This window comes from Sus scrofa, chromosome 12 (assembly GCF_054392235.1).
Source record: "Sus scrofa isolate SSC_HxYL_T2T_F1_AM1 chromosome 12, Sscrofa_HxYL_maternal_Yorkshire_Landrace_v2.0, whole genome shotgun sequence".
NCBI lineage: Eukaryota > Metazoa > Chordata > Mammalia > Artiodactyla > Suidae > Sus > Sus scrofa.
Window position 1 is genome coordinate 21,388,433 of NC_139394.1, and position 136,804 is coordinate 21,525,236.

Below are 136,804 nucleotides of genomic sequence, written 5' to 3' on the forward strand. Positions count from 1 at the left end.
CAATGGGTTAAGGATCCAGTGTTGCTGAGAGCTGTGGGGCAGGTCGAAGATGCAGCTCGGATTCTGAGTTGCTGCGGCTGTGGTGTAGGCTGGCAGTTGTAGCTCCGATTCAACCCCTAGCCAGGGCACTTCCATATGCTGTGGGTGCAGCCCTAAAAAGCAAAAAAGAAGAAGAGAAAAAAAAAAAAGAATACTCTTTCCACCGGGCTGCTGTGAGGATCCAATGAGATCTGAAAATGTTCTGTAAACTGCAGGTCCTACCCTGCAGTGACTTATTCTTATGGCCCTGGGGTAGGGGGCTGGGTCTCTAAAGTCTTTGGAGGTTTAGGGAGCTCACAACCCCTCAGTCTTTGGAGAACTGTTGGTCCAGTTCTTTGTTTCCTAATGCAAAGTCCCTTCCTAAACCCAGCAGAGATTCCAGCTGGGGCTCCATGGAGCAGCTATCAGGCTAATCTCCCTCTTCCCCCACCAGGAGCAGGCCTCATCCTCAGGCCAAACAGTGACTCATGTCAGACCAACCCTGGCGGCTACAACCTTTACGAAGGGCCAGCCACACCCTGCTTTCCAGGCCAGCCTCGAGTCTTCTACCCTTTTAGAGCCACAGGGCTCACTTGCAGGTCTGATTCACTAGTTCAAACAGCCTTTGGCTGCTCTTCGTAGTGGTTCAGGGCTGCTCCTGGTGGGGCGTGTGTGGTGGGGGTGGGGGGCCCCTGTCCTGTTCCTGGATAAACTGGTAGCCAGAAAATAGTTTATTAGGGACTGGTTTCAGAGGCTGCAGGCAAGTCTTCATCTAGTCACAGGTGATCCAAGCAATAAAAGGCAGAGAGCAGGGCTGAGGTTTCTTGGGGGAAATTTGAATTATTTCAGAATAACTGGCCCATCTCCCTAACACCCGGCAACAGGGCATTGGGCCTCTGTCCTGAGAGTGGGTGGCTGCTTTGTCCTAAGGACAGGAAGAAACTGGGGACAATTCTGAGGAGGGGTGAGGGCCCTGGGCACAGGAACAGGGATGAGGTTGCTTCAAGGGCCCAGCAGTGTCTGGCAGGGGGGCATCCAAGGCCATCAAAAAGGTGGGTGGGAGTTCCCGTCGTGGCTCAGTGGAAACGAATCTGATTAGCATCCATGAGGTTGCAGGTTTGATATCTGGCCTTGCTCAGTGGGTTAAGGATCCAGCGTTGCCATGAGCTGTGGTGTAGGTTGCAGACATGGCTCGGATCTGGCGTTGTGCGGCTCTGGAAGCTCCAGCTCCAATTCGACCCCTAGCCTGGGAACCTCCATATGCTTGGGTTTAGCCCTAAAAAGACCAAAAAAAAAAAAAAAAAAAAAAAAAAAGTGGTGGAATCGTTGAGCTGGATGAAGAGCAGAGGCTGGGGGCTGCGTGTGGAGAGGAGGGACGCCCTCCTCTCTTAATAGGACTCCTCACATTGTGGGTGGGCCCCCTCCCTAGCAATCCACTCACTCAGCCTGTGCCAGGACAGGACTGTTAGGCGCAGGAGGATTCAGCTTTGCCACCCTCCTTCGAGATGCCACAATTTAGGGGGGCTTCATCCTGTCTTGGGGGGGGTAGGTGTTAAAAGTCTCATGGGTGGTTGAATTACCCGCCTCTCTTAGGTTCAGATGCCTCATTCTGGCACCGTTAAAGCCCTTCAGTAAGTCAGTGTTGAACACATGCTCTGGGGTTGGAGCGTAGAGAGAGGGTGGTCCTGGTGGGGGGTGGGGGTGGGGACAGTCACTGGGAGGCGGAGTCAGCCCCCAGGTGGGGATCAGGCTTGAGCTCAGGGTTCTGAAGGTGCCTTTCTTACAGCCCAGCTGCAGAACCCCTCCCAGCCGCTGTTCCCAGGAGCCTATTGTCCCTTGGGGCTTTGTGGCTTTGTCAGGCCAGAGCAGGGTGGGGGTGGCTTTGTCCTCAGAGGCCTGGGAGCTTGCAGCTCTGAGCACCTCATCTGGGGGCTAGGTGGAAGTCAGGGTGATCCCCAAGGGGCAGGTTCTTTTTTTAGGGACGCACATGAAGCATATGGAGGTTTCCAGGCTAGGGGTGGAATCGGAGCTGTAACCCTTGGCCTTTGCCACAGCAACGCCACATCCGAGCCTCCTCTGCCGATCTGCGCCACAGTTCACAGCAACCCCGGATACTTAACCCACTGAGGGAGGCCAGGGACTGAACCTGCGTCCTTATGGACACTACACGGATTCCTTTCTGCTGAGCCACCAACGTGAACTCCCCCGGGCAGGTTCTGAGAGGTTGTAATTTCCAGTGGGGCAGTTATCAAGTGAATGTACTTTGCGGGGGGGTTGATTTTGATCACCAGGAAGGGGCTCAAAATTTAATTGGAGGGGACGCTGCGTGAATGATGGCTGGGGGTGCAGGAATAAGCTCTCCAGAAGGACTGTAATTCCTGGGGGGGGGACATTAAACTCGGGGTGGTCTTAATGGGGGAGGGCCAACAGGTGAATTGCGGGGGTGTCTGTGTGTGCGGTGGGGGTGAAGATCGCAATGGGTGTGCTAGCAGGGTGTGTGGCTGGGGCCTGGCGTGGGCTGGGGTGGAGCAGCTCTCGCGAAGGCAGGAGCCTCTGGCCCCTGGGAGGGGAGAGTTGGAAGCAGAGCTACCAGGAACTGACCAATGGGGAGAGCGCCCCTGTGCGCACTCGGGCGCCTGCACATTCCTGGGCGCTCAGATATCCGCCCGCCACCGTCCCTCCTCCCCCTCCCCCCGCCCGCCGGGACATAAAAGGCCGCAGGTGAGGGCCTCGCCATTCCTCCAGCCGCCCCGCAGCACCTCCGACCGGTGTCGCCCGCGTCTGCCTTCGCCATGACTTCCTACAGCTATCGCCAGTCGTCGGCCACCTCGTCCTTCGGGGGTCTGGGCGGCGGCTCCGTGCGCTTCAGCGCGGGAGGCGCCTTCCGCGCCCCCAGCATCCACGGGGGCTCCGGCGGCCGCGGCGTGTCGGTGTCGTCCGCCCGCTTCGTGTCCTCGTCCTCCTCCGGGGGCTACGGCGGGGGCTACGGCGGCGGCTATGCCGGCGCTCTGGCCGGTTCCGACGGGCTGCTGGCGGGCAACGAGAAGCTCACCATGCAGAACCTCAACGACCGCCTGGCCTCCTACCTGGAGAAGGTGCGCGCCTTGGAGCAGGCCAACGGTGACCTGGAGGTGAAGATCCGCGACTGGTACCAGAAGCAGGGGCCCGGGCCTGCCCGCGACTACAGCCACTACTTCAAGACCATCGAGGACCTGCGGGACAAGGTGGGCGGCGGCCTCCCGGCCGCGGGGAGTGCACCTGCCGCGGATACCCTGCCCAGCGGGCCGAGCGAGGCCAGAGGCGGGGGCGGTGGCCGCCGGATCCACCTCCGGGGCCCAGCGGGAGCGAGCCCGTTAGGACGTGGGAGGGCCCGTAGGGTGGGGCAGGAGCCGGCAGGTGAGGCGGGGCAGGACAATGGGGCGGAAGTGGAGGCCTGGGGGGACGGAGGTGGAGTGAGTGTAGGGGGTTGGAGGGCGAGAGGAAGAAGGCGCACGGGTCTACTACGAAAGGACGGGAGCGGAAGGAGTGCGAGGAGGTGGGGTACGCTGGGAGCTGCCCTGAGGTCCAGGCCGGAGTCGCTGTGGCACCAGGGAAATGCAAGCGTTTGGCCGGACAGGAATCTGGTCCACTCCGGGCCAGACCTGCCCGCTGCTGCCCCCGGTGTGGGGCCCTCTGCATTCCTTTTCTCTGGCGGGGCAGGTCTGGTTTCCGTCACGCTCAGGCGGGGAGGACCCTCGGGACTTGAGGAGCGCTAGGAAGAATGGGAGAGGCCAACGTGGCCCCTGGACCACAAGGGGGGACAGATGTTGAGCTTGTCAAGACCTCCGTGGGGAGCAGCAGCAATATCTATGGGTGGACACCAGCGTCTGAGCTCCGGGGTCTTGCTGGGGGCGGGGCCTCAGGGTCCCTCGGGATGGGTGGGGCTCAGTCTCCATCCACAGGGAGGAGCGGGGAGCTCAGTCCAGGACAAATGTTTTCAGAAGCCAGTGGGACATTTAACAGACTCACCTCCAAACACACACAACACACCCCAGTCCCCACTGTGTGTCTGGTGTGGAGCTGGGCCCCGCGGGCATAGACCGGACCCACAGATGAGGAAGAGCTAGAGATTTAAACAACTAGGATAGCGCTTTCACACTTTAAAAATCGTGACCTACAATAGGAAAATACATGTGGCCTGAAAGATGAGGTGCAAGGTGCAGGCACATACTAGATGCTCAACAAAAGGAATTCCCTTCTCTGAAGGCAGAATGTGCTTTGAGTCCGGGGACAGACAAGGGGGTAACCCCTGTGCTCCCTGCATGTGGTTTGCAGATCACCAGCGGCTGCCTCCCTAAGACCATTTATGACTGGGAGAGTCCCCCCCACCCTATCCCCGCCCTGGCTCAGCCTTCCTGGCAGTAGTTCCTCCTCCAGCTCCTGGCCCTGGACTGATTCCAAGGCCTCCCAGAGAGCAGACTGATGGGCAGCCTGGGGGCTGGGACTTTGTCTCCAGGGGACGGGAACATATGTGCCTCTTTGCTCCTCTCCCTCCTCGGGGAAGAAAGTGGGTGGATAGTGCCCTGGACGCTGAACCAGTGCCATCCTCTTGCCTTCTGCCTTCCAGATTCTCGGTGCCACCATTGAGAACTCCAAGATAGTCCTGCAGATCGACAATGCCCGTCTGGCTGCAGATGACTTCCGAACCAAGTGAGCGGCTCATGAGCAGCCCAAGTGGGGGCTTGCAGAAGCCAGAGCGGTGGGGGCAGTCGCAGTGCCCTGGGGGGGAATGGTCTTTGCCCTCACCCTCTCCAGCGGGTCTGAGGCATGCCCCATGCCCCCCCATGGACTCCCGAGCCCTGGGGAGGAGAGGTGGGGAAATCTTCAGAGATACACGGAGGAAATGCTGGCCTGACTGCAGCTGTTTCCTCTGGAAGGTTCGAGACAGAGCAGGCCCTGCGCCTGAGCGTGGAGGCCGACATCAACGGCCTGCGCAGGGTGCTGGACGAGCTGACCCTGGCCAGGACTGACCTGGAGCTGCAGATCGAAGGCCTGAAGGAAGAGCTGGCCTACCTGAAGAAGAACCACGAGGAGGTGGGTTTCGAGCTGGGCTTCCCTTCCACCCCAGCCCAGCTTTCCGGAACTGAGAACCCTTTATCCTTCTGTACCCCCTGACTCTGGTCATAAGTGCTGCACCCTCGGCGCGGCCCTGGGTTTGGAGAGTAGCTCCTAAAGGTTCCCGACCCTGTCTGTCCTCCAGCGTTGGCTCCTAGGTCTGCATCTGAGAACCAGCCGCCTGTGGCTCTGGGCCCCGGCATGCCCATCTCTGCTGTATCTTTCCAGGAAATCAGTGCCCTGAAGGGCCAGGTGGGCGGCCAGGTCAGTGTGGAGGTTGATTCGGCTCCGGGCATCGACCTAGCCAAGATCCTGAGCGACATGAGAAGCCAGTATGAGGTCATGGCTGAGCAGAACCGGAAGGATGCTGAGGCCTGGTTCACCAGCCGGGTATGGAGGGGTGCCCTCTGGGGAGGTGGCAGGGAGAGTGGGCTCAGTGCTCGCAGGCAAGGGTTACACCCTCCGCCTCCTCTCACTGCAGACTGAGGAGCTGAACCGGGAGGTCGCTGGCCACACGGAGCAGCTGCAGATCAGCAAGACGGAGGTCACCGATCTGCGGCGCACCCTCCAGGGTCTGGAGATCGAGCTGCAGTCTCAGCTCAGCATGGTACGTGCCCTCTTCGCCCCTGTGGGATGCCCGCTCATGTCCTCGTGGCCTTGGGCAGCCTGGGTGGTGGCTGTGCCCCTGCCCTCTCTGGGCGCCAGGCTCTGCTGAGTCTCCTCGCCTTTCTCCTGGCCCTCAGAAAGCCGCCCTGGAAGGCACGCTGGCGGAAACGGAGGCTCGCTTCGGAGCCCAGCTGGCACAGATCCAGGCGCTGATCAGTGGGATCGAAGCCCAGCTGAGCGACGTGCGAGCCGACACCGAGCGGCAGAACCAGGAGTACCAGCATCTCATGGACATCAAGACGCGGCTGGAGCAGGAGATCGCCACCTACCGCAACCTGCTGGAGGGCCAGGACGCCAACTACAACAACCTGACCATCATCAAGGCCCTCTGAGTCCACAGCATCCTGGGCTTCCTGCCCTGCTGCTGAGGAAGTCCCCTGGGCAGGGGTGGGGGGGGGACCTTTACCCCAGGCTCTCCCCTTGACCTGCCAATAAAACGTTTATGGCCCGAGGGAGGAAGAACATAGGCTTTGTTTATTTTAGCGGGGCCCTGTTGAGGTTTTATCGTCTGTTCCACTTGGACCAGAGTCCACCCTGGCCCAGGAAAGGGAAGAGAGGGTGTTGCCAAACTCTTGTGAAGGTCATTCCTGTTGGCGAGACCTTCATTTATCTCACTTGTTCCCTAAAACCAGCTTGTGGCATAAGCATTGCTCCCATTGTACAGAGGGATAAACTGAGGCTTGGAGAGGTGAGGTGGTTTGTCCTAGCTATACAACTCTTCTAACACATGGCAGAGGTGGGCTTGGAAACTGTAGTTTTTGCTTCCAGATTTGGTTTTCTCTCCCTTGTACTCCCTGCAAGGGTTGGTGTGTGTGTGTGTGTAGCCGTCATTCATGTCTAGTGAGCATCTACTAACTGCCATTTAATCAAACAACCCTAAACGGTAGTACGAGTTACAGCCTAGAGAGCAGGAAATAAGATCAGAGAGGTTAAGCAACCTGACTAAGGCCACACAATGACTACATGGCAGAACCAGGCCCAGAACCCACATTTCCTGATTCTTAACCCATAGTGCCACCCCTATACCCTTGCTTCCTAGGTGACACTGCACCATTTCCTCAGTACATTCCAGTGGTGCTATGTGTGAATGCCTAGAAGCGGGATCCCCTGAGGCAGTTCCTCCTGATGCAACTGGGGCTTTGGGTCAGAGGCTGAGGAACAGGGGCAGGCGTCAGCTCAGAGCCAGGCTGGTGAGGATGCCTCTTTCCGGGTGTGTGTTGTGTGTGTGTGTGTGTGCGCGCGCGCGCGTGCGCATGCATACCCTGGCACCTCCATCCATTCCTGGCAGCCCTGCATAAGCCCCTTCACGCCCACCAGCCCATACCTGCGCCCGGAGCCTGGACTAGGACCCAGCTGTTACCCAGACCTCCCACACGGACCCCTAGACCGGCTTGCCCAAGGCAGGTCCCGGGCCCGCAAAGGAACGCAAGTCCCAGCTTCCTGGTACAACTCTGCCCTTGGGTGGGTATGGTCCTGCCCCCGTGGTTTACAGCTCAGCTGCCAAGAAGAGCAGAGGCCAATTAAAGGTAAAAAGTCCCACTTCCCTGGCGGTTCAGGCCCCATGGATTTGTCTGTGACAGCAGGCTGACCCTGTGAGGGAGGGGGCCAAGTGAGGGATACTGTACCCCCCTTCCCCCAGGTCTCCTCTAGGGGGACAGATTGAAGCTGGCCTGTGCCCAGCACCAGGCTAAGGAGGCCCAGAAGGCTGCCACACCCCGTGCCAATCCTGAGGGTGGCACTCTTTCTGCCATTTTCCCCCTGGGCCTTGGGGAGGTTCATGAGCTTCCTTCAGGTCGCGGGCTGGTGGCCCCAGAGCCCAGCTCTTTGCTCGTCCCCTACTGCAGCCCTGGGGAGCCCCTTCCGTCACCTCCCAGCTACTCTGTTGTGGCCACCGGCACCTAGAGTCCTTCCACTCCCGCTTCACTTAGGAGGCCTTGGAGCTGAGGCCAGAGGCCTGGCTTGCACCCTCAGGCTGCGCCTGCCTGGAGACATTTGTCCCCTGTTCCTGAAAGCCTCTGTTGTTGTTGCAGCTGAAACTCTCCCTTATGTCCTGGAGGCCCCTGGAATGTGGCTGTGGGGTGGTGTCTGGGTCCCCACAGGTGGGGCTGGTGGCTGGGTTGCAGGTCTGGGTGTCAGAAATAAAGCCTTTCTTTGTGTGTGTGTGTGTGTGTGCGCACGCGCGCGCGTGCACGCGCGCGTCGGGGGGTGGGAGCACTTCTCCGTCTCAGTCTGGGAGCCGAAACTAGGAGCAGCGTGTTGACAGGAGCAGCTGGGAGAGAGGAGAGGGAGGGAGAGAGGGGGGAGGGGACTGGGATAGGGTCTTTCCAGTCCTGCTGGTCATTGTGACCCCTTCCGTGGGCAGGCATTTCTGGGCCATCCTCTCGCTCCATCCTGGTGAGTCGGACGGGGCCAGAGTTATTTCCGTTTTCCTGATTGGCAGACTGAGGCTGAGAGAGGAAGTCACTTACCCAAAGCCACCTCCAGGCCCCAGGGTGTGGACTCCTTCTGCCCCTGGGAGCAGAGGAGGTGAGGGAGGCTCCTAACCTCTGTGGCGACCCCTGCTCTCCCTGTGCCATCGGACACTCACTGTGGCCCTGTAGCTGGGCCGGTGTTAGTGGGGACAGCGGTTTTTCTTTTTTCTCTTTATTGTGGTAAAATACACCCAGCATAAAATTTATCACCTTAACCATCTCTACAAGTGCAGTTCTGCAGCACTAAGTATATTCACGCTGTTGGGCAAACTGTCGCCACCTCGTAAAATTGAAACTTTAAACCTATTAAATACTAATTCCCCGTGCTCCTTTGCCAGCTCTGGCAGCATTACACTTTCTGTCTTTATGATTTTGACTGGGTTCGGTCCCTCATGTAAGTGGGGAAATGGCTCAATTTGAAGTTGGGCCCCTGGCTTGGAGAGGTTGAGTCACACCCAGAGGTGGGGTCCAGCCCAGGCTTTGTGTTGGGCTGTGTCTTCCCATCCCAAGGAGGGAAGGCGGGGGTGGGGTGGGGGGTGGGAGTGGCAGGGACAGATGTTTACCTGGGGCAAAGGACAGAAACTGGCACAGCATCCTGGGCGGGCTGCCTGGGGCAGGGCCCGGGGCTGCAGGCTGGGCTGGGGCCAAATGGAGCTCGATCTTCTGCCCTGGCCCAGCCGTGCCCTCCTGGTGCTAATGAATAGGCCCTGGTTGCCCAGACCTTGAACTCCTAGGAGCTGTTTGTACCCGAAACCAGGGATTTGTGACTGGGGCAGCTGCTGCCCAGCCTGGGCCTGAGAGTGGAGGGAAAGTTACCGCGATGGGCTGCTGGAGGGGAGGCAGGGTGCAGAGAGAGGCTGGCTGGGGTCCAGGCCTTTCTCATCCCAGGGTGACGGCGCCTAATTGTTCCTGTGGTAATTGCTGGGGCTGTAATGTCTGCAGAGGCTTTAATGAGCTGTGGCTGATCTGAGTTGGATTGTTTTTCTTTCGGAGGGACAGACAATCCCTTCCCATCCAGGAGACAATACAGCACTGTCCGGGCGCGGCCCTCGGGGACCTGGCTCCCTGCTGGGCCACGTGAGAAAGAAGCCCACACCACGCACCAGGACATCCCTTTTCTGCCACCCCAGCTCAGGTGCAGGAACCTGGGGTCTGTAGGGGGAGATACTCTCTTCCTGCCTCCAGTTTGGGGGGGGGTTGTCAAAGGACCCACTGAATGCTGGTAAGACCCTCTTACTAGCTGTGCTGCCTCCTGCAGATCACTTCCCTTCTCTGAGTCCCAATTTCATTTCTTCTGAGATAGGGGCAGGGACCATCTTCTGAGACGGGAGGACTGGAGGAGGCATGGAATCCAAAGTGCTTTGTAGACCATGAAGTGCGCAGGGGAAGGAAGAGCTTACTGTTATGAGAGTGAAATTAACAATGACCTGCCTTGTCCAATAGATGTTGGTTATGGAAGAATGTTCAAGAGTGTGGTGTGGAGTTTCCGTCGTGGCGCAGTGGTTAACGAATCCGACTAGGAACCATGAGGTTGCGGGTTTGATCCCTGCCCTTGCTCAGTGGGTTAAGGATCCGGCGTTGCCATGAGCTGTGGTGTAGGTCGCAGACTCGGATCAGATCCCGTGTTGCTGTGGCTCTGGCGTAGGCCGGTGGCTACAGCTCCGATTTGACCCCTAGCCTGGGAATCTCCATATGCCACGGGTGTGGTCCTAGAAAAGGCAAAAAGAAAAAAAAAAAAAAAGAGTGCGATGTTCATTCACAGGGCAGATCTGATGTCCAAGGTCAAAAAATCCCCACCCCCCGCTGGTGAGGGTCCTGGGGAGTCCTAAGTACTGGACATGAACCCTACTACCCGGGCCCTTAGAAGATGGGGAGCCAGGAGGAGGCAGAATGGGGGCTCTTGGGCTTCAGGGCTTCCCTGTAAGTTGTCACAAGGAAGCTGAGACTTGAAATATATCACGTCCGGAGTTCCTGTCATGGCTCAGTAGTTAATGAATCCGACTAGGAATCATGAGGTTGCGGGTTCGATCCCTTGCCTCGATCAGTGGGTTAAGGATCCAGTTAAGGATCCAGTGTTGCCGTGAGCTGTGGTATAGGTCACAGACGAGGCTCGGATCTGGCGTTGCTGTGGTTCTGGCATAGGCCGGCAGCTACAGCTCCAATTAGACCCCTAGCCTGGGAACCTCCATATGCTGCAACGGCCCTAGAAAAGACAAAAAAAAAAAAAAAAAAAAAAAAAAATTCTCGGAATGTATCACGTCCAAGGCTTTACAAACAGTAATGAATAGAGCCAGACTTGAACCCAAGTCAAGGGGCTCCAGAGCTCTATCTATTTTACTGTGCTGCAGCCCTGGGCCGGGAACCTTCCTCCGACCCAGTCTTGCTCACTTCTCCACCCCTGGCTCTCTAGACCCTGGAGCCAAGGCCAGAGGGCCAGGCCACGCCTCCAGCGGCGCGGCCCACAGGTATCCCCGAGCAGAGCAAAGGGCTCTCCTAAGTGCTGGCTCCGCTCTTGGGCCTTAGCACCCTGCTGTCTGAAGTGGTGCCTTGCCTTCCACACCTCCGAGGTGTCTTCCAGTCTGCCTGCCGGGCCTCCCTCTCCCCTCCCACCTCCCGGTGCTCAAGCACGTACAGCCCTCTGGTTCGGGTCCCTCCCCAGCCCCTCGGCGGTGCTTGATGGGGACAAATGGCGCTAATCTGGCCCCGCTGTGCAGGGACATGCCTCTCCCTGGAAAAGGCAGGGGCTTTCTGGAACTTATCTGCAGAAGTTTGCCCCAACTCGTCCCAGGAGCAAGCAAAGATTCAGTGACAGGCAGTTGGCAGGTGGTGGGATTATCAATCAGCCCCTTGTCAGCCCAGAGCCTGCTGGCTCTTGTGAGCCTGCCAGGGCAAAGGGGCTGGGGCTGGGCGGGGAGCGGGAGAAGCAGGAGGGGGGCTCTGGGTGGGGGCAGGGAAGAGAGGGGTGGAGGAGAAGAGTCCATTTGCAGCATTAGGGAAGTGACAGTGGCCGGTCCCTATGGCACTTCAGCTGGATCGCTTTCCTGTCCTCAGCTTGTCCCCGTGGGCCCTGCACTCCTCCGTGGGTTCTGCCCACGAATCCCCAGAGCCCTGCAGGCTCATACCCGGGAGGGTGGGTGTGAGGGACCACTTGGGGCTGAGATGGGAGGTGGCCTTCCAAACTGAAACTGGGGAGCCAGCTGCCTTGGGGCGAGGGTCCCCGGCTGGAGGTGGCAGAGAAGTCCAGCCGAGGGCGGAGCTGGCCTGAGCCTCTTACAGGGCAGGCGGAGGAGGCCTGGCAGCCGTGGTGCGAGTTTTCTCCTGCAGTGTAGAGGTGAACCTGTAATCCAAGTGTTAAAGTCATGGCCGGAGGCAAAACATCATACATTCTGAATCATCTCCTTTGTTGCATTAAAAAAAAAAGAAAGAAAAGAAAAATCCCACACCAGCCACACGGAGGTGTGCGGGCAGCTGTGTTTGTCAGGAACGCAGAGGAGTTGGCTTCCCTTTGGGGGAGGAGACGCGGTGCCATAACACCATCTCAGGGGTATATAAGGAGCCCAGGGCTGGGGGTGACAGGCACGGCACCCTGGTTTCAGCCCAGACGGCGCCCCCTGCCAGCTTCTCTCGTGCTGCTGAGAGCAGGCTGCCTGGCCATGAGCACCACATTTCTGCAGACTTCTTCCTCTACCTTTGGGGGTGGCTCTACCCGGGGGGGTTCCCTCCTGGCTGGGGTAGGAGGCTTTGGTGGGGGGAGTCTCTACGGGGGAGGTGGGAGCCGCAGTATCTCAGTGTCTTCCGCGAGGTTTGTCTCCTCGGGGTCAGGAGGCGGCTTTGGTGGAGGGGCTGGTAGTGGTTTGGGTGGAGGCTTTGGAGGTGGCCTGGGAGGTGGTCTTGGGGGTGGCTTTGGAGGTGGCTTTGCTGGAAGCTTTGGTGGTGGCTTTGGTGACTTTGGAGGTGGCAATGGCGGCCTCCTTGCTGGCAACGAGAAGATCACCATGCAGAACCTCAACGACCGCCTGGCCTCCTACCTGGACAAGGTGCGAGCCCTGGAGGAGGCCAACGCCGACCTGGAGGTGAAGATCCATGACTGGTACCAGAAGCAGAGCCCCAGCAGCCCGGAGCGCGACTACAGCCCCTACTTCAAGACCATCGAGGAGCTCCGGGACAAGGTGCGTCCTCGGCTGCCAGCGGAAGGCGGGAAGGTGGCTGGCGCCTGCACACAGCTTAGCATCTGCGTTCCGGCTGCCTGGGGGCAATGCTCTCCTGCCCAGGCAATGATGGGTAACGGCGGCTAACTTGCAGTGCAGGGGACATATCTGCTCACCTAGGCAGTGCCGCAGATCCCGGGAATCTGGTCTGGACCAGTAGGGGCCGCAGTGGGGTAGCGCGCACACCCTGAAGGGCTCTCCCTGGAGGGTTCCTTTGCTTCTTTTGCCAGAACTGAACACCAGGACTGCCTGCCTCACCCTTTGACTGTCTTTGGTGGCAAAAGAACTATGGGGACTTAGGAGACCTGGGACTGCTTACGGGCTCTGCCAGCCACTCGCTCACCCCTCCCTCACCTGGATGGGTTTCCCCCGCTGCCCTCCGGGTTCCCACTGACTGGAACATTCTGTGGATGCGTGGCTGTGTCAGGGTGTGCAGGAGGCCAGTGATCAAGAGCTGTGCACAGGGGAGGTTGGTGGGGTGGCGGGGTAACTCCAAGAGGGCACCTCACTCCTGGGCAGGCAGATCCCACAGAGGATTCCCTGAGACAATGGCTCATGTCCTGGAGACGAAGAGGGCGGCAGGGGGTGGGCTATGCAGCGGGCACTCAAGGTGAGCCTGGACTCTGCCCTGGACCCTATAGGCATCCATTGCTGGTGTCAGAGGGGAGATGATCGGCGAGGGGTCTGACCTGGGATGCAGCGGGGGCGGAGAGCAGAATGGATGGGGGAGGGGTCCTCTAGACACCGATTCCCGGTCTCCTGCAGATCCGGGCGGCTGCCATCGATAACTCCCGGGTCATCCTGGAGATCGACAATGCCAGGCTGGCTGCGGACGACTTCAGACTCAAGTAGGCTCTCTCCCCTCCCTTTCCCAACTCGAGCAGCCTGGACCCCTCGCCCTGCCTCACCAGGGATCCCTCTTTCTCCCCAGGTATGAGAACGAGCTGGCGCTGCGCCAGGGCGTGGAGGCCGACATCAACGGCCTGCGCAGGGTGCTGGACGAGCTGACCTTGACCAAGACTGACCTGGAGATGCAGATTGAGAGCCTGAACGAGGAGCTGGCCTACCTGAAGAAGAACCATGAGGAGGTGCGATCGGGGGCTGGGCCAGGACTGGTGGGCAGCCGAATGGGGCCGCTAAGGACCCCTTTTCTTCTCTGATCCATAGCCAGGCCAGGTGGCCAGTGGGATCTGCTCTCCTGATTTGCTTCGTGAACTCATGCAAGGGCTCTCCTGTCTTGAGGTCCCCCCTTGGCCGGGCCTGGAGGGGAGGAGAGACCCTCAGAGCTGAAGGGCCCTTGCGATCAAACTTCTCTATGTGCAATGGGGAGCAGAGGGGCCAGGGTGGGTACAGGGCCAGGGTCAGGTGAGTTAGGGCTGGAGCCAGGATCGGCACATGGGACCCCAGCCTCGGCTCTCCCTTCCGCCCTCTGTCTCTGAATGGGCCCCACCCACCCTGCAGGAGATGAAGGAGTTCAGCAACCAGCTGGCAGGCCAGGTCAACGTGGAGATGGACGCGGCACCGGGCGTGGACCTGACCCGCGTGCTGGCAGAGATGAGGGAGCAGTATGAGGCCATAGCCGAGAAGAACCGCCGGGATGCCGAAGCCTGGTTTTTCAGCAAGGTGAGCCTGAACTGCCGGCCGCACCCCAGCTCCCCGAGCTCCCGGGAGGCTCAACGGGGAGGTCACTTCTCTTGTGTGTGACCCACAGACGGAGGAGCTGAATAAGGAGGTGGCCTCTAACACAGAGATGATCCAGACCAGCAAGACAGAGATCACAGACCTGAGACGCACTGTACAGGGGCTGGAGATCGAGCTGCAATCCCAGCTCAGCATGGTAGGGGTCCCCTTCCCCTGCCCCCCGCCAAGCCTAGCCTCTCCCACCTTCCGCAGCAGCTTAAGCCTTGGAGTTCCCAAGCTCCCTTTGGGGGGATGCTCCTGGCAATCAGCCTCTCTCCCCGTGCCCTCGGTGGTGGCTCCCTGTCTAGCCTGATGTGGTGTCTGTTGGTCTGCTGCCCCACCAGAAAGCGGGGCTGGAGAGCTCGCTGGCCGAGACGGAGTGCCGCTATGCCACGCAGCTGCAGCAGATCCAGGGCCTCATCGGCGGCCTGGAGACCCAGCTGAGCGAGCTCCGCAGCGAGATGGAGTGCCAGAACCAGGAGTACAAGATGCTTCTGGACATCAAGACGCGGCTGGAGCAGGAGATCGCCACCTACCGCAGCCTGCTGGAGGGCCAGGACGCCAGGCAGGGGAGCTGGTTCGCGGGGTGGGGGTAGGGGAAGGGAGGGCCAGTTGTGGTTGGGTGGAGAGTCATCCTGAGGGTAGGGCAGCGTGTACCGTGAAAAGAGAACGGAATAAGCAGTGAGAGGTTCTGGACTCTGCGCTCTGGTCTTTGGCTGTTACCTGGGGTAGGTCATGTCACCTCTTTGGGCCTCCATGCCTTCTGTAAGTGATAGCAACTGGGCTAGTGGTCTTGGAATTAATGCTGGTTCCATTACCTGCATGAAATAGATGAGGTTTTATCATAGACTGGGCTCTCTCTGTTTGGGGGTGGCAGGTCTGGAGGGGATCTCAGGATGTCCTTGCCTTTAGGGAAGTCAGGTATGGGGGTGGGAGTGGGTGGGGGCTGGAGAGGACTGCTTAGCTCTCTACCGGGCCTCCCTTAGGGAGACCTGAGCTTCTGTCCTTTGCTTTTTTTTTTTTGAAACAACAATCCTACAATTTTTTTTTTTTTTTTGGTCTTTTGAGGGCTGCACCCGTGGCATATGGAGATTCCCAGGCTAGGGGTCCAATCGGAGCTGTTGCCACCAGCTTACGCCACAGCTCACAGCAACGCCAGATCCTTAACCCATGGAGCAAAGCCAGGGATGGAACCCACAACTTCAGGGTTGCGCCACGACGGGAACTCCTGATTTTATCCTTTTAGTCCAAGAAAAAAAATGGAAGTCACGTCAGACACACTCATTCCACCAAATGAGGAAGACCACTCATCATCCTAAAGAGTTTTTTTTTTTTAATTTTTATTTATTTATTTTTTTGTCTCTTTGCTATTTCTTTGGGCCACTCCTGCGGCATGTGGAGGTTCCCAGGCTAGGGGTCGAATCGGAGCTGTAGCTGCCAGCCTACGCCAGAGCCACAGCAATGCAGGATCCGAGCCGCGTCTGCAACCTACACCACAGCTCACGGCAACACCAGATCGTTAACCCACCGAGCGAGGGCAGGGATCGAACCCGCAACCTCATGGTTCCTAGTTGGATTCGTTAACCACTGCGCCACGACGGGAACTCCCTAAAGAGTTTTAAATAATTTGATGATAGTTAAAAAAACCCCTTAAGCCGATACAATATAGCATTCATTTTTTATCTTTGGTAACAGCCAAAGACCAGAGCGCAGAGTCCAGAACCTCTCACTGCTTATTCCATACTCACCAGGAGTAGCCTGGTGAGTATGCTAAATGTCGAACGTTTTAGTCAACGGAACCACGTAAAACAAAACGACATCTTCCCCACCAGCATCTACACTTAACACAAAAAACACATTCACATCATTCGCCCTCAAGGCGTAAAAGCCCAAGGACATTAAAGAACATGAAGGTGGAGGCGTTCCTGTTGTGGCTCAGCGGGTTATGAACCCGATTAGTATCCATGAGGTTGTGGGTTCGATCCCTGGCCTCCCTCAGTGGATTAAGGACCTGGTGTTGCTGTGAGCTGTGGTGTAGGTCGCAGAGGAGGCTCGGAACCTGCATGGCGTAGGCCGGCAGCTGCAGCCCCGGTTGGACCCCTACCCTGGGAACCTCCGTATGCCGCAGGTGCGGCCCTAAAATAAATAAATACATAAATGTACACCTATATGAACGTGGAGGCTGCCAGGCGTTTATAGTTGGTAAAAGGGAGATCAACGGGTACATACCCAGACAATTTTTCAAATTCGGTTGAATTTAAAACGTTGTTTTCAGTGACTACATTATTTTTCTCAAGCAAACAGATGCTCAATAGGCAAAGCACAACGCTGAACTAGCCATGGTACATGTCTGTTGCTTAGATCTGCCTCCCGCTCTCTTTCAGGATGGCCGGCATTGGCACCAGAGAAGGTAAGAAGGCTTCCCTCTTCCTGAGTTGAGGTGGGAGGGAAGCTGTTGAAGCCACGGTTCTCCTTGGAAGGGGAAAGAAGGAGAGAGAAGCCAGGCATCCTCGGGAGGGTGGGGACACGTCCATTCCAAGGGATCCCTCTTCCTTAGCGGATCCTCTACCAGCCCCAGGTATGGTTGGGGGCTGGTTTATTGAGAACGTCTCCAGGGCATGGCTCCCCCAAGGTCCCACCTTCCTGCGCTTAGGGTAAGATGCCCATGATTACTTCCTGTTTATGTGCAGCTTAAAAACCCTGACGTTCTTGCTCACTGCAGGGCACACCTGCTGTGGCCACTGCCCATCTCTTTGAAGAGTGATTCAGCACCAGTCCTGGAAGGACTGGCCAGCGGCCATTCTCAGGGGTGCCATCCAGTTCTTCCGGAGCACAGCCAAGGCTCCCCCCACCCGCCGCCACCCCGGAAGGGAGGACAGGGAGGGTCTCCCACTCTAATGCCTGCCCTTTCTTTCTACAGCCTCCCTGGGAGGTGGCGGCGGCAAAGTCCGCATCAACGTCGAGGAGTCAGTGGATGGGAAGGTGGTTTCTTCCCGAAAGAGAGAAATCTAAACGCCCAGCGCAGGAGAGATGCCCCCCACCCTCCCCCGGCCGAGTGGACGGCTGGCTGGAGGGCCCGGAAGAGCTGACGCCAGGCCCTGCCTTCGGACGGTCCAGCTCAAGGGGTCCCTCGTCTCCTAGTTGGGCGCTTTGCCTGCTGTCCCCCATCACCCCCTCCAGCTTTCTCGTCTCCTTTGGAGCAGGGAGGTGAAAGAAACAGCTGTTTTGTATAACGAGCTCATTCGTACCCTGTCTACCCATGCAATAAAGAATTGCTTTTCCTTTTGCAAATATCTCTAGGTAGCAGGTCAAGTTTTTCTTGTTGTGGCCTCTGGGGAGGCCCAGGGTCCACGTGCTGTCATTTTCCCCGACTTCGAGCCCCTTCCCTGCACAGTCACTCTTTGGGGTTTCTGGGGCGGCTCTGGTGACTTGCTATCGGACGTACCCCATTTAGTGATCACGGAAGCAGGAGGCGGGGTTCCTGAGAGCCATCGGGTGTGCCTAGCACAGAGCCGGACTCTCATTAGTTGCCTGTGGCTGACTGTGTGGGTTGGCTCTGGTTCATCACTGTATGGTTGGCACTGTGCTAGGCACACCAAACCCCGAGTCTCATTTCATACAACTGCCAGTGGTCAGGATTTACGATTCCATCTTAGAGATGAGGGAACTTAAAGATGAGATGAGAAACTTGATGGGTGAAGATGTCATCCATCAAACTAAAGACGGATGAGGATGTCAGGCTGGTGACTTGCCTCGAGGCCTTGTGGGTAGGCAGCAAGCAGCAGGGCTGGGGCTGGGCCCCACACCTGTGTGACTTTATGACCGGGGCTGGCTCTGGGACCCCAGGCTCTGATCCTTGACATTTCATTGCCAGGACCCTCCTCTTTGCTTCCAGCCCTTACCACATGTGCCCCCTGAAAGTCCCCTCTTTTTTTTTTTTTTTTTTTTTTTTTTAGCCGGCATGCCTGACCTCCAGAGTGGCTGAGCCCAGTCCAATCTTTGTGCCCCTGCAGAGCTGGGCTCCATCTTCCCCGAAGCTGCCACCTCCCTGCAAGGCACTGAAAGTGCCCAGAGAAGAAGACACCAACTCCAGGAAGACCTCCCTGATTTCCCCAAGATTAAGTCCAAAGCAACACTAACCCCTATTGCCCTTCGCTGTCCAAATCCTTTTCCTGGTCCCCTGACCTCCATCTCCACTTTAGGGCTCACTAGAGCAGTGGCACCCACACACCTGATTTGTTGCCTCTGGTCTGGGGCTGGTTCCTCTGGGATTCACAGCCCCTGCTAGAGGCAAGGAATGAGGAAGTGGAGAACTCTGGGTGCCGAGGCTGAGGATGCGGGGAGAGGGAGAACCGGTTTCTTAGTCTTGCTGGGAAGAGCAGGTAGGAGGCGACTGTTTTTCTGAGAATCAGATCATTGTGGGGGGAGAGCCAAGCCCTGTGAGGGGGACCCCGTGAGTCTCAGTGGGGGAAGGTCCTTGCCCAGCAGCCCTGCTGGAGAGAAGGTGGCATCTGTGCTTTCTGAGGGAGATTTAATCTGGTCTCCTGAGTACACACTTCGTGCCCAGACTTCCCTGGGGCTGGAGGAAAGAAAGGGAATTTATTTATTTATTTTTTGCTTTTTTTTTTTGGATAGGCAAGAAATAGATTAAGATAGGATGCTGTGAGAGATGCAAGGGGGCAGGCAAGGATCTGGTGGGCTACAGTTTTATCATCCAAGGGAAGGGCTTTTTTTTTCTTTTTTCTTTTTAAGGCTGCACCCTTGGCACATGGAAATTCCCAGGCTAGGGGTTGAATCTGCAGCTTCCGGTCTGCACCACAGCCACAGCAACGCCAGATCCGAGCTGCATCTGTGACCTACACCACAGCTCACGGCAACGCCGGATCCTTAACCCACTGAGTGAGGCCAGGGATCAAACTTGCATCCTCACAGATACCAGTCGGGTTTGTAACCTGCTGAGCTACCATGAGAACTCTGGAAAGGGAGTTTATTAAGGGTCTGTCCCCTGCCGGGCTCTGGGCAGGGCATTCCATGGATGGTGCCTCATTCGCTCTCCTGAGAGCTTTTGAAGTTGGGGACAGACGTCAGACGTCAATTTTCAGAAGCGGAAATGGAGGTCCAGGGAAATCAAGTCACTTGAATGAAGCCTCGAACTAGGAAATAGTGACACTGCGTCTGGGATGGTCTCTCTGACTCCAGCCCTTTGCTTTTTCCTTCATGCCATGTGGGTGACAGCTGGCAACATTTTCTTTAGAGGGTGTGCTGGTTGGAAACCTGTTTCTTAACCTCTGGGTGTGTGTGTGTCCAGGGTGGGGGAGTCTGTTCCAGGGTCACAGAGCCATTACGGTCACAAGGATGGGCCTTACATGGAACCCTGGTCTCTCACGCTGTGGTTTGAGCCCAGAGCACTGGGTGCCACCCCCCCCCCCCCCCCCCCCGCATCCTGGGGTCAGCAGGCTCCTTTGGGAGACCCGCCGATCCCACTGTCGGAGCTGGTGGCCTGGCTGCTTGCTGCTCCTCCTTCGCCGATATCTGGGCCTTTGTCTGGAAAGTCTCAGACCTTTGAAACAGCCACCCAAGAGTTTCCTTCCTTCCTTCCTTTTCTTTTTTTTTTTTTTTTCTAAGGGCTGCACCCACAGCATACCGAAGTTTCTGGGCTAGGGGTCAAATCGGACCTGCAACTGCCAGCCTGCACCACAGCCACAGCAACGCAGGATCCCAGCCACGTCTGTGACCTACACCACAGCTCAGGGCAAGGCCAGATTCCCTGACCCACTGAGCAAGGCCAGGGATTGAACCTGCATTCTCATGGATACCAGTCAGGTTCTTAACCTTCGGAGCCACAACAGAACTCCCCAGAGTTTTCTTTGTTTGCAGAAATAACCACCTCTGCAAAGGTTTGGGGAGGCAGGGGGCGGTGGAGAGCTCGGTCTTCCTCCAGTGAGCTTTCTCGGGGCCATACCCTGAGCCGGGGGAGAGGGGAGGCTGCTTCTGTCTCCCTGGAGTGTCCGTTCCTGCTCTGCTGGGGTTCAGGGACGGGCTGTCAGGGAGGCGGTTGGAATTTGCCAAGTCCTGTCCCCTGCCTGACCCTGGAGTGAGCGGCCTACGCCCTGGGAGAGCACGTCCTGGCTGAGCCCTTAAATAGTCTCTGGGCAGAGATGGCCCTGCCTCCTGCCTGCCCCCCGGGCTCACGTGGGGTGGGTTTCCAGCCAATCCAGGAGGCGGGCAGTGGGCCTCCCTCCTCCCCACAGAGAGGGCAGTTTTGGGACTAAGAATTAGGGCAGAGATTCAGATGTTCAGGCTGGGCTCTCCAGAGCATGTGTGGGGCCTGCTTACCTCTCTGTTTCTGAGGACTTTGACGGCTCCCTGTCCCCCTCTGTGCCTCAGTTTCCCCATTTTAATTCATTAATTTAAAAAATTTAATTAATGAATTAAATTAATTAATTTAGGTCATGCCCACAGCATGTGGAAATTCCTGGGCCAGAGATGGAACCTGAGGTCATGGCGGCAATACTGCTTGCTCCCTTACCCACTGAGCCACCAGGGAACTCCCCCCTATCTTTAAATGGAACAGTCTAATTGGATGAGATGATCTTGAGGTCCTCTAGGAGCCAATATGCATCCTGGGAAGTGGGCCCAGCAGGGGCTGTGTCTACTCCACGCACGGCTGAGTCCTCAGATGGGGAACTAAATATATATTTGTGGCTCAAATACATGCTCTTTCTTCTCTTTTGTTCTTTCCTGCCTTAGACGTGGCTCTGGAATTCACTTGTGTGTTGGGCCTGTGCCTGCCTTTCCCTATGAGATCTGGAGCCGGGGTGACTCCAACAACTACCATCTCTGCTTGCTGTTCCTGCTCACATGAAGCCAGCAGGCAACGTGTCCCCGAAACAGCTTCTCTGGCAGTTAGCCAGAGCCCCCCCTCTGCCGGGAGCAATGTTCGGAGGTATATTTCACAAAGTCCCTCTTCAGGGGACATACGATTGAGTTGGGGAGATAAGGCAGGAATGTCCCCAACCGTCAGCCTGTGGGTGCCGTGCTGGCTGCAAGAACCAGAGAGGGAGGAAAGCCGTGAGCTGCCATAGAGGGAGCCCCAGAAGGATTTTCTGACGGATCATCTAACAACGATAAGCTCTAAGCTCATATTTCCTCATTTGCAACAGGGAGGGGCTAGGAACCTTCCTCCTGCTGGGAGCTCCAGGGTGTCAGGTGCTTCTCAGATACCGACTCATCTAACGCTGGTTTTTCAGTTGTGGCCACTGGGGCCCTGAAAAGTTGAGTAATTTTCCCAAGGTTGCACGGCTAGTCAACGGCAGATGGAGGATTGGAACAGGTCCAATTAATTCAAAGACTTTGCTGAACTTGTTGGGTTTCTGGGGATATAAAAGGGATTTTAGAAAGCTGGGTATGTAGAAACGCAAAGCCCTGAGATTCGAGGCTAGTCTGGAGAAGGCTTTCCAGGATTGCTGTGCCAAGCAGGTGTCCCGAGGGTGGGGAGCTGCCCAGAGGGCCCGGGCACCCTGTCTGGGGAAGAGTCTGCCTTTCACAAGAGGCCCCTCCCCCACAGGGGGTCCTTAAGCTCTACAGGGGGGTGATCAGGGTTCCAGGCCCCTTCTGGTCCAGGGAGAGGGAGAAGGAGGAAGGAGCCTGATTCAAGATCCGAGCAAAGAAACCTGGGTTAGGAGCCGCAGAAGGGGGTCCAGACCTCAGCTCTGCGGATGAACAGTCTTTGAGAGCCAGGGCCTCAGAAGGCATTGAGGAAGGAAACTTAGAAGTCATTTCTTGCTATCTTTTTTCTTTTTTGGGCTGCACCTGCCGCATATGGAAGTTCCCAGGCCACGGGTTGAATTGGAGCTACTGCTGCTGGCCAGAGCCCCAGCAATGCAGGATCCGAGCCATGTCTGTGAGCCACACCACAGCTCGCGGCAACACCAGATCCCTGACCCACTGAGTAAGGCCAGGGATTAAACCTGCATCCTCACTTGGGTTTGTTTCTGCTGTGCCACAACAGGAATGCCTAGAAGTCATTTCTGTGTTAGGCCCCAAATGAGTCAGCAGCAAAGCTAGAAATCCATGCATTGTTTCCCCCCTCCTCACTGTCCTGGGTCTTGGTGTTTTGGGGCCTCAGTTTCCCCACATGTCATGAGGGGGTTGGGTGGGAAAGTTCGGAGCTCACATCTGGACAGACGGCCCATAGGCTGACTGTCAGGCTGTCAGATGAGCAGGCTTAGCTACAGAGGGATGTAGGACCATCCACCAGCTGGGTCCTGGTCCTGGATGACAGGGGCCTGAGAATGGAGAGGGCAACAGGGGGGCCTTTGTTTGGAGGGGATGGTGGGAACACTGGCCTGAAAGGGAGTAATTAAGGGTGCAGACCCTAGAGCCAGAGGCTTCAATCTTGGCTCTGACATAATCCGGTTTGGGCATTTACAGTTTTTTCTGTTCGTTTGTTTGTTTTTGCTTTTTTGCTTTTTGAGGGCTACACCCACAGCATATGGAGGTTCCAGGCTCAGGGGCCAATCAGAGCTACAGCTGCCAGCCTACACCACAGTCACAGCAATACAGGATCTGAGTCGCGTCTGAGACCTACATCACAGCTCACGGCAACGCCAGATCCTTAACCCACTGAGCGAGGCTAGGGATTGAACCTGTAACCTCATGGTTACTGGTCGGATTCGTTTCCTCTGTGCCACAACAGGAGCTCCTGGGCATTTATAGGTAACCTCTCTGGGCCTTTGTTTCCTCATCCAGAAAAAGGCTATGATAAAAGCAGTCAAGTTGGAGTTCCCGTCGTGGCGCAATGGTTAACGAATCCGACTAGGAACTGTGAGGTTTTGGGTTCGATCCCTGGCCTCGCTCAGTGGGTTAAGGATCCAGTGTTGCCGTGAGCTGTGGTGTAGGCTGCAGATGCGGCTTGGATCCAGCGTTGCTGTGGCACTGGTGTAGGCCAGCGGCTTCAGCTCTGATAGACCCCTAGCCTGGGAACCTCCATGTGCCATAGGAGCGACCCAAGAAATGGCAAAAAGACCAAAAAAAAAAAAAAAAAAAGATAGTCAAGTTGTTTCAGGGACCAAATGAAGTCATGCGTGTGGAGTCTTTAACACAGTGTTCAGCAACGTTAGCCGATGTTATTTTGTTATCCTTTAAAGCAAACAGGAAGGAACACTCAGAGATAAGACACCGAGTTCACAGCAAGGCTCTGGAGACACAGAGACACCAGTGGTGACGTCAAGAGAGTCAGAAGCCAGCTCACATCTTGACTTTGTGGTGACCTTGGGCTAGTGACCCAGCCTCTCTGAACCTCAGCTGCCTCATCGACAAAACGGGGCCAATAAAACCCACTCCCATAGCTGTGCGGACTCAGTGACTAGGTGGGAAGCACAGTCTTCTTTGCAGGGGGCGGGGGGACTCATCATTGCAACTTTCCAGCCCCTTCCTAGGAAACCTTATAGGGAGGGGACGGAATTGGCGGGGTTTGGCCAAAAAGCAAAGAACGAAGTTGAAGACACGTGAGCAGCGCCTCTGCCTCGCACTCTGCAGTCCTTCGGACCAGGGCCGGGAGAGATGAAACGGGGTTCCCAGGATGGGTGTCTGCCCAGCTTCCAACAGAAGGGATGGTGTGTGATCCCCGGTGTTCACTTTGGGTCAGAGGCAGGTATTCCTGTGACAAGGCATCCCGTACCTGGGGAGGGGAGGGGAGGGAGGGAGGCAGGTCCCGGCCACGTGGGGCTTTGGAGGATCTGTGGCATTGTTCCTCTCAGAGGCGTTGGCAGAACCTGCTCTTCAGCCCCGGGAGGATTCTCATTCCAGGCTTGGCAAGTTCCATTCATCACCTTGTCAGTTTTGATCCTCTACCGAGAGAGCTGGGGCTCCTGCTTTGGGCTGAATCACGTCTTTTCAGAGAGAGAGCGCTGAGCCATCAATTTGGGGCAGGAGGGCTGGGCGGGCTCAGGGGTCCGGCTTCGCTGTGGTCTTTGAGGCCTGCACCCTCCCCCCGGCTCTCTCCCTGAGGCTGACAGCCCCTGGGGAGACGCAGGCTCATGACCCTACCCACTGAAAACAAAGGTCAGGAAAACCCTGATTCAGACACCTCCTTTGTGGTCTTGCTGAGTCAGGGAAGGAGTTTCCAGGACAACCTCACCTGTGCCACCTCTCCCCAGTCCCTGGCCGACCCCACCCAGACCCTCAAGCTACTGTGGGCAGAAGGCCGCTCCTGGGAGGCTGATTAGGGCAATCCTAGAATTGAGTGAGTGGTGAGTCGGGGCTGGGAGCCCGAGTCCAGGGTCCCCCCTTCTCAGCCCTGGAACCTCTCCTATCCTGGGTTCTGAGAGCCGGTTCAGGGCCCTTTTCCTCCCGCCTGAGTGGTAAGGACTCCTCCAGCAGACTTACTCAGTAGACACTGCATTTTTAGCCACATCCCAGGCTCCTTGGCAGAGACCCTGGACCCAGGTCTTTTTTGTGCATGCGTGTGCACGTGTGTGTGCGCGCGTGTGCTTTTTAGGGCCACACCCTTGGCACATAGAAGTTCCTAGGCTAGGGGTCAAAGCTGCAGCTTCTGGCCTTCGCTACAGCCACAGCAACGCCAGATCTGAGCTGCATCTGCGGTCTACACCACAGCTCACTGCAATGCCAGATCCTTAATCCACTGAGCGGGGCCAGGGATTGAACCCGCATCCTCATGGATACTACTCGGGTTCATTACTGCTGAGCTACAATGGGAACTCCTGGACCCAGGTCTTGGGTCACATCGTCCTATATGGGCTCACAAGCTAAGATGTGACTGAGGGGCTAGAAAGAGCCCCAGCTGAGTAGCACAAGACGTCCTTTCTGCATGTGGCCGTGCCTCTGTGGCTGCTGCCGAAACGAGGGGACTAAACACTGGGGACCTTTTGGGCTGGAGAACTCAGGGTGGTGGCGGGGCTGTCCTGGGCTCTGGAGGAGGTTTGGAAGTGTCCCTCATCTCTACCCTCCAGATACCAGCAACGTCCCCCTGTTATGACAACCACTGTGTCCCCAGACACTGTCCAATATCCCGGGGGGGGGCACAATAGAGAATTGATCTATGGTGACAGAGCTGGAATTGTGGTTATGTTGGGGACCCAGAGTGTACGGGGGGTGGGATGGGGGGCACCTGACCTGGAAAAAGTACAGCGAGCTTTATGGGGGCTGCAAATGCCCTGGGTGGTGGTGACACAAGTAAACACATGCTTCCGACTTCATACATGGGTAAAAGTGTGTGAAGCGGACACTTACGATTTGGGCATTTTACTGTGTAAAAAATATTCCTAAAAAAATGAGCCTGAGTGTCAGGCAGAATCAGATTTTGGCTTCGGTCCGGACTCTGCCCTTCAGGCTCAGTTTTCTCCTGTGGAAAACGGGGATAATTGCAGGATCCACTTACAGTGTTGCTGCAAAGATTAAAGAGGCGGTTGCCATCAATTTCTTAGCCCAGTGCCTGCTCGTGGTGAGGGATCTGAGGGCATTAGCTATCGTAAGGTGTAGGGTTGCTGGCTCATTCTCTGCCTTCGTTCCCCCAGATGTGCTGGATGGTCCCAAAGACCCCTTGCCAAGGTGATTTTTTTTTTGTGTGTCTTTTTTTTGCCATTTCTTGGGCTGCTCCCTGTGGCACATGGAGGTTCCCAGGCTAGGGGTCTAATCGGAGCTGTAGCTGCCGGCCTACACCACAGCTCACGGCAACCCTGGATCCTTAACCCACTGAGCAAGGTCAGGGATCGAACCCTCAACCTCATGGTTCCTAGTCAGATTCGTTAACCACTGCGCCATGACGGGAACTCCGCCACTGTGATGTTATCTGATGGCCTTGGAACCATTTTTTTTTTCTCAGCCTAAACCCTTTCAATGTCATTGATTCTACAGGACCAAGCAAAGTGTGTCATGATGGCGGGGAGCCTGGAGGAGAAGAAATGCGAAGGATGATGAACCTTCCATGTGGAACTTTTAGAACTAGGAAGAAGCGGGGCAGAGGGCTGTGGTGACCTCGCATACCTGGCGGCTGCTTTGCAGCCACCCGTCCTTGGCAAGACTCCCTGGCTTACGGGTGCAGCTCTGTCCTCGTCCTAACATTGGGTGGGGCCAGGAGCCTGTGCGAGGGAGTTCTCTAAGTGGAGAGGTGAAACAGAATTCAGTTGTCAAAGGACAGTCTCAAGTTGAACACTGTTTTCCTCTGAATCATCCCTTTTGTGAAGGATTAAAAAAAAAAAAAAAAAGCCCCCCCCACCCCAAAGGCACAACCCACCCTGGAAAGTAGAGGTCGCTTAGCTTGTGGGAAACAGACATGCACTTGGCACTAGTCAGAGGGTGGGGAAGGGAGGAGGGAAGATGTCCAACCCCCTGGATGATGTTTAAAAGGCATCCACTCTGGGGTAGAGCCACAGTCCTCGGCCAGGCTAAGCCAAGCTCCTGCTGCACCTGCTCTCTGCCCATCTTGCTCCCACCATGAGCTGTCGCCTGCAGAGTTCCTCCGCCAGCTATGGAGGTGGCTTCGGGGGTGGCTCCTGCCAGCTGGGGGGAGGCCGCAGCATCTCGACCTGCTCATCCCGGTTTGTCTCTGGGGGATCCACCGGGGGCTACGGGGGCGGTGTGAGCTGCGGCTTCGGTGGCGGGGCTGGTAGTGGTTTTGGAGCTGGCTTTGGAGGTGGCTTTGGAGGTAGCTTTGGAGGTGGCTTCGGAGGTGGTGTCGCTGGGGGTTTTGGCTTTGGGGACTTCGGGGGTGGCGATGGCGGCCTCCTCGCTGGCAACGAGAAGATCACCATGCAGAACCTCAACGACCGCCTGGCCTCCTACCTGGAGAAGGTGCGCGCCCTGGAGGAGGCCAACACTGACCTGGAGGTGAAGATCCGTGACTGGTACCAGAAGCAGAGCCCCAGCAGCCCGGAGCGCGACTACAGCCCCTACTTCAAGACCATCGAGGAGCTCCGGGACAAGGTGAGCCCTCGTAGGCTGAGGAGGCTTCCTCTGTGCAGGGCAGAGCCAGAAAGACCAGGGAAGGCAGTTCCCCAAGGGGACCCGAAGATGCAGGGTGGCCCGAATGCTTGCCCTCCCTGTGGCGAAAAATCTAGTCTTACTTCTTACCAAGCCTCTCTCCTGAGGCACTTTCTCATTCGATGTTCCCAAATGTGTTTTCTCCCACGATTCCTTTTTATTGTTCTTCTGCAAGCCCAGATTTTTTTTTTTAAACTGCTTTCCGAACAGTTATGTCATTAGTGACTTGACTACTATAATCCTAAACCACTGGGTTATTTTGAATCCATGACAATTTAAAAAGCCACTCAGGATGACAAAAATCAGCAGAGAAAAGGGTACATGTGCATTCATTAGTCCGGGAACACTAGTTGGCAGGAGGCCCCTTTAAACGGTGTTCTCAATGGGCTGTGACCAGGTGGGGAAGACGCAGGCAGAGGCTTAGGCAGTGCCAAGCTTCGATTCTCTCTGTCGAGGCCTGTCCATCACGCTGTGATGCCAACTTGTTGGAACAGAAGTCCACCTGCCAGGGCTGAGTCCCAGCTCCGTGGGGTGGGTTTTAAATGCTCTGGAACACAGATGTTTTGACAGGAAATTCACATGGATGGGGGTATTTGTTGGAATTCCTCTCTGCTCCGGGGGGAGGCCAAGCTCCTGTGAAGTTACTATGAACTGTGGGGAGAGCCGGGCTGATTTTCTCCTAATCTGAAGGAGAAGGGAGGCTCTCAAGACAGCAGCCTCGAGAGGAAGCTCGTCTGAGGCTGCGGGAGGGACTAACCACCCATGTTCCTTTGGGGTTGCTCCCCATGACAGTCGGGTCTCCCCACCATGAGCCCCTGTACAGTGCTAGCCCGACGGAACAAACCAGAGGCACCCGCCCTGTCCCTCACTTTACAGAAGAGGAACTGGGGCCCAGAGATAACTGCCTTGTCCCAGCTCAAAGGGGCAGCGAAGAGGCAGAGGCTGACAGCCTCCTGTCCTGCCCACGTTTCTCGGTCCCCGCCCCAAGCGCGTGGACCCTCCAGCGGTGCCCTTCTGTATTTTGCAGATCCAGGCGGCCAACATCGAAAACAACCGGGTTGTTCTGCAAATTGACAACGCCAGGCTGGCTGCGGATGACTTCAGGCTCAAGTGAGTTTCTTTCCCTTTCCTCGTAGCTCCTGTTTTCTTTTATTTCATTCATTTATTTTGTTGCTGATGGGATGTCTTTTATTTTATTTTTGATTGTTTTAAATGAAAAAAAAACATAGAGTTGACTTACAGCGCAGCAGCTCTTGTTTGAGACAAGCGCTTCTCTGAACAATGAAACCAGAGCATCCCAGGACTGCAGGTCCTGGGGAAGCAGCAGAGTCCTTTGCAGGGCGAGGGGAGGGTCTAAGGCCATTTCCAATGTTGTTTCTTTCAATGGAAAAAACCCTTTAGGTATGAGAACGAGCTGACTCTGCGCCAGAGCGTGGAGGCCGACATCAACGGCCTGCGCAGGGTGCTGGACGAGCTGACCTTGACCAAGACCGACCTGGAGATGCAGATCGAGAGCCTGAACGAGGAGCTGGCCTTTCTGAAGAAGAACCACGAGGAGGTGAGGGAGGAGGGGGAGGCGAGCATGGGGAGGCCGGCTCAGCCCTCCACCCTGGTACCTGGAAGCACTTTCTGGAACATGCCAGCCGCATTCAGCGTGGAGGAGAGGGTGGGGGCGTCACACAGCTTTCTGTCTCATCCCCACAGGAGATGAAGGAGTTCAGCAACCGGGTGGTCGGCCAGGTCAACGTGGAGATGGACGCCACTCCCGGCGTGGACCTGACCCGCGTGCTGGCGGAGATGAGGGAGCAGTATGAGGCCATGGCTGAGAAGAACCGCCGGGAAGCCGAGGAATGGTTCAACAAAAAGGTCCTTGGCCCTCTCAGCCCGCTGAGCCGGGGGGTGCCAGGGCCTTCCTGCCAGGCTCCTCCATCACCTCTGTCTTGCTTGCCTTCCAGATCGAGGAGCTGAATAAGGAGGTGATTTCCAGCACGGCCCTGATCCAGACCAGCAAGACGGAGATCACGGAGCTCAGGCGAACACTCCAGGGCCTGGAGATCGAGCTGCAGTCCCAGCTCAGCACGGTACCCCTGCCGTCCCCTGCCTAGCGGCCGCCCCCTCTAGGCCTCCCCCCCTGGCCTGGCCCCCCCCTCAGACCTCCTCCTCTGCTGCCCCACCAGAAAGCGGGACTGGAGAACTCGCTGGCCGAGACGGAGTGTCGCTACGCCCTGCAGCTGCAGCAGATCCAGGGCCTCATCGGCAGCATTGAGGCCCAGCTGAGCGAGCTCCGCAGCGAGATGGAGTGCCAGAACCAGGAGTACAAGATGCTCCTGGACATCAAGACGCGGCTGGAGCAGGAGATCGCCACCTACCGCAGCCTGCTGGAGGGCCAGGACGCCAAGTAGGTCACGTGGAGGAGAGTGACGGCAGGACCTCAGAAGGCAGAGAGGGCAGGGCCTTGGGGCTCAGGCCTTGAAGTCTGGGAGGGGAGAGCACCTGTGGGTGCTTCAACAGCCTGGACCGAGACCCAGGACCAGAGCTCCCTCCTTGTCCCCTGGAGTCAGACTGTGGGGACATTGCCTTTCATTGCTGATTTGGGCTTCCGGATTAGACGGGCAGGACTGGGGGCCTTGGGGAAAAGATCTCATATTGGGAAAGGATTAGCTTGGATTCAGGTCAGCCTGACAAAGCTGAGATTTAGCTGCCTTCAGACTACGGGCAGGTACCAGGGGAGGGGGTCCAGTGAACCAGAAGGTGGATAAAACGTCTAGCAAACGCCCTATGACATCTTCTCCTGAGGCTTTGCAGACAGATAGATGGACAGGCATCTGAGGTTGCTGCCCCGTGGGCTCGGGACACAGCTGGGATAAGAGTCCAACCTAGCGGGAGGGGGGGGGCCGTCCAACTAGGGATCTGAGTTGCTCCCTCGGAGGACAGTAAGCAACCGTTCTTGGTTGCCTTCTGCTCACGGCTGCCTCTCTCCTCTCTCCCAGGCTGACCGGCTTCGCCACAGGAGGTAAGGAAGGAACTCAGTGGGAGAGAGAGGCAGGCTCAGGTCCTGCCCTGCCCCCCCGGGGGTGGGGGTGGGGGGCAGTGCTGGGCTCCCCAGTGTAGGGAGGGAGGGGGCCGGGGCAGAAGGGGTCCTTCGCTGCTCTGCTGTCCCTTCAAAAGGGATGGCTGCGCCCCACAGACCCCCAGGGCTGTCGTGGAGAGAGCCCCCATCAAGTAACCCCTCACCTGACCCATCGGAGGTTTGGGGCCCTTCTGGGGGCCTGACCTGGCCTCACATGGGTCTTCTCCAGCAGCCTGAATGTCTTTTGCTCCCTCCGTTTCCCAGGAAACGTCACCCACAGCGCCACCATCACCGCGAGCACCACTATCTCCAGTAGCGGTAGCAGCAATGGCCCCACACGCCGCACTTTAGAAAGCAGCAGGTCTTAAATTGGCCAGGCAGCCCCTCCCTCTGTCTTCAGCGCCCCACGAAAGAGGAGAGAGCTGACAGTCCTCCCCAGGGCGGGTGCATCCTGCCCTTCTTCGCAGAGTCTGCTTCCTCTTCTCCCTGACCTGGCTCCTTTGGTTTCTTGGCTTCTCTCCTAGAAAGGAAAGATCATTCAATAAAGTTTCCTGCCTTTTGCAAACACATTTTTGACTCTGGTCTGGTTTCTGAGGGTGGTACCTGCCAAGGCCCTGATGGGGGCTGTGGGTGAGTGGGTGCGGCTGGGCGGAGAGGCTCCCCCGACGGGGCCGACGGGGCCCGGCCCAGAGAGCTCCCAGATGGGAAGGGCCCACCATCAGCCACGGGTGTAATAATGACAAACACTGGGGACACAGGTGGCTCACGGAGAATGGCACCCAGCAAACAGGGACAATCGGGGCCAGTTCAGCACCCTAGAGGGTGCCGAGTAGTAAGGCAGCAACGGGGTTCCAGTAGAGCCAGGTGACGGGGTGATGCGAGGAAGAGGTGCAGAGGAGGCAGGATGCAAGGGGCTAGCGCGGGGCTGAGTTGGGGAGAAAGAGGCCCAGGACCCAGCCCCACGCCCACCTGGCTGCCTCCCTGCTTCCTGCGGAGAGAGCTTCCTTTTGAGACAATGGGCCCCCAGACCTGCAGTCTTCCGGCCCCTTGGCTCCTTCTAAAGTCCTGCCACTCCAGGCCACTCAGTGACTAGTTGCACGACCCAAGGAGTCACCTCGGCCTGCGCTGACCTTCCTCCCAGCCTCCCCTCCGCTCCCCTCTCCCCCCTGCTTCTCTGGACATCCCAGCTCAGACGTGCAGCCTCCTCATGCTCCGATTACTCCTTATGGTGACAGGTCCCCTGGATTCTGATCTGGGCCCTCATGAGTTTTTCCTCTTCACCACCATCCCTCCGGCCCCCGGCCCCTCTTGGGCCAACTGGGACATGTCCTCGGTCACAACTGCCAGCACGTTCAGATGATTCTCCAGCAAGGCCCCTCTCTTCTGTTCTAGGCTCACCTGCTCAAAGGAGCTGGCCATCACCTCCTAGGTCCACCTGCCTGAAGGAGCGCCCCTCTTTCTCCCAGCTTTGCTCCTTCCTCGTCCTCCATCCCAGAGGACCCAGAAACCAAACAGAGCTGCTGCTGTCGGCCTACACCACAGCCATAGCAACGCCAGATCCAAGCTGGGTCTGCGACCTAGGCCATAGCTCACGGCAACACCGGATCCTTAACCCCCTGAGCGAGGGCAGGAATTGAACCTGAGTCCTCATGGACACTATGTCGGGCTCTTAACCCAATGAGCCACAATGGGAACTCCTCTTGCCCAGTTTTAACTTTCTGGATGTGTTGCCATGGCCTCCCTGGCCTCCCTGCCTCCAGTTTGAGCTTCTCCTTCATCCATGCTCTACGCCCCTGTGCGGGTGATTGCTGGAAAATCCTCTGGGCTTAGAAGTGCCACAGTGGCTCCTTGCTGGCCCCGAGGAAAGTCCAGACTCCTCTTTGGCTGAGAAACCACAAGGAGCTGGCCTCTTCCTGCCTCTCTCTGGCCCTGAATTTGACCCTGGCTTCCCCAGCCCACCCCGAGGTCCTGCCACTCCAATCTGCTCCCAGCGACCCAGCCATGTGGCTGGATGCCCTTGTGCCATGAGTAACCCGGATCTGAGCTGAGCTTTCTCCCCTACTTCTCTTTGTTTCATCGGAGATCCCCAGGATTTTATCCAACATTCCGCCTGAGATGGACACCCCCTTGTCGGCAGTGCTGGGACAGCGTGGGGTACACTCAGGGGTTCGCCCGTCTGCGCCCATCTGCCCTGGCATCGACCGGGCGCTGAGGGGGGCAGTCCCGCCGGCTGCTGGGGCTCAGCCAAGGCTCACTGAGGGGAAAGAGCAGTGAATGAACAGGAGGATGCCTCTCGGAGGACGCCATCTGAGTCCTGCCATGGGGTTTTAGCCAGAGGACGGGGGGGGGGGGGGCGCCACTCTTGCCAACTACCCCTTCCTCTGCCCCCTCTCCACTCCCCCTCCACAGTCACCACCCTCATTCATCCTCTTCCTCCTCCTCCACCCAAGCCTGTCTGGGCTCCAGGCAGTTGGCTTAGTCCTTCAGGGGTGGCTCAGACATGGCCCCGCTCAGCTGGCTAAGCTGTTGAGGGGGGCGGTGTCAGGAGCAGGAGAGCGTTGCCCTCCCCTCATCCCAGATCCCACTCCTGCTGCAGAACAAAGTGTGGCTCAGCTCTCATCCCCACACCCAGAACGGTGCGGGGAGCTCAGACATCAAAGAGCAAGAAGAGGCGTTCCCGTTGTGGTGCAGCCGAAATGAATCCGACTAGGAACCTTGAGGTTGTGGGTTCGATCCTTGACCTCGCTCAGTGGGTTAAGGATCCAGCATGGCTGTGGCTATGGTATAGGCCGCAGCTGTAGCTCCGATTCGACCCCTAGCCTGGGAACCTCCATAGGCCGCGGGTGTGGACCAAGAAAAAAAGAGCAAGAAGACAAGGTTTCTACTCCCCAAACCCGGGTGCTTTTTTGCTCATCTATTTCGTCAGCAGCATTTACTCAGAGAACTGTGTACCAGGCATGGTGCTGGATCCTGGAGAGAAAGAGATGCTCAAAAGTCCCCCTCTGTCTTGAGGGACTTCAGGGACTGACAGGCGGTAGGAGGTGACTTCAATGACAATAAATTATTGCATCTTCAAAGGCTCACTCTCTGCCACAGCTCTCGGCTCTTTCCGAACCACTCCCAGGCTTCCTCTTTCATCCCCAAGGCCCCCTGCACTGCTGCCCATTATCAATGACCAATTATCAGAGGGCAGGGTGCCAAGGCCACGGGCTCTGGAGTCATGCCGCCCTGGTGTGTGTCCTGGCTCTGCCACATATTCTCCCTGTAACCCTGGCCAAGCCCCTTAACCCTGTGAGCTCCCTTTCCTACCTGCCAGGTACCACCTCCCTTGGAGGTGATGACAGTCAGGTGCTTAGAACAGCACAGCAGGTAGTACGTGCTCAATAAATAACGTTTCGCCGTTCTCTTTCCTTCGGGGCAGGGATGGTTTTGTTTTCACCATCCTCAAAACTAGGATGCGTTGCTGTGGCTGTGGCTGTGGTGTAGGCCAGCAGGTGTAGCTCCGATTCAACCCCTAGCCTGGGAACTTGCTTACATTGCAGGTGTGGCCATAAAAAGCCAAAAAAAAAAAAAAAAAAAAAAGAAGAAGGCAACCATTCAGCTCTGGAATCTGGGGCAGAAGTGAGGGTGTCACCATGGAATGTGCCTGTGGCATCCCCGTGCCCCAGAGCTCTGGAGAGAAGCGACTCCCCATGGCAGAGCTGCGCAAAGGTGGCTAATTGCTGTGCCGCCCTGTGACTCCTGGCTGCACTCTCACCTCCTCTGCACTCCCAGCAAGAGGCCCCTCCTTCTCCCTGAGGCTCCGCCCTGGGTGGAGGGACCAGTGTACCTCTGACCTCCCAATGGGGTTGTGTGTCCTGCCTGGGCCCTGCAGGGGGCAGGCTGAGTCCAGAAAGCAGGTCAGTGCCACTGGCCACCTGCTGCAACACAGGATGGAGGGACAGGACCCCAGACCTGGTCCTACCCAGGACTGGTCCCCAAATGAGGCCCCGTCCGGTCCCCAGCCTTGAGCGGGGCAGCTGGGCAGAGGGCTGATCAGGGTGTGGCTGAGGGCAGAGCTGTGGCTCCAAGAGCCCTCGGGTGCCTGTTGACCCTCTGTTTTGAGTGGCAGCCTTGAGGGTCCACAGAAGACCTGGAGCTGAGATTCGGGTGCCTGGGGCTTCCTGGCAAGGGGACTCGCACTTGCGGGAAGAGGAGAAGGCGAGGTCACGGGAGGGCTCTGTCCAGGGCTCTGTGCTGATGTTCTGTGCCAGCTTCTCCATATCAGTGCCCGGGCCCTTCTTCTCCCCCTGCTTGGGTCAGGGCATCTCGGGGCTGCTGCAACCTGCCGCCTCTTGGATGGTGTTCCTGGAGCTGCTGGCGGCCCGCGGTGGAGCAGGGTATGCAGAGCAGCTTGTCTTGTGGGGAGGGTCTCAAGGATCTGAGCGCACAGCAGACTCTCCATCCCCCGCAGTGTTGGGGAGGGACGGGGTGGGTGGGCAACAGTTGGGGGTTGGGGGTGGGGGGGATTGGGGCCAGTTGGTACAGAGCTGGTATTCACCCTCCTGGACCACTTTTTTTTTTTTTTTTTTTTTTTTCTTTTTGCTATTTCTTGGGCTGCTCCCGTGGCATATGGAGGTTCCCAGGCTAGGGGTAGAATCGGAGCTCTAGCCACCGGCTTATGCCATAGCCACAGCAACACGGGATCCGAGCCACGTCTGCAACCTACACCACAGCTCACGGCAACGCCGGATCGTTAACCCACTGAGCAAGGGCAGGGACCGAACCCGCAACCTCATGGTTCCTAGTCGGATTCGTTAACCACTGCGCCATGACGGGAACTCCTCCTGGCCCACTTTTATGAACACCCGTAATAACTCTGTGGCTTCTTTCATCTGAGCATCTCAGGAGTTTGAAAGTAGAATCCCCAAGTGGAAAGCATAGTTAATTACTGCCTGGAGCCCACAGTCTCATCTGCAGACGTGGTCGTTAGCAGGAAGATGGTGTGGTCGACGGCCCACTGGTCCCTGTAAACGCAGAGGATGGAATCCAATCAAACAAGGTGTTTGGGGAATTGGCTTTGTGGTTCAGTTAAGTGGTACCTGAATCAAGGGAAGCGGGAGACCAAGGTACCAGCTTCTTCTCCCAGTGGCTCTGGCCGTGCGTCTCCCACAAACCACCGGTTCTCCAAGTACAGCAGGGAGAACAGTGACAGTGCTGGAATTCTCCATCAAAGCTGGCTGGGTGGGTGGGGGAACTTAGGTTCTGAGTGGATCTGAACAGGATGCCCTGGACTCTTCCAGACAGGAGGGGTCAGCCAGGGCTGCTGGCCTGTAGGTGAGATGGAAGTGGCTCTAGGATGCGGAAGAGAGAGCTTGTTTCGGGAGAACTGGAGAGGTACGGCTTGGGATTGGGGTCAGGGTGACTCCCTGGGTCTCTCCACTGGCCAGAGAAATTTGGGGCAGCATCCTGGAGCCCTGGATCATTGCCAAAACCATATCCCAGCAGGAGAGAAAGTGCCTTTGTGTTCTGGGGGAGATGAGAGGTACCGGGGAGTTCTGGGTCTGGTGAAGGGGTCAAGCGAGGCCCATCCACAGAGCAGCATGTTGAGAGGCTGGATGCCCAGCAGCCTGGTAGCGCCCTAGAGTCTTTGGAGGAGCCAAAGGATGTGGTCACATTGCCTGCTGTCCTAAGTCCCCTAGCGTGGGCTCTGGGCCCTGCAAAGGGGCAGCCAGGGAGCCGGGGAGCCCCCCGTGGTCACTTAGCCTGTGCTCAGACTGTGCTGAGTCTGGGGACACCTGGCGACAGCAGCAGGCAGGTGGAAGTTTGGGGCACGGGTCAGGGGAGCAAGCAATGGAGCGGAGAGGGACTTGCCAAATCTTGCCCAGGAAGATCTGAGTCACCATGGCAGCTGCCATCAGGGTGGAATGTCACCGAGGTGGCCAGGAGACAGAAAGGACCACTTAGCACTGTTCTTCTGAGTCCTGCCCGCCCGGCCTGTGAGGGCAAAAGCAGCCGCCCCTGAGATGGGGCTACGAAGGACAGAAAGTCACAATTTTCTAAGGGAAGCTGTTTCTGAGAGCAGCCCCCTGGGGTCACTGGTCACAGGGGGAGGATGGAAGGGACATTTGTGACTTGTTTGGCCAAGGTTCTCAACCAGTGAGGCTTCGTTACCGAGGATTACCAGGGAAAATGCAGGGCGCCTGGTTAAACTGGAATTGCAGATACCCAGTGAAAACCTTTAAAAAAAGTATATGTCCTAACTGTTGCATGTATTTTTATTTGCTAAATCTGGCAGCCCTGCCCTTAGCAGGTCGGCCAACCACCCTGAGCCTTTTCACCATCAAAACCCAAAGAGCGAGCCTTTTCTCAGAGTTGCTGGACAAATGAAACTGGTGCTTCCAAATGTCTTTAATTGCAGTTTGTTTTCCCTCCCCTAATGCTTCCTTCTACTTTGTGTACCTGTTCCCGCAGGTCTGTGCTAGGATCTAACATCAGCTGGCAGGAGGTGTGGCCGGAGCTTTTGATGTGGTTATTTGACACAGAATGTACAGTAACTCTGCTTTTCAGGGAGGGGCCTGAAGCCCAAGCGCTTTGTTGCTTGAACAAATTCTTTGATACTAAGAGAAAACACTGGCGTTCAGGGCAGTGAGATCGGTGTGGGTCTCCCTGTTTCTGGGTGACTTCTAGGCAGGTGTCTAAAATGTTAAGCCATGGGATCAGCATTGCTTTCTTTTTCTTTTTTTGCCTTTTCAGGGCTGTACCCGCAGCATATGGAAGTTCCCAGGCTAGGGGTCGAATAGGGGCCCACCCCACAGCCACAGCAACGCCAGATCCGAGCCACATCTGTGACCTGTGACACCACAGCTCATGGCAACTGGATACTTAACCCACTGAACGAGGCCAGGGATTGAATCCATGTCCTCAGGGATACTAGTCGGGTTCGTTACCACTGAGCCACAATAGAAATTCCCGGGATCAGAGTTTCTTAGATGCCTCTTAAGGGGGGAATTTCTGTGGGCCTGTATGTGTGGATGCCAAAGATGGGATGGTGGCAGGAGAAAATTGAGAAGATGAAACCCAAGCCAGCAGGACACTCTGACATAGTTACTGGGCTTTTTTTTTTTTTTTTTCAGCATATAGAATTTCTCAGGCTGGGGGTTGAATCAGAGCTGCAGCTGCTGGCCTACACCACAGGCACAGCTTGGGATCTGAGCCCTATCCACAGCCTGTGGCAATACCAGATCTTTAACCCACTGAGCAGGGTCAGGGATCCAACCTGCATCCTCATGGATACTAGTTGGGTTCTTAACCTGCTGAGCCACCATGGGAACTCCAAGTCACTGGGCTTTTTGAATGGTCTCATTCCCCTTGGTGTCCCGTTGTAGGTGACCTGGCTATCCTAGGGTCCACTGCTTGCTTCCTCCGATGTCACCAGGACACTGTGGGTGCCGGCATGTTCTGACCACAGCCCAGGGGAGCAGGGCTCCTTGGGCACATGGTGATAGGTAGTTCCCAGTGCCTTCTGCATTGAAGGGCAAGCTCAGAGCTGAAGAGGAGACTCAGACTTGATTTCTTGTGTCTTTGCCCTTGGAGGAAATTGGCTTCCAGGTGGAAGCTCAGTTGAGGGTAGAGACCCCTTATTACCAAAGAAGGAGGTGCACACTTAGCTGTTGATTTTGAACTTGGTGGCCTTCCAAGGTGGGTTTAGGGAGAGTGGGGGTGTTTTCTGTTCTTGTAGCAGAATTCCCTCTCCTCTTCCTGGCCCTCAAGCTGGAGTCACAGTTGTCAGAGAGCATTCTGTCAGCTCTGTGACCCCAAAGCCAGAACCTATGTCTGCAGTAGGTGGGGTCTGGGGCCTTGGGGAGCTTCTAGTGTAAAGGTCAGAGGCCAGAAAGTCCTGGCTGAGGGGGCCCCTGTAGCGCTGGACACAGTCCAAGCCACAGCCTCTTTGAGCAGCTGAGGTTAAGCCTCCGAATCAGCATCTCATGAAACAAGGGTGAGTGGTTTGTGCTCTGGAAATAGCATTCAACTGGGGCTCAGACGCACGGGCTCTAAGCAGAGTTTTGATTTCTTAAACTGAGAGAGTTCTGTTTATCAAGCAGGTTTCAATCCAGTGGTCACAATCCGGCAAATGTGGCCTTAAGAGCTCCACTCACCTTTGAAGGAAACTGAGGCTTGGAGGAAGCAAGTAGCAGGCGCTTGCTGGCTGAGTCCAGGCCCGGGGCCCCTGCGGTCCAGCTTGATAGTCTCTCAAAAGCCCAGTCTCATTTGGCTCAGTTGGCCAGAGAAGTCATTTCAGCCTGGACCTTGCTGGGATGCCTGACCAATGTCCTGGTGACAAGGTAGTGTCAGAATGGACCCTCCTGGGGACTGGCCTTGAGAGGCGGGGGTTACTATTGCTTCTGCCTTTGAAGGAAGGCTGGGAGGGAGCTGAGCCGTCTTGCTCTCCTGCTGGGCAGGTACGGGAGGATGGCAGGAATGAAAATGGCCCACCCAACTGGGATGGCATCTGAGACCAAACTAACAAACAAACAAACAAAATGGAGGCAGGCAGCTCTATCCAATCAATGAATCAGTTTATTACAGGGTAACATACTCCTGGGGAGGATGGGATGCACAGTGATCCAGAAGCATTTGTGGCTACAGCCCACACCCCTGAGGGGCCACTGGGACAATTAACTTAAGGTATGGGGATAGGGGCTTGGAGATAGGATGGGATCTCCTAAGTCAAGATTTAAGATAAAAATTTATGACAGATTTATAGGTAACTAGTCTCATGGGCACAGGGGATATGTTATAAAGGTTTTCATCATTGTTTAGGGTCTGACAGAACCTAGAGGCTGCCTGGTCCAAGTGACTATTAAACAATATCTATTAACTACAAAATTTTTGACTATAGGGAAGTGATTTACTGCCCAGTACAGTCCTGGGTAGGGTCAGAGGAAAGATAGGAGGGACTGAATGGGCCCAAGATGGGGTCAGTTATGCTAACGGCCATCCATTGACCTGGAGGCACAGGGAGACTGAGGATCATGAGGGCTTGCAAAGAAAAGAAAACCCAGTTATATCACTGGCTGAACCTCCGTAACTCCTCTTTGTTCTGTGGTCAGTGACAGAGAAGGGACAGTGGCTGATCAATGAGTCACAGGCACATCCAGGTGACTCCTGGCTAGGTCCAGGACACACTTGGACCTCAAATCCTATACGAGCTGACATGGATGGGACTTGAGTTCCCGTTGTCCAGGCCCTACCTGTTCAGATGGGGACTCAAGTGGAGAGTCTGAGGCAGAGCTTGGCCAAGAGACAAGGCCCCCTGACTCTTAGCCTGGTGTATTTCACTTTTTTTTTTTTCAGTCAATTGTAGTTTTGATTCATGTTAGAAAGGATATCTCAGAATGGGACTCTACTTTGAAATAGCACCTGATGCATGGGTACCCCAGTGTACTGAACAGGTGCATTTTCTCGGGGGCTGGACCACCCTGGGGGTGGTGGGGGTGGGCTGAGTTGTCTCCAGCGATGAGCAGCCCTGCGTGTCCCAGATTCTCTCCTTGATCCAGGTAGAGGTTTTGTTCTACTCGGGCCTCCATCCCTCCAGCGAGGGTCTAGGCTTCTGTGATAGAACAGAGGGGTTCTGCCCATACACACTTTCCGAGAGGTGGCCTTGCAGTCGACACCATGGAGACAGGCTGGGAACCAAGGGTGACTGAAAGACCTTCTCTGGCCGGCGTGTCACCAGTGCCAGGAGAGTTACATGCCTCTCCTTATAGTCCTGGAGCCACTTGTCTGGACTTGGCCCATGGTGGCCCTTCTTTTAATTTTTTTTTTTTTCTTTTTAGGGCTGCACCTGCGGCATATGGAAGTTCCCAGGCGAGGGGTCAAATCTGAGCTGCCTCTGTGACCCAGGCTACAGCTGCAGCCACCTGGATCCTGAACCCACTGAGTGAGGCCAGGAATTGAAGCTGCATCCTCACAAATACTATGTTGGATTCTTAACCAGCTGAGCCATGACAGGAGCGCCACGGTGGCCCTCCTGATGCCCAGGCTGAGTGATGGGGACACCGCTGGAGCCACAGACACCTGCTCATTCAGTCGCCTGGAGAGAAACCTAGAATCAGCTTCCGATATGAATTACACAGGGGAGGGATTAACAAGGCAAGGAGAACACTCACTCGGAGGCCCAGCAGCCAGACACCCCAAACAGGGGAGAGCTGAGTCAGGGGCTTTGGAGGGGCTGACTGCTGGACGAGCACGCTGTGTCACAAATGAGTTAAGTCGGGGTCTGTGGGTAAGAATGGGTCCTGATGTGACAGCCAGACTCTGCCCTAGTTGTCCTAGAAAATAAAAGGGTTGCTCATAGGAGGTCTGCTCAGAGCCCCAGCCCCTGTCCTGAAAGGGCCTCAACGAGGGGCAGTTTTGCTGCCCAGGGGATATCTGGTGACATCTAGAGACATTTTTGGGTATCACAACGGGAGGAGGGGGCTGCTCCCGGCATCCAGTGACAGAATCCAGGGATTCTGCTAACATGTCACAATGCACAGGAAGCCCCCCCCCCCCCAAATAGGCATTACATAGTCTATCATGTCCACGGGTGCTGAGGCTGAGAAACCTGGAGACGGCCCCCTCCTAGGCAGCTGTTGCTGAGGAGCCATTGCTGGGGCAGCCAACCTCTGGAGGGCTGAGGCCCCTGTGGTTGCTCCTAGGAAGGGTTGCCCGGCAGGTGCATTCCTCCCACCCCCCTACTGGGAGCCCATCAGGTGGCTGCCGAGCATTCTGCTGAGGTGTCCACTGGACTGGGAGAGGCCCATGCACCACAACTAACTCTCCTGAGTAATATCAGAGAGAAGCTTATAAAGTGTTTTAAGAGGTTGCTAAATTGCAGCTTCAGAAGCACATAAATGCATCTATAAACGCCGGCCGGCCCTGTTGTGTGTGCCTGCGTGGGAGAGGCGTGAACAGGTTGCTCAAGTCTTGGGAAAACCCACTTTGAGGGTGGAAGACTGAATTTACTTTTGGCCCTTAATTCTCAGGTTCTCCTCCCGGCTTGCTTAACTCTCCAGCTCCTGTCAGGTGTTCTCATTGTGTCCCTGTCCAAAAGATCTACATGCACCATTTCTGTAGCCTGTTTAGGCACCAGGAGGTGGGCTGTTCAGGGGCCTGATTCTACCCTCCCAGCTGCAGGGAACTGGGGACCACAGAGGAAGCTGCCCCACTTGAGGGGTCACAGCCACGACCCTTTTCCAGCCATAGCCACAAACCATCACCAAAAACTGTGCTCTTCGCCAGGCCAGCATTTCTACAGGACCTGATGGTTTTCAAAAACACTTTTACTTCTGTCCTTGTTTGACCCTCCTTGTATCTGTGTGAAGCAGGCAGGGCGGGCTGACAGTCTGCTGTCCCAGCGAGGACACTGAGGCTTTACCAGGGAGGGAGCGATGTGCTCGGCATCGCGGGATAGATTATCAGCGGAGCCGGGGTCTGAACCTAGGTTTCCTGTCCCGATATTCTGGGTGCCTGCACTTGACCTTCATGGTGTGAGAGAAGCAGTGGGACAAGGGCACAGGATTCGGGGTCCAAGAACTCTGATTTCAGATCGAAACTCTGTACTTACTGTCTGTTCATCTTGAGTAGGCTGCTGCTTTTTATTTTTCTTTTCTTTCCCTTTCTTCTCGCCTTCCTTCCTCCCTCCCCCACCCTTTCTCTCTCTCTCTCCCTTTCTCTTTCTCTCTCTTTCTTTCTTTCTTTCTTTCTTTCTTTCTCTTTCTTTCTTTCTTTCTTTCTTTCTTTCTTTCTTTCTTTCTTTCCTTCTTTCTTTCTTTCTTTCTTTCTTTCTTTCTTTCTTTCTTTCTTTCTTTCTTTCTTTCTTTCTTTCTTTGTTTCTTCCTTCCTTCCTTCCCTTCTCTCTCTCTCTCTTTCTCTCTCTCTCTCTCTTTCTTTCTTCAGCTGCACCTGCAGCATATGAAATTCCTAGGATAGGGGTCGAATCAGAGCTGTAGCTGCCAGCCTATGCCACAGCCACAGCAACTCAGGATCTGATCCACATCCGAGACCTACACCATGGCTCACAGCAATGCCAGATCCTTAACCCAATGAGTGAGGCCAGGGATTGAATATGCATCCTCACAGGCACTATGTCAGGTCTTTAGCCTGCTGAGCCACAATAGGAATTTCTTCTTCTTCTTCTTCTCCTTCTCTTCTCCTTCTTTTAAAATAAACCATTCTAAGTTTCAGTTTGGCACTAGTAAAATGGAGACAGTATTGGTCACCTCCCCGGATTGTTGTGAGGTGTAAATGAAATAACTATGAGCCTGGCACATGACAGATGTTCTGTGAATTTTACTTCCCTTTGCTCCTTTTCTTTTCCTTTCTTTCTTTTTGTCTTTTTAGGGCCATAGTCTTGGCATGTAGAAGTTTCCAGGCTAGGGGTGGAAACAGAGCTGCAGCTGCCAGCCTACATCACAGCCACAGCAATGCCTCATCCTTAACCCACTGAGTGAGGCCAGGGATGGAACCCGAGTCCTCATGGATACTAGTCAGGTCATCACCACTGGGCCACAGCAGGAGCTCCCCCTTTGCTCCTTTACCTCCCCCATGGCCCAGTCAGAAGTGAGCAGCTCTCAGGGCTGGGGGTAGTGGACGGAGGTGACAAGCGGGCAGGCGGGTCTCCTCAGGGGAAGGCACGCAGAGAAGGCAGGCACCAAATGTCATTTGTGGGCCACTCCCGATTTACGGGATCTGGTGCAAAGACTTTGAAGAGGCAATAAAATTCCTGCTAGGAAATGACAATAATTGAGAGTCCTGACTTAGCAAACTAAATACCCCATTTTTTTTTTTTTTTAACAAGGCAAGGGATTCTGGATGGGTAGCAAAAAATCGCATTCTAATGAGATTAGCTTCCTGGAATAGGAATAGTCTTTCCCAAGAGCAGCATATGCCCACACCCCACAGAAAGTGTATATAAACGCCCCGAGAGGCCACGAGAGCCCAGAACCTGAGCTCCTTGCGAAGCTACCACCTACTCTGCGAGCATCATGGCCACCCAGTTCTGCTCTCCGATCTTCTCCTCCGGGTCCGTCAAGGGCCTCTGTGGCACATCAGGTGGCATCTCTCGGGTGTCCTCGGTCCGCTCCGTGGGCTCCTGCAGGGTCCCCAGCCTTGCCGGCGTCGGGGGGTCAGCCTCCTCCATCAGGCTGGGCCTCTCCGGCTTCGGGAGCTACTTGCCTGGTTCCTGCCTGTCCTCCGGGTACAACTCCTCCAGCTTTGCCGGGAGCGGGGGCTGGTTCTGCGAGGGCGCCTTCAATGGCAACGAGAAGGAGACCATGCAGTTCCTGAACGACCGGCTGGCCAACTACCTGGAGAAGGTGCGCCAGCTGGAGCGGGACAATGCGGAGCTGGAGAGCCGTATCCGGGAGTGGTACGAGTCTCAGATCCCGTACATCTGCCCAGACTACCAGGCCTACTTCAAGACCATTGAGGAGCTTCAGCAGAAGGTAACGGGGACCTGGTCCCTCTCCAGCCCAACCCCCCAGCCCTGTTGGGGGAGCTGCTTCATCCTGCTAAAGATGGGACGGTTGCTCTTGGGGGATTCTCTCTTGTATCGGGACCAGCTTTTCTCTTTAGAGTCTTGGTTTCCTGGGAGACCCAGACCTCTCTGCGGCTGGGAACCTCCCTTCCCTTCCAGCCATTCCTCTAGCCAGCCATCCCCCCTCCCCTTCTGTCTCAGCCATGGGAAGGGCCATTCCACCCACCAAGTCCCTGCTGGACACAAGCCGGCGCCTGATGCCTTTCAATCCTTTCACTTATTAATTCCTCATCTTGGAGTGATGGAGCTCCCTGGGCCCATTTAAAGACGCACAAGTGAAGGGAGTTCCCATCGTGGTTCAATGGTAACAAGCCCGACGAGCATCCATGAGGATGCAGGTTCCATCCCTGGCCTGGCTCAGTGGGTTAAAGGTCTGGTGAACTGTGGTATAGGCTGGCAGCTGAAGCTCCTATTTGACCTCTAGTCTGGGAACTTCAATATGTTGCAGGGGCAACCCTAAAAAGACCAAAAAAAAGAAAGAAAAAGATGTAGAAATTGAATTTTAGGGAGGTCCATCAACTTGCCCAAGATCACCCAGCCTGCTAGTGTTGGATGCAGAACCCGAATCCAAGTTGGCCTAGTTCTCTCCACTCACCCTGGTGCCTCCCTCTGTGCTGCTCTGGGGACTGCAGATGTCAGGAATGATGGCTCCTGGCACTCCTGTGTCGCCCTTCCCCGGACTGATGCTCCTTCTATACCTGGGCTCAGGGCTCGGGGCTGGAGACGCCGAAGGTGTCAGTGGTATTTAGAAGCAAGGCCTCCGAAAGCTGGCCTGCCCCTCCCACCTGCTCCCACCGTGCTTTCCAAGCTCATAGGATGCCCCCTGTTCTCCAGATACTGATAACCAAGGCTGATAACGCCAGGCTGGTCCTGCAGATTGACAACGCTAAACTGGCTGCTGATGACTTCCGCACCAAGTGAGTGGCCTGATCTGGGCAGGTTGCTGTGCTGTTCTCTTGCCTCTGTCCCCTGCCTCTGGGAGCTGGTTAGGGGATAGTGGGGCCAGATGGAGCTGTAAGTGGGAACCGTGGCATCAGCTCTGGGTCCCTTCTGGGTCAAGGGAAAGGATCATTGTGCTGCTGACCCCACGTCCTCAGCCACTGCAGCTGAACAGCAAGGCAGTGTGTGCTCTGCCTGTGCATGGCTGCTTTGCCGCAGACTCGGCAGGGTTCTGTGCCTGCAGGTACGAGACGGAGCTGGGCATGCGGCAGCTGGTGGAGGCTGATACCAACGGCCTGCGCCGGATCCTGGATGAGCTGACGCTGTGCAAGGCTGACCTGGAGATGCAGGTGGAGTCCCTGAAGGAGGAGCTGATATGCCTCAAGAAGAATCACGAGGAGGTGAGGCTGGTGCAAACTCCTGACGTTTCCCATCGAGCGGGGATCCCCTGCTGACCCCTGGGGATGACCCCTGTGACAGTTGTCTCCACAGTGACTCCATCTGATGTTTATTGGTGGCTCACTGTGTGCCAGGAACCATAGGAAACACTTTGCATTTCATTCATGTTCCATGTCATCCTCATGATCATTTCAGGAGGTAGATACCATTACAAACTCCATTTTACAGATGCAAAAACTGAGGCACAGATGGGTTGAGTCACTTGCTCAAGGTCACACGGATTCCACACACCTGCCATGACACTAACTCTCCATTTGGACCATAGGGCCTGGTAACAATTCTATTTGCCTAGTGTTTGCATCATTCCTTTACTCCCTCAAATCCTCTGTGGAGGTAGTTAGAGGAGCATGAGGCGATGGAGGCCCAGAGAGGTTAAGTATCCTGTGTAATGTCACACAGCTGCAACAGAAGGAGGAGGGTTTTTAACCCAGATCAGTCGAACCCATATCCAGCATCCTTTTCACAAACTTACACCTTCTCGCCTCCTCTCTGCAGGAAGTCAACACACTGCGATGCCAGCTTGGGGACCGACTGAATGTGGAGGTGGATGCCGCTCCCCCAGTGGATCTCAACAAGATCCTGGATGACATGAGATGCCAGTATGAGGCCCTGGTGGAGAATAACCGCAGAGACGTGGAGGCCTGGTTCAACACCCAGGTGGGGCCAGCCAGCCCAGAACAAACTGCTGGTGGGGGGTGGAGTGGGGTCACCCATGACAGTAGTTTTACTTGCTCTGATATATGCTCTGGGTCCTCTCGTGCTTTTCTTTCTTTTCTTTTCTTTTCTTTTTTTTGGCCGCCCCATGGAGTTCCCAGGCTAGGGATCGGATCTGAGCTGCCGTTGTGACTTATACCACAGCTGAGGCACACTGGATACCTAACCTACTGTGCCGGCTGGGGGTCAAACCTGCATCCCAGTGCTGCAAAGATGCCACACTGGAATCTCCCTCTCCTGCTTTTTCAGACGGAGGAGCTGAACCAGCAGGTGGTGTCCAGCTCCGAGCAGCTGCAGTGCTGCCAGACAGAGATCATCGAGCTAAGACGCAATGTCAACGCCCTGGAGATCGAGCTGCAGGCCCAGCACAGCATGGTGAGTGTGCTCTGCCCGGGCAGCCAGCCCCCGATCCACCAGGCCTGGTTGTCGTGGGGCATGATCACAAGCGGTTCGCTATGCCCAGGGCTGGGGGGGTCTCTGGGTGGGATGCCCTGGGTGGGGATCCCTCTCACCGGCAGTGCTTCCTCTTTCCCATCGCAGCGGAATTCCCTGGAAGCCACCCTGGCGGAGACGGAGGCCCGCTACAGCTCACAGCTGGCCCAGATGCAGGGCCTGATCAGCAACGTGGAGGCCCAGCTGGCCGAGATCCGCTGTGACCTGGAGCGTCAGAACCAGGAGTACCAGGTGCTGCTGGATGTCAAGGCCCGGCTGGAGTCGGAGATCGCCACGTACCGCCGCCTGCTGGAGGGAGAAGACTGCAAGTGAGTGGCCCGTGGGACCTGGAGTCCAAGCTCGGGGAAGGGCTCACCTGGACCCAATCCTCAGTGCTGCGGGGAGGGCGTCAGTGCTGAAGGTCATTGCGCAGGTGAAGGGCGACTGATCAGAGCCTCTGGAGAGAGATTCCTTCCAGCTCCCAGCTTTGCATGTTCATGGGGAGACAAGCTGGCTCCACTCACAGCGCTTCTCCAGCCATTGGTTTTGGCTGGGAGTTTCTGGTCTTGATTCCTACAGCCCTTGGGGGTTTCAGAGGCACTGTCTGAGATCATTTGTCCTTGTCACCCACCTATCTCACTTGACCCCCTGTTTTTTTTCTTTTTATGGCCGCACCATATGGAAGTTGCCGGGCTAGGGGTCTAATCGGAGCTGCAGCTGCCATGGCAACGCCGGATCCGGGCCTCCTCTGTAAACTACAACACAGCTTGCGGCAACGCTGCATCCTTAACCCACGGAGCGAGGCTGGGGATCAAACCCACATCCTCACCGACACAATGTTGGGTCCTTAACCCACTGAGCCACAACGGGAACTCCTCTATGTATGTCAAACATGAATGTCAGTCCAATGGCCAATGCCAAACGCACCCTGACTCAATCTCATTTCCTCAGGCTGCCTGCTCACCCTTGTGCCACAGAATGCCAGCCTGCTGTTAGAGTTCCTTATGTCTCCAGCGTGCCCTGCGCCCCGGCTCCCCAGCTCAGCACCCAGATCCGCACCATCACGGAGGAGATCAGAGATGGGAAAATCATTTCCTCCAGGGAGCATTTGCAGCCTCTGTAACCAGCCCAAGGGGCAGGCCCTGGCCCATAGGTCAGAGGACACCCCTGTGGGTCCCGGCTCTCAACGACCCCCTCCCCCTTCCTTAAAAGGACTCCCCGCTCAGCAGAATTTTCTACCAAAATACTTCTTAGGTTGTGTTTCTGGCTTTAACTGCTTTTAAGCTGTGTAAAACTGGGCTGCCCTGGAAACTTACCCAATAAAGTGTGTTCTCTTGGCATAGCAACCTGGCCTCTGTCTATTCTCTGTGGTTAGTAAGTGGGGGTGTTTGATCAGGGCCTTGCTGTGAAGGTGTGGATTTTGGTTTCAGGTCTGGCTTCTCCGAGGGATAGGAAGTGCCAGGGGGATTCAAAATAGTTCATAACTGGGATACTTCAGGGCCTGGTCCATGAGAACAGATGACAGCCCAATCTGGATGGCTGCTGGCCATAATCTACAGGCTTGGCCCTGCCCCGGGCACCGCCTGGGGTGGCCCCAGAGGAGGCAAAGCCTCCCAAGCTGTCCTCCCTGGTGGCTCCGCCTGGATCTGGTGATTCTCTCTTCCCTTCAGTTTCTCGTCCTTATTCAGCTCCTATCACACTCCTGGCCCCCTCCAGGCCTGACACTGGGGACAGTGGAGGAGAAGGGGTTCCAGGGCCACGCAGAGAGGCAAACTCCAGGCAGCCAGCCTGGGTCAACCTCCCCAGGGAGGGGCGTCGGGGGAGCTGGGGGATGCAGGCGGGAGGGCCCGGTGAATGCATATCCCTGACACTGGACACAGGGCTGAAGTGCAGGGCGGCAGGGACAGTGAGGTGGAGAAGATGGGGCCAGACGTGGATTGGCGGGGGGAGGCGACAGTCAGACCTCACTGTGGAGCAGAGTCCAGAGTGTCCTGGACTCCACTGGCTGAGCCACACTTGTCTGGGCATCAGGACTAACAGTGCCTGGCCATGCTCTCTGATCAGAGCAGCTGGCCCGTGAGAAGCCTGTCCTGCTTCATTCTTCAGTTGAGACTCTAGGCCCAGAGGGGGCAGTGGCTTGCCTCAGGCCATACAGAGGTAAGTGGCAGGGAGGAGGCCATTGCTCAGCTACTCTTTTTTTCCTTTTCTTTTTCTCTTTTGTGGGCACCCCCTCCGCATATGGAAGCTCCTAGGGCCGGGAATCGACTCTGAGCTGGAGCTTTGACCTACACTATAGCTGCAGCAGTGCTGGCTCCTTAACCCACTCGTTGTGCTGGGCCAGGGATAGAACCGGCACCTCCACACAGACAAGCCAGATCCTTAACTACTGTGCCACAGTGGGAACTCTTGCTCAGCTCTTCTGACTCTAACTTGGAGGCTCTTCCCAGCACATGGGTACTGTGTCACCCCCAACCCACCCCTGACCCCTTCCCTCACTTTGTTACTTCTGGGCTCTCACTTGAGCCCAAGACCCATGGGAAAGACCCACAGTTCTGCTCTATGTCACCAGGTGTTTGGTGCCAAAGATGAATCTTGGACCTGCTGAACAAGCCAGAGGTGCAGCAAACACATCTTGGACCTTAGGAGAAGATGCACTTCGGCTGAGATGGAGTAGCTGGCTCAGACCCTGGGTCTTTGTGCTGAAGCCATGTCATGCGACCTCGCTGGTCCAGCTGGCACATCTGTGCAATGGGGCTATAGGAGGCTCCAGTATGTGCACAGCACCAGGGAAGTGGTAGCTATGAGTGCTGATGTTAAACGAAGAGTCCCTGGGCTGAGTGGCAGGTGGGAGATCCCACTGGGTGAGTCGAAGCTCTTCGCTTAGTTGCAGGGCAGGATTCTGGTGGGGCCAATACTGCGGGCCAGCAGCACCCTCAGAGCTGGACAGTGAACCCAAAGGGCTTTGGGGCAAGAGGCCAGACAGGAGGGCCAGTCCATATGGTGTTAGCCCTGCCCTGCTGCTCTCTGAGCTCCGCACTCCTGCTCTAGGGCGTGAGGTCTGCAATTTCTGCTTCTGCCTGAGGCTCAGGCATGCGCAGGGCGCACTGCACCCAGTTTGCTGGTGCAGACATAGCCAGGGAGGGGCAGTGGGCTCAGCCTCTGTTCCGGCTCCGGCAAGGGAGTGGCAGACACTCCGCACAGGCTTGGGACCAGACAAACAATCATGCTGTCAGGTCCTCCAACTGCACAGTGTGCTCCGTGCTAATGTGCACTCTGCGCTGCAAGCGTGCATCCTCAGCCTCGTGATGTGCATTCAAACAGCCTGTGTCTCGGGGGCACTTTATTTAGTAGCTTTCTTCACCATTTTTTTTTTCTTTTTATGGTCGTACCCGTGGCACATGGAAGTTCTGGGGCCAGGGGTCGAATTGGAGCTGCAGCTGCCAGCCTACACCACAGCCACAGCAACACTGGATCCAAGCAGCATCTGCAACCTACACCACAGCTTGTGGCACCGTGGGATTGTTAACCCACTGAGCGAGGCCAGGGATCGAACCCCCATTCTCATGGACACTATGTGGGGTTCTTAATCTGCTGAACCACAAGGGAACACCCTCTTTAGCTTTTTGTCAAATTGTTCAGAGCGCCTACGTTGGTTAAGGAACCCCTGCTCTCAACCTCACCCAGGTCTGTAAGTGAGTTCCAGTTTCTACCTCTTGTCGGCGTGCGTGCTGTTTGGAGCGGGCATTCACACAGCAAGCGGCAGGCTTAGGACCCCCTTCTCAGCTGTTTCAACTCCTATGCCATCGCTCTTTTCTCGACATCAACAGAGAAAAGATATATTACATACGATCGAATTTCCCCAGAGTGAAGAGAATAGTTTCTTTCAAGGCAGGGTCCCGTCTTCTTTGCACTTTCCAGCTCCGGTGTCTGGCTGTCTTTCGCATTCACACATAATCAGATCAATCCATCAATCAACAGCTAAGAACTGAACACCCTGTGCATGGAAAACGCAAGTGTGTGGGTTTATCTAGGGAAAGCGGGGGTGGGGGAAGCAGCTGGGCCAAAGAGGGGGCATCACGCATTGTTCCCTGGTTGCTGGTGGCGCAGCTGTGGAGACACACCCTATGCACCACCACACAGCCCCAGGGATGGCAGGTGTGTGTGGTGGGCTGGCTTTCAGGTTCTCTGGAGCAGAGAGATCATTCCCTTGGAGAGTCCAGGGAAAGCCTGAGGGGAGGTCTGAAATTGATGGGAACATTGGAGGATGGGCAGAAGTCAGAGGAAAGAGAGAGGGAGCTCCCTTCATGGCTCAGCAATTAATGAACCCAACTAGGATCCATGAGGATTCGGGTTTGATCCCTGGCCTCGATCAGTGGGTAAGGATCCCGCGTTGCTGTGAGTTGTGGTGAAGGTCACAGACCTGGCTTGGATCCTGCATGACTGTGGCTGTGGCTGTGGCATAGGCTGGTAGCTGTAACTCCGATTTGATCCCTAGCCTGGAAACCTCCATATGCCACATGTGCAGCCCCCAAAAAAAAGCAAAAAAAAAAAAAAATTCTGAGCCACACCTTGAGTGCTGCATTGGCTTTTGGCCCAGAGAACACTTGGTGTTTCACCAAAGGTTCGTCTGGACAGGCGCCGCACCGACCCAGGGATGCTTTGATCTGCTGCCCTCCCTGATTGCAGTGTCCCCATCTGAAGGGGTAGGGAGAGCGAGCTTGACTTGGGAAGTAGCTTTCCCTCCCTGCTCTCTACTCACTTTTGCTCTCCTTCCTTCCTCTTTCCCTCACCTTCCATGCTCCTTTCTTCTCAAAAAAGTTCTTTCTTTGCTTCCTTACTTAGCACAATGTCCCAAAAGGAAAAGCATCCATCCATCCATCCATCCACCCATCCATCCATCCGTCCATCCGTCCGTCCATTCACTATGAAACCTCCCGAAGCCCGCTACTATGGTTGACACTATAGAGGCTTCATAAGAAGTACGAGGTCCGTCCTGGTCCCCCAGGGCAGAGAAGGCTGGGACAGAAGACAAGTGGAGAGCATCCATGAAGGGAAATCCAGCAGATCAAACGTGGATCACCGATGTGAGTGTTCAGAGCCAGGAGGCCTTGCAGGGCTGGGGTCCAGGGAAGGTTCTAGGGAGAAGATCAGGCTGGGGCTGGAGCCAGAAGGCCTGGGTCTCAGTCTCTTTGGGAAGACCAGGAACCAGCACCCTACCACCCTAGGAACCAGCACCCTACCACCCACGGTTGTGCTGCTGGGCGTGTGGGGGCCTCAAAGAAAAGATGCACCTTGAATGGTTGTGCAAAGGCTAGTTCTGCTGGCTCCATGGCTCATCGGCTGTGTGAGCTCAGGCAGGCTCTGAAACACCCTGAGCCTCAGTTTACTCACCTGCTGAAGGGGGGGCACTGGGGATGCTGTCTTAGGAGGCTGTTTTGAAGAGCGCAAGAGAGAATGGGTGGAGAGAGCCCAGTGAATGCTGGCTGGTTCCCTTAGCCTCGTGATTAGCAGAGCTGCCAGGGAGAGCCCTTTCTGGGAACCCACGTGACACTTGGGTGACATAAACAGCATGGGGCTTCCTAGGCCTTGGCTACTGTGGCTCCTCTGGGTCCTGTGGCTTCAGGGTAGCCCTTGTTGAGCCAGAGCACGTCCCCAGGAGGCTGTGGCTTATCACGGCTCTGGCAAAGCCTGCGCCCCCGTGGGTGGGAATGCACACACCCAAGGAGGTGCAGCCAGGCTTTCTGCTGAGCTGCGCCCTTTGCACTGGAGCACGGCTTTCCAGGCAGGAGAGGCTGAGGCAGCCAATGGGGACCTGGGCTTGTGCTGGGCGGGGGCTGGTCACACTAGGCCCCTGGGTGTGGGAAGGGCACGGTGACTCATGGGTGCTCTCTACCTGAGGGCCCCAAACACATGCACCTGGCCCGTGGATTGGTAGCCTCTGTGCTCAGAGCCCACTCATGCTCCCTGGTGACAGCTGCTTGGCATCGCCAGGCTGAGTACAAGATGCCACCCATGTGGGGGACCAGCAATCCCAGTAGCTGCTGTCCCCGAGCACTTAACCAGAAACAGCTGCCCTTCTAGATGCTTCCAACGCAGGTGGTCCTCACAGCGGTCCTCGGACGTGGGTGCTTTATCCTCTTCCCATTTCACAGGGAAGGAAACAGAGGGAGGTGGAGAGACATGAAGTGACATGGTTGGTATGCGGTGGGGCTGGGATTTGAACCCACGGAGTTCACGCGTAACCACAATGCTGTGCGGCTTCTCCTGGGACCCCAGAGGCTGTTGGCCACCCCCTCGTGGAGCACACGCGCTGCAGTCCTTTTCACTCTCCTCAGAGCCCAACCACGTCCGTCCGGCAGCCCAGGGCCGGATGCTGGAGCAGAGTGGGAGGCGGGCTGTGTCGGGATGGCCAGGCCAGCCCGGGGTGGGCAGCTCGGCTCTGTGGCTGGAGACACTTGGCAAGCTCTTAGCATCCCCTGGTCTTGGTTTCCTCAGTTTGGATGTGGGGATGGGGCGCTCGGGCTCACAGAGCCGCGTGAGGACCGACACGGTGCCTGGATGACAGTGGTTCTCCCGTGGGAAGCTGAGACTTGTCTCTAGAAGACTGGGCAGGACCCGGGGCTGCAGGGCAGGCCAGAGGGCAAGTCCCCCAAGGCTCTGCCTGACGACCCCCATCCTGGCTCCACCTGCCTGTCCTCTGCTCAGCTCCTGGGTCCTCTTCCTGCTTGTGTGGCAGGTGGGAGCAGCTGAAAAGCAATCCACGCTTGTCAAGCTCTTGGCGTCAGTTCAGACAATCCCGATAGCAGAGAAGAAACCCCGAAAGTCAAGTTCTATGTGCTTCTGAGGAGGCCTCTCACGTGCCCTCAGGTCCCCAGAAGAAAAGGCTTCCCTTTTACTCAGCCAGCCCCGGGGAAGACGTGCCTTCCCACACTGGGAGGGGTCACCACGAGTGGGGGCCCAGGGAGCTGACCTTTAGTCCTTTGGGCTGGAGCTGAGGCTGCACAACCAGAGCAGAGTTCCCGGCAAGAAAGGAAGTGGGGATGTGTCCCCTGCAGCTCGGCTGCATCTGGGGTGACCACCTATCCCATGACTGAGGGGTCCCCTGGAGAAGGGGCTTTATCACAATCCTGGGGAATTTGGGATGGTTGGTCACCATAGCCAAATTTTCTGGGCCATTCTAGTACCTTTTGTGTCTCCCCAGGCATGAAGTCCCTGCCTTCCAGCGACAACCAGGCTGGCTGGTCCATCTCCCAGGAGCCAGCCCCGGGCCTCCTCTAACTCCCTTAGGCTCATAAAAGGAGACACTGGTGGAGAAAGTCAAGACGGCTGGATCCCACCCCTCTTAACAAGGAGGCTGTGGTCTGGGTGCTGATGACAGGTGCCTTTGAAGAACAGACAGAGACGTGGTCCCCGAGGCGACACGGGGTGTTGGAGATGAGTCTCGACGTGGCCGCTGGTCCAACGGGGCTCCTTTTTTATGAGCCCGGGAAACGTTCATGGGAAGCTAAATAACAGGTTAATGAGGGGTTCTGAGAGCAAGTGGCATTAACTTTAACGAGGAGAAAACACTCTGCAAAGGCCAACGCCCGCCGGGGCAGAGATATAAACCCGGGGCGAGGAGCTGCCGCTCAGCCACGGGGTGTCTGGATGTGACCATCTCGCTGCAGCCATGGCTTCCAAGTGCCTCAAGGCCAGCTTCTCATCTGGGTCTCTCCAGGTCCCGGGAGGGGCCGGTGGGGCCTCTGCTCGCGTGTCCGCGATGTACTCCAGCAGCTCTTGCAAGCTCCCCAGCCTCTCCCGGGGGGCCCGGAGTTTCTCTACCTGCTCCGTTGGGCTGGGCCGGAGCAGCTGCAGGGCTGCCAGCTGCCTCCCGGCTCTCTGCCTCCCCTCCGGAGGCTTTGCCAGCAGCTACAGCATGGGTGGGGGCTGGTTTGGGGAGGGCATCCTCACGGGCAACGAGAAGGAGACAATGCAGTCCCTCAATGACCGGCTGGCCAGCTACCTGGAGAAGGTGCGGCGGCTGGAGCGGGAGAACTCGGAGCTGGAGGGCCGCATCCGAGAGTGGTGTGAGCAGCAGGAGCCCTACCTGTGCCCCGACTACCAGTCCTACTTCCAGACCATCGAGGAACTCCAGAAGAAGGTGAGGGGTCTGGAGTGGCTTTGATGATGCCACCAGCACTGGACTGCTAGTTTTGCTCCCATGGGGCACTTCAGAGATCACAAAGCCTGGTCACATCTGTGGCCTCCTTTGCTCCTTCCAGTAATCTGATGAGGGAGGTATCATTAGCCCATCTTACAGATGAGCACACGGAGGCTCAGGCTGGTTCACGGACTTATTCAAGAGGATCCAGATGGCAGTTAGTGGAGCCAGAGCTTGAATACAGGCTCTATGAACTAACTGGTGGGGAGACCTTTAATAGCACAAGCCACTTCTCCGAATTTGAAATTTTTTTTGCCTGTGCCTGTAGCATGCAGATTCTGGGGCCAGGGATTGAACCTGTGCCATAGCAGCAAACTGAGCCACAGCAGTAACAGTGCTAGATACTTAACTCACTGAGCCACCAAGGGACTCCTTTTTATTTGGCTCTTTTTTTTTTTTTTGGCACAGGGGGAGGCTGCACCCTTGGCATATGGAGGTTCCCAGGCTAGGGGTCTAATCAGAGCTGTTGCTGCTGGCCTACGCCACAGCCACAGCAACACCAGATCCAAGCCACGTCTGTGACCTACACCACAGCTTGAGGTAACACTGGATCCTTAACCCACTGAGCGAGGCCAGGGATCGAACCTGTGTCCTCATGGATATTAGTCAGATTTGTTTCTGCTGAGCCACGATGGGAACTCTGGGACTCTTTTGAATTTTAATCTTCCTTCCTTCCTTCCCTCTCTCTCTTTCTTTTATTTTCTCTTTTCTTTCCTTTCCTCTTCTTTCTCTCTTTCCCTCCTTCCTTCCTTCCTCTTCTCTCTCTGTTTTGTGGGTGAGGGGATTGGATTTGCTGTGTTTGGTGCAGTTATAGTTTTCCTATAACTAACTCAGGGAAGGAAGAAGCAGTCAGAAGTTTCCTTCTCGTCCAGCCTGCGTCCCCAGAAAGTACTAGCTACCTCCTGAGAGGGACCATTTGTGTCCAGGGAACCAGAGAGTATGCTCTTGGTAATGACCTGCCCTGAGCCCTCTGGAGTCTGGGGAGAGAGAGGGAGACAGGAAGAAGCCGCCACGCCACGTCTTTCTGGCAGCATTTCCATGCCTCCCTCTCTCTAACTTAGGCTACAGTTTTTAGACGCTCTGCACTGGAAGGGACCGTAGAGGTTTCCTGCTCTGACCCCTACAGCCTGCCCAGAAGCCTTCATGGAGCCTCAGCTGCCAAGAGCCCAGGGATGGGCGACCCTCTCCCCTCAAAGGCAGCCCACGCCAGGCGTGGGGAGCTCCAAGCAGAAGAATGTTCTTTCTTGCACTGAAATCGCTTCTCTGTTTCCCCAGACCCTGTGCACCAAGGCAGAGAATGCCAGGCTGGTGGTGCAGATTGACAATGCCAAGCTGGCCGCAGATGACTTCAGGAGCAAGTGAGTTGACCTGCTGACCCCTGGGTTGGGGGCTGGTAGAGCTGGATTTTGGTGATGCCCAGACTACATCACTGAGGGTTTCGGCTACACTGAGTCCCTGAGGCATAAGGCAGGACACACCGCACCAGGCCAGTCTGGGGTGGGGTCTGACTTGGACATAAAAACAAAAAGCAGTCTTAGGTGTCCCGCTATGTGCCTGCCAGGTATGAGACGGAGGTGTCCATGCGCCAGCTGGTGGAGTCAGACATGAACGGCCTGCGCAGGATTCTGGATGATCTGACCCTGTGCAAGGCTGACCTGGAGGCCCAGGTGGAGTCCCTGAAGGAGGAGCTGCTCTGCCTCAAGAAGAACCATGAAGAGGTGAGCACGGGCGAAGAGGTGAGGGTGGGGGAAGAGGTGAGCACGGGGAGCAGATGAGCACAGGAAGCAGGTAGGCTTTGGGGAGCACTAGGTATGGGGGAGGAGGGTGAGTGAGGCGCCATCTGGGGAAGCTAGTGCTGACCCTGGTCTGTGCCACAGGAAGTGAACTCCCTGCGCTGCCAGCTTGGTGATCGACTCAACGTCGAGGTGGACGCGGCCCCCCCTGTTGACCTAAACCGGGTTCTGGATGAGATGAGGTGCCAGTATGAGACCCTGGTGGAGAATAACCGCCGGGATGCTGAAGACTGGTTCAATACCCAGGTAGGCACCTGCAAATAGCAAGTGCAACAGAGACACAGGTGGGTCACAGAAGGGACCTCGAGGCTCTGAATCAAGAAGCCTGAGTTTGTGTCCCAGCTCTGTCCCAGCCTCGCTTGTGCACCTTGGGCAGGTGCTGTCCTGAAAGCAACCATGTCCTCAAGGGGGAAGTTGGACTGGGTTATCTGGAAGGTCCTTTGCAGCTCGTGGTTCTAAGCGGCCTCCGTCGACCTCTGAAGCTGAGTCCCCGGTGTTCCTGACCAGGTCCTGTGTGTGTGTGTGTTTCAGACGGAGGAGCTGAACCAGCAGGTGGTAACCAGCTCAGAGCAGCTGCAGTCCTGCCAGGCAGATATCATGGAGCTGAGACGCAATGTCAACGCCCTGGAGATCGAGCTGCAGGCCCAGCACAGCATGGTGAGCCTGAGACTGGCATGGGGCTGCTGCTGCTGGACCAAGCCTAGCAGTACATGGGCCGCCAGTCACCATGCTCTGACCTTGTGGGCAGGCTCCAGGGGCTCAAGCTTTTTTTTTCGTTCTTTTCCTTTTCTTTCTATGGCTGCACTTAGGGCACATGGAAGTTCTGGGTTAGGGGTCAAATCGGAGCTGCATCTGCGACCTAGGCTGAAGCTTGCGGCAACATGGATCCTTAACCCAACGAGCGAGGTCAGGGATTGAACCCACATCCCAACGGACACTGTGTTGGGTTCATAACCCACTGAGCCACGATGGGAACTCCTCAAGTTCTTGTGTGTCAGCAATTTTCTGTGCAGAGAAGAGGGAGTGAGGGCCCAGCTCCCATTCACTAAGGTATCAGCGGTAAAAGACCTTAGTAGCGGATGACATGCGCTAGCAGCAGCTTCTGTGTTTGTGTGAGCAGGTTCATTCTGCATAATTATCAGTTACTCAGAGACATCATTAATGCGGGAGCTGCTCTCCAGATCAGGCCACAGGGGCTAACTGGCTCATCTTAAATGAGATGTCTGATGGCGGTTCATCCAGGCTCAAAGTGATTCTCTGAGCTTCCATTCCTGGATTCTGAGGCCTCACCGAGACCCTGATGGATCAGGTGTGGTTTCCTTGATGCGTCTCTGACCTCTGACCTTCTTCCTCTCTATACCTGCCTTCTCTTCAAAGAGAGATGCTTTGGAATCTACACTGGCGGAGACGGAGGCCCGCTACAGCTCGCAGCTGGCCCAGATGCAAGGCCTGATCGGCAACGTGGAGACTCAGCTGGCAGAGATCCGGGCTGACCTGGAGCGTCAGAACCAGGAGTACCAGGTGCTGCTGGACGTGCGGGCCCGGCTGGAGAGTGAGATCAACACGTACCGGGGGCTGCTGGAGAGCGAGGACTGCAAGTGAGTACCACCGTGGCGTGCTTGCTGAACACAGTCCACCAAGTTCTGGAGAGACAGCGTGGTGTCTGGGAAGCAGTGGGAGTCAGGAGCCCTGGGTTTTGGTTCGGGTCTTTTTTTTTTTTTTTTTTTTTTGTCTTTTTGCCATTTCTTGGGCCGCTTCCATGGCATATGGAGGTTCCCAGGCTAGGGATCAAATCGGAGCTGTAGCCACAGCAACGCGGGATCCGAGCCTCGTCTGCGACCCACACCACAGTTCATGGCAACGCCAGATCCTCAACCCACTGAGCAAGGCCAGGGATCGAACCTGCAACCTCATGGTTCCTAGTCGGATTCATTAACCACTGAGCCACGACGGGAACTCCTGGTTTGGGTCTTGTTATACATTCATCCTGTGACCCTCCCTGGCTAGTCCCTTTCTTCTTTCTTTTTTCTTTTCTTTTTTAGGGCTGCACTGGTGGCATATGGAAGTTCCCAGGCTAAGGAATGGTGCCGGCCTACGCCACAGCCACAGCCACAGAGGGATCTGAGCCGCACCTGTGACCTACATCACAGCTCATGGCAATGCCGGATCCTTAACCCACTGAGCAAGGCCAGGGATCGAACCTGGATCCTTGTGGATACTAGTTGGATTTGTTTTGGCTGCACCACAACAGGAACTCCTGCTATCCCTTCTTTTGCTGGGCCTCCAAGATTTTCCTATTGGTAGAATGAGCGGGTGGGACTAGGGGATTTTTAAGGTGCTCTGAGTAACTGAAAAAAGCAACTGGGAAATCCTAGCGATCTGTCCTTTTTCTTTTCCTAGGCTCCCCTGTAACCCGTGTGCCCCCGGCCACGCGCCCTCCAAGCCTTGCCTCCCCTGTCTTCCTGCGGCCTCCTGTGGACCTGGTGTAGCACGCACAACCTGTAGCCCCCGCCCCATCTGTGTGCCCTGCCCAGGGGGCCGGTTCTGAGAAGGCCTAATCCAGAAAGCCAAGAATTTGGCCTTGGCCTCTGTTCAACTGTAACCCTAATCCCCAGGAATTCTCTGTCTTCGTGCTGAGCCCAGGCCCAGGCCTGGCCCTGGGAGGGCTCAGCAAATTCATGCCTTCACCTTTCTCAAAGCCTGTCGCCAAGGCTGGCCACCCCCGAAGGTCTCAGCACCTTCTCATTTCAACAGGGGCTAGAACCTCTGTTCTTAGACTGCCTCCTGGCTCAGGTTTTCCTTCTGGGTGCTGTTTCGGTGGGGTCTGAAATGCAGCAGAGGGCTTCTGTTGGTGCAAAAATAAAACACGTTTGCTCTGGCTCTCGATGCCTAATCAGCTGTGTCTGGTGCCGTTGGTCTGTGTTTCTGCTGGATGAAGAGGGGTGACTTGTGGGCAGATGAATGGGGGATGTTGGATCACGTGTGACCCTGAGGATGACTGGGTCCCGTGGCCCTATTTGGGGTGGTTGGAGGTCTGCAGTGGGGTGTCTAGCGCAGCCTTCCTGATTAAGAGCCTTCTCTAAGATTCTGCTGTGGTAACAGGTGCAACCACCCCGTTCCTACCACCCTTCTCAGGTCCCAGAGGAAGATGGCGAAGGCAGGGGTCAGTATAACGTGAAGCATTTGGGGCCAGTTCCTTGGCCTCACGTCTGTGGTCCGTGTCAGAGCAGCAGTGGAGAATCCCATACTGAGGGGACGCCATTCAAGTCCCCCGCTTTCAGAAGCTCATTTTCTTCAACCCCCTCCTTCACGGCTGCTCTTTCTCAGGGCTCTTCCAGTTCAGCAACCCCCCTGCTGCAAGACTCACAGCCCATCAAAAGCAGGGGGTGGGAGAGTGAGCCCACCACTGCGACTTCCACCCACAGTCCAGAGTCTCGTTCCTAAGAGACTCACCAGGTTCTCATGTGGTCTTGACATCTGATGTGGGGCACCGTGCCTTTGGGTCCCGAGGCATTTCCACAGGGAAGCAAGAGCTCTCGGCATCTTGGACCAAAGACCCTCACGGGTGGCCGAAATGTCCTTCCTGAGCAGACCAGGCAAATAGCGTGCACCGTCAATCCCACTGGGAAGTGGAGAAGGACGAAGGCAAAACTTCCTGAGATAGAAAGGAAGGCAGGTTGTCCCCAGATGGTTTTGTGCTCTTTCTAGGATGTCAAGAGCACTGCTAAGGAGCTTCAGTGACGTCAAGAGAGTTGTGACAGTGCCCGGGATGGAGAAGAGATCAGTGAAAGATGCTGATCGAGGTGGTCCCGAGACCCCCACCCCTTAAGAGTACCCAGTATGGTTCACTTTGCTTTAATTTTAGCATCGTCCCCTTCCGTACCCCCTGTGAAGGAGGGTCTGAGGCTCTGGCCCACCTCCCTCACGCTGCAGGACACCACCTCAGGGTCCATCTTTTTGGAGCACCTTGGCTGGGCCACCCAAAGAGGATGATGGCTTCAGAATCATTCAGTCACTCAACAAACGTTTACTGAGCGCCTCCCTGGGCCAGGCTGTGTGTTAGATGTCACGGGCAGGAGTGACCCTCGATGGAGGGAGGCCTTGGAATGGGACAGGAAGGACACCCACTCGCTGCCTCTCTCCGGTCCTACCTCCGTGCTGGAAGGGGGCCAGCTGAAGGGGGGCCATGGCCTTGGTGGGATGATGTGGGCTCCGATGGGATCAGCCTGACCTGGGTTCCAATCCCAGCCCCATCACTTACTGCCTGTTGTGGAGTTTTACACCAGGTCCCTTCCAGAGCCTCAGTTTCCCCATCAGTGAAATAGAGGACGTGTACTTACTGCACTGTCAGGTCCTGACGCTTTACAAGCACATGCTGAGCATCTGAAAACTGATCACTATCATTAACTCCACTCCGGCTGCTGCCGGGATGACTCTGAGGCTGGGCACCCACTGCTCTCCTGCCCTGGGTTTCATTTCGGGTTTCTTTCCAAGCAGCAGTGCTGGGAGTAAACCAGGCCAGCCACAGTGGCTCTGCAGGTACATAACTTCATAGTGAATTCTGACTCAAAGTCCGTGGGGGAAGCTGCTGTCAGCGAGAAGCATGTGGGTGCTCACTTGAGTTTGTGGGCTCCAGTTAACTCTTTCCCATACGCCATACTCTTTCTCTTTAGGACATTTTTTTTTTTTTTTCCTTTTTACGGCTGCACTTGCAGCATAGGGAAGTTCCTGCGCTAAGGGTGGAATCAGAGCTGCAGCTGAGGCCTACGCCACAGCAACAGCAATGCCAGACCCGAGCAACATTTGTGACCTATGCTGAAGCTTGAAGCAACATCGGATCCTTAACTCAGAGGCCAGGGATGGAATGTGCATCCTCTAAGAAATAATGACGGGTCCTTAACCCACTGAGCCACTAGGAGAGCTCCTTTACAGCATCTTTTTTTTTTTTTTTTTCTTCTGTCTTTCTAGGGCCACACCTGTCGCACATGGAATTTCCCAGGCTGGGGTTTTAATCGGAGCTACAGCTGCCTGCCTACGCCACAGCCACAGCAATGTGGGATCCAAGCTGAATCTGCGACCTACACCATAGCTCATGGCAACACCAGATATTTAACCTATCGAGTGAGGCCAGGGATCAAACCTGCATCCTCATGGATGCTAGTTGGATTCATTACCACCGAGCCATGACGGGAACTCCCCTTTACAGCTTCTCTATGGTACAAGCCTCTTTCAAACCCATCCTAATTCTCTTCACGATGGAGCTAATCAGATCCTGCATGGCCCTGCCTTTAATGAGTATTTACTCCATTTGCTGGTGCTTTTTAATTATAACACTGTTTCCATTCGGCCTGAGGTTCTCAGCCTTGGCTGCTCATTGGAATGACCTGGAGAATTTTAAAAAATCTGCATGCCTGGTCAGACCCCCAGAAATCCTGATTTATGTGGTCTGGGATATGGCCTTGCTTTGGGCTTTTTAAAAGCTCTCTAAGTGATTCCCACATGGAGCCAGTATTGCGAGTCCCTTCACTAGGCGGAGGGCCTTTTGACAAAGGCAGCTGGGAGCTTGGGGGCTCAGGGCAGCTCTGACATAGACCATGGCACCATCTGATCCCTATGTTATATTTTGGCTATTCCTTAGTTATAGCTTTTTTTCTCTTCTGAACTTTATCATTTTTTAAAATAACTATTTTTTGTTCTCTGTTCCTATTTTATATTATTTATTTTATATTTTTTTGAACTTAAATTTATCATTAAAAAAATTAAATTTAATTTGCCATTTTAAAAATAAAGAACTATTTTTTATTCTCTGTTCCTATTTTACGTTATTTATTTTATTTTATTTTATATTTTATTTTTGATTTTTAGGGCCATACCTGGCATATGGAAATTCCCAGGCTAGGAGTTGAATCGGAGCTACAGCTGCTGGCCTACACCTCAGCCACAGCAATGTGGCATCCGAGTGTCTGTGATCTACACCACAGCTCATGGCAGTGCCGGATCCTTAACCCACTGAGCAAGGCCAGGGATCAAACCTGCATCCTTAGGATACTAGTCAGGATTATTGTCGCTGAGCCACGGCAGGGACCCCGGTTTGTGGCGACTCTGCATCGAGCAAGTCTATGAGTGTCATTTTTTTCTGGCAGCATTTGCTCACTTTGTGTTTCTGTGTCACATTCTTGGTAATTCTCACAAACGTATTCATTTTTATTATATTTGTTATGGTATCTGTGATCAGTGATCTTTGCTGTTACTGCTAGGACTTTCTGAAGGCTCAGATGATGGTTAGCATTTTTTTTTTTTAGCAATAAAGTATTTTAAAATTAAGGTGTGTACATTTAAAAAAGACATAATGATATGGAATACCCCAGAGTCTATGGCATAGTGTAAATATAATTTTATATTCACTGAGAAACCTAAAAATTCATGTGACTGGCTTAATTGGGATATTTGCTTGTCTGTCATGGTCTGGAACTTGAACCTGCAGTCTCTCCGAGGTATACCTGTATCTTCTGCTATTTGGGTGAGGATTAAATGGGCAATTTAATGCCAGGCACCCAGCACAGTACCTGGCACTTGGATACACTGAGTAAGTGCTGGTGATGATTTTGAAGGCTGGTCTGATGGGTCTCATTCCACGTAGCTGCTATTTGCATCAACCCTCCTGCCCAATACCACTGTCTTTTCCAAGCAGTTAATCCAGACTCAGAAACTGCGACTGGCTGTTGCAGGAAGTCAAACTGAGAGCTGAGGTACTCTAACCCTTTCAATTTTGCAAGAAGAAACTGAAGCCCAGAGAGATCAAGTGACTTTCCCAAGGTCACACAGCTTAGTCTGTCTCGATTTTTCTTCAGCAATGCATTTCAGGGAGCAGGGCCGGGTGGCATTTTCCTTCCCTACCCTTTCACCGACTCCTCTAGAAACATATGAAAGATAAGACAAGTACCCACACTTCACTGAAACTTCAATATTATACTGAGAAGATGCTTGAATAAAACGTGGTCTACACCACACATATACGAAGCGCGAAATGTATGAGTCTACAAGTATCACAGGCGGAACCAAAAACCCACTGGTCTCTCCTGCTGCTTTCTTGGGAGGTGCCTAAGGGCTTCTGTAATTGGAGGCACCTGCTCCTGGTCTCCTGGCTTCACTCACTGGGGGGCTGATTCACTCGGGTTCTGGTCTCCGTGGTCCCCAAGTGAGCGCCCCACTGCAGAGCATGAGAGCAGAGCCTGTTCTCACCTGCTCCCCAAAGAAAACCAAGGGGAGCATCCGGAGAAGGTCAAGATCAGCATCTGCTCACAGAGATGCTCAGGACCTTGACCTCCTTTCCCAAGACGGGGTCCCTCACCTGTCCTCACTCAGGTGCATCTGGCTGAAAGGATGTCCTGATTCTTAGGCTGTCGTTGTGCCTTGACTTGGTCCTCTCCTCCCTCATATAATGTTCTTCCCCCAGGGAGGGGGAGGAGGAGGGCGCCGAGGCTCTTTCTCCTCCCTCCCTGGGTATACACCCCCGCCAGGATCAGTGCAGCTTCTGCCACCCACACATTTTCTCCCTCAGAGGCCAGGCCTCTTCCCACAGGGCAGATGCTCTCATTAAAAGGAGGGGCCGCTGCCCCACGAAACTGCGGCCTTTCTCAGGGCTCTTCTGGATGGGGGTGGTGGTGCAGGGGGCAAGGTCATTGGTGGCAAAGGGCCAGGCCTGGCAGCCCCGCCCTGGTAATGAGACCCCCGGCATGGAGCTGGTCCTTTGAAGCTGTGTCCTGAAGCTGTGTCCTGGTGATCAATGACCGGTGCCTGGAGTCCTGCGTTAGGCAAATGACAAGCTTGGCATCTTTTATGACAACAGGAACTCCTTATTGGAAACCAAATTATAAATTAATGAGCAGCTTCCTCTGGAACCAGGTAGTAACATCAACCCCCCTCTATGATGACTTTCTAGCCTCAGCCCCCTCATGCCAAGGGTATAAAAAGGCCCGAGCAGAATGGAGTTGGCAGCACTGGCACCTCAGGTAGCTGTGGTCGAAGTAGTGACAGCTTCCCCACCATGACGGCTAAGTGCTCCCCCGCCTCCATCAAGAGCTGCCCCCGGCCCTCATCCGTCTGTTCCAGCAGCACGAGCTGCCGGCCGGAGCTGTGCCTGGGTTACGTCTGCCAGCCCGTGACGTGTGTGCCCTCCCTCTGCATGCCCACCACCTACCGGCCAGCCAGCTGCCTCTCCAAGGTCTACCTGGCTGGCTCCTGCCGGCCCAGCAGCTGCCACCTGATCAGTGGCATCTCCAGCTCCTTGGGTAGCTACAGCTCCGTGGGTAGCTACAGCTCCGTGGGTACCTACGGCGGGTACCACGAAGGCTCCTTCAATGGCAACGAGAAGGAGACCCTGCAGTTCCTGAACGACCGGCTGGCCAAATACCTGGAGAAGGTGCGGCAGCTGGAGCAGGACAATGCGGAGCTGGAGAGCAAAATCCAAGAGGCCTCCCAGTCTCAAGTGCCCACCTTGAGTTCTAACTACCACTCTTATTTCAGGACCATCGAGGAGCTGCAGCAGAAGGTGAGGGCAAGTGGCAACAGACTCCCTGGGAAAAGGTGACCTGAATAGCTGGTCATCCGGATCTGAAACTCATTAATTTATTAAGCTGTGTTCGGGGAAATGAGACTTCCCTGGGGCGTGGGATCATCTCATAATCCGAGCGCTCAGCCGGAGATCTAACATGGAAAGAGGCCTGGGATCTAGTCCCCGTTCGGTCATTGATTCATTACATGACTCTGGGAGGTCCCGTTCCTGGGCTTCAGTTTTCTCATTTGTGAAATGGGGAAAATAAGGGTCCTTCTGTGCAGAAACTTCCATGGGTTGATGCAGGCCAAGTGCAGGCACAGTCCCTGGTCCATGGTATGTTTCTGGTAAATGTGAGTGCTTGTTCAAGACCAGCCATAAAAATGAACAAAATGATGCCATTTGCAGAAACATGGTTGTAATTAGAGATTCTCATACGAAGTGAAGTAAGTCAGAAAGAAAAGACAAATACCATAGGATATCATTTACATGTGGAATCTAAAATATGGCACAGATGAACCTATCTACGGAAGAGAAACAGACTCACAGACATAGAGAACAGACTTGTGGTTGCCAAGGGTAAGGGAGAGGGAGTGCGATGGACTAGGAGTCTGGGGTTAGTAGATGCAAACTATTACATTTAGAATAGATAGGCAGTAAGGCTCTGCTCTACACCACAAGGAACTATATCCTATCACTTGCGATCGAACACGATAGAAGATAATAGAAATTTAAATGTATGTATGACTGGGTCAGGTTGCTGAACAGCAGAAATCGACCCAACATGATAAATCAACTATACTTTAATAAAAAAAAAAACCTAAAAAAAATAAAAGACCCTTCTAACTGTCGCCTGAATGAATTCAGACTTAACAAAGGCATTTCTTTCCATGTTGCTCATGGCATCCAAAATGGGGCAGATTTATGAAAACATGGACGTTTAAAAAATAAACCTAAGGACTAGCAGTTCACTGAATGTCACCCAGAGTTCCAGGGGCTTCTGTAGGGATGGCTATATGGGACTGCTAAGCTACTCTAGCTATCGGCTTCTCTGTATCCGGGTTCTTTTTCCTTCTTCTTGTCTGGGGCTGAGCCCTCTGTGTGCTGTGGCCCCCAGATTCTGTGCACCAGGGCAGAGAATGCCAGGACGATCGTGCATATGGATAACGCCAAGCTGGCGGCTGACGATTTCAGGACCAAGTGAGTTTGGCCAGGGCCTGGGGCGGGAAACCGGGGCGGGTCCTTCTGCCCTCACATGCTTGGGGGCAGCGTTCCTTTAATTTCACAGACAGCTGGGAAAAGCTCCAGTAGCCCAAGGTCTTCCCTGAGTTAGGTACTCAGTGTCGCCCCAGAGCTGACCTTGTCCTTGAACAGGTACGAGACGGAGCTGGCCATGCGGCAGCTGGTGGAGGCTGATACCAACGGCCTGCGCCGGATCCTGGACGAGCTGACGCTGTGCAAGGCTGACCTGGAGATGCAGGTGGAGTCCCTGAAAGAGGAGCTGATGTGCCTCAAGAAGAACCACGAGGAGGTGAGGCCCGGCGTCCGGCCCTGGGGAGCAGAGTGGGAAGAACGGGGCGATGGGGATTGGGGTGGGCGTTGGGTAGGTGTTTGTGGAAATTCCTGGGCCTGCCCCATATCCTTTCTGTCACTGTGCCCAACTTAGTCCACCTTTCTGGACTTCCTTATCTGTAAAATGGGGCTGCCTGTATCAACGAGGCTGCGGTGAGAAGGAAATGCGGTCACGGGTGCCTTGGCTGGTGAGAAAGGCGCAGGCCCTTCCCTTCCGCATTTCCTGGCCTCGCGAGACAACCAGGTGCTTGTGGTGACTTGCTTTTCTCGCGAGACCCGCAGAGCAGGAGCGGGGCGGTGCACAAAGACCAGAGAGGTTGCTTTCCGGAAGTGGTGCGGGATGGCCCGTCTGTTGCTGCCAGGCTGGACGGCGGGGTGACCCCATGGTTTCTCGGGGGAGCGGGAACTGCGGTGCTTTTCTTCCTTGTTCTCCCCTCATCCTCGTGCCTCTTCCTCTCTTCCATTCACACATAAGTACACGTAATCCAAGAGCCACACATCAACCCTCTTCTTTCTGATTTTTTCTTCTTTCTTGCAGGTCCTTAGAGAGAAATCCCTCCATTCAGGTGCCTGGGTGCTGCCAAGCCCACCTGAGCCCCGGGTTTTTTGTTTTGTTTTTTCTCTCTGCTTCCCTGGGTTGACTCTCACCCTCTTGATTTGGGATTTGAACAAAGGGCCTCTGAATCTTGGCTGGGTTTCCTTAGGCTTAAGAGGCCATCTCAGTAACTATCAGTCACCACATACTTGCGGAGCGCCCGCGGGGACCTGACTCAGACCAGCTAAATCAGAAAACTGGGAACTGGCCCAGGAAGCCACTAATGAGGTCTCACACAGTCGGCAGCCTCAGCAACCACTTTCTCTCCTTGGCAGCCAAGCCTGGGAGGTGGCTGCCCTAATGTGGGCCTTGAACCAACTGATGCCGGGCTTCTGCTGCCTTCCTTCCCAGCTGAATGCAGGCTGGGGGTGGGGATGGGGTCAGGAAGACAGAGCACAGATTTCCCATCTTAATCCCCATGGAACAAACAAGCTCTCATGCTGCTTGCTCTTGGTTTCTGCCAAAGTGACAGGAAGCCCCTCCCATCCCAGCGGTGTCCCCGTGGAGCTGGCAGACCACTGGATACCACAGAGTCCACACAGGGCCCCTCTAATGTAGAGGTCTTTAGCATCCTTTGTTACATCTCTTCGCACCTCCCTGGGGAGGTGAGCCACAATCGTGTGACTTCACACTAGCCTGGTGCTCTTGTGTCTTTCCAGGAAGTTGGTGCCCTCCAGGGACAGCTTGGGGACCGCCTGAACATCGAGGTAGACGCCGCGCCCCCCGTGGACCTGAACAGGGTGCTGGAAGAGATGCGTTGTCAATACGAGGCTCTGGTGGAGTCCAACCGCAGGGATGTGGAGGAGTGGTTCACCATGCAGGTGGGCCTCTCGCAGGGGGACTGGCCTCCCCAGGGTCCCTGAGAGGCACTCCCAACCTTCTCCTGTCTCCCCCATTGCAGATGGAAGAGCTTAACCAGCAGGTGGCCACCAGCTCTGAGCAGCTTCAGAGCTACCAGTCGGACGCCATTGATCTGAGACGAACAGTCAACATGCTGGAGATTGAGCTGCAGGCTCAGCATAGCCTGGTGAGTGCGAGGGGTGGGCACCTTTCCCCCAGCTCTGGGTCCCAGGCATCAGTGAGTGTAAGTGGAGGCATCTAGGGAGGAAGAGGAGGAGGAGGAGAGGGGAGGGGAGAGGAAGGGGGGAGGGGGAGGGGGAGGAGGTCCGGATTCAGCCACCATGCTTGCCTGTCCAGCCGACCTCTCCTGGAGGGAGATTCCTCCCAAGACCCAGCTCAGAGATCAATGGGTCACTTTTCAAATCTGCTCTGGGTTAAATGCCAGTCCCCAAGAAGGCTCGTTCTCTGCTTAGGTTGCTCTTCCAAACCTAAGCTTCTAGACCCTACCTGTGGAGCTTTAAAAAATTCTCCATGGAGTTCCTATCGTGGCTCAGCAGAAACAGATCTGACTAGTATCCATGAGGATGCAGGTTTGATCCCTTCCCTGCTCAGTGGGTTAAGGATCTGGTGTTGCCATGAACCATGGTGTGGGTCACAGACGTAGCTCGGATTTGGTGGTGTTGTGGCTGTGGTGGAGGCTGGTGGCCACAGCTCCGATTAGACCCTAGCCTGGGAACCTCCCTATGCTGCGGGTGCAGTCCTAAAAAACCAAACGACAACACCACCACTCCAAAACCCCCAAAAACATCCATGCCCAGCTTCTCCATGTGTGAATTAAATCAGAGTCTCTGGAAGTGGGGCCTGGGCATGGGTGTTTTTTAGATGCTCCCACGTGATTCTAACATGCAGCCGGGGTTGAAGCCCACTGACCTCAGTGATGCTATGGTGGGTGTATGTGTGGAGGAGCCTGGTGAACCCAAGGACCAAGCCTGAAGAAGGAATAAGGGAGTTAGGATGAATGTGGGCTCAAACCCTGGGCTGTCACTTCCCAGCTGTTTAACCTTGAACAGGTCACTTGACCTTTCTGGGCTTCAGTGTAGCAGGCCCTTCCTACAGGCTCAGTGACTCAGGTAGGGGGGGCTCATTCCCAATCCCGAAGAGAGACTTGGCTCTTCCTCTTCTTTTTTTCAATTGAATGAAAGATCCTTTAAATCATATAGTGCTTTACCATTTTCAAAAGTTTCATACACATGCTTTCATATAATCCTGTAATCATCCTTTCCCTCTACTGTATCTCCCCTTTACTTTCTCCCCACTGGTAACCACTAGTTTGTTTTACTTTTTAGATCCCACATATAAGTGACATCAGAGAGTAATTGTCTTTCTCTGACTTATTTCACTCAGCTTAATGCCCTCCAAGTCCATCCATGTTGCTGCAAATGGCCAGATTTCATTCTTTTTTATGGCTGAGTCGTATTCCATTGTGTATATGTACCATATCTTTTTAAACCCTTGATCTGTAATGGACAGTTAGGTTGTTTCCATATCTTGGCTACTGTGAATAGTGCTGCCGTGAACACTGGGGTGAGTATATCTTTCTGAATTAGTATTTCTGTTTCCTTCCAGTATATACACAGGAGTGGAATTGGTGGGTCATATGGTAGTTCTATTTTTAATGTTTTGAGACACCTCCATACTGTTTCCCACAGTGGCTGCTTCCTGGTTCTTTCTGAGCCAGGCCACGGAAAATAGGTCCACTCTTCACAGTCGTCTTGTCTTTCCTTTTGCCGTAGAGGGACTCTCTGGAGAACACGCTGACGGAGACGGAGGCCCGCTACAGCTCGCAGCTGGCCCAGGTGCAGGGCCTGATCGGCAACGTGGAGGCTCAGCTGGCGGAGATCCGGGCTGACCTGGAGCGTCAGAACCAGGAGTACCAGGTGCTGCTGGACGTGCGGGCCCGGCTGGAGTGTGAGATCAACACGTACCGGGGGCTGCTGGAGAGCGAGGACTGCAAGTAGGTGGCATGGGCGGAGTTTGGTGCAGCTTATAGGAAGCAACAGATCTACCCATAAGATAGAACCCTGCCATGACCAGGAGGGGATCAGGAAGCTGGGATGATCCGAAGAAGCCAGGTGGGTATTCAGCTGCCATCCCAAACCTGGCCCATTGGGACAATTCTGTTCTATTTGCAGTCAACAGACTCCAAGGGCTCAGCATGTGCCAGGTGCCATGGGGGACTCTGAGGGGGAAGATGACAAGGCACCTGTTCTCACGTTTTTTCCATCTGTTTGGGGAGAGAGACAGGCAACTGGAGATCGGGGTTGGGGGCTGGTTTGGGTACTTGGGAGGACTCGGCACTTTCACGTGATGAGCTGTGGTGGGAGAGGAGGCAGAAAAGATCAGGCGAGCCCCGTTCAGTGGGGGAACCATGAGGGCCACGTTGGGGAGGCGGGGCTCGACTTTACGGGCAACTGGGAGGCCTTGCTTTTTTTGAAGAGGAAATGCCTGGCTCCCCCACTAGACAGTAAACGTCTGGAACTCGACAATAGAATATATTTTTATCCCCTGCCTCTGGTGCATAGCAGGTGTTTGGTAAATATTTCTTGATGGAGTCAGTAACAGCTCAAAGCAGCTTTCCAGGAAGATGGCACAGATGGCAGCAAGAAGGGCTGAGTAGAGAGAGGGAGGAGGAGCTGGGGGGAGCTGATCAGGAGGCCCTGGTCTTGGTCAAGGTAACCAACAATGGGGAGGGTCTGAACCAGGGCAGTGGCGGCATCTGACCCTGGCCGCATTACAGGGAGAAGCGAGTGGCAGGGTGTGGTGGCTGTCTGGGTGCAGGATACCTCTGAGCCTTGGGTACCTGGTGCGCTGATTCTAGGTAGACATTCCGCCTCGTTGCTCTGTCATTGAGCATCTTGTCCTCCAGGGCAAGAGTTGCAAAGTCAGATGTTTTTCAAGGATCAGGCCGTTAACACGCATGAGTGACATAAGTCGCGGTGCGACACTGGAGAAGCAGGGAGCTATGCCTTGTCCAGCAAGGGTGGTGCCGCCTCCGCTCAGGGTCATTTCTACATGAGATGCAGATCCAGGACTGCCCCGGATCTTCTTCTTATTCAGGGAAGCTGGGAATCTGGATTTCTTTTCTCTTTTTTCCCTCTTCTTTCCTGGCTGCCCTGCGGCATATGGAGTTCCTGGGCCAGGGATCAGATCTGAGCCGCAGTTTCGGCTTACACCATAGCTGTGGGCAACACCGGATCCTTTTAACCCACACGCCGGCCTGGGAATCAAACTTCTGGGCACTGCAGAGATGTCACTGATCCTGTTGTGCCACAGCGGGAACTCTGGGATTTCTTTTCAGTGTTAAGTTCTCCTGATTCTTTAACTATCTTCAACCAATTAAAAAAAAATACAGTGCCAGCCAAATAAAACACATTCTAGGCTGGATGCCCATCGCAGTCTCTGGGCTGTTTGGCCTCCGTCTAATGCCAGTGGGTCGTTTCTTGTTTTGAGCTCACACCCATTAGTTCTCTGAGATCATTCTTTTTCCTTTTGTCATGTATTCCTTCTATATTAATTGATGAATTTATATTATTCCACACATTCTTGTTAAGGGCCCACTGGAGGCTAGGGAAGCAGGGTGGGCATCCATACATAGCTGCTGAAATCACTGCTTAGGGGGGAAGGCAGCCCACCGGAGAATAGAATAATGGCAGATCACTCTGGAAGGCGGTACATGGTCCCATAGGGGAATTTGACACTGAGATCAGGGGAGGCTCCAGGGAGGATGTGACAGTTGAGTTGGAGGAGGCTTCCTCCTGGCAAAAATGGAAGCCACTGAGGTTTTGGGGCTGGTGGGGGCGGTGGTGGGGGGAAAGGCTGATCTGGCTGTTTGTAGATCACTCTGGCCACGAAGCTGAGGATGGGTAGGAGGGGCAAGAGTGGGTGGGGGAGACCGGGGAGGAAGCTGCTGGGGTCACGGTGGAAGAGGATGAGGTTAGGACAGGGGAAAACGGAGTGGAGAAGGCGGGCAGTGGGTGCGATTGAGAGGCATGGGGGAGGGGAGAGCATTGACGGGACTGGTTCCCAAGCGGAGCTGCTTTTTCTAATCCTTCCCACGGGCCTTTCTCCTGCAGGCTGCCTTGTAACCCATGCTCCACTGCTTCCTGTCCCCAGAGTGCGTCCTCCTCCAGTGCACCCCGCCCGGTCGGCGTGCCCTGCACGGTCTGTGTGCCTGGCATGCCTTGTCCCCAGGGCCGCTTCTGAAGTCCCTCCGCGTCGCTGGATCCTGGAGGGACGGGAGCTGGGTGGCTGGTGCCTCCTCAGGTGGAGAGCAGTTCGGTGGCCACCGCGGGAGCAGGGCCAGCCCAGCGGGCAAGCAGGGCCACCAGCAGTGCCAGGAGGTGGGCTGTCCCCAGCACGCTCTGATGCTGCAGGGGGCGCCCTAACTCCCACCTCTTAGAAATGTCAACTCTCCTTACGGTGGGCTAGTGGCTCTCTTTGCGGATGTTTCTGGTGGTCCCCGCTGCCTCAGAGCGGCGCCCTTTGTTAACTGGCCAATAAAGCCTCATTCACTGGCCCTTGCAAACATGACTTTCTCTACTCGTCACTGATGCTGCTCTCTCCACCAGCCAGTTCTCCTCATTTGCGCTCCAGAGGAATGTGGCCAAGTTCTATCTTTATTTTTTTGCCCTTTCTCTTTGGTGGAGAATTGAGAGGTATTTACTAAAAAGCCTGCATGCCATAAACCAGTTAAAACCAGGCCCTTGGGCCGGAGCCAAGTACTAAAAGAATAAAGAGAGAAGGGAGATGATTATGCCAGAACGGAGCGCTAGACTGCTCTTAATTAAGAATAATACTGTGATAACTCCGCCCCTAAACTTCATTACAGCTGGTACAATGGAATCATTGAATCATTCATTCATTCAAAAAAATCTGCATGAGCACGGTCCACCTTAGGAGCTGGCGAACTCACGTGATAGTCCTCCAGCCCCCTTGTTAATGCCCCATTTAATCTTTGGCACGAATCTGTAAAAACAGTACTATTATTTTCTTTCCTCTATAAATGAGGAAACGGAGGCCCAGAGAGGTTAAGAAACTTGCCCAAGGTCACACAGCTAGACAGTGGTGCACCCAGGACTCAAATATAGGCCTTCAGTTCCCAGAGATGCTCTAGCAAGTCATGTTCTGAGTCCTTGTTATTTGCAAGCACAGCTGGGTGCAGGGGATACCACCCCCCCCAACCAAAAAACAAAAACAAGTGATTTCCACTGTCCAGACACTTCTACTTAGAGAGGGAGCTTATCAGCGGAAGGGCTCACTCCTTCCTCAGTAAGAGCCTAATAATAATAACAACGATCATACCACTTATAAGGCACCTAGTCCTGGGTACTGTGTGGGTACCTGGTACTGTGCTGTACACCTTACATAAACGAATTTATGCAGTTTTCATGACCACCCTGTAAAGGAGGCATTGTGTTCATTTTAGATATGGGAAACTAAGGCTTGGAGAGGGGTTTAGTCAGTTGCCCAAGTTTACAGGCAGGGACAAAGATGTGAACCCAGGTCTAGCTGGTTCCACTGCAGCCTTGTTCTAGCCCTTCTGCTACACTCCCCAAATTCCTACCTAGAAAGAGTAACACTGACAAAGATGGGAAAGTACCTGCCGGAGGGAGAGTCAGGGCTTGGTGTAGCCGGCCGCACTTGGGATGGGCCTGGAAGGTTGACTCGTTTGTCTACGAGCACAGGACAAGTACAGGTACGTGGGGTCGGCAGGAAAGCAGAAATCCCGCCCAGGAGGCTGTGAGTGGCTCTGCTGGCTGGAGCGGCAGGCTCTGGGGAAAGACTGCTGGGGACGAGGCTCAAATGGTAGGAAAGTGTCAGCCCGTGGGGTGCCTTAGGTACCCCATGAAGAGCCTGGACGCCATCCTGAAGGCAGTGGGAGGGCTGCCGCAGGATTTGAGCCCAGGGATGACTGGAGTGGCATTTTAGAAAGTTCCACGGAAGTGTGTAAACAGGATGGCCGAGCGGCAGGGAGAAAGCTGGTGAAAAGCATATGAAGACGCTAACAGGGCCTCAACTAAGGCGATGACAGTGGAAACGGAAAAATCAGGGGTCAATCTGAGCGGCTCGGTGAGGGACCCCAGGGGGCAATAGATCGGCCAGGGTGGATTCAGAGGAGAGCGCCAGGAACAGGAATCTTGAACACGTTTCTGAACCTCACCCTCCAAACACATAGTTCCTCCTTAATGAGCTGAGGTGATGTTTCTATTAAGGATCTGCCCTCTGGACTTGCCAAGAAGTGGTAAGAAACAGATTGGATCCTGAAGCTGCCTGGGGCTCTCCAGGCATGAGCCCTCATGCACACCCGGCAGGAGACATAAACACGCTGCTTAGCCAGCTGTGGTTACTGGCTGGAGGTGGGGGTAAAACTTCAATGAGCTGGAACGTCAAGAGAGAGGCGCTTCTGGCTCATGGGATATTCCAATAACTGAGCACCAACCAGCATTCCCCCTTTTTTTTCTTCCTTCCTTCCTCCCTCCCTCCCTTCCTTCCTTGGCTACACCTGCAGTATCTGGAAGTTTCTAGGCTAGGGGTCCAAACTGGAGCTGCAGCTGCTGGCCTACGCCACAGCTCATGGCAATGCCGGATCCTTGACCCACTCACCGAGGCCAGGGATTGAATCTGTGTCTTCATGGATATTGGTCAGGCTTGTTGCCACTGAGCTATGGCAGGAACTCCTTTCCTCTTAATTTCAATTCCTGTGCCAAATTTGTCTAGAATGTGCTTAACTTAATACACACAATAGACTGAACAGAACCAAATCTTTGGTTCTAGAATCCCGGGCCTTTTCTATCCAATATGGTAGCCGCTAACTACAGGGGGCTATTTTAACTTTCAATGAAATAAGATGAAGTAGGAGTTCCCATTGTGGCGCAGTGGTTAACGAATCTGACGAGGAACCATGAGGTTGAGGGTTCGGTCCCTGCCCTTGCTCAGTGGGTTAACGATCCGGCGTTGCCGTGAGCTGTGGTGTAGGTTGCAGACGCGGCTCGAATCCAGCGTTGCTGTGGCTCTGGTGTAGGCCATCGGCTACAGCTCCGATTCAACCCCTAGCCTGGGAACCTCCATATGCCGCGGGAGCGGCCCAAGAAATAGCAAAAAAAAAAAAAAGAAATAAGATGAAGTAAAATGGAAAAATCCAGTTCCTCGTTGTACTAGCCACATTTCAAGTGCACAATACCTGCACGGGGCTGTTTTGTAGGTATGTGCACTTGAAATGTGGCTAGTGCAGATAATGGAATATTTTCACTGTTGTAGAAAGTTCTGTTGGATACTGCAGTCTTAAACAGTCAGAATCCTAAGGAGTCTTAGGAGCTGGCCCAGCTTCTCTCATTTATAGACAAGGTGTCTAAAGCCCAGGGAAATGGAAAGATGTGCTCACGGACACACTACACAACAGGTGGAAACTGGGGCCAAGCATTACATTGCCAAGCCTAGTGGGTCTCCCTGCGCTATTTATGCTTTCTCTAAGTACCAAGGTTTATTATTATCTCGGGCTAATAAATGTTTTCCCCTCTCCTCTGCTTTCATATCACTAAGAATAGGGACATAGTCTCTGAGATGAGGAAACTCTTTCTTGGGAATATAGTTGTCCTTTCAGAAAGAACTGGTAACCACCAAACTCAGAATCCCCTCCATCCTTTGAGCATTTGACTCAGTTGGAGCCCGGACCTCAGAGCTGCAGCAGGAGCAATCACACAGGGGTCCCAGGCTGGGAGTCCAGGCCCCTTGGACCCCTTGGGGGCATCTGTAGGCTCCTTGTCCCCCATCACAAGCTGTCCCATCCAACCTGGTCCCTGCTTCCACACCTGTGTGTCGCTCTGACTTGCCGAGATCTGTCTGATCACCCAAATCCCCATTCAAGCCTTTTTATAGGAAACCAAGCCCCACAGCCCAAGGCCAGGAGTTCCGCCCCCTGCTGGACAGAGGTGGCCACCTTCTTCCATATTTGGATGGTGCTTTCAAGTTAGAGAGGTCCCAAGCTATCCTTGGGTCCAGCCCTTTTGTCTTATTTGATGGATGAGGAAGCCATGGGCTAGACTTTGGGAAATACTTATGCCCACCGGCACCAGGACCTCCTGAAAACTCATCCAGGGCTACACATGTGGGGATCCTCAGAGGAACTCTGTCCTTATATCAAAGCATTTGGATTTAATTAACTCAGGTTTATAAGACAACCTAGGCAGGGCCATGGTAAAGTAATAAAACCTCTGGTGCATTTGATGTTTGGGAGAAACTCTCACAAGTAGCAGGATCCTCCCAGAGTAGGGCCTAGGAAAAATGACCTGTATTTCAAAGATGTGACTTTCCTTGAGGCCATTAAAGAGATGGTGCCTCATGTCTGCCACTCACCGCCCTAGAGCAAGGCCTCCTTCTAGGGGAAGTGGGGGCCCACTGGAGCAGAGCGGCTATTCAGGGAAGCCTCGCTAGAGGGCGACACTTCTGGAGAGAAGGGCCCAGGAGTTGGATGCAGTGATTGAGAAGCTGGGTGGTTTGTGGATTGATTTGCACCTAATGGCACCCTTCCTACTATGTTGGGAAAACTTTTACAATATGATCAAAACAGGATATGCCAGGTAACAACTGGGAAAGTCATTAACCATTAAACAGTTCTCTCTTTGGGTTTTGTAAATTTTAGTCTAGGAATGTGATGATCTTAATTTTGCTCAACAGAAATTTCTAAGATGATTTGATGTCTATCTTCTCGAACAATTGGTAGAGATAAGTTTATTTCCAAACAGTCCTCCCCCTTAACCATAAATAAGTAACCAAACACATTCACCAGCATGTTGCCATAATGGAAGTGATTGATGGCTTTGGCTTTAGAAAAGCTAGGTTAGAACTCCAATGCTACCATTAATTGGTGTGAATTGCACCTTCTCCAGCAGTGGGTGGATGAGAGGTCTGGGCGAGGACATGCTCTTCTTACACTGGGGTGCTCGGCCCTGGTAACCTGCAGCTCAGTTTTCTAGGACCATGGCTTCATTTTTTTTTTTTTTTTTTTTTTAAGGCCGTGCTCAAGACGTGTGGAATTTCCCAGACCAGGGATCGAATCTGAGCCGCTGAAGTGATAATGCTGGATCCTTAACCTGCTGTGCCACAAGAGAACACCTATGACCATGGCTTCTAACTGTAGCAGAAACTCCTGCTCTTCAGGCTCTGGAGAGAGCTGTTTGCAGGCTCCTGACCGTAGGCAGGCTGCGCTGGGAACGCCACGCTCGATGGCACCGCAGCTTTCTGCACTTCATGGGGACACATCTGAGAGAAAGTAGCCAAAGAGTAGCCATCTTCCCAGTGCCTTTTGTTTATGACCAGTCCAGCCTGGCCCTTGGAGTGGTCACCCAGGAGTCGGTGGGGACCCTCTGGTCACTGTGAATGAGAGTGACATGGGAAACAAGGGACTTACCTGTGGCTGAAGCTTACCTCACAGATGGCTCATCTCTGGTGGGGAGGGAAGCCCCTGGAGATCTGTAGCTGCTCGAGACTTTTCAAGTTTTCTTAGTTGGGCCACTTTCTTTCTGTAGCACGTGGGAAACTGCATCTCTCTCTTCTAGATTCTGGCCAATAAATGAAATGAATAAATTAGTAAATGAAGTTGCATATTGAATGTGAGTCTATCGTTGTCAGCTTATTTCACTGAGTTACAGTGGGCACTGGTCCAGTATTTTAAATTTTATTTAAAAATTTTTTAAAACAATTAATTCATCTTTTTAGGGCTGTGCCTGCAGCATATGGACGTTCTTGGGCTAGGGGTTGAATCAGAACTGTAGCTGCTGGCCTACTCCATAGACACAGCGATGCCAGATTGGAGCCACATCTGTGACCTACACCACAGCTCACAGCAATGCTGGATCCTCAACCCACTGAGCAAGGCCAGGGATCAGAACCACGTCCTCATGGATACTAGTTGGATTCATTTCCACTCTGCCACAGTGGGAACTCCTGGCATCAGAATTTCTAAAGTTTCCCCAGAGGCACCTACTGTACAGTCAAGGTTAGAAGTTGCCCTTGATGGGGCTTCAAGGGGGAAGCATTTTGTTGCAGATGTTTCCAACTGCTGCATTCTGGACAGTCAGCCCTGCCTTGGAGCAGTGGTTATCAGATTTGAGCATCCACCGGAGTCTCCTGGAGGGTTTTAAAAACACAGCTTTGCTTGGCTCCACCCCCAGGGTTTCTGAATTCCGTGACCTTGGAGTGGGATCTGCGGAGGTGTACTTTAACAGGTTCCAGGCAATGCTACTGCTGTGGGCAGAGAACCAGCCTTTGAGAAACACCACCCTAGAGACTGACAGAGCTGGTTTAGACAACGTCCCAACACTGGTTTTTTTGGCACAGTGTGAAAACCAGCATGACCCAATATAGTGTTTCTCATCAAAAAGCATCGCCTCTGTGCTGGCTCATCCCTGCCTAACCCTTGCTGAAGCCTCAGTTGGGTTAGTACATTTCATGTGTCAATATCTGAGAAATGCAGAGGATAAACCCTGAGGGAAGCACCCAGCACTATCAGAGCAGGGCTGGTCCCATGATGCATAAACCAACCAGAGGATTCTGCCCTTTCCAGGAGTTGTCTGGAACCCGTGTTGCTATGGCTCTGGTGTAGGCCAGCAACTGCAGCTCTGATTCGACCCATAGCCTGGGAACCTCCATATGCCACGGGTATGGCTCTAAAAAAAAAAAAAAAAAGAAGCCTATTGATAGAGTACCCCGTCTGTAACCAGGGTCTGTGCTGGGTTCTGGGGATACAGAAATGAACCAGGAAAAAGCAACAAGAGATTCCATGACCTCAAGGAGCTTCCAGCCCAGAGGCGAGGAGAACACACCCATGATTTCCAGGGATGGGAGGATGGGACCTGCAGAGAGAATGCTGCCTGCTTGGGAAGCCCGAGGAGGCTTTGCAGGGAATGTGACTTAGCCCATGAACTCCCTCATCTGTGATAGACACTGGCCACTCAGGTGTTCTATTTATTTATTTATTGCTTTTTAGGGCCACATGTGTGGCATATGGAAGTTCCCAGGCTAAGGGTTGAATCAGTGTTGCAGCTACCAGCCTATGCCACAGCCACAGCAATGCCAGATCTGAGCTGTGTCTGTAATCTACACCACAGCTCACGGCAACACTGGATCCTTAACCCACTGAGTGAGGCCAAGGATTAAATCCGCATCCTCGTAGATACGAGTTGGACTCGTTACCACTGAGCCACAAGGAAAACTCCCGCTCAGGCATTTTAGACTCAGGATATTCAGTAAGAATGAGTTTGTAATGAGCAAATAAAACCATTTCCAGTATCTTCACCTTTTCCACCATCAGGACCTTTGAACTATGTAAAAAAACCTATTCTGAGTCCTGCTGAAACCAATTCTGTATCTTCCTCTCTCCCTAGAGCACTGATTATCAAGGACATCCCTCTACCAATCCCCCTCTGGAGTCTTTCTCCCAACCATCTTTAGCCGGGGCAAGGTGGATGGATTGCAGAGAAGCCTGGAGCAACGGAGGATGAAACCTGAGGAAAGTCGAAGACTCACAGGCACCACCACGTGCGCTCTAGTCCAAGTGCCTGTGAACGGAGGTGGAAGGTCATGACCACAGCACCTCACACCTCCATCCACAGGATACAAGAGGACCTGTTTCCCCACACTCTTGCCAACATCATGCACTTATCCAATTAAAAAATCCATTAAGGAGGAAATGAGCATCTCATTATCTTAGTTTGTATTTCTTTTTAAGTTTTTTAAAAAATTAGAGTATAATTGATTTACAGTGTTGTGCCAATTTCTGCGATACAGCATAGTGACCTACTCATATATATATATATATCTATACACACACACACACTGTTTTTCTCATAGTATCTTCCATCATGTTCTATCCCAAGAGACTGGAGATAGCTCCCTGTTCTATACCGTAGGATCTCATCTCAAGCTCATCCATTCTATAGCTTGTATTTCCTAATCCTAAGTGAGCATACATTCATATATTAAGCCATTCCTATTTTCATTTTTCTGAAAACACTAAGTTTTTTTAAAAAGGGGTGATGGTGATGGTTGGAGATCCCGAAGAGGAGGGGATCTAACATTTATTAAATGCTTCCTCTGTGCTAGGTATTATATTTGGTGTACTACCCACTTGGTATCCTGTATTCTCACCAGCAGCCTCATTACCATAATGTTCATGAAGAAAGTGGATGAATTTAAAGGTTAGGTAATGTGGTTGAGGTCAGGTAGCTCAGAAATCGAGGATTTTGTATTTTCTATTTCTGTGGCTCTGAAATAGTAGGAAATATGTCTATTGGTCTCTGTCCCTGGTTTGTGTCATGGATCTCCTAAATCCTTGTGATTTCCCAAGTGATAAGAACATTAAGAGCATCTTTCATTTTAGTATTTGGTCTTTGACACCAGCTACTGACATAGAACTCCTACATTTCTTGGAATTTCCTGGGTGATAGGAATGTTTTTTGTTCTAAGGAGGTGATTCCGGGTGGGTTCCTGCATAACTTTGTGATGGCAGCTGGTCACCAGCAAGACAAACCCATGATTGGAAGCTTGGAACTTTCCACTTCATCCTCATCTTCTGGGAAAGGGAGACTGAGTCAAGGACTGATCATGTCTACATGATGAGCCCTCCTTGAAAATCCCCCAAATATGGGGGTCAGAGAGTTCCCAGGTTGGCAAACACATGGAAGTGTGGGGACCGTGGCACCCTGGAGAGGACATGGGTGCCACTGTCCTCTGTATCCTTTATCTTATCTTTCATAATAAACAGTACACTTACCCTGGTTTATTATGAAACCACATACCTTGCCCTAGGTGTCTTTTCCTCTGTATCCTTTATCTTTTATAATAAACCAGTATGCTTACACAAGTGTTTCCCTGAGTTCTATGAGCCATGTGAGCAAATGATTGAACCCAAAGAGGAGGTTGTAGGAACTCTGATCTATAGGTGGTTGGTCAGAAGTACAGGTGGTAATCTGGGACTTACAAGTAGCGTCTGAAGTGGGAGTAGTTTTGTGAGACTGAGCCCTGAACCTGTGGAATCTGACACTAACTCCAGGTAGATAGTGTCCGAATCGAGTTGAATTACAGGACATGTAGGTGGTATTGCAGAGAACTGCTTGATGAGTTGCTTCTGAGAATTCCACAGAAAATCCACATACTTGGTGTCAAAAATACTGCGAGGGTGAGAGTAAAGAAAAAACAGGCTTTTTTTTTTTTTTTTTTTGAGACAGTTGCAAAGGAAAACTAGTTTCACCTTTGAACTTCTCTTGAATACAGGGTAATGGGAAGAAAGATGGCGACGTGTAGAGACCTCAGAATAAATGGGGCACCACCTCCACAGTGTGGAGCCTTGTTGCTAATGTCTCCTCCTATTTCTGGGAGGGACCACGTCTTTTAGATGTGCTCCTCGTGTCTAGAACATGTCATGGTAGGTGGAAAAATAACATTGATAAATGACTAAACTTTGTGGGTTATGGGGCTGGACCTAAGACATTAGGTGGTCAAAGGTGAATAAAAAGGTGCATTTTCCATTCACTGAAGTCTCAGGATTTCTATACCTAGAATAATGAACTGATAGGCTCAGCCTCTTCTTTAGTCTTCATGGCTTTCTTGCCTTTGGCAGCATTTCCTAACACCTAGGAGACGTGGCATACAAGGCTCTACACACAGGAATTGTTTTCAATCTTTACATCCACTGCCATGTCTGATGGGTGATGTTCCCACTCAAGGCACAGTCTTCTGGGGGCCCTCATGCATCTTCCTGCAGCAGAGGCCATGCATAGAAAAGGTAGGCTGTGGGTTAGGCACATTTTTAGTGCGAGTCTGCCACTCCCTTTCTCTCCCATGGGTTGAGACATATGCACATATATCCACATTGTATTTGAGAATAGCACCCCAAGAACACAGCTCTCCACTTCCGTGTGCAGTAGACTTCCTGCTTCTAGATATTGGTGTTTCAAATTAGAGGTCGTGCAGAGAACTTTGTGCTCACAGAATGAAGGAGGCCTGAACCCTCCTATTTCTCGTGCTCCATGTTCACCACTTCTTGTCAATGAAGCTGGTTCACCAAACGCCACAAGGACTGTTTTTATTTATTTTTAAAAAATTAAAATTTTTTTTTTTTTTTTTGCTTTTTAGAGCCGCACCTGTGGCATGTGGAGGTTCTCAGGCTAGGGGTCTAATCTGAGCCACAGCTGCCAGCCTACACCACAGCCACAGCAACGCAGATTCCGAGCCATGTCTGCGACCTACACCACAGCTCACGGCAACGCTGGATCCTTGACCCACTGAGCAAGGCCAGGGATGGAAACTGTATCCTCACAGAGACCACACTGGGTCCTTAACCCACTGAGCCACAACGGGAACTCTGAGCTCCCTTTTCTCATCCTTGATCTTGATGGTATTCAGAGTTGCCCTCGTACCGAGAAGTTTCTCCGACACTGTTTAAAACACCGCTGGTTACCCAAGTTATGGTGCTTCCTGATGGACAGGAAAAATATCATGTTTAACCAACTGTGGGTCAAGTATGTGCCTGGCATATAGGATGTGCCTGGAGCTGTGTTGAACAAATGGTTTTATCAAAGTCTTATTGCCTCTTTAGAGGGAGACCAAAAGGCAAACAAGTGAAGAAAGAAGACACACAGAGCTTCCTGAAAACCAAGATGCCCATAACATCTCCTAAGGACCAGTTTCTTCCCTGGACAGAGTCTTCACCCAGGTCAATGCCACTGGACTCACAGAAGTTTGTCTCTCTTGCCACCCCAGTGACCAACAGGAAAGGTCACGTCTTCAGGGAGGACACATCAACAAGGAGGCCACACCCAGTCAAAGCACAAACATCTCGGGGCTGAAAGGTCTTTTGTTCTTTTAAAAATGATAAAAGCCTTCTGACCTCCCACCAAGAGCCAACCTGATATCAAAGAGCCAAGAGCCAACCTCCAATTCATCAGCATTCCCTGAATGAGGTGAGCAAGACTTTTTTTTTTTTTTTTTGACTTTTTGCCTTTTCTAGGGCCACTCCCGCAACATATGGAGGTTCCCAGGCTAGGGGTCTAATCGGAGCTGTAGCCACCAGCCTACGCCAGAGCCACAGCAACGCGGGATCCAAGCCGCATCTGTGACTCACACCACAGCTCACGGCAATGCCGGATCCTTAACCCACTGAGCGAGGCCAAGGATCGAACCCACCACCTCATGGTTCCTAGTCGGATTTGTTAACCACTGCGCCACGACGGGGACTCCGGCGAGAAAGTCTTAATGGTGAACCCAGCAGCTGAGTAACAGGATGACGGTGCCACAGTAGGCAGAGAATCAAGGCAGTGAGGTCAAAGTCTGGAGCCCAGGCCCACCTGGCATGGGGTATAAAAGGGCCAGGAGGGAAGAGGTTGTCAGACTTGGTGGCTTGGTTTTCCCAGCGGCTCTGAACCTCCTGAGCATCCTCAGCCCAACATGACTTCCTCTCGCATCAGCTCGTCCCACGCCCTGGGCTGCACCAATACCCTCGGCACAAGAAATGTCTGCGTCTCCTCTGCTGACCTTGGTGGCCAGCCTGCGGCAGAGGTCAATGCCGACCCCCTGTGCCTCTTAGACACCCTGGCCCATGCCAACCGACCCCGAGTGTGTTCCGCCCCCCTGGAGCGACCCAGCCTCTGTATGCCCCAGAGCTGCAACACCGCCTGCCCCTTGCCAGGGACCTGCGACATTCCTGGCACCATTGGGGTCCGTGGGGCCTATGGTGAGGGCTTCCTGAACAGCCACGAGAAGCTGACCATGCAGTTCCTGAATGACCGGCTGGCCAGCTACCTGGAGAAGGTGCGGCAGCTGGAGGGGGACGACACGGACCTGGAGAAGCAGATCCTGGAGAGGAGCAAACGCCACGAGTCCACCATGTGTGGGACTACCAGGGCCACGTCTGCACCATCAAGGAGCTGCAGCAGAAGGTGAGGTGGGGTGTGGCGTGGGTGGGGTACAGAGTCTGAGGGAGGGGGAAGGACTGAGGGCTCAAGAGCTATGGGTTCTTGGACTCTCCTGAGTGTGAGTGTGGCCAGCACACAGAGAGTGGGCATTGGTCTTCCTGGCTTTCCTCAGATCCTGTGCATCAAGGCTGAGAACGCCGGGCTGGTCATCCAAGTTGACAATGCCGAGCTGGCCGTCGATGACTTTGGGACCAAGTAAGTGAGGGTGAAAGAGGGCTTAGAGCAAGTCCATCCTTCCCCCTCCGTCCCAGGGTCCAAGTACTTTTTTTTTTTTTTTTTTTTTTTTGTCTTTTTGCTATTTCTTCGGGCCGCTCCCGCGGCATATGGAGGTTCCCAGGCTAGGGGTCGAATCGGAGCTGTAGCCCCCAGCCTACGCCAGAGCCACAGCAATACGGGATCCGAGCCGCGTCTGCAACCTACACCACAGCTCACGGCAATGCCGGATCGTTAACCCGCTGAGCAAGGGCAGGGACCGAACCCGCAACCTCATGGTTCCTAGTCGGATTCATTAACCACTGCGCCACGACGGGAACTCCCCAAGTACTTTTTGAACAAGTGAATTATTATCCTTTTTCTTCGTTCTTAAATTCCCCCAATTAAAAAATTTTGTTCCAAGCCAAACACACAGAAGGTAGATGAGAAAGCATCTATAGCCTGGTGTTAGTCCTCCCTGATTTATGGTCCATAAAAGTGTTGTAATAAGGTGGTCTGAGTTTATTAACTGGGAGCAAAGTGAGGTGATTTCAAGAAAAACAGAGCTATTGACAGCCACTGAATTTCATATGTAAGTCAGGGGATCCTCTTACAGATAGGTCAGGTACCGAGTCTTTCCACTAAACAAAGGGGAGAGGTGGAAAAAAAATCCAACCCAAGGAATAAAGGAGCAAATCAATGACCAGGCAGCTGGTTATTGTGTATCATGCTCAGGCACGAGCCCTGTATCAAATTCTAAGATATGTGATCTCAGGCAGGTCCATTCATTGTTCTCAACCAAAGTTGCCTCAATTCACAATGAAATGTGCTCTGAGCCGTTTGAGAGTGGGCTCTGCGGCTAATTCATCTCCGAGGCCAGTGCTGGGCCCAGTGAGCCAATGAGGGTCCCAGCTGGTGCAGGAGGTGGGAGTGGGGCAGCCCAGAGGCTTCCTTGGCGTCCTGCTGACTGGCACCTCCCGTGATGGAAGGCACGAGGCCGAGCGCTCCCTGCGCCAGGTGGTGGAGGTGGACCTGTGAGGGCTGCACAAGCTGCTGGATGACCTGAGCCTGGCCAAGGCTGACCTGGAAGCCCAGCAGGAGCCCCTGAAGGAGAAGCAGCTCTGCCTCAAGAGCAACCGTGAGCAGGTCTGGTCCTGCAGCTGCAGACTCTGGTGGGGGGAGGGTGGGGAGGGGGCGGGGCTGGGCAGCAAAGGGAGCCCTTCCGCCCACTGGGCTCTGGGATTAGAACCTGGGCTCAGCTGGTGCCAGGGGGAGAGGGTTGGTCTGGGTCTGAGGGTCAGGCTGTGCCAACAGGAGCAGCTTCTCTGCTCTGAAGCTCTGCCTGGTGAGTTAGGAAGGTCTCCCGACGAGCCTTCCCACTGGACCCTGGGCAGTGCTTTCGCATCAGTGTGGGTGGGGTCCCCCCGCCTGCTGCTCGTGGGGGAGACTCTGGTGGCTGTGGGGTCTGGAAAAGCCCTTCTCTCTCTCTGGGTGTTGGTGCGGGTGTGCCCACAGGAAGTGGCATCTGAGATGCCAGCTGGGGGACAGGCTCCACATTGAGCTGGACGCAGTGCCCACCGTGGACCCGGGCACGGTGCTGGAGGAGACACGGTGCCCGTACAAGGCTATGGTGGAGACCCACCGCCGTGATGGGGAGCAGTGGTTCCAAGCCCAGGTGAGGACGCAGCTGCGGAGCGGGGAGAGACCAGGCTTCTGTTCAGGGTCAGTGAGCTGACCTGTGTGCTCTCTGACCCACTCACTGTGCTTCAGTCGGAAGGCATCAGCCTGCAGGCCACGTCCTGCTCGGAGGAGCTGCAGCGCTGCAGGGTGAACGCCCTGGAGGCAGAGCGCCAAGTGCAGCACGACCTGGTAGGACCCTCTCCTCCCTCATAGCGACTAGTTTGGAGTCCCCACTACCCCGTGGGAGTTCCTCCCTCCTCATTGCATATCGGTTTCTTTATATTTATTGTCAAGGTCATGTCTGACCCAGAAACACACCTTGAAAAGTCAGTCTTTTTACTTTTGTAAAAGATAGTGACGCATAGGCATTCATTACCCCAAATCTGAGCCCTAACTTTTTGGGGTCAGTTAATGGAGATGTAGGGATGATTCATATGCAGACAGTTAAGCTTTGGAAGCAGAACTCTTTGGGGAAAAGTCTTGTTCATTGTTGATTTGATTTATTCAGAGCTCTGGGGTGTGAGTTCCTGAAAATTTTCTGGGTTTCCATGCCGTGGCAGCTCCCGCCATCGTTATCACGGGTGAGGTTTAGTGCATTTAGCAGTTTCCGCGAGGCCTTGGGTCTCTCACCCCATTATGCCGCATGACAGAAAGACCGTCTGCAGAACTCGTGGTGTGACGCCGAGGCCCGCTTTGGCGCCGAGCTGGCCCAGATGCAGACCCGCAGCAGCAACGTGGAGGAGCAGCTGTCTGAGATCCTGGTGGACCTGGAGCGGCAGAACCAGGAGTACCAGGTGCTGCTGGATGTCCAGGCCTGGCTGGAGGGCGAGATTGCCACATACTGGAACCTTCGAAGTCTGCAAGTATGTAGCCTGATGTTGTTTAGCTCAATGTCATATGTCAAAGCAGAAACCTTTTATTAGGAGTGACCTAAAAGGAGAGAGTGGCATTGCAGACCCCATCTTTGGGGACAAACTTACTGCCTAGTAAGCTTGGAGGGCTGCCTGGACGTAGAGGACTGTGTGCTGGAGCTTGGCAGCCTTGCCATCTGTCCGGTGAACTGCTTTATGCTTCCAGATGCTAGTCTTTGCCACAGGGCCTGGAGTTTTGAGAGGTCTGTGTGTTTAGGTTTTGCTGAATTCTCTCTGGAATGTTCCAGGGCTGCTTCTCTCTAAGCATTTAAAATTATTGAGTAGGGGAATTCTGCTGTTGGTTAAGGATCTGGTGTTGTCGCTGCTGTAACTCTGGTTACAGCTATGGTGCGGGTTTGATCCCTGACCTAGGAACTTCTGCATGCTGAGGACACAGCCAAAAAACAAAAACAAAAAAAAAAAAAAACAAACAGACAAAAAAAACCCAACTGAAAAATAAATAGATGTTTTAATGGAGTTCCCGTTGTGGCTCAGTGGGTTTAAAAACCTGACTAGTATCCATGAGGATGCAGGTTTGATCCCTGGCCTTGCTCAGTGGGTTAAAGATCCGGCATTGCTGCAAGCTGCAGCGGAGATCAGGGATGCGGCTCAGATTTGGTGTCGCTGTGGCTTGGGCTCCGATTCAGCCCCTAGCCTGGGAACCTCCATTTGCAATGAGAGTGGCCCTAAAGAGACCAAAAAAAAAAAAAAAAATTGCATAGGGCATTTGTACTTCTTCTTTAATTAATTAATTAATTAATTTATATTTTAGGGCCACACCCGTGGCATATGGAAGTTCCCAGGCTTGGGGTTGAAACACAGCTGCAGCTGCCAGCCTGTGCCGCAGCCACAGCAACGCCAGATTTGAGCTGCGTCTGTAACCTACGCTGCAATTCACGGCAATGCCGGATACTTAACCCACTGAGTGAGATCAGGGATTGAACCTGCATCCTCATGGATACTAGTCAGGTTCTTAACCTGCTAAGCCACAATGGGAACTCCATATTGTATTTTCTCATTAAAAAAATCTGCCATTCTTTATGACTTATTCTCTCATTTTGGTTCCTTAATATGGTTGTGACAAAGGGAGGACAGGCAGTGCAACCTTGCGAGCAATAGAAACAAAAGCTGTGTTTAAATGAAGAGAGTGGCTGGCCTTGGCCTGTTCCTGCTGCGCCAGTCTCTCTGCTTTTCTCTCTGCCATTTTCCTTTCCACGTGGGAGAGGACACTGGCTTTGCACACGGGCCCTCGGAGCTCTGGCTGCAGCCTGACTATGACAAGCCACTTTCTTAGCCTACAGGGACCTCTAAGGTCTAAGCCCCCTCTGTTCTTCCAGTTCTTTTTTTTTTTTTTTTTTTTTTTTTGTCTTTTTGCTATTTCTTTGGGCCACTCCCGCGGCATATGGAGGTTCCCAGGCTAGGGGTCTAATCGGAGCTGTAGCCACTGGCCTACGCCAGAGCCACAGCAACGCAAGATCTGAGCCGTGTCTGCAACCTACACCACAGCTCACGGCAACGCCAGATCGTTAACCCACTGAGCAAGGGCAGGGACCGAACCTGCAACCTCATGGTTCCTAGTCGGATTCGTTAACCACTGCGCCACGACGGGAACTCCTGTTCTTCCAGTTCTAAAGTGTCTCTTTTGTGCTTTCATGCATGTCTCATGCCAAAGCTTAAACACCTTTTTATTTTTTTATTTTATTTTTTTTGTCTTTTGGTTGTTTTTTTTTTTTCTTCAGGGCCGCACCCATGGCATATGGAGGTTTCCAGGGTAGGGGTCTAATTGGAGCTGTAGCCACTGGCCTAGGCCAGAGCCACAGCAACGCAGGATCCGACCCTTGTCTGCGACCTACACAATGGCTCATGGCAACACTGGATCCTTAACCCACTGAACGAGGCCAGGGATCGAACCCACACGGTTCCTAGATGGATTCGTGAACCACTAAGCCACGACAGGAACTCCAAATACCTTTTTAAAAATCTCTCCACAGGCTTCCCGGCAACTTGTGTGCGACCTCAGTCTCCAGCACCTGATCAGCCCCTGCAGCCTGCACCCCCCCTGCCCCCTGTTCTCCCTGTCTTTCTGGGCTTCCTCGGGCCTCCTGTGGGTCCTGCTCATCACCTCGAGGCTGACAAACTCCTCAGCCAGAGGTGCCAGAAAATAGGAACCATCTATAGCCTTAAACTCCACCCAAAAGCCTGCTACCCCAGGCCTTTCTTCCCCAGCCAGCCCCGGGGGGATGGAAGCCAGGCAGTGCTTCCCTACGGATGGGCTTTCCGGTCCAGCAGCTCAGCCCCAGCCTCTGGATTTGTGCTTCCTCTCTTCAGGGTATCCATCTTGCTTCATTTTCTCTCTTTTGCTGCCTCCTGGTCTCTCTGAGACGAGGCAGGTCGCCTCGCTTTTATTTTGCTAATAAACTTCACTTTTGCACTGGAAGGAGCCCAGTGCCCCCTGGTCTGTTTTCCCATTCCTCGCTGGGAATAATGCTGGGAGCTCCCTGAGCCAGCCGTTCCATAAAAATAGGGTTGTAGTTCATTCACCAGAGTGGTTCTGGGAGATGGCAAAGCCAGTGGGGAGAGTGATTAGAAATGGAATTGCAGGAGTTCCCTGGTAGCCTAGCGGTGAGGGACTTGGCATTATCACTGCTGTGGCATGGGTTTGATCCCTGGCCCAGGGATGTCTGTGGCCAAGGGAAAAAAAAAAAAAAGTGGAAGTGCAGCAAAATGGCAAAGATGAGAGATACTCAGCTCTTGGCCTGACCAAACCTGTTTAGAGCCAGATTCACAGAGCCTTTAAAATACAGACTAATACAGACTAAATACCACCCCCCCCTTTCTGCGTGATGCCATCCGGTCCTTGTACAAAGGAAAAGCTCAGGTCAGAGGTTTTGCCTGGCCCCTCTAGAATACTCTACCTAAAGTCAGCTTTTGTGATCACATGCCCATCATGAGCAAGACACTGAGCCAGGGCGTCATAGACATTGTGACACAGAGTCCCATAAAAACCCTGCAAAGAGGGAGAGGCTGTTACTCTTCTCAGCTGGTGGCTGAATCAAGGCTTGAACCCCAGTCTCTTTGAACTAGATGCAAAGCCCATACTTTGGAAGCTTTGAAGGGGCAAAAATATTAAACATGAGAAGGTGTAGGGCGCTGGTTCTAAAAGTCTGGCCCTCCAACCAGTAGTACCAGCATCACCTGGGAATTTGTTGGAAAGGCAAATCCTTGGGCCCCACCCCAAGTTTTCTGAATAAGCAGTCTATTTCTTTTGATCCTCCCAGGTGTTTCTATGCACACTCAAGTTTGAGATCCACTGGATTAGGGGCTTTTTTGGGGCGTGAGATCTGACTGGCCAGACCCTCTCAGAAGGGATTGGGCTTCCTCTCCTGATGGATCTCATGCATGAGGAGCTATCCCATTATGATAGTGCTGAACATGATAAATGATGATAACTGCCGAGCCGTCACACTATTGGTCTAGAAAAGACCAAACTCACCCACCCAGACCACCCCTCTGACTGTCCCATGGGCTCCAAGGGCAAGTCCTTCTGGTGGCTGCCAAGTGTGGAACTTGCAGTCAATAGACACATGAACAAGGAGTTCCGTATTTAGGCAGCCACGGCCTTCAGAGAGCAGCATCAGAGCTAGCCAAGCAGTGAGTTCCCTGTCACTGGAGGCGTTCACGGATGGCCTTTCCAACAACCTGATGAGGACATTAAGGAGGTCACTCAAGCATCTGATGAAGCTGGATGAGATGGTTGTAGAGGGTCTTTTAACCCCCACATTTGATGACTCCCTGTTTCTAGGTCCTATGAATCAGTGAAACTACAAATGGAGGCCTCACATTGACTCTGGTAGCTGGTTATTGTCTTCCCTCCTTACTACGTGAACTCTCTGAATCAGAGAAACTTGCTGAGAAATTTACAAAGTCCAGCTGATGGTTGTTGAGCCCAGCCCATCCTGATGCAGGAGGGACAATAAGACCCAGTGGTGGAGAGAGCTTAAGCTAGGATCTGTTGCTGTACCTCCAACAGCTCTCAAACCTGGAATCCTACTATTGGCCACTGTCTATGAAGACAGGACTGGCAGGCTTGGGAGCCATCAGGACTTCCATCATAGAAAGCTCTGGAAGGGTCAGAGGCTGTCACACCCTTCCCCTCTATTCTTTTTCCCAAGCATAGAGGTGTTTGGGCACAGATGACGCATGCCTGAGGTGCTTACCCAAGAGTAGTTCCCAACAAGAAAGAGCAGTCTGCACCAGTCTTAATTTAGCACCTGGCCCATACACCTTCACCTCTTCCTTTGTACTTAAATAGCTCCTTTCATCCAAGTTCAAAGCTGTCTAACAAAAGAAAGCTACTTATTCTTGCACCACGAGAGAGGAGGTAAGCCTTGTTCTTCCCACATAAGGAGAGGGAGAGAAGATGAGTCACTTAGTGATGGAGGGATTCTTCTGGGGACATGAGATGAGTCAATGGGGCCCCAAAGTGGCCCCAAAGTGATTGACCTGTGCTTGTAAAGTCCATGTCATCTGTAATTAGAATATTAGCTTTGAAGAGAAATTGTGTGTGTGTGTGTGTGTGTGTGTGTGTGTGTGTGTGAGAAGTGATTTGGGTTCCTTGGAAGGAATGTTGGGTAGAGGATAATTATGCTTGGGGAGGTGCAAAGAACTTCCTTGGAGACCAGAGACTCCATCGCTACTGCCACCACCACCATTATTATCCTTTTCATCATCTCATCACATATCTTCATCATCATCATTGATGCTCATTCATCGCGTTCTTACTATGAGTCAGGGATACTCATGTTATGATCTAAGTTAGGGATACGTTTTTATTTTTATATATGTATGTATGTGCGACTTTTGAGGGCTGCACCCACTGCATATGGAAGTTCCCAGGCTAGGCGTTGAGTTGGAGCTACAGCTGCCAGGCTACACCATAGCCACAGCAATGCCAGACCCGAACCATGTCTGTGACCTATACCACAGCTCACCACAACGCCGGATCCTTAACCCACTGAGTGAGGCCAGGGATCAAATGTGCATCCTCACAAAGACAACTCCAAGTCCTTAACCTATTGAGCCACAATGGGAACTCCTACAAAGAACTGTCATATATGTCATCCAATTTGAGCCCCCACTCCCCAAACCTGAGAGAGACAGAATAGGCTTCAAAATCCCCATTTTGCAGCAGAAAACGTTTATGGCTATGGAGGTAAAATGCCCCCCCCACCCCAACCCCCTCAAACCCAAGGCTTTGCATTCCTGGCCCATTGCCCCTTCCCTGCACCAAACTGCTAAGGACTTTGCTGGAGGTATGTGTGGATAAAACTTCACTTTCAGACCCAGTCTCCAAGGCTGGGGTCGGGTGGCTGAGATGGAATTTGAAGGACCTGGAATCGCCCTAAGAATAATCTTCCTGGCGCTTCCTCCCAGCCTGCAATATCCTCCCCATCCAAACACATTTCAGACTGAACTTCTGACCTCTGGTTGTCTCCTAGCCTCTCTCAGCCGAGGCTCCCCCTTGAGGCTAGATTTTGTACCCAAGCCTTCCATGTGTCCTCTCTTCCTTCATCTTCCCCCCTGGTGGTCAGACGTTCTAAACACGTGCCTCAGTCATTCACATTGGCTCCAAGACCCTCCACCAAGATGCCTCCACCCCGAGTAACTCTCTCTGATCCCGAGGGTGGAAAGCTCTGTCCACTCACCAGCAAGGTCACACGTCACTCCATTTCTTCCACTAGTCTCGTTCCCTTTTCCAGGAAGAGGAAGCTCTTTCACTTGCTTGACTTAGCATGGCCTCTTTTCTGTCTTCTGCCCTATGTCCCATCCCTGGAAGCCTTTTTCTCCTGCTTTGAAACTCAGCAAGCACAGATCCTACGGGGTTGCTGCAGGGCTGAAGCACTGAGCATTTCCCGTCATCACCCCATGGTCTCCAGGGCAACAACAGCCAGTATCAAATAACTGATGGCCAGGCCTGGTTAAAGAAGAGATTCTTAAAGTGATTAGGAGTCTAACGAGAGCAGTCGTTTGAAGCCTACCTGTGAGTCACCTTGAGAGTGGAGTCATCAATAAATCTCCTTTGGGGGGGGGGCAGGAGAATAAACTGAAATGGCCTCATCCTTCTCCTCCTGGCTGAGAACTATGAACTGGGTTGAAATGGCCTGACTGGAGTTTGGTGCAGGAATGGGTGTGGGAAGAAGTGGGAGGAGGGAAGGAAGGAATTCGGGGGAGGATGAAGGACCCACGGGTACTCCCTTATGTTGGGGTTAGTTGTAGACCTGGCTGTCTGCTCAGCAGGACTGAGAGCATGCCATCCTCCCCTCCCCTGTCCCCACCCTCCCACCATTCCTCCCCCCCTTCCCCATCCCTTCCTGGGACTATGTCAGGCTCTTGGTAGAAGTTCAACAAATGAGTGTTGCCCTCAATATCATATATATAGTTTTCTAATTACATCAAGTGCAAATGTATTTCCAAACATCCATCTCACACTTTTTAAATAGCTCAACTCCTTATCTTGATATTTCTCATATACCTTGAGGCCCCATTTTAGCCTGAGTTGATCGTAAAAAGATAATCCACCATGGGAACGATGACTCTTCTGTTTCAAGTTAGTTCCGTGCCCAGCATGGAGAAGCTGATACATAAATGTGTTTTGAGAAAACTGAATTCTGTAGCAGCACTATTTACAATAACCAATACATGGAAACAACCTAAAGGTCCACCAGATAAATGGATAAAGAAGATGTGGTACATATATTCAACGGGAGGCTACTCAGCCATAAAAAGAATGAAATAATGCCCTTTACAGCAACATGGATGGACTTAGAGATTACCATACGAGGCGAAGTAAGTCAGAAAGAGAAAGACAAATACTGTATGACATCGCTTGAATCTAAAATATGGCACGAATGAACTTATCTACAAAACAGAAAAAAGACTCATAGGCATGGAGAACAGACTTGTGGTTGCCAAGAGGGGAGGGGGTGGGGGAAGGATGGAGTGGGAGTTTGGGATTAGCAGATGCCAACTATTATATACAGAATGAATAAACAACAAGGTCCTACTGTACTGTATTCAATAGCCTGTAATAAACCATAATGGAAGAGAATATGAAAAAGAATAAATATATGTAAAACTGAATCACTTTGCTGTACAGCAGAAATGAACACAACAATGTAAACCAACTATACTTCAATAACATACATTTTAAAAAAGAGAAAAAACTGAACTAAGTAGAAAGGTGGGTTTAATAGTGCCTTGACCACTCAATTTCTCTCTGAATGAATACAATTTGCAAGTAGTTCAGTAAGGAAATCAAGAGAGTACATGAAGTCAACTTCTAATTTAATGAGGCCATGGAGAATTTACAACTCCAGAGTCCCATCTTCCCCACTAATTCAAGAAGCAAATTCACTCAAGCCTATTGATGTTATGAAAACATTGCAAGAAAGAAGCTAGATTTACAAGGGACAGTAGCATTATGTTTACTTACCAGCCAGTTCATCTGTTGTCTCCCTCCTGAATTCTTGTGCCATTTCACCTTCTGCAGGGAAACAAGGACTCTCCAGGAGAAACGAGCAGGTGACAAGTATAGCCTGTTCTTTGCTGCATCTTCTGTGGGGTTGCCACTTGCCCACGGCCTGAAGCCATGCAGGTCTGACTACACTGTTCCTTTCTTCCTTTCTCCTCCTCACACTCAGGAGCAGGTGCCTCTTTAGGACATTTTGCCTCCTGGGTGTTGACCACAGTGCATTTCTCAGTCACAGGCAGAACTCACACTGGGTGGTGGAGGTGCTGCTCTGGTCTGGACACCTTAGAGCAATGTCATTTCTGTCCGAGGCCTCAGAAGCTGTGGTCCCATGTCTGTAGATATTTTCTGAGTCCTCATTTACATCTTGCAGGACACTCAGCAGGCTGGACCACTTTTCTGTGCATCAATTCAAGTTACCCTGGCTACTTCTCAGCTTTCCATCCTCTAGGTTCCCTCATTGAGGACAAGTTAGCTTTGATCAGCATGGCCCGGTGTGGTTCTGAGCAGTCTTTCCAGGTTTCCTCGTAGCCTCTTCTTTGTGTTCTTATATCTTATTAAACACACCTCTCTCTGTTTCCATCTCTCCCCATTTCTCTGGTCTCTCTGCACTGCATGCAGATTCTCCTTTTGCATTTTTTGCTGACCCAACCCTTGAGTCTTCTCATACCTTGAACCTAGACATTCTCCTTTGCTTAAAGTCTCCATGATGCTATGCTGGCCAATCAGTAGATAAGACCAAAGAGCTTGGAGGCTGCTGCTGGCATTTAGCTTGGGCTCCCTATGGGGAGGAAGGCAGGACTGCATTCCATATTGCTGGAAATCCAGTGCTTTGGAGCAGGCTGACAAGAGTTGCACAGCAGAGACCTGAGCTGCTCCCTATGAGCAAATGCGCATCAGTCTGAATCATAGGTCTTTCTATTTGTCCCAAGCTTGGATGAGTGAGGCAGGAGCTCTCTGTGACCGCCGCCTCTGCTTGGCCTTGCTTCCTTCCTCTGGGAAGTCTCAGTGATCTGCCTCAGGACCCACCTATTTTTTCCCCCTTAATTGCCTGGGAGGAAAACAAGAAATTTTGATTTTATTAAGCGTCTGGAGCTTTTGGTTTGAATTGCATTAGAGTGAGCGGCGATGATGGCTTTAGGGAGGGTAGAGGAAAGACCTTTCATCTGGACTCAAGCAGAGCAGCACGAATACTGTCATGAAAGCTCACCCGGGAGAAGGACTCCAATAAGTTGTCAATAAAACTGCCTCTGGCAGGCAGCCAAAGCCACAGTGGGGGTTGAGGAGCTGATGCAGAAGGTACTTGGGAGTGCCTATAATTAGGCAACTTTTATCTGTCTGAAACTTTGGTCACCCCTTCCTCAGACCTTCTGGTGCCTCCCTTCACCTCCCAAATCTACCCCAGATGACTCCAAGTTTGCCTTGCAAAATCTCCTGCTTATGCTCTGTCACCTCGTTTTCACTCCTAGGTGCCCAGGTCCTCAGGTTCAATTATATGACCACAGAGCAACCCTTTGGTACCTTTCAAAGTTTCGTTCTTGAACCATATTGCATATAACCCCATAAGGCTGATGGTGGGAGCCCAAGACAGGATACGGTGCCTCTTCCTAGGGTGTCAATTTTACTTGGAGAATTGGGCAAAATGTTAGTAGGTCTAACTGGACATTTTAAAGTGTTTTATGTTAAAGCCAACAGGAAGTTTTCATGCCTGAGGAGGCTCTGTTGGGCTATTTCCTTACTGGAGGGACTGCTTTATTCTTTTCTCACACCTGCCTCCGGATACTTCCCCTAGATAATTTAAATGCATTTTGGGGGATCTCTCAACTTGCATTTTTGTCAGCTTTTTTTTTTCCAGACGATCTCTCCTTCTAGAACCTTCCCTGTTCTCAGACTAATTCTCAAAGCCTCTATGGTTCAAATTCCTCTCTAGTCCTTTAAAGGGATCTGCATGTAGCATTACACAAAGAGCTGTCCATTCTTCTTGGCCATGGCTGGAGTCAATCCTTATCCATCTCAAGGTTTCCAAAGTTTGAGATGCTACATTGTTGAAGGATTCTTCTCTCAATGCAGATGGCAAGGGAGTCCACTGCTGCCTCTAAATGCATCATATTCCTCGATTCAATCCTAGTCCCTCCCTGGATGTGCCAGGTGGGCCAGGAGGTGAGCATGATTATGGTTTTACTGGATCATGTGTTATAAAGGAGTGTCATTGGATGGACTGACTCCTAGTTAACGAGGGCAGTTACTTGGGCTAGACCATGGGGCCTCTTTGAAGGTCTACCGCAGGACTCTGTGGTATGGGTGTAAGCCTGAAGAGGAGTCCTGACTTAACAGGAAGCCCAAGTAAAAAAAAAATTTATGGGATAAGGGACTCTTCTGAGGAAGGCCAATAACAGACTGAAGCAAAGGGCGTTTGAAAAGCAGAGAAGAAGTAAAAAGAAAAATGATGTTACAGACCGTGTCCACACCCTCTGCAGAGGGGGTATAAATGCTCCCTAGAAGCTGGAGACTCACAAGCTCCTTGGAGAACTTGGGCTCTGTCTTCAGCCAGGTACCTCAGTCCCTGCAGCATCATGCCTTACAGCTTCTGCCTGCCCAACCTGAGCTGCCGCTCCAGCTCCTCCTCCAGGCCCTGCGTGCCCTCCAGCTGCCAGGGTATCACCCTACCCGGAGCCTGCAACATCCCCGCCACTGTGAGCAGCGGCAACTGGTTCTGCGAGGGCGCCTTCAATGGCAACGAGAAGGAGACCATGCAGTTTCTGAACGACCGGCTGGCCAGCTACCTGGAGAAGGTGCGCCAGCTGGAGCGGGACAACGCGGAGCTGGAGAGGCAGATCCAGGAGCGGTCTCAGCAGCAGGAGCCCCTGGTGTGTCCCAACTACCAGTCCTACTTCCGGACCATCGAGGAGCTCCAGCAGAAGGTGAGGGACCTTGCTGTCATCTCTCAGAGAGGGGAGGTGGCTATGCCTCTCAATCTGTGGGAGAGAACTGTGTTTCTTGTGTCTGAGCTATCATGCTCCTGGCTTCCTTCTTTTACTTTCAAAATGGCTTTTTAAAGAAGTCAATGCCTTTATATGTCTTTTCAATCCCCACTTAGTAACCTCTCATGCCCCCAGATCCTGTGCAGCAAGTCTGAGAACGCCAGGCTGGTGGTGCAGATCGACAATGCCAAACTGGCCGCCGATGACTTCAGGACCAAGTGAGTTGTGCAGAATTCACACTGGGGACCACCGCCTTCTGTTCAGTCTCTAAAAGGGATCTCCATAGCTTCCTGGACAACAGTCCAAGCCATCAGCTGTCAAGGGTTCTGCAGAGGATCAAGGGGGAGGAGAATCAAGCGAAGGAATCACGGAAGTAGATGGAGGACTCGAATTTTTGGATCAATATTGAGCCTTGACTGAGCCTCCAGAACCCTCTGTCTCCTGGGTCTACTCATTGCTGAACATGGGAAGACAGGGTGAATAGGATTCTCCCAGGTCATTCCTGGGTCTTCAAGTTCTGCCCATCACTGCTCTGACCCTATCCTGGTGCAGGTATGAGACGGAGCTGGGCTTGCGGCAGCTGGTGGAGTCAGACATCAATGGCCTGCGCAGGATCCTGGACGAGCTGACCCTGTGCAAGGCTGACCTGGAGGCCCAGGTGGAGTCCCTGAAGGAGGAGCTGCTCTGCCTGAAGAGCAACCATGAGGAGGTGAGTCCAGAAACCAGAAATGAAGAAACCTGACTCAGCCTCAGGCTGAGGGCAGCTTTTGTGATTTGGGGGTAGCAAAATCAGAAAGCAGTCTTTTAAATTTCCTTTAAAAACACCAAAACTTCACGATGAAGGGAAACGTCTAGAGAGGAACCCTATCCACCATCCCAGATAAGCTGTATCTTTCACTTGAAACTGGTGCATGCATCACTTGACCAGCCCAGAGCACCTCTGTGGGCTTGTGGTTGGTTGCTGTGTTGGAGGATAAGTCCCAGGATTGCTCATATGCTGTGCAAAATCATTTCTCTCCCCTCAAAGCCAAAATATCCAGCCTGGTGACTATGAGTCTCCACTCTCAAAGTCTTGGAGAAGAATGATCTGAGGTCCCTTCTCACTCTTGGGAGGCCCTGTGACAAGATCTGAATGGCAAGAACTGTTTGATATGCAATCTGAAATTGTGCTGCCAATTCTTTTCATTTTGAGATCAGCAGCAGCCAATCTGCAACCTGGGAAAGCTGGGTTGTAGTCTTCCTTGAGTGGCACCCGAGAATACCCTTGGGAATTTTTTTTTTGGCTCTTTTTTTTTTTAAAGGGCAGCACCTGTAGCATAAGGACGTTCCCAGGCTATAGGTTGAATCAGAGCAGCCGCTGAGGCCTATGCAACCTGGGATCTGAGCTGTGTCTGTGACCTACATACACCACAGCTCACGGCAACGCCGGATCCTTATCCCACTGAGCAAGGCCAGGGATCGAACCCGAGTCCTCATGGATACTAGTCAGGTTTGGTACTGCTGAGCCATGATGGGAACTCTGGAAATTCTCTTTGAATCCAAGCGCCATGGCAGAGCCATGGTGGGAAGGAGCTGTGTGCATTGAGCACAGGCCACCTTGCCTTCCAAGGCCACACTGTTCCACTAGAAGTTTCTTTCCCAAGGAAATGGACCAACAGGACTTCAACAAGCAGCGCCATAAGGTCCACTCCTCATGGTGGACAGTCACTCTCTCCTTCTCTCCATTCACAGGAAGTCAACTCCCTGCGGAGCCAGCTCGGGGACCGCCTCAACATCGAGGTGGACGCCGCTCCCACTGTCGACCTGAACAGCGTGCTCAGCGAGACCAGGAGCCAGTACGAGGCCCTGGTGGAGACCAACCGCAGGGACGTGGAGGAATGGTTCGCCAGGCAGGTGGGCATCCCGGGCCCTGGCCACTCCGGCCCCTGGGCGCCTCCCTCGGGGCCCCGCAGGCAGGGTCTGATCCCGTCTCCTCCCCTCTGGCCTTTCAGACCGAGGAGCTGAACAAGCAGGTGGTGTCCAGCTCGGAGCAGCTGCAGTCCTACCAGGCGGAGATCATCGAGCTGAGACGCACGGTCAACGCCCTGGAGGTGGAGCTGCAGGCCCAGCACAACCTGGTGGGTGTAGGGGAGGCTCCTAGGGAGGAGGGGAGCTGGGGGGGGGGTCAGGGTCCCCGGGAGGCCCTTGGGCTGTCCTGTGCTCAGCTCGTGGGGCTCGTGGCCTCCTGGGACCGCGTGCAGAAGCCCTTGGGGGAGCAGGCGTGTGACCCCGGCCCCCTTGCCGCCGCAGAGGGACTCTCTGGAGAACACGCTGACGGAGACGGAGGCCCGCTACAGCTCGCAGCTGGCCCAGGTGCAGGGCCTGATCGGCAACGTGGAGGCTCAGCTGGCGGAGATCCGGGCTGACCTGGAGCGTCAGAACCAGGAGTACCAGGTGCTGCTGGACGTGCGGGCCCGGCTGGAGTGTGAGATCAACACGTACCGGGGGCTGCTGGAGAGCGAGGACTGCAAGTGAGTACCCAGCTGCAGGTGCTTGATGGAGCCATAGCGTCTGTCTCAGTTGGACGCCTGGCCAAAGTTGCATACCTTGGAAAGGAAATTATGCCCTCAGAGCAGACAGGCTGAAACAGAACTCAGAAAACAGTGTGGCTATCATGAAAACATACAAAGGCGGGACTTGCTTGATGTACACGCTGACATTGTACAGTCAAGTCTCTGCCTTTTGCTGTGATGATATTGAAATGGGATCAATGATATTTCTTCGATTTTATAATGCTGTATTGTGTGGCGGGTGAATTTCCAAATGCTACCTAATCTGACCTTGTAGTTACCACGAGACTGGCAAGCCCCCCTATTGTCCTCCTTCTGGGGCTTGGAGGGGTTAAGTGACTTATCCAAGGTCACCAGCTGGAAATGGAAGTGGGTGGGGGGCTGCGACCAGAGTTTCTGAGCCTCTGTCCAGCGCTGCAGAACAGAAAGACCTTGAGCACTGATAGTGAACGTAAGAGCAGGTGAGCCCGTGCCCTTCTTTGTTACAGGTCCGGTCAAGTCCAGACGGGCAGTGCACTCTTGGGGTCCCTCTGGCATACATCACGAGTCTCCCTCAATTCATTGTCCGCATCTCTCTCTTTCTCCAGGCTGCCCTGCAACCCCTGCGCCACAACCAACGCCAAGACCATCACGCCCTGTGTGTCCAATCCCTGCCCCCCCTGTGCCCCTGCTGTCCCCTGCACACCCTGTGTCCCCCGCCCCCGCTGCGGGCCCTGCAGCTCCTTTGTGCGCTAGAGCCCAGGAGTTGCCAGAGGAGCAAGGAGGCAGGGCCCAGGCTTCTAGAGCTTTGACCTGGCCCTGGTTCATTCCACCAAACTGGCCTGAAAGCCCAATTTGCATGGCTGGAGCTGCCCCAGGGAAGCAGTGATGAAACCCACCCAACCTACTCCAGTCCATTCCCTGACTACCCTTTCCTGCGTTGGGGACTGTTTCTTCTTGGCTTGCCCAGAGAACCCTCTGACGTGCCAGCGGCCCTCCCTTGTAACCTCCCAATAAACTTGATTTCCTTGGCAAAGCAGATGCCTTTCTCATTGGTATTCATTTGTCTCGCCGCGCCCATCACTCTATAAAAAGCCACTTGAATGCAAGGCCATGTCATGGCTTCACTCTTGGATACAAGAGCCATTCCATGCCTGGTAGGCAGAGGCCTGGCTCGGTGCCCTGGCCTCACGGGTGAGGAGGCAGGGTGGTAAGAAAGAGGGCACTGTGGCCCCATCTCCCCTGGGCCATTTCTGGATTCTTCTCACCTTCCCCTCTCGGCCGGGACATCTCCTAGAGCGGATTGTATCCAAATCTCAAGTGAGGACGTATGAGCCAGGAGCTGGAAAGAGGCTCATCTTTCTCAGCAGGAAGTTGTAGGTCCAGCACTGCATTATTATTATGGGTTATTGGTGGTCCAGGCAGCCTCAGGACCACTCAGCGAAGGGGCCCTCTGGCTTGGCATCTGTGCCCATGACTTCTTCCTTCCCCCGATGTCCTTGCTGGGGATCCTTCTCAGCCTGGGCTCCGGCTGCTCGCTTCTCCTCCCCGATTCTGGGGCTCGGGGACCCCACCCACTTTTCCTTTAATACTTCCACTTCCTCTGTTCGATTCAACCAATACCTGTTGGACACGTGTTCAGAGTCTGGATGGTGGTGGTGGCGGCGGTGGGTGGGGGGAGACCCATAAAGAAAGACACCCTCCTGGCTGCATGTTATTTCTAATTTGTTCAAGGGATCAAATTAGCCCTGGTGCTGTTAGAAGCATCATCCCCAGCCCTGTGAACACTCAGGTGGGTGCTGCAGGCAAACCTCAGGGTACTGAAAGTGGCATCAGCATTCAGCAAGAATGGGTATCTTTCAGAGATCCTAGGCTGCTCAACTAGTGTCCATCTAGTATCCATGAGGATGCGGGTTCACTGGCCTCGCTCAGTGGGTTAAGGATCAGAGTTGCCACGAGCTTCCGTGTAGGTCCCAGACACGGCTCAGAACTGGCATTGCCGTGGCGGCAGCTTAGGTTGGTAGCTGCAGCTCTAATTGGACCCCTAGCCTGGGAACTTCCATATGCCACATGTGTGCCCCCCCCCCCAAAAAAAAGGAAAAGTAAAAAGAAAGAAAATAAAAAGAAGAATGGGTATCTTTCCTTCACTCTTATGAAGAGCTTCCAGAAAGGAGGAGAGTGCTGCCAACACCCCGATTTTTTAAAATTTTGATAAAATGTATATAACATAAAAGTGACCATTTTTTTACCACTTTTAGCATACAATTCTGTGGTGCAACCATCACCACTGCCCATCTCTAGAACTTTTTCATCATCTCAAATGGAAGCTCTGGACTCATTAAACAATAACTCCCCAAGCTCGCCTGCCCCAAGGTCCTGGTAACCTCTATTCTATTTCCTGTCTGTATGAATTTGACCATCCTGGGTTCCTTGTGTAAAGAAATGGAATTGGGAGTTCCCATTGTGGCTCAGCGGGTTAAGAATCTGACATAATGTCCATGTGGATGTGGGTTCGATCCCTGGCCTTGCTCAGTGGGTTAAGGATCTGGCGTTGTTGTAGGCTGTGGTGTAGGCTGCAGACATGGCCCAGACCCAGTGTTGCCATGGCTGTGGCATAGGCCACAGCTGCAGCTCCAATCGACCTCTGGCCCAGGAACTTCCATACATTGTAGGTGTGGCCATAAAAAAAAAAAAGAAAAGAAATGGAATTGTATGTTATTTGTCCTCTTGTGTCTAGCTTATTGCACTTTGTATTTTTTTTTTTTTTTTTTTTGCTATTTCTTTGGGCCGCTTCCTGCGGCATATGGAGGTTCCCAGGCTAGGTGTCGAATCGGAGCTGTAGCCACTAGCCTACGCCAGAGCCACAGCAACGCGGGATCCGAGCCGCATCTGCAACCTACACCACAGCTCATGGCAACGCCGGATTGTTAACCCACTGAGCAAGGGCAGGGACTGAACCCACAACCTCATGGTTCCTAGTCGGATTCGTTAACCACTGTGCCACGACGGGAACTCCTGCACTTTGTATATTTTTAAGGTTCATACATGTAGCATATATGTGTCAGAATTTTGTTCTTTTTTAAAGACTGAACAATAATCCATTATAAGTATTTAACACATTTTCTGTGTTCATTCATCCATCAATGGATATTTTGTGTTATTTTGACCTTTTGTTTATTGTTACTAATCCTGCTGTTTACACTGATGTACACATCTTTTGTTTAAGCCCCTGCATTCCGTGTTTTTATGTGTATATACCTAGATGTGGAAATACTGGATCATAAGGTAATTCTATGTTTAATTTTTTGAGGAACCACTATGCTGTTTTCCATAGTGGTTGCACCATTTGACATTCCCACCGGCAATGTACAAGGATTCCAATTTCTCCTTAATACTCATTTTCTGAGCTGTGGTGTAGGTTGCATTCACGGTTTGGATCCTGCTTTGCTGTGGCTCTGGCCTAGGCCAGTGCTACAGCTCTGATTAGACCCCTAGCCTGGGAATGTCCATATGCCGCAGGAGCAGCACTAGAAAAAGCAAAAAGACAAAAAAAAAAAAAAAAAAAAGTAATTGGCTTTTGAGTCAATTATGGGCCACAAATATATAGAAATTTCTTTTTTTTTTTTTGAATATCTAATTTCATGGTCTACCTATTCACAAGGTTTCTCTTTGAATGGCTTGCAAAAAAACAAAAAAAATCCAACCTATCATTAAAGTACAAAGGTTTGCAATCAACAGACTAGATATAAGAAGGTATAGACATCGTCAAAACAGAAAGCTCCAAATGAGCTTTGAGCAGAGAGAGTGTAGGGGGAATAAAGGAAAATTCTGGCCAGGGGCAAAATTTTTTGGATCTATAAATATGCTATTTTCTTTTCTTTTTTTCTTTTTTCCTTTGGCTGTCCCTGCAGCATAGAGAAGTTCCCAGGCCAGGGATTTATCCAAGCCAGAACATGGCAGCTGCAGAAACACTGCATCCTTAACCCACTGAGGTGGTCGGGGATTGAACGTCGCCTCCACAGAGACAAGCTGGATCATTAACCCACTGTGCCACAGCAGGAACTCCTGCCGTGGTTTTTTTTTCTTTCTTTCTTTTTGGTCTTTTTAGGGCTGCACCTGTGGCATATGGAGGTTCCCAGGGGTAGGGGTCGAATTGGAGCTACAGCTGCCGGCCTACGCCGCAGCCATGGTAACAGCAGATCCGAGCCATGTTCTGTGATCTTCACCCCAGCTCAGGACCACGCCGGATCCTTGACCCACTGAGAGAGGCCAGGGATTGAGCCCGCAACCTCATGGTTCCTAGTCAGATTCGCTTCTGCTACGCCACGATGGGAACTCCCCAGGAATTCCTGCCATGGTTTTTAAAAAACAAAAATCTCCATCTTTGTAGCTATACTTAATTTTGTAAATAAATATGTTCTACATCCCCTTAAATACTTCCACGTGGCTTTTACATGGTTTATAGATGTTCCTTCATTATCAGCAAACACACACACGGGGGACATGGCTCTCAACTCAATAGTGCTTTGGAATCACCCAGTGCCACTTAAAAATATGCTGTGAAATATGCGTGAAATAGGTCAGAAAGAGAAAGACAAATAGCATAGGATATCACTTATAACTGGAATCTAATATACAGCACAAACGAACGTCTCCACAGAAAAGAAAATCAGAGATGTGGAGAACAGACTTGTGGGCCTGGGGGGAGAGGGAAGGAGTGGGAGGGATGGGGAGCTTGGGGTTAACGGATGCAAACTATTGCTCTTGGAATGGATTTACAATGAGATCCTACTGTGTAGCATTGAGAACTATGTCTAGGTACATACATTGCAACACAACAATGGGAGGAAAAATTATGTCTACATGTATGTGTACCCTGGTCCCCATGCTGTACAGTGGAAAAAAAAGTATGCTGAGGTCTGAGTCTGCCCTCAGAGAATCTGATATCATTGGGCTGGGATGCAGCCTGACCACCGGAAATTTTATTTATTTTTATTTTTTTATGTTTTGTCTTTTTCTAGGGCCGCACCTGTGGCATATGGAGGTTCCCAGGCTAGGGGTTAGAGCTATAGCTGCAGACCTACGCCAGAGCCACAGCAACGCGGGATCCGAGCCCCGTCTGCGACCTACACCACAGCTCACGGCAACACCGGATCCTTAACCCACTGAGCAAGGCCAGGGATCGAACCCGCAACCTCATGGTTCCTAGTTGGATTTGTTAACCACTGAGCCACGATGGGAACTCCTGGAAATTTTAGAAGCTCTCTAGGCTGTTCTAATGAGCCAGGTTGCTAGGTTACCAGAATCTGGGTTCTAGTCCTGACTTCTCATCAGCTCTGGGTCCTTAGACAGAACACATACTTCTCTGAACCTGTTTCCCCAAAAGTAAATTGGAGGGAATATTCTATTCTTCTCTGCCTTCTTTATACACTTGCCAAGAGGATCATGGAAGATTATGTTTATGCACAGCTTTTGCAAAGCAGATATTTCTCCTCTGATTATCCATCAGTTGGTCCTACTTTTCTCTTAAAGAGAAAAAAGAGAGAAAAGTAGGAACTTCTTTTTTTGTTTGTTCCGTGCTCAACATTAGACTTTATATACCATCTTGTCTTTCACACCAACATTCCTTTCATCAAATCCCCCACCCAGCTCCACACCAGAATTATATGCTGGACTTAGCATATTTGATACTCTTTGGCCCCAGACCCATCTTCCACTGGGGCCCCAGTCCTTTTTCCGTTGATATGTCCATGCTCTTTGGTGACCTGTTTTACTGGCTCCTGGCTGTCCTGGTCTGAACTCTTAGCCAACTGGACACATCAGGTGCACACTCTTGACTTTTCTCCAGGCTTATGTCTTGAATAATTTTGCTGGCTCTTTTTCTTTCTGTTTCCCTGAAATTTTATATTTGCCCTGGGGTAGAGTGAAGGCACGTTTTTCCATCCTTGTATCTGGGGTCACAGCCATGGTTAGAGTTCTTGGCAGCCCGAGGCTGCCGTCAGTGTCTACATCAAGAGCAGGGCCGTCCAGGAGTGCTCAGCATTTTCCTCTGTACGAGCCCATCCCATGACCTCCAAGAGTCATACCTCATCACATCCTTGCAGGATTTGTCACTTTTTAACCCTCAGTTTACTGAGGAGCAAAGCAATATGCAGGAAGCCAAGCCTAGGTGTGTCTTTCTGACTGTACTCAGAGCTGGCTTCAGAGCTCATGGTCTTGTTCCTGTGTTTTCTCCCAGTTCTCTTGTTTTGACACACCTTGACCTCTAGGCAGTGTCTCATCTCTCTAATTCATAATGAGGTGTGATGGGCTGGACAGACTTGAGTCTCTGTATTCGTGTCATCTGGACAAGTTAAATTTCTTCCCTATGGCTCATATTCCTCACCTCTGATAATCAATGGCAGTAATGGAATCCGAACATCCAGAGTTTGGAGTGAGGTTGGAATATGGTGTGTGAAGGGTCCTAGTAGCCCACCGGACTGGAAAGATATCTATTGATATCCATTCCTTCCTAAATCACTGTCTGCTCCTCTGTTTTCTTCTTCGTGAATTCAAGTCTTTCTGGCTTTAGAATTCTTTGATTCTAGGAAACAGAACTTACTTCTGAGGTGACTCCTACAGGACTTGGTAGGTAAGATTTCTCTTAGATTCTAAATCACCCAAGTCACGCCATTGGACATCTTCCTTTGCTTAGATGCTAGGAAAAAACAATCTAATTTCCAATCTGGGACAGATCAACCAATTGTGCAAAAAGACCACCATTTCCTTGTGGAAAAAAGTAAGTGAGTATAACTTGGTTATTTCCCAAGTTCAGGAAGGTACCACTGAGAGTAGCCGGGTGAAAGGACTGCTTGGCTAGAGAGGCCTTTGGAGGACTGATGAGGTGGGGAGGAGTGGGGAACAGGGATCCCCTGGGGAACAGAAGCACAAATTACAAAGAGAAGCTTACGCCAAATGTTCGCACTGTGTTTAGGTATTCAGGCTCAGGAGTTACACACCTGAACTGTTCAAATCCCAGTTCTGCCTTAGGAAAATTCAGAGCCTTTCCCGACCTGTTCATGTATCTGTAAAATGGGAATAATTTTATAAGCCAATTGTACAGGGTTGCTGGACACTCGCCCGGAGCTGCAAGGCTGCAGGATTCCCAGAGGATGAGTGGAGCCCATTGCAATGCCAGTACCAGAAAGGAGGCTTTGGTGGCAACACCACACCATGTGGAGAACGCCTCTTCCAGAATCAATCAAGTGAGATAACCATACCTCCAAGGTCGTGAACTTAGCACAGAAAGTCGGGACAGTCAACACCTGCCAACTTCCTCATCCAGCCACTAAGCCAATGTTAAAGTTTGCATTTCTATTGATAAACTCATGAAAGGAGTTCTGTGCCGCTGTTGCTGACAAGGTAAGCAAGGCTGGATCCCGTGCCCAGGTGTCCGACCAACAAAGTTGAATGTTCCCCAAATTCCTCTCCTGAGCCGTCTGGGCTACTAGCAGGAAGGAGGAAGTTTGCAGAAATAACTATCCTCACCCCCACCCCATATTCGCATACCATGTCTCACTTAAGTTTACAGTAAAACTATGAAGTTGGCAGCACGATAATTACGCCAGTTTAAGAGAGAAGGCAAACAAGAGTCAGAAAAGGGAACCCACTTCTCCCAGCTCATGCTGTCAGGAAGGATGTGAACCCAGGCCATTCTGTGTCACACAGGTGCTTTTCTGCTCCCCCTACAGTGCTTTTGAAATCTGGACACATCCTTTTAAAGTGCTTTATATTGCGTTCCACAAAAAATCTTCTGGGACTTTCTGAGCCGTGATTTTTTTTTTTCTTTCTGTATGGAACAAAGCACAGCTAGGGCGGCGAGAGACAGAAAGTGACGTGAGGTAGGCTGCTTTGTTAAGATTCATGATTGAGCAAGAAGGGAGACTCCCTAGGGTTTGGAAGGGTCCAAGGAGATCTGATCCCAGAGAAGAGGGAGAGGTGGGCCCTCCTAAGGGATGGTGTCCACTTCTTAGGAACTATAGAGTCGAGTTGCATTCTCATGGGCTCTGGGACTTGTTTGGGAGCATCTCAGGCTGGCAGAGTCACACCTCTAGGAAGAGGAGTAAATCTAAGCATAATGCAGGAGAAACTTCCAGAGACTCTGAGATGAGGTTACTAGGGATACAAAGATAGCTCTGAGTGTCGGATTCTGGTTTTCCTTTTCCTTTCCTTTCCCTCTAGATATTTCTTCTCTTTCTCACCTTGAGGGAGTTTATTGTTTCAGGACAGGTAAAGGGTCAGGTAGAAAATATTTTAGACTTTGCAGGTCATATGGTATTTGCTGTGACTACTCAGTTCTGCCCCAAAGGCAACCATAGACAATACTCAAATGAATAGGCCCGGCTGTGTCCCAATAAAACTTGATTTACAAAAACTGGCAGCAGGCTGAACTGGCGGCTGGAGTGTGCTGATCTCTGCTTCAGGGCTATTCTCATCCATCCATCCATCCATCCATCCATCTATCCATCCAGTTTCATTTTCCAACCATGAACCTTCAATTATTTTCACTTTCTCCAGGTAATGACAGATTCCTTAAGCCCCAATGTTCTTCTTATTCACTTTAAAAAAATTAGAGTTGCTTTATAGTGCTGTGCCCATTTCTGCTCTACAGCGTAGAGACCCAGTCATTCATATAAACACATTCTTTTTTTCGTACCATCTTCTATCACGTTCTATCCCAAGAGATTGGATAGAGTTCCCTGGGCTGGACAGCAGGACCTCATTGCTTATCCTTTCTGAAAGGAGTCGTTTGCATCTACCAAACCCAAACTCCCCCCCTCTCCCCCTTCACCCTTCGTGTCCTCTCACTGAGTTAGGCCAGGATCCTTATAGTTAATACGAGATGAGTTTCTGCAACAAGGACGGGTTGAACTGGACAGCGAAACGTGGGTAGAGTGGAGAGACAAGAAGTCTCTAGATGACTGTCTACTCCGAACTCTATTTCCAGGAAGAACCTCCCGGGTGAGGAGTTCTCCATTCCTAAACACCCAGACCTTGACCGGCCTCCCGACTGAGTAATGAGGAGTGCCACTTGGGGCTGTGATGATTCTGCCTCCTTTGAAGCCATCTGATGAAACTCTGATATCACCAGCAACCCGCACCCTGGTGGAGCCTGGAGTGACATAAGCCAAATGGAATAATTTTATGAGTTGGCAGGGGACTCTTTGGTGACATCTAACTAGCATGTTTTGGAGAAAAAAATTATCCGAAGCATTAGGAAAGGAAACAATGCTGAATGCCAAGCCCCCACCCACCATTAAGGGTATAAAAGGACCACGGAGGAAGGAGAGACTCAAACCTTACCCACCTCCACCTCCACCTCCATCAGTTCACCTGCTCTTCCATCACCTCTCCCAGCGCCATGCATTACAGCCGCTGCCTGCCCAACCTGAGCTGCCGCTCTAGCTGCTCCTCCAGGCCCTGTGTGCCCTCCAGCTGCCAGGGTATCACCCTACCCGGGGCCCGCAACATCCCCGCCACTGTGAGCAGCGGCAACTGGTTCTGCGAGGGCGCCTTCAATGGCAACGAGAAGGAGACCATGCAGTTTCTGAACGACCGGCTGGCCAGCTACCTGGAGAAGGTGCGCCAGCTGGAGCGGGACAACGCAGAGCTGGAGAGGCAGATCCAGGAGCGGTCTCAGCAGCAGGAGCCCCTGGTGTGTCCCAACTACCAGTCCTACTTCCGGACCATCGAGGAGCTCCAGCAGAAGGTGAGGGGGTGGGCTGTGATGGGGCACAGCAGTCGCAGGCTCTCTTGGAACAAGAGGACTTGCTCAAGTTCAAGTGGCCCTCACTGTAGAATCTTATTTTCAGATTCTGAGTGCCAAGTCTGAGAACACCAGGCTGGTGGTGCAGGTCGACAATGCCAAGCTGGCCGCCGATGACTTCAGAACCAAGTATGTTGAGACTTTGGGCCGGGTGACCTCCAAGGCCCTTGTGGCTCTTTCTTGCTTAATGTTGCCTGAAAGGGAAGAGAAAAGCCTTTCCTCCCTCTTTAGTTCTCTTCTCAAGGCTGGTTCTGTAAAACCAGTTTCAGAGATGCGCACGCCTGTACTGTTTGATCTCCAGTCTATGTTGCTCTTTCTGGAAGGCCTTCCTTTTTTAAAAAAAGAATGATTTATCTGGTAGACTTTTATTCAGCAATTCATGAATCAAGCAGCACTGGAAGGCCTTCCTAACTCCCTAAATTCAGAGATTGAAATGAACTGTTCTTGGGGAAGTAGATTGACTTGGTGGCATATGAACCAACAAAATCGAGAGGAGAGGGACAGAATTCATCTCATGAGCCCCGGTGGGCACCTTTTGGCTTCAGAGTGAGTCTGTGGCCTCTGCAGCATGCAGAGCTCCAGAGAAACATGCAAATGAAGGGACAGAAAACTGTGTCAGTGCCAAGAGCCCGGCCGATCCCGCCCACCCAAGACATAGGGCAGGGAGGTGGGCTTCCTTCCCGACTCAGCCTTCCGCCCTGATCTGTGTGAGCAGGTATGAGGTGGAGCGTTCCTCGCGGCAGCTGGTGGAGTCAGACATCAACAGCCTGCGTAGGATCTTGGACGAGCTGACCCTCTGCAAGGCTGACCTGGAGACCCAGGTGGAGTCCCTGAGGGAGGAGCTGCTCTGCCTCAAGAAGAACCATGAGGAGGTGAGACACAGAGAAAGAAAGGGGCTTCAGAGCTGAGCCTTCCACATCGGGGTGGGCAGAAGGCAATTTGCCATCAGGCTCCCTGGGCCGGGACCCTGCCTGGAAGAACCAAAGCTCAGCTCAGGGAATGGGGTTTCCGCCTCCGTATCTCGGGGAGAGACGAGCTGCGAGGGTCAGACGGTGCTTGAGATGCTGGTTGAGGACGTCTGTTCGTGGAGCTCCCCTCTGCTGGTCCCTGATCTGTCCCAGATTTGATGGCAGAGATGGAGGAAAAGAAAGAATGTGTCCTTCTCTTTCCAGGGTGCCCAGTGTCGTGTCTAGTCTGGGGTGAGGACCCCGTGAAAACACAGGGCGTCGGACAGGTAGAGGGAAATACATCCTCTAGGAGATATAAATATAAAACAGCTGCTATCCCTCTGTCCTTCCTGCCTCACTGTCGTGGACCCCTCTAGAGGACATACTCATATAATTACCTAATAGCGTTTCGAGTTAGGTACTCTGAAAAGGAGGCAATAACAGCTTCCCTTTTTCCTGGTGCGCTCCTGTGTTTCCATCTGAAAGTCTGGTCCCGTTTCTGCCTTACTGGGTCTCATCTTGGTTCCTGGAGGGGACAATGTTGTACAAAGCCCTCGTCCCATGACTTTGACATTCTGGTTTGACTGTGACATTCCCTCCTCTCCCTGCCCCGCGAACATCGTGGAGAGGGGTTCTGATGATGCTCACATATCTTTTACTGTCAAAGACGAGGGGAACGTGTGCAATGCTGGAAAGGAATTAGAAAGAGCCATTGAGTGGGAGGGCGTCCCACCTGTCACGAGGATGACCGTGGGCCTGTGGGGCAGCTTGCGTGGTCAGGGAGAAGGCTGGACCGCAGGGAAGTTTCAAACTCCGGGTCCATTCTTACTGCACTGTCTCAAGCTGAGGCATTTAGCGATGACTCACTACGTCACATTGTAAAAGCACACTTTTTGCTGCATGTCCTCTAGGAGAGGCCTGTAGAGTGGAAAGTTTTGTCTTTGAATGGTTAAACTCGCACAAGTGGGGAGTTCTCGTCATGGCTCAGTGGTAACAAACCCCACTAGTGTCCATGAGGATGCGGGCTGGATCCCTGGCCTTGCTCACGGATTAAGGATCCTGGGTTGCTGTGAGCTGTGCTGTAGGTCATAGATGAGGCTCCGATCCTATGTTGCTATGGCTGTGGTGTAGGCCGGCAGATGCAGCTCCGATTGGACCCCTAGCCTGGGAACTTCCATATGCCAAGGGTGAGGGCCTAAAAAAAAAGCAAACAAAACTTGCCCAATTAGATCTTTCATTACAGAAGCATTCATTATATGTAAAGAGTACTTATATGTACACATTTGAGCCTCATATTCTGGGAACACTCCAGTTTGCTTGAAGGGAGACTGAGACCCTTTTCCGAGGCAGGTCAGAGGAAGGAGGAGGATTTTGGTACGTGGGGGTTCCAGCCTGAGGAAGAGACTGAGCAAAGTCACAGGTGGCAGAGCGGGGTCTGCCTGAGTGTGGCTGGGGAGGCGGTATCTGAGGGACATGATGGGAAGGGCGTGGGAAGTTTGGAGAGTCTTACAGGGCAAGTGAGCTTGCTTTGGTTTTGGGGGAAAGGAATGGATGTGATCCCTCTTTGGGTTTATTCCTGCACAATATTCGTGTCACTCTTTGGGAGGGAGTGGGATGTTCCTTTTGGTACATTTTGGGCAGGATCATGCTCACTTTCCTACAGCAGGAAGATAGCAAATTCATTTCTATGGGTTGATTCCTTCTCCTTCCTCCATCAGGAAGTCAACTCCCTGCGGAGCCAGCTCGGGGACCGCCTCAACATCGAGGTGGACGCCGCTCCCACCGTCGACCTGAACAGCGTGCTCAACGAGACCAGGAGCCAGTACGAGGCCCTCGTGGAGACCAACCGCAGGGACGTGGAGGAATGGTTCGCCAGGCAGGTGGGCATCCCGGGCCCTGGCCACTCGGGCCCCAGGGCGCCTCCCTCGGGGCCCCGCAGGCAGGGTCTGATCCCGTCTCCTGCCCTCTGGCCTTTCAGACCGAGGAGCTGAACAAGCAGGTGGTGTCCAGCTCGGAGCAGCTGCAGTCCTACCAGGCGGAGATCATCGAGCTGAGACGCACGGTCAACGCCCTGGAGGTGGAGCTGCAGGCCCAGCACAACCTGGTGGGTGTGGGGGAGGCTCCTGGGGAGGAGGGGAGCTGGGGGGGGGTCAGGGTCCCCGGGAGGCCCTTGGGCTGTCCTGTGCTCAGCTCGTGGGGCTCGTGGCCTCCTGGGACCGCGTGCAGAAGCCCTTGGGGGAGCAGGCGTGTGACCCCGGCCCCCTTGCCGCCGCAGAGGGACTCTCTGGAGAACACGCTGACGGAGACGGAGGCCCGCTACAGCTCGCAGCTGGCCCAGGTGCAGGGCCTGATCGGCAACGTGGAGGCTCAGCTGGCGGAGATCCGGGCTGACCTGGAGCGTCAGAACCAGGAGTACCAGGTGCTGCTGGACGTGCGGGCCCGGCTGGAGTGTGAGATCAACACGTACCGGGGGCTGCTGGAGAGCGAGGACTGCAAGTGAGTATACGGAGAGGGAATTCTGGGAAAATGTGGGTGGGACCACAAGACGTTGTGGGCCTGCACATTGGCCATACTTTTCTTTTTTTTCTTTTTTTCTTTTTTGTCTTTTTGGCCGTACTTTTCAATTCATCCATCAACACATCCTAATAGAGGGTCTATTCTGACAGCTAAGCACATGCGAAAGGTCAAAGGTCAAAGACATTCCTCCCCTGCTTCAGGGAGCTAACAGTGGAGGGGGTTGGTAGAGAGATAGTTACAATAGCAACTGTGGGGTAAGGCAGATTGTGTTCTGTGAGATCTCCAGAGCCTGAGATAACCATTTCCCACCTCTGCATGTGGCCTTTGGGGACAGAGAGAGGGATTTGGCATTTGATTCCAACCAACTCCAGCCACTGAGAATTGAGATGTGTATCTCATGAAGACCCTCCTCTCCCAACCCATTCTAAACCTCTGTGTTCCCCCTAGGCTTCCCAGCAACCCCTGCGCCACCACCAATGCTAGTGCCAACTCCTATGTGTCCTGCTCTCAAAAGCGTTGCTGTTAATCATTAAACTGGCATCCTCTTTGAAGACGACCACAACGCCTAGATCAAGCACAGGCAAGGTCCCCAGGTCCTGCCTTTGCTGGAGCTCCATTACCGTTTATAAACCTCGTCTAGCCAGCTGTGCTATTTCTACGCATGGACATGCTCTCCAGACCCATGAGCCAAGACACACATCATCAACTTCTGGTGTTTAAAATACTCCCTCCTGCTGAAGGTTGAGTCTCTGAAGATGCCCAGCTCCCTGTAATCTGAGCTCCAGGTTTTACTTGAGGGCATTTCCTGTATGGGTAATAAGGTTTCCTGCTTTCCTAGCTTCTTTGGTGTTCTCTGGAATGCAAGGAGGCGACTTCATTTCCTTCTCAATAAACTTTATTTCTCTGGCATAGTAAATGCGTTTCTCATTCATATTCGTGCGTTGTAAAGTAGGACTTGTCATGGCTCTTTCATCAACACACCCCTTCATTGAGAGGATGAAATGGGTTCAATGACTGGCCCAGCCATTATGTTCTATAGGGATAAATACTGAGGAAGGGAGAGGACTGTCCTCTGGGGAGGCTTCCACTCAGGGAGACCATGCAGAAAACCTGGCCGTTAAAACTCATGCCTTTGCCTAACTTGGCTGCAATCCTTTGAGAATCCTTCCCAACCCTCATAACGCGTTCCTACTCTCACTCCCATCACTCTGGAATCCTCTGCTTCCAGTTCTCCTGTTGACTTAAAAAAGGCGGAGGTGGGGGGAGGTCAACAGGAGAGTTGTGAGTTTTATTTGGGGCAACATGAGGACTCTAGCCTGGGAGGCAACATTAGGGCTAGCTCTGAGAAAGCACTCCAAAGAGGTGGGGGGAAGGTCAGCTTATGTGCAATTTTGGTGAAGGGGGGCAGGTACCTGCAATATACAGGACGTACAGAATGTTGGTGCTAATCCTGTGAAGGTCACTGCTAGTCGTGAGGAGCAGATGTCACCAGGAAGGATTTTAGTGCTTTTCTAGACAAGAGGAGGTGCAAGACTTGGGCTCATAAAATCTTCTCCTGAAAATATCTAACTATCTAAAGACCTGTCCTGCCAGTTTTCCCAGCGCACAGAGTGCCTCACTCCTGATCTCCACCTTAAACTCTTTCAGGGGGTGTTGAAGGTCAGCAGCTGCACCAGCTCCTGATTTAAGCCTTCTAGAGGCAGATGGCAAGTGCCAGTCTCCAGTTGGCACGCATAATTGTGAAGACCAGCTCCTGTAGAAACTGCTCAAAGAGGAGCTACGATCTCCCCTCTTGGCTGCACCTGCATTGCCGCTATAGATCCCTACCCTTCCCTCAAAATGTACCTTCAATGATTTCCATCACCCTGCACACTGGGTCCTCTTGTTACAGCTCCACCTACCCATTCTCTGTCTTCTGATCAGCCTGTCTTCTTGTTCTATCTCAAGTAAAGGAAATGCCTCAGTCCGTGACTCTCTGTTTTTCTCCTTCTTTATTCCTGTTCATGGAGAACTAGCACCTCTATGCTGATGACTCTCAAATCTTGCTCCCGGCTCAGCTCAAGTTCCAGATCTTCACACATGGGACCACTTTACTTGGTATCGAACCATCACATCACCTTTAATTGGATGAAAAGTTATCTTTGCCAAACTGGTCCATTTTGTTAGCCACCTGTTACACCCAAAACTTTGTAATCTGTGGACTCTTCACGCAGACAGGCACATCTCTTTCCCTCCCTCTCTTCATTTATTCTTTCCTCTAGGTCTTTGCTCATATCTACAATGTTCTTCCAAAACCTCTTTATTATTTCATTTCCTACAATTCCAAGAAAGGCCAATGTTCATTAAGTGTTCCCCCTGCCAAAATGTTAATCCTACTCCACCCCACTTGCCTTATTTCTGAATTATCAACTATTTCAATTCTATTGGCCTCCTACTCTGTGATTCATTCAATTTGATGCTGACCGACATAACTGCAATCAACCATCTACTGTGTGTGCCAGGATTGTGCAGGGTGCTGAGAACACACAAAAAAGTGAATCCTAGTCCTGGCCCACAGCATATACACAGTCTAGAGTAGATAAGACAAAGAGACAAACCTCACACAGATAGGCATCAACGTGACTCAAGAAAGACATAAATGAAAAATGATGTATATCTGAGGTATGAGAGAATGTTAAGAAGAGAGTCCAAGAAAGAGGTAGCACTGGGTCAAAGCTTTGAAAACCCAAAGATTCTGTTCATACAAATTTTGTCTGCCTGGGTTGTTGACTACAGACCCTTTAAGAGAGATGGAACTTTTACCTAATTAAAGCCTAGTGTAACCATGGAACACTTTATAATAAATAAAAAAACAGTAACACTAATAAGGATTCATTTGAAGGTTATTAAAACTTTATATACTTCCCATAGTTGCAACTTCAATTAGCTATTACAGTATGATATTAGCATAATTCTGAATACAGTTTGATGGGATATGTTTAGACAGATGAGTACGGGCAGGTCTGAGAAGGAAGAGGGAAAGTTTTCTTGAGCATGAGCTTTGGTAAAGAGATGAGGGAAGCTGAGGTGTGTTTAGGAGGCTGAGAGACCAATTCCTAGCCTGGAGCAGAGGATATATGAAATAGTGGAAGATGAAATTGCAAGGCAGTTAGGGAGGACCATATGTGGCTGTGCTTTCAATGGTTACCTGTAAGATTTTCTTATAAGAAAGACTGGCATATGACTATAGGGTGGCTGCATAGGCTGGATTGTGATGGGTCCCAGAAGTTGTTAGGATTGGGTGGGAAAGAGGAAGATCGATCAGGAGGCTGGTGAGAGACAACCAGGACTGAGATGGGTGGAGGTGGGGGAGTGGGTGGGGCAAGGGAGGGGTGGATTTCCGAGGCACAGCCTGGGTTATGGAGGCTGATTGGAGGCAGAGGAACAATGGAAAGAGAAGGACGGAAACTAGTACTGGTCGAATACCTAGTATAGTCCATATGAGTGATGTTTTGGAGGCTTCGAAAATGAAATCAGTGGGTCTCCAGTGGAGAGAGAGCTAGAAAAGAATGACTAGATTTGGGAGAGATGTCAGAGAATCAGCTAAATAAAGATGATCATAGTCAGAGCTCTGGGAGTTGTTTGGACTGTCGAGGAGAAGCTCTTAGGGAAGGAAAGAACCTTGGGAACCCCTGATAGGGATGAGAGAGCAGGCATGGAGCTCTCCAATGTCCCTGGCACGTATTTCTGCTTTAGTTTAGCTGGGTCTCCGAGGGTAAAGATGGCATTTGGTTAGAAGCAGGTGGGGAGGGAAGCGGAGGTGCAGCGGAAGTGGCACCAGAGTCAAAAGAAGTCAGGGTTTTGATGAGGGCATGGTCAACAGCATCCAGGGCAAGGAAGATGAGGATTCAGACAAATCCACTGGGTATAGCAATGGGGAGGTCCCTGTGACCGTGAGGAGGGTCTGTGGGACCCTGGGGGAAGGAGTCATATTTCATGGCTCTTTCACATCTGTCTCAAATCCCCAACTGGATAGTGAACTTAAGGCAACTGTTCAAGACAGCACATTCATGGTCAACATGAAGCTGACTTTGCTCTATCCTCTGTGACCCATGACAAATGTTTGAGCATCTGCCCCTCCATTTGAGGTGCATGGCCATCACAGAAACAGGTTTTCGTTTTTTCTTTTTGGTCTTTTTTTTAGGGCCACCCCCATGGCGTATGGAGGTTCCCAGGCTAGGGGTCGAACCGGAACTGTAGCTGTCCACCAGACCCGAGCCATGTCTGCGACCTACACCACAGCCCATGGCAGTGCCGGATCCTTACCCCACTGAACGAGGCCAGGGATTGGATGTGCATCCTTATGGATGCTCGTCAGATTCCATTTCCACTGAGCCACTATGGGAACTCCCAGTTTTCATTTGTTTCTGGAGTGGTCTCTGAATCTAGTTCACCCAGAAGACCATCGGGTTATATTGTCCTCAACAGTTTCTTTTACTTCTTCTTCTTCGTCTTCTTCTTCTTCTTCTTCTTCTTCTTTTTTTGCTTTTTAGGGCCACACCTGGGGCATTTGGCGGTTCCCAGGTTAGGGGTCAAATCAGAGCTACAACTGCCAGCTTACGCCACAGCCGCAGCCATGCAGGATCTGAACTGCATCTGTGACTGACAGCACAGTTCATGGCAACACCAGATCCTTAACCCACTGAACGAGGCCAGGGATCAAACCCACAACTTCGTGGTTCCTAGCTGGATTTGTTTCTGCTGCGCCGTAACAGGAACTCCTCTTTTTCTTCTTGACTATTCCATTCTAGACTGGATAGAGTTAAAAACAGACAGAAGAACTTATTTACTTATTTATTTGAAGTGTGGTTAATTTACCATGTTGTGTTATTTTCAAGTGTGTAGCAAAGTGAAATATTATGTAAGTATGTCTATATGTCTATATGGATACTTAATATTTCATTTTAATATATTATCAAATAAATACATACTTATTGCGAAGAATACATATAGTCTTTGAAGAACTTTGCATTTTTCTGACTGGGTTTGTCCCTTAGGACCCCCACCAGGACTCTCTTCCTATCGAGACTCCAGAACTGAGTGTAAGAGAAACACTGGTGACTCTGGGGAGGTTTGGGGGAATGGGCCCTGGATTGCATTTTGAGGGGTCTGCACCTGTCTTAGCTCAGCCCGTTTTACTCCTGAGCTTGCTCATTCTCCGGGTCCTCTGCTGCTTGTCCCTCGAGGGAAACCCTGTGTGAGCATCTTCTCAGAGCCAAGCCTGGGGGCTTCGTTCCCGCATGATCCTCCCCTCAGTGAGGTGAGGCTGAGCCATTAGAACATTGGCAACAGTTGCCTTGACGGAACAGCCTGTGGAAGCCTCATATCCTATTCTTACAAACAGTCCCTCTCTTTGGGGCTGGCTCCTTGGCATGTGGGTTGGTGTTGGTGCTGAACAATGCTTCTGATTTTCTAATTCCCCAGTGGGTGACTCTTCACCTCTCTGGTGTAAGTCAGTCCCCCTGGTCTGTGCGCGCCCAGCAATGTCACTTCCGACCGCTCCTTACTTTTTTCTTCTTCTTCTGTTCTTGCTCTTTTAAGGGTTGCACCTGCGGCATAGAGAGGTTCCCAGGTTAGGGGTCAAATCAGAGCTGTAGCCACTGGCCTATGCAACAGCAACGTGGGATCTGAGCCACATGTGTGACCTACACCACCATTCAGGGCAACATTGGATCCTTAACTCACTGAGTGAGGCCAGGGATGGAACCTGCGTCCTCATGGTTACTAGCCAGGTTTGTAACCTGCTCAGCCACGATGGGAACTCCTCTCCTTGTTATTCGTACACATTAAAATACAATTAATTGATAAATGGTCCCATATGTGACTTTGCATTTCCCACAGAATACATTTTATGTTCCTCGTGCTGAGAATTTCAGGTGCCCATCAGGGAAGAAGGTTTGGGGAAGGAGGAGGGAGGAGGCCTTTCAAGTCCTGCCAGAGGGAGGATGGCCTCAGCAGATCTGCCCTGACTCTACTCCATGGCTAAGAGTTTGTGTGTGATCTTTTCCATGGACATAGCTTTGGCTTCTATAATAAACAGCATTCTTAAACCTCACCTGCAATTTGCTCATATGAAGAGCCCAGAAGCCTTACCACAGCGTCTGCCGCAATTACATAAGCAGGTGTAAAACCATCCTGTTTGTTAGTAGTTGATTTGCTCATCAGGTTTATTGGACAGTCACCGACTGGAGACAATGTCATCCCTTATGTAAAAGTAAGAATCCACAGTACACAATAAGTGGAATAAGTAAAAGGTAATCGCCTTCCAGAATGTGGGGGACTCTAATGGAAATGCTGCTCTTTTCTCAACAGGCTCAAGTCCTCTCCGCCATCATTCATGACCCGGTAGCCATGCAACCATCCTTAGGTTACTTCTACTCTAGATGCGGGGAGGGCTGTATTGTTTAAACTCTGCCCTCTGCTTCTGAAGACACAAGGATACTACCTTCTGGATTATCCCACGCTAACTGAGATGAAGGTATAGTCATGGTTAGAGGGATCCCCACGGACATATTTACCAGTCTACAACCCACTATTTCTTCCCTCGTCTTTAAAAAGTGCCATTGTCTGAGCTCCCTTCGTGGCTCAGTAGAAATGAATCTGTCTAGCATCCGTGAGGTGGCAGGTTCGATCTGTGGCCCTGCTCAGTAGGTTAAGGATCCAATGTTGCCCTGAACGGTGGTGTAGGTCGCAGACATGGCTTGGATTGGGTGTTGCTGTGGCTGTGGTGTAGGCTGGTAGCTGTAGCTCCACTTTGACCCCTAGCCTGGGAAACTCCATAGGCTGCGAGTCTGGCCCTAAAACGCAAAAAAAAAAAAAAAAAGTGCCATAGTTTAGATTTTTCTCTCATGAAGCTTGAGGTGTAGAAGAAGGGGAGAAAGACAGAGAAACGCTGGAGAATTCAGCTCTTTGCTTCATGTTCTCTGACTTCATCCAGGAGTGCATCCGTCAATGCAGTCGTATTTTTAAGCCCACACACCCATTCCACATGGCTCTAAAGGTAGAGATTCAGGAGGGAGAAACGGAGGTTGTTCATCATGATGTGGCTTTGATGTAGCACCTTTGAAACCTACGCCCTGGGAGATCACACACTGGCTCCAAGGCTGCTGCCTCTTATGAAAGCGGAATTGAAATTCTGCCTTGGGAATGGCTTTCAGAATCACCCAGGAAAACATCCACTGTAATTTTACAGTCACAATGCGTTTCTGATCCATGAAAGATGCTACTCAGTATGACTGTTTATTCCACTCACTGGGCTTGGTTTCAAATGATACATGGGTGGTTCCAAAAATAAGCACACCCTCAGGAGATGACGATGTGCTTTTGATGAGGGTATCCAAATGAAAGTGTCCAGGGCTGCGAGGGCGCGTTGGGAGAAGGAGTGATCTGGGTAATGGCTGCACAGGAGGAATTAGCATGTAGCTTCCAAAAGGAACGACTTTAAGGAGTCTTTTTCACATTTTGAGCACTGATAGGTCACACATAAAATCCTCATGGTTCATCTCTTCATCTGGAAGAGCATGAGGTCAGAACATCTGTTTGCCAAAAGGTATTGTTGGTCCCAAGGTGCCATTAAGCAAGTGACCATGTGGTGGCTCTTCAGGGTCTCGTCATTTGGAAAACTGGGCTCAGGGGTTTTGATATCAAAACAACTAGGGGAGTTCCCGTCGTGGCGCAGTGGTTAACGAATCTGACTAGGAAACCATGAAGTTGCGGGTTCAGTCCCTGCCCTTGTTCAGTGGGTTAACAGATCCGGCGTGGCTGTGAGCTGTGGTGTAGGTTGCAGACTCGGCTCGGACCCTGTGTTGCTGTGGCTCTGGCATAGGCCGGGGGCTATAGCTCCGATTTGACCCCTAGCCTGGGGACCTCCATATGCCGTGGGAGCGGCCCAAAGAAATAGCAAAAAGACGAAAAAAAACACAAACAAACAAACAAAAAACAACAACTAGGCTTTCCCTTTGGCAAACTTTTAGTGGGTATTACTATTTTCTCACTTAATAGATGTCCCTCCATGAGAATAAAAATGCGCCGAGGTGTAGGGGATGATTGGCCACTGAGGACTTTTTTGTCTAGCCAGAGAACTCTACCTAATGTTCTGTTGATAATCTATGTGGGAAAAGGATCTGAAAGAGAATGGATGTGTGTACATGTGTTGTCGTACAGCAGAAATGATCATAACCCCATACATAAACTGTGTTTCAATACAACTTCAAGAAATGAAAGAAAAGTTAGCATACGCAAATAGGATAGAAATAACTTTTGGTTCTTTGATAGAGAATAGGCTTTGCGCTCTCGACCTGTTCTAATTCAGGAAGGGGATATTGTCTCACAGAGCTCAAGCCTCATGGAACCTAAGATATTTGTGCCCCACTGCATCCCAGGAGTGAGACGATTGGAAGAAGATGATGGAGAGAGTGTGGCCACTGGAATCAGAGAGATCGGGATTTGAATGCTGGCTCCACCAGGCAAGAGCTCTGTGACCATGGACAACCTCTTGGAGGCTAGGTGTCCTCATCTGCAAACCCTGCAGCATTTTGTGAAGACTGAAGGAGATGATGCATATAAGGTGCTTAGCACAGTGGGCTCTCAGTGAGCAGGGGCCATTCTAACAATGTCATAATGTGTATCAGCTCAGGGCACAATCTTCCTACAGAGTAGGGGCTCCAAAGATGTTAGTTTTCTAGATGTTCTGTGAACATCAAATAACAGCAGAAATGGAGCCCAATGAAGAGAGTAGAATCGTCTCTATTGGGCAAAGGGAAATTGAACTGGATGGCCCCTTAAGTCCTCTCTGATCTCAGCTTCCAGGACTCCCTACCAAAGAGTCTCGTCTTTCTCATATAGTCTTTACTGAGTATGAGGTGGATGAGCCACAGGCTTTTCCTCATCTAGGAGAAAAAGGCACAGAAGTGTCCCCAACTCTGGAGACAAGGGCACAGTTGTCACTCCAACTCAACATCCTACGAAGAAGTGCCATTGTTGGCAAGATAATGGGACAATCACCTTGAAGCTCTGCCTTAACCAACCAGCGCGATTGGTGATGAGTCCTGACTTAGCAAGAAGCCAGAGTAAAACATTTTATGAGGGAAAGGACTCATGGGAGGTGGCTCAATAGCTTGGAAAAATTGGTAAAGAGAGTCAAAGGGGGTAACGCCATGCCACACCCACCGCTGACAGAGTATAAAGGCCCGGTGAGGACCAGCTCACACCAGAGAAAAGGAATCAGGCTTTGAAACATCTTCCAGCTCTGCTCCCTCCAGCATCATGCCTTACAACTGCCTGCCCAACCTGAGCTGCCGCTCCAGCTCTTCCTCCAGGCCCTGCGTGCCCTCCAGCTGCCAGGGTATCACCCTACCCGGAGCCTGCAACATCCCCGCCACTGTGAGCAGCGGCAACTGGTTCTGCGAGGGCGCCTTCAATGGCAACGAGAAGGAGACCATGCAGTTTCTGAACGACCGGCTGGCCAGCTACCTGGAGAAGGTGCGCCAGCTGGAGTGGGACAACGCGGAGCTGGAGAGGCAGATCCAGGAGCGGTCTCAGCAGCAGGAGCCCCTGGTGTGTCCCAACTACCAGTCCTACTTCCGGACCATCGAGGAGCTCCAGCAGAAGGTGAGGGGTGGGCACCTACTGCCAGTTGATGAACTCTTTATCCAGATTGGACCTACCCACTTCTGAATGGATTTAAGACCATTCAGTGCTGAAGATGATAAAGATGTAGATTTCATTGGCTTATGTAGGATGCATCAAGCTGTCTTAGGAAATCTATGTGGACATCCCTACAAGGGGTTGGGTAAGAGTGGGGAGACTGAGGAGAGGGTAAGGCATTAGAGCCAAATCATTGTGAGCAATCTAACAGGCTTCTTACCTAGAACCAGATTATCTGATGCTTTTTAGTCCTATTCTGATATCCTGGTCTTGTTTTCTGAGCTTGCAGCATTAAAAACAAAATAGGGAGTTCCCACTGTGGTGCAGTGGAAACGAATCCGACTAGGAACCATAAGGTTGCGAGTTCGAACCCTGTCCTTGCTCAGTGGGTTAAGGATCTGGTGTTGCTGTGAGCTGTGGTGTAGGTCGCAGGCACGGCTTGGATCCCATGTTGCTGTGGCTGTGGTGTAGGCCAGCAGCTGCATCCTTGATTCAACCCCTAGCCTGGGAACCTCCATATGCTGCAGGTGCGGCCCTAAAAAGCACCCCCCCCAAAAAAAAACCCATGATAATATGCACCTGAAGTATTTCTTGGAGCTAGAGATTTCTTGAGCAAATCCTCACATGTTCAAAGCTGTGATGAATTTTGTCTCTAACAAAGTAAAAGAACAAATGACTGCAGACACATGTGCTGTGGGTCAGAGCAGGCATGGATTCACGTGAGAATTTAGGGCCAGAAATATAGGAATACAAGTGAGAGTCAGCACAGAGTCAGCACAAAAGCGGGACTTAGTACCTTGTGGAGGTCAGGGAGGGCTTCTCAGAAGAGGCAAGTCTGAGGGTCTGAAGGATGAGCAGGTGTTTATATTCAAGTGCACAAGCCCCTGGTTCTCTGAGAGAACGGACCGTCCACCCTTCAGTAGTCCTGGCAAAGTGAACGTCAGAAAGGGGCTGTGGGGAGTTCCCGTCGTGGCTCAGTAGGTAACGAACCTGACTAGTATCTGTGAGGATGAGGGTTCGATCCCTGGCCTCGATCAGTGGATTAAGGATCCCACGTTGCTGTGAGCTGTGGTGTAGGTCGCAGACATGGCTCGGATCCTGCTGTTGCTGTGGCTGTGGTGTAGGATGGGAGCTATAGCTCCCATTCGACCCCTAGGCTGGGAACCTCCATATGGTGCATGTGTGGCCCTAAATAGACAAAAAGACAGGAAAAGGGTGTGTGTGGGGGGCTGTGGGACTTGAAGATCATGCAGTTGTCTCCCCACATTAGTGAGAATGAGGTGGCGCTGGAGCGCAGGATAAAGTCCTGAGTCAGTCTCTTTCCTTCTGGAGCTCACAGCCTATCCCAGGCATTCCAGGTAGAGGTAGAAGCTTTGTACAAAAGCCTTGTCCAGGGCAATAGGAGCAGAGCATGAAGAGAGGTCAGCAGGGCTGGAATAAAGGAATGTGAGGGTAAGTAACCAACTTGTCTTGATTTGCTTGGGATTTTTCTGGGTTTCGTGTCCCAGGACCCGCTAAGCAAACAGGGATGTTGACTTGGTACCCAGCGTGTTCAGTTCCTGCCAAGAAAAGACAAATTCATGACCAAGAGCACATTTCTTCTTGACTGTTTTAGTTTTGAAATGATCGGTTCTATTAATTAATCCTCCCTTTATCCCCAAACTGAAAAATCGAGAAGACTCAAAGCTATTTGGAAGAAAACAGTGTTTCAATTTAAGTTAGAAGGCTTGCTTGCTTGCTTGCTTTCTTTCTTTCTTTCTTTCTTGGAGGAGAGTTGACTTACAATGTTGTATAAGTTTCACAGCAAAGTGAATCAGTCATACATAAAAATGCAGCCATTATTTTTCCCCATATAGACTATTACAAACTATTGAATAGGTTTTCCTGAGCTACACAGTAAGTTCTCATTAATCATCTGTTTTATACAGTAGTGTGTATGTGTTATTCCCACCCTCCCAGTTCTTCCCTCCCCCTAATGGTTTCACCTATGGAAACTATCAAATTGGTTTGGAAATCTGTGAGTTTGTTTCTGTTTTTTAAATAAGTTCTTATGTATCATTTTATTAGATACCATATATACGTGATCTCAAATATTTGTCTTTGTCTCACCTACTTCACTTAGTATGCTAATCTCTAGATCCACCCATGCTCCTGCAAAAGGCATTGTTTCATTATTTTTTATGGCTGAGTAATATTCCACTGTATACATGCATTTCTTCCTTTAACTCATGTCACAATTAATCCTGTCCCCAGATCCTGAGTGGCAAGTCTGAGAACGCCAGGCTGGTGGTGCAGATTGACAATGCCAAGCTGGCTGCCGATGACTTCAGGACCAAGTAAGTTTTTTCTAATGATCAGAGCAATCTAGTAATGGACAGGCTGGATTGCAAAGGGATGAACTCTGTTCTGGGAGCGAGCAAGAAGCAGCTGTGTGCCGTGATAGGGAGAGGATTCTTAGATTGAGTTAGTTCAGTTAAATGTCAGTCTCCTCCCTGAAAGCAAGAATTCTGCATTTTAAGTTTAGTTTCAAGGAGCCCAAGAAACTATCCATTCTTTCCACATTTCAACTTCATGTCTGGACCAGTCTTAAAAGTGAATTTCACATTGCTCTCTTCGTACAGTTTAGTCATTATCAGCCCATCGGAAAGAAGTTAAAGGACAAAAATCGGAGGCAAAATCCATTTCAGGGAATCAATTGATTTTTCTAGATATATCCATTACAGTCATAAAAATTCTCCGCATTTTTATGGGGCTTTACAGTTCACAATGTAATTTTATGTATGTCATTTCTTCACCTTCAGGCCAACCTGATGTCACGTGAGTTTGGCTCCTATTTTACAAATGAGGAAATCAAGGCTCTGAGAGATTCAGGAGCTTTGTGCACAGTCCTAATGATAGGGCTGAATCTCATTGCCTTCTAATTCAGTGCTTCTCTCATGATACCAATTTGCTTCTCAGGGTGGTTGGAAAAGATGGCAAGACAATCTGTAGCAGGCTAATGACATTCACCACCTCGCCTAAGAAGGGGAGAAGACAGGGCTTGGCTGTGAGCAGCCTGTGAGGAATCTCAGAACAAATGCAATTAAAGTTCAATTAAACCTTAGAGGTCCTGTTGCGCCTCAGTGGTAATGAACCCAACCAATGTCCATGAGGATGCTGGTTCAACCCCTGGCCTCGCTCAGTGGCTTAAGGATCTGCATTGCCGTGAGCCCTGGTGTAGGTCTCAGATGTGGCTCCGATCTGGCTTTGCTATGGCTGTGGCTGCGGTCGGCAGCTGCAACGCCTATTGGACCCTTAGCCTGGGAACTTCTGTAGGCTGTAGCTGCAGCCCTCAAAAGACAAAACAACAACAACCACAACAAAAACTCTATGGGGTACACCACACAAACCACCATTGTGGGTCTCAGGAAAGAAATGGATGTTTTCACTCTGCCCAGTGGTATGTTTTTCCTCATCAAAAAACTTTAAAACATTCCAAATACTTCAAAGGATAATGAATCTGACCAGGTTAGCCAAGTGAAGCCCAGGAAAAAGGTTTTCCTCTTTAACCGCCTTTGACCTTTGGCTATGCACGCAGGTACCAGACGGAGCTGGGCTTGCGGCAGCTGGTGGAGTCAGACATCAACAGCCTGCGAAGGACCCTGGACGAGCTGACCCTGTGCAAGGCTGACCTGGAGGCCCAGGTGGAGTCCCTGAAGGAGGAGCTGCTCTGCCTCAAGCAGAACCACGAGCAGGTAAGGGAGTCCCAGCCCCAAATCTCTCAATATTGAGAGTCTCTAACTCCTCCGAGCAGGATAATGTAGGTCTTTGCTAGGCATCCTGGAGCTAACGGTCTTTTGCTGATTGCTCAAAACACCCTTGGAAGATTGTTGGGGAAGCTCACCTCTTTTACCTAAAAGAGTATGGTCAGCTACCCTGTTTCTATTTGCGGCCAGGGCTTTAGAATACTTCTTGGTGTTTGATAAGATCTATTGTCTTCTGAGTAGGTGTCACATTAACAACTAAGATTGGAAGGAGGTAATATGTGTCACCCAGATATTAGAACCCAAGCTGGATAAACAAGCAGATGGATGGGTGAATGGGTGGATGAATAGATGGATGGATGGATGGATGGATGGATGGATGGATGGAGCCATGCATGTATGGATATGGAAAATGGGAGAAACAAAGGCCCTGAAATAATGGTTGATTCAGGACTCAGGGTCAAATACAATACTAGGCTATTCTCAAATATTAGATGTTTGGATGAAGAGGAAACAACTCCTCATGGACCGTGTGTGATGGTGAAAAGAGAGGAAGTAAATGGGATGAATTAAATCTAGTTTCTCTATATTTAAGTAGCAACAATTCTAACCCAGTTATCATGCCAGGTTTATCACTGAGCCAAGGGAAAATAGAAAGAAATGATAGAATCTTAGATCGGGAAAAATATTAGCAATGAATTAATTAAGCGGCCTCATGACGAGGCGAGATTCAGACTGGAAGTCTGAATCAAGTAACTTAGCTGAGTTTTGTATAAACTGGGCTTTCATTCACGTTTCCTAAATTCTAACTCGATCTTCTTCCTATCACATTTGGCTTTCTCAGAGAATTTATGCATACAATTTGTTTTGTGGGTTGATTCCTTCTCCTTCCTCCACCAGGAAGTCAACTCCCTCCGGAGCCAGCTCGGGGACCGCCTCAACATCGAGGTGGACGCCGCTCCCACCGTCGACCTGAACAGCGTGCTCAGCGAGACCAGGAGCCAGTACGAGGCTCTGGTGGAGACCAACCGCAGGGACGTGGAGGAATGGTTCGCCAGGCAGGTGGGCATCCCGGCCCCGGCCACTCGGGCCCCTGGGCGCCTCCCTTGGGGCCCCGCAGGCAGGGTCTGATCTCGTCTCCTGCCCTCTGGCCTTTCAGACCGAGGAGCTGAACAAGCAGGTGGTGTCCAGCTCGGAGCAGCTGCAGTCCTACCAGGCGGAGATCATCGAGCTGAGACGCACGGTCAACGCCCTGGAGGTGGAGCTGCAGGCCCAGCACAACCTGGTGGGTGTGGGGGAGGCTCCTGGGGAGGAGGGGAGCTGGGGGGGGGGTCAGGGTCCCCGGGAGGCCCTTGGGCTGTCCTGTGCTCAGCTCGTGGGGCTCGTGGCCTCCTGGGACCGCGTGCAGAAGCCCTTGGGGGAGCAGGCGTGTGACCCCGGCCCCCTTGCCGCCGCAGAGGGACTCTCTGGAGAACACGCTGACGGAGACGGAGGCCCGCTACAGCTCGCAGCTGGCCCAGGTGCAGGGCCTGATCGGCAACGTGGAGGCTCAGCTGGCGGAGATCCGGGCTGACCTGGAGCGTCAGAACCAGGAGTACCAGGTGCTGCTGGACGTGCGGGCCCGGCTGGAGTGTGAGATCAACACGTACCGGGGGCTGCTGGAGAGCGAGGACTGCAAGTGAGTATCCAGAACGTGGCACCTCTGTCAGGCCTGTGCATAGTTCTATGAAAGGACAAAGAGGGAGTTCCCGTTGTGGCTCAGTGGTAAGGAACCTGACTAGTATCCATGAGGAGGCGGGTTCGATCCCTGGCTTCAGTCAGTGGGTTGAGTATCTGGCATTGTCATCAGCTGTGACGTAGGTCCCAGATGTGGCTCAGATCGGGTGTTGCTGTGGCTGTGGTGTAGGCCGATTTGACCCCAATTTGAACTTCCACATGCCATGGATGCAGCCCTAAAAAGCAAAAACAAACAAACAAAAAGGACAAAGATGAACTGTTTCCTCCACTGGTCAGCTTTTGGAGGCGGATGGGTAAATAGAAATTTGCACCTTCCGCAAAAGGGAAAACAAAACTACCATCGCCGTCACGTGTCCTTGGACGGTGCTTTTGGATATAACCCACACTTCAAATCCATTGTTTCTTTGGTCCTTGTTGGGATCACCCAAGGCAGGCAGAACAGGGATCCGTCCAACCGTTTTAGAGATCAGCATTTGACTATCACAAAAGGCGATGGCTCAAAAACGCGTAGGGTCTAGGACTTGTCAGAGAAGATATTTTCACGAAGACAGTCTTTGAAATGGGTATAACCAGTCTGTCTTACAGGTGAGGAGGCTGGGGCTTGGGGGGATGAAAGAACTCCCCCAGGGCTCCAGGCTCCCAGAGCGAGGGCCGGGCTTCCACCCCGTGTCTTCTTTGCTCTTTTCCTCCACTGTCTCTGAGCTCTGTGGGAGTGAGCGGAGTAAGATGCAGCTTCCTAAGATGCCAGAGAATGGCTTTGGCTCATTCCAGGTCTCCTTGGGGTCAAGCCCCTCCTTTATTTATTTTTTATTATCCCTCTTGGGCTGATGAGCTACTAATTCTGTGTCCCAGGCTGCCCAGCAACCCCTGCGCCACGACCAACGCACAGCCTATTGGGCACTGCGTCAGCAGTTCCTGCACCCCTTGTGGCCCTCGCACCTGCTTCAAGTCCTGTAACACCTTTGGGTGCTAGATGGCTGGCGCCCGCAGGAGGATTGTGCAAAGACGAAAGACCGGTGAGGGACCAGCCCTGCTCTCTGTCCGCCATCAGGCTGTAGACCCCACTCCAGGCATCCCCATAACTCATGGTCTGCAAGGAGAATGTCCAGGCTCACCTGATCTTCTTCTTTCGACGCCGCTCTCTTGTAGTTATCCCGTGACCTGATGGTCTGACATGTTTGGGCTGGGAACGCATGCGGTTGTGTGATTCTTTCTGTTGCTTCGACCTGTCTGGTAGCTCTCCAAATCCCTTTATAAATCGCCTAATAAATATTCCTCTTGCAAAGCAGTGACGATTCTCATTTGTATTCATTCCATTCCAAGTGGTCACTCTAAGTGTATGTGCTTCTTATAAAGCCACTTGAAAGCAAAGGAGGACTGTCGAGTTTAATCCTTTTCTGAAAAGTCGTCATCACCATTAATTAATGTTCATTAAGCACGACGAGTCCCAGCAGGACCGTGGGCCAGCCGGGGACCTGTGGGACCACGGAGGCAAGAGGCCTCATCTGAATATGATAAGCACATGCATTAGGGGGCCTTACTCAGTAAAACACAACGGTCAACCTTTTAAAAACTTTCCACCATATGATATCACTTATGTGTGGAATCTAAAATCCGGCACAGATAATCCTGTCTACAAAACAGAGAGAGATCACGGCCAAGGAGAGAAGACTTGTGATTTCAGGGCGGGGGGGATGGATGGGCTATTTGGGTCGGGGGTTGGATGCAAACTGTTCTATTTGGAATGGATGGGCAATGGGATCTTACTGTACAGCACAGGGAACTGTGTGTGATTGGGTCACTTTGCTGAACAACAGAAATTGAAGAAACATCAACTATACTTTAATTCAATCAACTATAATTTAATCAACTATACTTTAATTTAAAAAATAGATGAAAAAAATTCCACCTTTTCTTTTCCAAGTGCCTACAAGAAGTTCAGGAGCTAACATTTATTCAACACGAGCCAAGCACCAGGAACTGCATGGCTGACTTCTTCTCTTGCTTACAAAGTAATTAGAAACATTAGGGGGGAACCCAGAGTTCATTCTCTGAATATCGGTTACATGAGAGGTGGGAGTATGAGAGAACAAAACTGATTTTAAATAAGCATCCTTTGGGAGTTTGCTTGTGGCACCGTGGGTTAAGGATCCCAGCATTGTCGCTGCAGTGGCCTGGGTTGCTGCTGTGGCACAGGTTCGATCCGTGGCCCAGGAACAGCCCCCCCGCCCAAAAAAAAAAACCCCAACACGCATCCTTTGAAATTGTCACCTGGGACAGGTGATGCTATTGGTACTCCAGACATCTCTAACTCTCTTCTTGGGCAATCCTGAAGATCTCCTAATAGTAAGAGGAGCCATCTCTGGTATTTGAGTAGTACTCTACAGATTTTTAAAGTGTTCCTCTTCTCATTTGAATTTTTTTAATCTACTGGGACTAAATTTGGATTTAAGGATCCTGCCCTCCAAAGTTCTTTAGAATCAAACTAGGATGTTGAGTCTTGGCCAATGCTAAAAGTGACAGCTACGCTGATGCCCGACTCCTACCAGTGCCCACTGATGTCTGGCCAGCCGTGTGTGTTGGGGTCTGCGCAGGGCCACTGTCCCCGTCTTTGGCTGCACTACTCGTTGTTCTCCCTTTGACATGAAGCTGACACTGCCTCCCCTGGCTTTGACCATGCCCGCTCCAGCGTTGGTCTTAACGTCTTCTTCTCATGCTCCTGTTCTTTGAATGTTTGCTCTGCCATTGTTGATGTTGAAGCTCCCTTCTTAGACCTCGGGCATGAGACCCTGAAAGATAACTGACTGGCCCTCCATGCTGCCCTCAGAATGTCCCAGACCCCACTGGAGCTCAGCCTCTCTTCCTTCAGCGTGAGTTCATGCTCAGGAGCCACCTTCCTGCCTCGTACACATGCCCTTGTGCAGCCTAGCCCGTCAGTTTCCATTTGTGCTGGTACCACTGCCCACCCACAGTTACCTGCAGCTGTCTTTATCAGGGATGGGTGCCTCCTCAATGTGCCTCCGAAAGGCGGTGTTCTATGCCTTGTGGGCCAGGGTCAAGTTTCTCAACACAGTGAAGACACTTTGTTCTTGTTGTGCTTGTAGAAAGCATCAAAGGAAGGCTTGTTTCTGTGTCAATGGGAGAAACGGGTCCTGGGGAGGTCAGCCTGAGTCCTTGTCTCCGCCACAGTGCTTTCTTTGGTGCAGAAGAGAAAAGAAAGGCAGGGAGATCACATTTTCTAAGGACAAAGCTGAACTGCTTTCTGAGCTATCTGGGTAGGGCTCAGTGTCACTACTCATTTCATATGCTGGGCAAGACTCATGGCTCTGAAGTCTGGTGCCAGAGGTCTATGATTTGCTACCCAGTGTAAAAAGGCAATGATGCCATTTCTTTCTTTCTTTCTTTCTTTCTTTTTTTTTTTTTTTTTGCAATTTCTTGGGCTGCTCCTGTGGCATATGGAGGTTCCCAGGCTAGGGGTCCAATCGGAGCTGTAGCCTCTGGCCTGTGCCAGAGCCACAGCAAGGTGGGATCTGAGCTGTGTCTGCAACCTACACCATAGCTCATGGCCACGCCAGATCCTTAACTCACTGAGCAAGGCCAGGGATCGAACCCGCAAGCTCATGGTTCTTAGTTGGATTCGTTAACCACTGAGCCACGACGGGAACTCCAATGATGCTATTTCTTATTTTAAATGACCAGTTATGAAATATTCCAAACAAATAAAAGAACAAAAAAGCAGATGTCTATAGGGAGTTCCCGTTGTGCAGGGCAAGTCCATTCTAAGAGTGTGGCTCAGTGCTGTGATCCTAATACCCGATCTTGGATGTGGGATGACCGTCCCTTGGCAGAACTTTTCCCCAAGGATTGTCCGTCTTGGTAGTCTCATTACCAGAAGCTCAGACCCACACATCAGCAAATTCATGAGCTCCAGGCCTTTTGATCCCATAGGAAGCTTGGTTTCCCTGCATCACTTCTGAATAGCTCACCTTTGGAATTGGCAAAGTCAGCAGTGAGTGCCAGAAAGATGTGAGTGCCAGTCATGACAGAGGCTTCATTTCCTGAATAACAAGCCTCCGTGCAATTTAGTGGTTATATTGGGAGAGGAGACGTACCTGGGTCCTTTTATATTTCTTTACTTCTTTAGAAGACTTGTAAAGAATTCCCTTTTGGAGATTTTAGTGTAAACATTTTATTTCTTTTTCTTTTGCAGAAGCAATACATACATGTTCCAAAATATTGGGGGAGAATAAACAGTGGGGGAGGAAAAAAAATCATATTCATAATCTTACATTTTAAAGCATCTGGTGTCATCATTGCTGTGTGGTTCTTTTTCTCTCTCAATTGTCCTCATTGTTAAAATCAGATTTTCAATTTTGTTAAGACTCTATTTGTGTACTGTGCTTGGGGTAAGTATGTAGCTCTTGAGTAGGGTCACTATCCTCTGAACAGCTGGGGTCTACATTCCTCCAACTGATGGGATATAATTGTATCTAAGTTACTCCAAACCATTGGGACAGGATCGTGTCATCAATACAGAAAAACCAGTTTAAATCAGGGAGACAGCAAGGAACTTTCATATGGCTGAATTCTGTCATGACTTCCACATTCACCCTTCATTCTTCTTCAACGGAGCATACCTACAGATAACAAGATTTTGGGTTTTTTGGGTTTTTTTTTGTTTGTTTTCCTCCCTGCCTTTGATTTCTGCCCTGAGGTAGCAGGAGATCAGATTGGTTATGAAATTACTCAACATGTCTGCAATATGGCGATGGGGGTGGGAATACAACAGGGATCAGCAGATTTGGGTTCTAACTATGTGACCTCAAATAAGCCATTTCTCTCTTCTGAGCTTCAGTTTCCCTATCTGTAAAATGAGAAGGTTTGGTAAGATGATCACTAAGACCCCTGACACCACCAGCTTTAAGATTTTCCCTCTCTTTTAACTATTTTGGCATGTGGGATCTACCTTCGGAGGTAGAAGGAAGGAAAGAGCCAGAAGCAAAGCCATCTGGTCTTGGGTCTGCATTTGTAGCTGAGAGGCTGGACTCTGCTCTGAGCATCTTTCTCTGAGTTTGGCTCTGTCCTCTGCCAGGACAACAGCAAGGAGCCTCTTCCCTCCCTGGTCAATGTATCTCGGCACACAGCTAAGTTCTTTCCTCACCATCTCTCTTGAGGTTCAAATAAATCTCATTTTATGCCTTGTGACAAAACAGAAGTAGAGTTATAGGCATGGGCAGTTCCCAGTGCTTATGCTTCTTGGGTAATTGGTGCTAAATCACCCACCATTATGAATCATCAAATCCAAACAAGCTTGACATCTTTAAACTGCTTAACATACATTCTAATTATTGTAAAAAGTCCATATTGGTAAGGCCAAAGCTCACAAGCTCTATAATCAGGTGTACAAACAGATGGTGGCAGCACTTTTCTAATTGAAGAACATCCCAACTCTGGATGTTAAAGTCTCATTTTACCAAAGCTCAGAGTGGGAGTTACTTTAACAAGGTGGGTGCCATACATGGTAGACATTTCTGTGTGACCTTGGAAGGGTCTTGGGAACTTGCTGGTCAACATATCCAAGTCCCTCTCTGTGGTCTGATCTTAGGAGGCCCTTTGCTGCCCTTGACAGCTTTGACTTTCACCCTTGCTTTGAGGCTCTCTCCTCTCTGGATTTCTGTGATGCCATGAACTGGCTCTCTCCATTTTCTCTCCTCATTTCTCCATTTCTGTGTGATTCTTTCCATCTCCTGTTCTCTGGTTGGGAAAGTCCCCAACTCTTGGCCTTCAGGCACTTGTTGGTCTTCTCTTTGTAGACTCTCCCTTGGCTCTTGCTCCACCTTTCACATCTACACCAGGCTCATACCTGCCATTATCATCCCTGTCATGAATTGTGTTCTGGCAACTCCAAGGACCTGCTAAAGACTTCCTGTATAGATTCCGTCACTCCTTCCAAACAGTTCATCAGCAATAAAGTGCATCACTCTTCTCCTTAGACGCTTCAATCCTCCTCATTTCCTTCCTTCCTTCCTTCCTTCCTTCCTTCCTTCCTTCCTTCCTTCCTTCCTTCCTTCCTTCCTCCCATCCTTCTTCCTTCCCTTCCTTTCTCTCTCTCTTTCACGGAAGTTAGTTGACATATAATATTATGTTAGTTTCAGGTGCACAACATAGTAATCTAACAATCAAATACCTTGTGAAATGATCACCACAATAAGTCCGTTAACCATCTGTCGCCATATGGAGCCATTACAGTGTGGTTAAATATATTCCCCTTGCAGTACATCACTTCCTCCTAACTTAGTTATTTTATAACTGGAAGTCTGTATCTCAATTCCTTTCACTTATTGTGCCCAACTCCCCAGCCCCCTCCTCCTATGGCAACTACCAGTTTTCTCTCCATATCTATGACTGTTTCTGTTTTGTCAATTTGTTTTCTCTTTTAGATTCCACATATAAGTGAAATCATGCGGTATTTGTCTTACTCTGTCTGACTTATTTCACTGAGCATAACAGCCTCTAGGTCTATCCAATTTTCACCAAAGGTCTATTTTCATGCTATGGCTGAGTAATATTTCATTTCATGTCTTTCACATCTTCTTTATCTGCTCATCTATTGATGGGACATCCATATCTTGGATGTTGTATTTAATGATGCAACGAACATAACGGTGCATATATATTTTCTTTGTAATGTTTTTTCCCCCCTTTGGGTAAATACCCAGAAGTGGAGTTGCTGGGTTTTGTGGTAGTTCTATTTTTACTTTTGAGACATCTCAAGATTCTTTTCAATAGTGACTATACCAATTTACTAACAGTGCACAAATATTCTCTTTTATCCACATCCTTGCCAACACTTATTTGTTGTCTTTTTGATGACAGCCATCCTGTCAGGAGTGAGGTGATATCTCATTGTAATTTTGCTTTGCATTTCCCTCATGAATAGTGACGTTGAGCATCTTTTTATATGCCTGTTGGCAATCTGTACATCTTTGGAGAAATGCACATTCAGGTCTTCTATTCATTTTTAAATTGGATTTTTTTGGATATTAGTTGTAAGATTTATTCATATAATTTGGATATTAACCCCTTATCCAATGTATAATTTGCAAATATTTTCTCCCATTCATTAGGTTGCCTTTTCATTTTGATTTTTTTTTTCTGTGCAAAAGGTTTTTAGTTTTGTGTAGTCCCATTTATTTATTTTTGCTTTTGTTTCCCTTGCCTGAGGAGACATATCCAAAAAAATACTACTAAAGTCAAGTCAAAGAGTGTACTGCCTGTGTTTTCTGCTAGGAATTTTACAGTTTATGATCATACATTTAAGTCTTTATTCCATTCTGAGTTTATTTTTGTATGTGGTGTAATAAAAGGTCCAGTTTCACTCTTTTGCATGTAGTTGTCCAGTTTTCCCAGCACTGTTTATTTAAGTGGATATCTTTTCTACATTGTATATTCTGTCTCCTTTGTCAAAGATTAATTGAACATGTAAGTGTGGGTTTATTTTTGGGCTTTCTATTCTGTCCCGTTGAGTTATATTTTTGTTTTTGTGCCAGTGCTGTACTGTTTTGATTTCTATGTTTGTATTATAATTTGATATCAAGGGGCATAATACCTCCAGCTTTGTTCTTTCTCCAGTTTTTTTGGCTCTCAAGGTCTTTTGTGGCTCTATGAAAATTTTAGGATTATTTGTTCTAGTTTTGTGAAAAATACTGTTTGTATTTTGATAGGAATGGCATTGATTTATTAATTTGGGTAGTATGGACATTTTAACAATATTAATTCTTCCAGTCCAGTATAGCTTTCCGTTTATTTGTGTTGTCTTCAGTTTCTTTTATCAGTGTCTTATAGTTTTCAGAGTACAGTTCTTTCACTTCTTTGATTAGATTAATTATTGGATATTTTATTATTTTTGATGTAGTTATAAATGGTATTGTTTTCTTAATTTCTCTTTCTGATAGGTCATTATTAGTGTGTAGAAACAGTACAGATTTATGCATATTAATTTTGTATCCTTCAACTTTACTGAATTAATTTATTAGTTCATATATTTACATATATATTTTGGTGGTATCTTCAGGGTTTTCTATATATAGCGCCATGTTATTGGCAAATTATGACTTTTTTTTGGCACACCCATGGCATATGGACGTTCCTGCAGCAGGGATCAAACCTGTTGCACAACAGTGACCCAGGCCACTGCAGCAGAAATGCCAGATCCTTAACTCACTGCACCACAAGAAAACTCCCAAACTGTGACAATTTTACCCCTTCCTTTCCCATTTGGATTTCTTTTATTTTCTTATCTAATTGCTGTGACTAAGAGAGATGGCTTGTCCGAAGAAGTTAGGAAAGGAGGTAATTCGTTAATTTAAGCAGCCTGGTATGAAGGAAGGAAGAGATCTGTGTTGGAATCATGGCTTCACAACACAGTAACCTGACGCTCCTCTGTGCTTCCATTTGCCCATCTGTAAAATGGGAATTCTATCATGTATCTAAAAGGGTCCTGGTGAGATGTACATGAGATCATGTTTGTAAAGAGTGTCTAGCATGGCCTTGGGTTGTACAGGTGCTCAATAAGTGTGAGCACCTTCTGACCACAACCCTGGTCCTATCTTCCATTCCTTGCAGTGCCCTATACGAACTCTGATCCTAGTGACA

The 136,804-nt window shown here is 52.0% G+C and overlaps 10 protein-coding genes and 1 long non-coding RNA gene across 12 annotated transcripts; all 11 read left to right on the top strand.

Moving 5' to 3' along the window:
* Window positions 1-2,722: 2,722 nt before the first annotated feature.
* Window positions 2,723-6,240, top strand: KRT19 (keratin 19). Its single transcript, XM_003131437.5, has 6 exons — window positions 2,723-3,242; window positions 4,625-4,707; window positions 4,935-5,091; window positions 5,341-5,502; window positions 5,594-5,719; window positions 5,856-6,240. The coding sequence occupies exons 1-6, from the start codon at window positions 2,811-2,813 to the stop codon at window positions 6,108-6,110; spliced, it is 1,215 nt and encodes a 404-aa protein (XP_003131485.1). The 5' UTR covers window positions 2,723-2,810; the 3' UTR covers window positions 6,111-6,240.
* A 5,584-nt stretch (window positions 6,241-11,824) lies between these two features.
* On the top strand, window positions 11,825-17,430 carry KRT15 (keratin 15). Of its 2 annotated transcripts, none has more exons than XM_021067001.2 (8): window positions 11,825-12,418; window positions 13,223-13,305; window positions 13,389-13,545; window positions 13,919-14,080; window positions 14,169-14,294; window positions 14,482-14,714; window positions 16,522-16,547; window positions 17,058-17,430. In XM_021067001.2, the coding sequence occupies exons 1-8, from the start codon at window positions 11,903-11,905 to the stop codon at window positions 17,147-17,149; spliced, it is 1,395 nt and encodes a 464-aa protein (XP_020922660.2). In that variant the 5' UTR covers window positions 11,825-11,902; the 3' UTR covers window positions 17,150-17,430. The 2 variants fall into 2 exon arrangements, with proteins under 2 accessions (XP_020922660.2, XP_084840629.1); XM_084984503.1 differs by having other exon boundaries at window positions 14,482-14,702.
* A 1,014-nt stretch (window positions 17,431-18,444) lies between these two features.
* LOC146398127 (uncharacterized) lies at window positions 18,445-23,788 on the top strand. The gene is made up of 3 exons (XR_014821160.1): window positions 18,445-18,519; window positions 20,888-21,083; window positions 23,287-23,788. It is a non-coding gene; the product is annotated as an uncharacterized LOC146398127 (long non-coding RNA).
* Window positions 23,789-26,528: 2,740 nt separating this feature from the next.
* Window positions 26,529-30,778, top strand: LOC100515166 (keratin, type I cytoskeletal 13). The gene is made up of 8 exons (XM_003131436.4): window positions 26,529-27,082; window positions 28,167-28,249; window positions 28,541-28,697; window positions 28,844-29,005; window positions 29,095-29,220; window positions 29,317-29,537; window positions 30,130-30,152; window positions 30,474-30,778. The coding sequence occupies exons 1-8, from the start codon at window positions 26,594-26,596 to the stop codon at window positions 30,575-30,577; spliced, it is 1,365 nt and encodes a 454-aa protein (XP_003131484.1). The 5' UTR covers window positions 26,529-26,593; the 3' UTR covers window positions 30,578-30,778.
* Window positions 30,779-40,778: 10,000 nt separating this feature from the next.
* Window positions 40,779-47,657, top strand: KRT36 (keratin 36). Its single transcript, XM_003131432.6, has 8 exons — window positions 40,779-41,147; window positions 43,033-43,678; window positions 44,605-44,687; window positions 44,954-45,110; window positions 45,664-45,825; window positions 46,132-46,257; window positions 46,423-46,643; window positions 47,266-47,657. The coding sequence occupies exons 2-8, from the start codon at window positions 43,220-43,222 to the stop codon at window positions 47,435-47,437; spliced, it is 1,380 nt and encodes a 459-aa protein (XP_003131480.2). The 5' UTR covers window positions 40,779-41,147; window positions 43,033-43,219; the 3' UTR covers window positions 47,438-47,657.
* Window positions 47,658-53,941: 6,284 nt separating this feature from the next.
* KRT35 (keratin 35) lies at window positions 53,942-58,855 on the top strand. The gene is given in 9 exon segments (XM_003131434.7): window positions 53,942-54,325; window positions 54,327-54,395; window positions 54,398-54,454; window positions 55,790-55,872; window positions 56,076-56,232; window positions 56,392-56,553; window positions 56,839-56,964; window positions 57,685-57,905; window positions 58,708-58,855. Coding segments are annotated over 9 exon segments (1,365 nt in total). The 5' UTR covers window positions 53,942-53,983.
* Window positions 58,856-64,310: 5,455 nt separating this feature from the next.
* Window positions 64,311-72,444, top strand: KRT32 (keratin 32). The gene is made up of 7 exons (XM_003131433.5): window positions 64,311-64,858; window positions 65,979-66,061; window positions 66,236-66,392; window positions 67,688-67,849; window positions 67,930-68,055; window positions 69,662-69,882; window positions 72,002-72,444. Exons 1-7 carry the CDS (start codon window positions 64,355-64,357, stop codon window positions 72,129-72,131), a joined length of 1,383 nt encoding a protein of 460 aa, XP_003131481.3. The 5' UTR covers window positions 64,311-64,354; the 3' UTR covers window positions 72,132-72,444.
* A 10,925-nt stretch (window positions 72,445-83,369) lies between these two features.
* LOC102162785 (keratin, type I cuticular Ha8) lies at window positions 83,370-92,204 on the top strand. The gene is given in 8 exon segments (XM_084983158.1): window positions 83,370-83,811; window positions 83,814-83,860; window positions 84,009-84,091; window positions 85,078-85,239; window positions 85,604-85,763; window positions 85,859-85,957; window positions 86,419-86,631; window positions 92,178-92,204. Coding segments are annotated over 8 exon segments (1,233 nt in total).
* A 4,515-nt stretch (window positions 92,205-96,719) lies between these two features.
* Window positions 96,720-100,755, top strand: KRT31 (keratin 31). Its single transcript, NM_001244895.1, is given in 7 exon segments — window positions 96,720-97,128; window positions 97,324-97,406; window positions 97,741-97,897; window positions 98,920-99,081; window positions 99,180-99,305; window positions 99,478-99,698; window positions 100,325-100,755. Coding segments are annotated over 7 exon segments (1,245 nt in total). The 5' UTR covers window positions 96,720-96,780; the 3' UTR covers window positions 100,473-100,755.
* An 8,300-nt stretch (window positions 100,756-109,055) lies between these two features.
* On the top strand, window positions 109,056-113,901 carry KRT34 (keratin 34). The gene is made up of 7 exons (XM_003131430.6): window positions 109,056-109,464; window positions 109,568-109,650; window positions 110,237-110,393; window positions 112,187-112,348; window positions 112,447-112,572; window positions 112,744-112,964; window positions 113,433-113,901. The coding sequence occupies exons 1-7, from the start codon at window positions 109,117-109,119 to the stop codon at window positions 113,509-113,511; spliced, it is 1,176 nt and encodes a 391-aa protein (XP_003131478.3). The 5' UTR covers window positions 109,056-109,116; the 3' UTR covers window positions 113,512-113,901.
* An 8,339-nt stretch (window positions 113,902-122,240) lies between these two features.
* Window positions 122,241-129,437, top strand: LOC100516036 (keratin, type I cuticular Ha3-II). The gene is made up of 7 exons (XM_005653901.4): window positions 122,241-122,633; window positions 124,923-125,005; window positions 126,247-126,403; window positions 127,313-127,474; window positions 127,572-127,697; window positions 127,870-128,090; window positions 129,002-129,437. Exons 1-7 carry the CDS (start codon window positions 122,289-122,291, stop codon window positions 129,120-129,122), a joined length of 1,215 nt encoding a protein of 404 aa, XP_005653958.2. The 5' UTR covers window positions 122,241-122,288; the 3' UTR covers window positions 129,123-129,437.
* Window positions 129,438-136,804: the final 7,367 nt, after the last annotated feature.

Excerpts from the sequence above, each read along its gene's own strand:
- KRT19 (XM_003131437.5), top strand. The coding sequence starts at position 2,811 with ATGACTTCCTACAGCTATCGCCAGTCGTCGGCCACCTCGTCCTTCGGG. Across the intron at positions 3,243-4,624 it reads TCGAGGACCTGCGGGACAAG|ATTCTCGGTGCCACCATTGA; the intron begins GTGGGCGGCGGC and ends TCTGCCTTCCAG. Across the intron at positions 5,092-5,340 it reads TGAAGAAGAACCACGAGGAG|GAAATCAGTGCCCTGAAGGG; the intron begins GTGGGTTTCGAG and ends GTATCTTTCCAG.
- LOC100516036 (XM_005653901.4), top strand. The coding sequence starts at position 122,289 with ATGCCTTACAACTGCCTGCCCAACCTGAGCTGCCGCTCCAGCTCTTCC. Across the intron at positions 122,634-124,922 it reads TCGAGGAGCTCCAGCAGAAG|ATCCTGAGTGGCAAGTCTGA; the intron begins GTGAGGGGTGGG and ends TCCTGTCCCCAG. Across the intron at positions 126,404-127,312 it reads TCAAGCAGAACCACGAGCAG|GAAGTCAACTCCCTCCGGAG; the intron begins GTAAGGGAGTCC and ends TTCCTCCACCAG.
- KRT36 (XM_003131432.6), top strand. The coding sequence starts at position 43,220 with ATGGCCACCCAGTTCTGCTCTCCGATCTTCTCCTCCGGGTCCGTCAAG. Across the intron at positions 45,826-46,131 it reads AGGCCTGGTTCAACACCCAG|ACGGAGGAGCTGAACCAGCA; the intron begins GTGGGGCCAGCC and ends CTGCTTTTTCAG. Across the intron at positions 46,644-47,265 it reads CTGGAGGGAGAAGACTGCAA|GCTGCCTGCTCACCCTTGTG; the intron begins GTGAGTGGCCCG and ends TCATTTCCTCAG.
- KRT34 (XM_003131430.6), top strand. The coding sequence starts at position 109,117 with ATGCATTACAGCCGCTGCCTGCCCAACCTGAGCTGCCGCTCTAGCTGC. Across the intron at positions 109,651-110,236 it reads GCCGATGACTTCAGAACCAA|GTATGAGGTGGAGCGTTCCT; the intron begins GTATGTTGAGAC and ends CTGTGTGAGCAG. Across the intron at positions 112,573-112,743 it reads TGCAGGCCCAGCACAACCTG|AGGGACTCTCTGGAGAACAC; the intron begins GTGGGTGTGGGG and ends TTGCCGCCGCAG.
- KRT32 (XM_003131433.5), top strand. The coding sequence starts at position 64,355 with ATGACGGCTAAGTGCTCCCCCGCCTCCATCAAGAGCTGCCCCCGGCCC. Across the intron at positions 64,859-65,978 it reads TCGAGGAGCTGCAGCAGAAG|ATTCTGTGCACCAGGGCAGA; the intron begins GTGAGGGCAAGT and ends TGTGGCCCCCAG. Across the intron at positions 66,062-66,235 it reads GCTGACGATTTCAGGACCAA|GTACGAGACGGAGCTGGCCA; the intron begins GTGAGTTTGGCC and ends GTCCTTGAACAG.
- LOC100515166 (XM_003131436.4), top strand. The coding sequence starts at position 26,594 with ATGAGCTGTCGCCTGCAGAGTTCCTCCGCCAGCTATGGAGGTGGCTTC. Across the intron at positions 27,083-28,166 it reads TCGAGGAGCTCCGGGACAAG|ATCCAGGCGGCCAACATCGA; the intron begins GTGAGCCCTCGT and ends TGTATTTTGCAG. Across the intron at positions 29,006-29,094 it reads AGGAATGGTTCAACAAAAAG|ATCGAGGAGCTGAATAAGGA; the intron begins GTCCTTGGCCCT and ends CTTGCCTTCCAG.
- KRT15 (XM_021067001.2), top strand. The coding sequence starts at position 11,903 with ATGAGCACCACATTTCTGCAGACTTCTTCCTCTACCTTTGGGGGTGGC. Across the intron at positions 12,419-13,222 it reads TCGAGGAGCTCCGGGACAAG|ATCCGGGCGGCTGCCATCGA; the intron begins GTGCGTCCTCGG and ends GGTCTCCTGCAG. Across the intron at positions 14,295-14,481 it reads TGCAATCCCAGCTCAGCATG|AAAGCGGGGCTGGAGAGCTC; the intron begins GTAGGGGTCCCC and ends CTGCCCCACCAG.